Source organism: Mesoplodon bidens (genome assembly GCF_964165515.1).
Source record: "Mesoplodon bidens genome assembly, chromosome: 16".
NCBI lineage: Eukaryota > Metazoa > Chordata > Mammalia > Artiodactyla > Ziphiidae > Mesoplodon > Mesoplodon bidens.
In genome coordinates, this window is record NC_138173.1 from 38132869 (window position 1) to 38277047 (window position 144179).

Consider the following 144179-nt stretch of genomic DNA (forward strand, 5'->3'; position numbering starts at 1 on the left):
CTTGTGCAAACCCAGAGCACTGTGTACCTTAAGGACACTAAACACTGTTGGCAGTGATACATGTTTTTGTGATTATTTGTGCCCCCACTGAATAATGGCAAGGACCGTGTTCACATTTATTCCCTATTTATTGTGTTTCCAGTGCCTAATACCTTTCTTATTTATTTTCAATCCTCAGTTGGTTGAATCTGCCTGTGGATGCATAGCCGCAGATATGGAGGTCCGACTGTACTCCTGAGCAAAGGACTTGAGGCTGGGAGTGAGGAGGGAGGAATTCCTTAGGTGGCATCTTCTCCCTGGATGCCCAGTTTAAATGGATCAGTTCTGTGGTCCCCAAGGAGAAGACATGTCTTGCCCAGACTCATGGCACATTTCCCTAGGTGTAGTTTTTCTGTGCATTTTCCTACCACCAACAGTCAGTAAAATCTTATTTAATGTTTCATCCTCACTTGATGGTGTCTTTAGTCCAATCTAAGGCCAGAGCCTTTGTGGTTGTTGTCTGAAGAGACCCCTCCCCATGGGGAGATTCCTATTTTGTAGTAACATTCCTGGTTCTCAAGTTTTTTTCTTTAAAGAAGACACTTCTTTATACATTTCCTCTCCCCTGAAAACCTATGAAGTGTACATTATCATAATCCCCATTTTTACAGGTGAGAAACTGAGTCCTTGTAAGGCTAAGGAACATGCCCACAGCCACGAGGTAGCACATGGCAAGGCCGATTATTAAACCCATACTTTGTCCACACAGATCACCTATGATAACTGCTATAATAAAAGGTTCAGACCAGTAATTTGCTTAAATGTGTAATGCACTGAGTAATTCATAGAAAATTGTATATAATGTATTTAGTTACCCTGACCATCATTTCCCCCTACCTCTCCACTTCAGAGAGATTGGATTAGTCTAGGGAGTATAAAATGTGATCTGTTTTACAACTTCAACCAATACAAATAATTAGGAAACACCAATGGCTTGTGGTAGCCTCAGAATAGAGGCTTTTACTTTGATTTGCTCTTTTAAAAACTGAGATATAATTTACATACCATAATATTCACTTTTTAAACTGTACAATTCAGTGGTTTTTAGTATATTCACGTTTGTACAGCCACCACAACTAACTAATTCGAGAACATTTTCATACTTTGATTTCTTTTTGAAGGCTATTTTCTTACAGGTATAAGAGAACAACTGAGTACTTGCAAGTGAGAACTCCAAGAAAGATCTAGAGACCTCAAAACAAAACTGGAGCCAGCAAATGCAGTGCTGCTACTGTAGTCTTTAAAAGGGAGCTGCATTGCAAGTAATAAGAATATGACATCTAGGTACCACTGTGTCAATAGTCAGGCCACGGTGGGCACATTTGTCTTCTGTCTAGTTCAAGAGCTGCTCTCTAAAAGTGGTAAGAGGAGAAGGGTCCAAGGAGCGTAATGAAGATAATTAAAGAGCAGGATAGTAAGATTCATGATGAAAACTTTAAAGAGCTTGCAGTAATTTAGTCTAGTTATTTAAGAAAACCTTCAAGGATATGAAACGATTTTTATACAGAAAATAGTGACCTTTTCTTTCTCCTTCTTTCACTAAGGAAAAGACAAAGAAAATGGATTCATTCTACAGTATGGAGGATTAGGTTAACCTAGAAAGTCATGAGACAGACCCTTGTTAAACACCAAATGACGGTGGCAGCAAAAAGTCCTCTGATGCTTAAAAAAAATTTTTTTTTTAAGTTGCAAAGAATAGTATAAAGAATTCTTTCACTCAGATTCTACAACATTAACATTTTACACATTTGCTGTATCATTCTCTCTCCATGTATGTATATATATATGTATATATTTTTTTCAGAATCATTTGAGAATAAGTTGTAGACAAGGATTTCCCGTTATCACTAAATACTGGGTACTTCCTAAAGCAAAGGACATTCTCTGCTGAACCACAGTAATAGTACAAAAATTAGGAAATTAACAGTGATACAATATTATTATTTAATGTTCAGACCTTATTCGATTTTTTCCTATTGTCCCAATAATGGCCTTTAAAGGAAAAAAAAAAATAAAGTTTGTTCTGGCCCAGGATCCGTATTGCATTGAGTTCTCATGTCTTGTAAATTCCTTTAATCTGGAATAGTTCTTCAGAAAATAATTTCAAGGTCTTTCATGACTTTAAGAATTTTAAGAATACAGGCCAGTTATTTTGCTGCCTGTCCTTCAACTTGGGTCTCTGCTTTTAACAAAGATTCGCTTCTGTTCTGAGAGTTTTAGGTGTGGTCTTAAGTGAAGACCATCAGTAAAGGAGCCTCTCTTCTCAAGGTTCCTCTCTCGTACAGACTATTTCTGCTATATTAGAACTGTTTGTAGCTGGTGGGATGGACAATAAAACGTCTTTGTATTAGGAACTGATTTCTTTGTATTACATAGTTTTCTCAGCATCCCTGCATTTTACAAGAGTTTAATTTCTTTAACAGAAGGAGTTTCGTCTGTTAGCAAAACAGACAATAATAATAATTGTATAATTAGCACCTACTCTTTTAAAAAACATTTGAGACTTAAATTACCTGTAGACTCCCATTTTCATAATCTCACCGTTGCAGTGATGAACTATGCCCTAGCTCAGGAGACAAAGAGCTGCAAAAATGGGTGGGTGTTACTCATTAAAATCATTCAACAAATATTTGCGTACCTGGTGTATGGCAAGCTCTGTTCCAAGCCCTCGGAATACATTCGAGAACAAAATAAAACAAAAATCCCTGTCTTGCAATCTAGTTGGACAAATTCAAATTTACATTAAAAAAATCGCACACCAGGAATCCGACTTCTTAAAGAGGAAGAAAACAAGTCTCTGAGAAAAGGGACAGCTCTGCGGTTCGATTCTAACGTGGATAACGCCGCTGAACCCCTGGCTGTTGATCAAGTTCTGAGTTTATCCAGACGCGCTACTCAAATGATTAATCCGAACACCAAAGACCTGAAAGGACCGGCGGGGCAGGACTTCCTGAGCTGTTCTAACCACTTTTTCAGCAACAGTCTCCCGCCCGGTGTGGGGCCTGACCGCCCCGCGGGGACCACGCACCTGGTCTCGCGCCCCTGCGCGGCGGTACCTCTGGCGCCCGGCAGAGCCGAGCACCTGGGAATCAGTTGCGCACCGAGAAAGCCCCGCGGGGAGATGGCTCTGGGGAAACGGCTCCTCCGGCGGCCTCGCCCACTGCAATGCAATCTGGGTGGTTTTTCCAGGTCCCTCCCTGCCTCGTTCCGCGGGCCCGGGAGGTGGCTGGGAGACACGAGGAGTAGGCGGGGCTGCAGCTACGAGCTAGCTGAGGGGCGGCGGGGGCCTCTTTCCGGCCCCCGCACCCTGAAGTCCAGGAGCCGAAAGCACGCGACGCTGGAACTCCAGCTGAGGACGAGGGTGGTACCCAGCACCCTCGAGGGCCCTTGCAAAGCTGCCTGGCCCTGGTAGAGCCCGGCCTTCTCCCGCTCTCTGGGGACGCGAGCTGCGCTACCTGTGCCACGACCGTCGTCACCGGCACCCTCTCCAGCCAGGAAGCGTGGCGCCGTCGGCGGACTCCTAAAACCCTTCCGCCACCTCCCCACGCAGTCCGCGCTTCCTCCGCGTCAGGAAAGCCGCATCTCCAACTTCCCCTGACATGCGTTCTGAAAGGTTCTCAGATTTGCACCTGGAGTGGGTTACTGGCGTGATAGGTGTCTGGTTGCCCGTTTTCACCTCAGGAATAAAGGGCTGGACACCTGGAGCCGAATTAGTAATACTTCAGATGGAATTGTGTTTCCAAGAAGAGATCAGTTTCAAATATAAAAGCCGAAGAAACTTCATCTCTAGAGCTTTTCTCTCGAAAATGTCAACAGGACCCACCACACTGCCGTCCGACTTGGTGGCAGGGCGATGGGGGCGGTGGGTGGGCGCTCAGGCCCCTGGGCAGAACTAACTGCGCTAGGTAGGGAGACCGCTCGGGAACTTGGCCAAATCGACCCAGAAGTACAAAGGCGAAGGTATGAGGTAGAGGGCGGGAGATCAGAGCGGGGACCTGTGGAAAAATCTGGCTTTGGCCTGATTTAGGAAAACATTAGGTACTGTAGATACATTTCATTTAGGGCCCAGGGCAAATCAAAGGAAGTGGGCCCCTGCCCGGAGGAGGCTCCAGTCTCGAGCTAGAAGCCAGGACCAAACAAGGAGTAGCAATTAAAGGAGTAGTTGAGAGAAAAGGGCGTGGGTTTCATTGTGCCTGAACTTCCTCACGGGGGAACCCCTGATGCTTTGCGCGCCGCAGCTGTGTCCTTGGGCGTCACTTGGTGGCTGGGCGTCCAGCCCCGCGAGTTCGGCTCAGCAGCGCGCGGGGGGTTTCACTCCCCAAGGTGGGCAGTACCTCGGGGTTTGGAGGAGCGGGCGCCCGGAGAGGGGGAGGGCCCGAAGGGTTTCGCCTGCTGTTTGCACTTCAAGGTGTGTTGGGCTCGGGAGAGGCTTTTCCGGTGCTTGGCAAGTGCTCCCGCCACCTCCCGGCTGCCGTTGGCCGGTCCCTCCCTCCGCAGTTCGCCCTCTCAGAGCGCCGCGCCCTGGGTAGCTCTGCACCCGAGCCACACCTCTGGCCTCCTTTCGCCTCCCCGCGCCAGGCCTTTCCGCTTGACCCTTTAGGACCTCCGGCTTCGCTCCCCACAGCCGGCATTTCTCCAAGACCCCCACAGCTCGGCTACTTCCAAATGGGTACCCGTCCCTGCGCGCCCTTTACCCCTCACCCTTTTCCCGTGCGGCCTCGGCTACCCTCTGGGTGGCAACCGCCTCTTCCCCGCCCCTCGCGTCTCCCCCTCCTCCCTTCTTGCCCTCCCCTCTCCAATCATCCAGCCATTGTCTCCCGCCCCCTCCTCCCCTTCCCCCGGGCGGCCTCCTCCCCCACCGCTGCCACGTCGTGGTTTGAAGGAGCCAATGGGCAGGCGCCGCCAGGTGTCTCCTACCTGCACCACGTGGGGGAGGGGGAAGGGGCGGGCAGGTAGAGCCACATCCCAAAACAGAAAAGCTTTCAGCCATTGCGCGCGCCTCCCGCGGGTGCAGCCCTGCTCCAGGCTTTTTGCATAGACGCACGGGCAATTGAATACAAAAAGGGCAGGGCTTCTCCGCCCTCCTTCTCACCCCCCTTCCTGCCCTGGGTGTGGAGCTCGGGCCAGGTGTGGGCTTGGGTGGTTGGTTACCGCCTTTTGCACCAGCGGCGGCGAGGAGGGGGGGGGGTGGTCGCTCTTTCTTTTTCTCTTAGAAGAGGTTTTAGCACAGGCTTCCTCGTTCTCACTTCCACCTCACCTCACCGCCTCCCGACCCCCCTTCTCCCCCTCCCCACCTATCGTCATGACGGCGTCTCCGGATTACTTGGTGGTGCTTTTTGGAATCACTGCTGGGGCCACCGGGGCCAAGCTGGGCTCGGATGAGAAGGAGCTGATCCTACTGTTATGGAAAGTCGTGGATCTGGCCAACAAGAAGGTATTTCTCCACGTTTCTGTCCAAGTGATAGGAGTGGGGCAAAAGCTTGTAAAAGTTTGGGGAGTCGGTAAACAAGTGCTCTTGTTTGCCCACTTGGGAGGCTGGACCCGGGGCCTAGAGAATCCAGAATAAAAGCAAACCTCTTGGCCAACCGCCTTGGAACCGTTTCAGTCCTCCAAAATCTGGTCCAGGTGGGGAGGCCGGGGGCCGCCAAGCCATGCTCTCTACCGGACGGGGGACGCCCCGGGAAGGCGGGGTGGGATCCCTGGGGGCCCAAGTGCTCACTTCCAGGGCCTTTCGGACCTGATCCGGGTGGGGGTGGGGCTGGGGGCTGGGCTGCGACGACCTCTCGGCCACTGGAGCCGCTGGCGACAAGTGAGCTTTGATTATGAGGCCAGACCCGTCGAGAGGTGTGGGCCGCCCCAGCAGAGGAGCAAGGAAGGAGAGCGACGGTAGAGGTTCCCAAACTGAGGAAGGGAAAATTGACCCCTAATTTTCTCCCCCGGAGGTGGGACAGTTGCACGAAGTACTAGTTAGACCGGATCAGCTGGAGCTGACGGAGGATTGTAAAGAAGAGACTAAGATCGACGCCGAGAGCCTGTCCTCGGCGCCGCAGCTGGACCAAGCCCTCCGACAGGTGACAGCCCTGGGCCGCGCCGCCCACCCCATCTTAGCCACCCGGGCGTCCCTCCAAGCCAGCCCAACTCTATCAGGTCCCACGCCCTCGCCGGGCGGTCCACGCGTGTCCCCGGAGCGAGGGGCGAGACCCGGGCTTGCAGCCCCTGGTGGACCTTCTGCGAGGAGGTCGCTGCTCCTTTTCGCCTCCCAGCTCCCAGGGTCTTTGGGTCAAAACTTGATAGCTTTCGAATTACTTCCTGAATTATTACTGGGGCCAGAGAATCTGCCGAGTTTTACCAATTGAGTGATGAGCGGAGTTTGAATCCTAGCGCTCCAGCTCCAGACCCAGACCCAGACCCCAGACACGCCAGCCCTCTGCCGGGTTTGGGTCTGCAGCTCAGCCCTGGGACAGGGGGCGCTGTGGTGTAGACGAGCTGTGGCATGCTGGAGGCGGCCCCAGCTGGGGGCGAACCTGAAGGTGCCTGCTTGGGTTTCGGCTCCTGAACTCCCAAAGGCCCGGTTCCGGTTCCGCGTACTTCTTTAGTGGCCTTGGTCCTAGCGCCGGGAGGGTTTGCGGACCCGGACATGTGAGGCTGCTCCTTGGGTCACCGTGAAAGTAGTGGAATCCCCTTACTGGGATTGAGGTGACCTAAAAACCGGCTGCTCCAGGGTGCCGACGGGTACTGGATTGCGGATAGGGCGGGGCGCTAAACACCTGTGCACAGGTGAGTGTCCGGCGCTCTCACGGCTTCTGCCCTAGCACAGGAGTTGCGAATTATAGGGGAAAGTTATCATTTCTGGGGTGTGTTACAGGAAACGCATTACTAGATTTTCCAGTGGTCTATATACACATTACCCACATTCGTATCAGAAACTGACATCTTTCTTAAGTCTAGAACATCCTAACATAAAAAAAAGTAGCACCAGAAAATGATGTAATCAGAAGGCAACTTGCTGATGAAATGAGACCTCTGACTTAAAAGTCTCGAATGGATTTATCACAAAAATAGAAGGCGGTGGGTGTTGAATGGGAGAAAGAATGCATTTACTAAATTCTCCTGTGCGCAAACAAGAGGATTGACTGGAAAGCTACCCTATATAAAGGAAGCTACACAGTTTGTGGGAACGGAGTCTTTCTAATGTTGCCCCCAGCAGCGGTGTTCTTCACAGCAGTTAGCGCGGTTTTCTCAGGTTATAACCGAGGGGGGCCACTTTTTAGAGTTTGTAAATCCTGCATCCATTGCATCCCTGGGTGTGTTTTGTTCTTTTCAGTTTAACCAGTCAGTGAGCAATGAACTGAATATTGGGGTAGGAACCTCCTTCTGTCTCTGTACTGATGGGCAGCTTCATGTCAGGCAAATCCTGCATCCTGAGGCTTCCAAGAAGGTAAGAGTGCTGGCTTCTCGAAAAAACGATTGGACGTTAGGGGTGACTGGAGGCTTAAAAAATGGTTTATCCAAGTTTCTCCATTTTAAAAATATGCATATGAGGAGTTAGTATTTCATGGGTACAGAATTTCAGTTTGAGAAGATGACAAAGGGATGGTGGGGATTGTTGCACACAGTGTGGATGTACTTAATGCCACTGAATTGTACACTTACAAATGGTTAAAATGTGTTGTGTTTACATGTTGTGTTACAAATGGTAACATGTAACATTGTGTTACATGTTGTGTTACAAATGGTTAAAATTGTGTTATGTATATTTTACCACAATAAAAAGGTCACAACACTTTCATAGAGATGTTTGAGATTACAGTAATTTTATAGATACCCTTTGGTGACTTAATAAAAGTTTCCTTTTTGTTTATGTCAAGTTTTTGAGATGCTTGACATTCTGTCTTCCAAAGCATATTAGCTGAATTTTTGACATTTAAAATAACAAGTAGGTAGAACTGTATTTTAATACATTGTAATATTCCTGTCTGTGTGCCTTATCCTAGAAAGGAAAGAGCAAAGAAAAATCCAATTTAAACTTTTAAATTGAAGTTCTAATAATTTCATTAAAAAGTTTTGTACTCTGACTTAACCATATAACTAGTGAAATGTTAGTTATAGCATACTGTACTTTGTGTGACTTAAAGTAAACATTCAAAACTGATTGAATTTTGTATCAAAACAATAGGGTCACCCCCATGTTTTACCTTTACTTATCTTTCTGGAAAAGAGTATGAAACGAGAAAAATACTATCTTACTGTAGATGTGATTTCTCTCTCTGGGAAGAATACTGAGGGGCTGAGAACAAATGGTGAGCACAGACAGCAGACCCAGTGTAATCAATCATTGCTAATATAGTTGATCGTATCAACTTAATTAATTAGAGCTGTAACTTTTTATTGTGGTAGGCAGATACTGAACTTGAAAAGATGGAAGTAAAATATTTTTAAGGAAACTTTGTGAGGTAAGTCTTGCAATGAAAAGTTTAGACTGGCAATTGATGTCATAAGTGAGTAGTCAGTGCAGATTTTCTTTCTTTTTACTCCAATAGGGAAAAGGGAAGAAATGAACTAAATGTATAATGACAGTTTTAAAAGTCTGAAGGAGAAACTCAAGTTCCTGTATCTGGAGGCTTGAAGAAAACACTCCCTTTTACATTAACCTTAGTAATTATTTGATTAAAAGGGGGGAGTACTTTTTATTAATTAAATGCTAGACAAATTGCTATACCCTTAATCCAGAAATAGATATATATGAGAATTTTTTTCCCCTCAAACTCATATAAGGGATAAAACTTAATCCTTCCCTATTGGGCTAGAGGAAAACGGCTGTTTTTGTTATTTTAGGTACACTGCTTTGGATGTGGGAAAACCTCCAGAGAAAAATTGAGACATTTTCCTGAGCCACTTCTATTAGGATTTTGATAAAGAAAACTAAAACAATTAATTTAGTATCATTATGAAAATAATTCTATTCATTACAGAAAAATAAGGAAATGGTAAAAGATAAAAGAAAATAATCCTTCCAGTCAGAAAACATTGAAGTGGTTTTTTGAATGTGAACATAGTTGAATGTATTCTTTCAGAGTTTTGTAGAAAAGCTTTCCTTTTACAAGGAGCATTCATACCACACAAACCTTTTAGCCTACTTTAAATTTAATATAACATTAGTATCCTTCGTAAGCAGTAAATAAAATATTCAATATTTTAAATGGATATACCTATTGAAACCAAACATTTATTGTTGGACATTTGAGTTATTGTCATTATAAACAGCTTTTACATAAGCATTTTTGTAGGTAATCTTGAAGATTCACAGTTCTTTTGGTAACTGTTTTGGAAAATGTCACCATGATGTAGTGATACCTATTTCAAATATAGCATGAGCAGGTCACATCTAATAGAATCCAATAAAGGAAATTTAGATAGAGACATTATTACTTAAATATTATGGGTCACAAACATTAAAAAGTATTTATTTCCTTGACTTTATAATGTACAAATTCCCCATAAGTGAATACAAAGTATCTTGAAATTTTTTTAAAAATCAAAATTCAGTGTAACAAAATTAAACTTTGAAAATTATTCAACGAGGATTTTTTTTTTTAAGGAAAAAAAGTGACACAATAGTATAATATTTGCTCTGACTGTTGAGCTTTGTTTAATTACCACAAGAGTGATGCTGATAGCTCAGAACGACTGGTAACAATTTCTCCTTTGCCGTTGAGATTTGTGATATATTTCTTTAAGTGTAATTTGAGTTCTCAGGTTTAGCCAAAATAATAATGGTCAGGAAAACTAATGTGGGACTATAATTTGGCATAAAAATAATCCTCTTCAGGTAATCAGGAATTTACTATCTTAATCTAATTTTAATACACAGAAGATGTATTATTAGAACCCAGTATTTTAAACTACTAGGTTTTAATAGAAAACTAAATTTTGATAAACACATAGAATCCTATGTCGAGACATGTATTGTAAACATATGCATGTGTATGAAAACTGAGGGCTAATACTGCTGCGTGAAAATACAGATGGTCTAAAATAATTATGGCTAGACAAAGTACATAATGTTAGCAAACAGAAAATATAATAGCCCAATGTTTTATAGCTTCAGAACTGTTTTGAATGGAATACATAATGGAGAACAAATGAATAATCTGTTGCCTTAAAATAAGATGAATTTTTTTTCCCATGAGACTTTTATGTAGGATGTAATACTGTAACAGAAAATGAAGACGTTCTAATGTTTAATTTAAAAATATTTTTTTTAATTGTGGTAAAATATACTTAGATTCAATTCTTAGGTTCCTAATCTTTAAGGAATCACTGAACTAAATTTATCTAGTTAACAGTGTCTACCTTGTCCTTCCTCAGAATGTATTATTGCCTGAATGCTTCTATTCCTTTTTTGATCTTCGGAAAGAGTTTAAGAAGTGTTGCCCTGGTTCACCTGATATTGATAAACTGGATGTTGCAGCAATGACAGAGTGTATCCTTTAAGTGATGACCCAGGAATCATTTGAAAAGACAGCTCCAGAAAAAAAATGGCAATTCAAGAAACTTTGAAACATTTTTAACTTTGACAGTGTATGAAAATTGACTTGTCCAAAATTTGTCTACTGTGCTAGGAAAAATGGTGCAATTACTGGCATCTTTCAAAGTAGTTATAATTTACTGAATTTGAATAGTGATTTAGACATGGATTTTTGTTAGGTGAACACATCTAAAATAGAATTCAATTTTGGATTATGGGAGTGGTTTTGTTTTGTTTTTTCAGTTGACGAATTGATGAATGTGAAGACCACATTCTTTGCCAATTCTAAGGCCACTTCTTCTTGGTTTTAGGGTTTATTTCATCTTCTTTTGAATGGATAAGAATTTTTTAAAGTTTGGATGTATACTCTGGACAAACAGCTGTTCATTGGCACCCCTTTTAACCTTCTCTGGGTTTGTCAAATACAAGTAGATTGTGGTAATTATTACAAGCCATCTTTTGAGGTGATAAAATGAAGCTGAGATTTTACCCCAAATTCTTTCATTACCCAGAAAATATATCTGATGCATTATGTATTGTAAAAGTAAATTTTATAATCACAAATCTTGTCATGAATGACCCATCATCTTTCATCCAGTAAGTCTTTAAAGTGCTAACTAATAAGAGTCATGTGCTAACATATCAGATGTAACACTGAGTAATAGAAGTGTTGGGGACTCGCCCAAAGCCACTATGAGAATCATCATGAAGTCAGATTCAAGTTATATTCATGAACATGGGGGTATAGATGTTTATTCTAAAAATTTCTCACCCATTTTCAGGTGCTAAAGCTTGGTTTTTGTTTTATTTCAAAATTTCTTGATGAAAAAGATGGTTTGGGTATTTTTCCTAACCATTTGTAAACAGATCAAACCCATTTTATTTGCCTTCTTCTTGGAAATAGGTAGCTAGAATTTTGGTGTCGCTGATTTAGCCACTAGTTAATTACTGGTTTAGCTCCCAGCAGTGCTGGGAGAAGGGTAGAATAAGCTCATTTGAGTGAATTCTTACAAGAGTTTCATTAGAAGGTTGGGACAGTAGAAAAACTTGCTATGTGTTTTGTTGGTTTAAATGCTGTATGAATTAGCTCAGGCTGCCATAACAGATACCATAGACCGGGTGGTTTATTAGCAACAGATATTTATTTTCTCACAGTTCTGGAGTATGGGAAGTCCAGGATCAGGGTGGCAGCATGGTTGACTTCTGGTGAGGGCAGTTTCTGTCTTTCAGAGAGCTGCCTCTTCCCTGTGTCTCAAATGGGGGGTAGGGGGAGTGGCGTGGCCAGGAGTGTTGGGAGAGGTGTCTTTCTTTTCCTCTCTTTATAAGGCCACAGGCCTAACAGATTAGGGCCCCTTCCTTACGGCCTCATTTAACTTTAATTGCCTCCTAAGTACTCTATCCCCAGATACAGTCACATTGGGGTTTAGGGCTTAAACACATGAATTTTGGGGAGGGACACAATCCCATCTATAGCGAATGCTAAACCATTTAATGTGCTGGTACAAAATAGAGAATGAAAAATTCTGGCAAAGTATTAGTAGATATTGAAGGGAAAGTTTAATAAGTTATCTTAATTTAGCAAAAGACAACTTGAGTAGGAAAGAGTATATTAAGAACCGTTTATCCCTGACTGCTCTGTTTTCTCTTTTAGCAAAGAAAATCTTTCCCTAGTAATTGTAGGTCAGATATTAGTAAAAATTTCCATAGCTACAAATAAGAGGTTCTTATATTTAGGTATTTCGGTTTTCTCAATGTGTTCACAGTTCAGAGAGCTTGTTTAAAGGTTACCTTTTTTTTTTTCTCCGTGGTTTCTTCTTAAGAGCTTCATGTATATACGATTTGGGGTTATTAGTAAATATCTTCAGTATGGTAACCTGGGCTTTTTACTTGCTCTATGCTGTATTACCTACACAACACATACATACTTTTTAAAAGTACTATGTACTTTTATATAGTTTTTGAATTATCTGACCTTAAAGGTGACCTAAGGTGAATGGGTAAGATGCTATGCTGATTATTTTTTCTGTCATTGCTTTTTATCCTAGCTCTATAACTGTTTGTTGGCAGTTTTTTTTCAAGTACCATGGAGATGAAAATCAGAAATATTTGACTACAGTAAACAGGTGAATTGTGAATAAAGCTAAGCTGGGCTTCATTTCAGGCATATAACACCTGACATTTGAGGAAGGATCTCATGACCATTAAGTAATGCATTCATTGAAAAATTAGGGAATTTTTCTGTTTATTTTAAAATAACCTAATTTTGGCCTAGTTTCTTTGGACTTACATTGGAAGTCTTAGCTTTTATAGTTTTATTGCCAATCAAAAAGTGGATTTTTGTTTTTGTTTTATTTTTTTGTTTTTGGCCGCACCGCATGGAATGTGGGGATCTTAGTTCCCTGACCAGGGAAGGATCCCATGGCCCCTGCAGTGCAAGAGTGGAGTCCTAACCTCTAGACTGCCAGGGAATTCCCCCCAAAGTGGATTTTAATCTTAAATGTTTTTATTAGTGTTTTATTTGCATACTTCTTTCCCATTTAACGGGTAAGAAATGTTATTAAGCCTTTCTATCTGTGGTTTTTGTTATATGTTGCTGCTGTGATCAGTTACTTTATGACTCTTAGTCAGAGGATTCATTATTTCCCTGACTAAGCCATCAAACTAATTCCTCAGGTCAAAGACAATCATACCATATTTGACTGTGCAGAGGATTTCTACAATGTCTGAACTAAAGAGCTGTCCAATTCTCTCAGACCACTAAACATTTTCCTTTCTAATATGGAAATGGCACTGGATTTGGAAACATAAAGGTACTCATTACGCATCCTTGATGGTTTTGCCAAGTAGATGGAGAGTCATTTGCTCCAGAGGGATTACCTGTTCCACCAGGTAGCCAGCGGGGGAGGGAGAGAGACTCTTGCCAACCCTCAGAAAGGAACAAGTAAGAGAATTTGCAGCTTTGCTTCCTTGGGAAAGTTACTGGCCTTCTCCAAGCCTCACTTTTATCTCAAGTAGTCCCCAGTGAAAGCTTTGTGAACCGTGGGTGCTATGTAAATGAAGCAGTATGACCACTTTGATAAAAGAAAAAGGTTTAGGCATTTCTTGAATGCAGTCTTTGTTCTTATTTTAGCAAATATTTTCCTCTTTTGTCTTTGTGATGGTTCTAAAACCATTTCTGGTGTTAGTGTTGATCCTCAGAGTTATTCCAGCTGCAGTTTTGTTACCTGCTTTGAGTTATGCAGTCCTAGCTGGAAAGAAGACCTCATTTAGCAGGTGAACTGTGGGTGGCATTTTGTAAGCTTTTTACTTAATCATGTGAGGTGGTGAGGGTGTGATGATAGAAATTGAGGCCGATGTGATTTTTTTTTTGTTTAAAGGAAGAAATTTATCATAGATCCCTTGGGGAAATTAATGCTAGTTGTCCCCTGCTGAAAGTACATTTTGATTATGAGGCTATTTGTATAATGACTTATCTGTTTTTTTAAAAAAACAAACCTATTTCCCCCACAGTATTGGATGGAATTACTTCCTCCTGGTTTAACCTATTTTTTGTTAGCTTTGTAACTCATGAGCTGATTTATTCTCCTTAATCAAGACCTCTACCGTTGTGTTTATTTCATTTTGCCAAGCCTTTACTAAGAACTCAATTTAAATGAAGTATGGCCTTGTCCAGAGAGCAGGTGAAAGAAGAGAACTATCTATCAACTGGGTGCTTACTATTTTTCCCATCAATAGCCTCCCAAGAGCCCAGTGGAGGAGGTATTGCCCCCTTTTCATAGCTAGGGAAACTGAGGCTTAGAGATTTTACCTTAAGTTAAAAGTGTCAACATTTGAACCTGAGTCTGACTGCAAACAGTCTGCTTGTTAACTAGGGGATAATATTCTAGAATTTATAAAGATTATCTGAGGGTGGGGTTGGCTATTTAAATAGATTATCTCCCTTATAAATTTAGAGTCTATGTTTCCTGAGACTAAACTATTCAGGAGAAAAGGGAAGTTAATTTTGTAAACTTTCAATCTGGTTGTAGGGTATTGCATCCATATGTGCTGTTTGATATTATAAGCATATGCCGTTTCACTAGTGCAGCTTTCCATTAACAGGGCAAAAAAAAAAAAAATCACTAAACCACTCTTGTCTACCCATCCAAGTGTTAGTAGGGGTGTGTGTGTCTTTCCCTGTGTTTGTGTTTCACCACTTCTTGTTGGGGGTGTACGATATGTGTTTCTGTGGGCATGCTACTGACACAGTGACGAGGACAAGTTTTTCCCATATATTAAAGATGGAGATAATAGCCTTAGTTCCAGAGTGGTTAAGAACATGAGCTCTGGAGTCAGATTTGCTGGGGATGAATTTACTGTACCTCTCAGCCCCAGTTTTCCCATCTTAAAATGGGCGTAACTATTGCAGGGAATGATGAGCTAGTACATGCAACCACTCAGCCACTGCCTGCCCTACTATGTGCTCTCCAGTGTTGACTGGGTTGCAGCATGTCTCCAAAGAAGAAAGCCGTCTGCCAAAGACTCTGAAAGGACTTCCTTATTGATTTAAGACCTTATCTAAACTATCTTACACCTAAAAAATTTTTTTCTAATCTTTCGTGAAACTGGTTATAGACCTTTTAAAACATCAGCTACACGTTAGTACAGGTAAGCTTCAGGGTTTAGCTTCTCCATTTGTAAAAATAGTGTGTGCGAGTGTGGTTCATTCTGAACTACCTACTTATTTGTTATGACTGGTTGAACTGGGCCTTTGCAGTCGCAAAACCGTCATTGCTCTTCTTTAAAAAGTGGAGGCAGATGCTGAATCCTCCTTGGCACCTTTCTGCGTATGAAAGGGATTTTAACTATCACCAAGTGTACAGTTAAGTTGGGTTAGTAGTTGACCTTGTTGGCTAGAGGGGAGAAGAAATTATCTTTGGTACCACATCGGTATGATGTGAGCCAAACTGGCGAATACTCTGGTATGTGGTCTGTAATACGTTAGGTGACTAGAAATACTGTATATTCTTGGCCAGCACTCAGACTTGTTATGTTAATTTTGTGTGGTTTATCTTGATTATAAAATAATTTACTTTTAAAATGCGAGTTTGGGAATTTCAGGACAGTTTTTTTGTTTTAGAAGGCTTTGGAAGACATTATCATGGAGTCTCCCTTTCCTAATTTATTTATGCCATATAAATGTATTTTTCTAAAGTAGAAATTTTTATCTTTTTTTTTTTTGCATTAGTTCCTACTTTTAGCTTATTTCTTCGAAGGTATAATTGACTTGTCAGTTTTGCGCTTTGTTAACAATAATACCTCCTGAAGTCATATTTGGTAGGATGGATCTCGCTTTGTTTGTTTGTCTGTTTGTTTGTTTTTCTTGCGGTACGCGGGCCTCTCACTGTTGTGGCCTCTCCCGTTGCGGAGCACAGGCTCCGGACGCACAGGCTCAGCGGCCATGGCTCATGGGCCCGGCTGCTCCGCGGCATGTGGGATCCTCCCGGACCGGGGCACGAACCCGTGTCGCCTGCATCGGCGGGCAGACTCTCAACCACTGCGCCACCAGGGAAGCCCTGGATCTCGCTTTTTTGTTGTTTGTTTTTCCCCCCCTTGGAAAGAGTAAGCTTCTGAAGAATAGAGTTAAAACTATGGTTTTAGATTCCCCAGCATTTATTACTGGTATAAAGAAAGTTTTTGTTGCTTTGGCTCTTAGTTACATTCTTTTACACTGGCATTCTTGATTTGCTTCTTTCAAATCTCATTTTAAAATATAGCAGGTTATTTATAGAACCTGTTTTTTATTTTATTTATTTATTTGGCCATGCGGCAGGTTTGAGGGATCTTAGTTCCCCTACTAGGGGTCATACCCTTCCCCCTGCAGTGGAAGCATGGAGTCCTAACCACTAGGGAAAGTCGAAAAGTCCCTAGAACCTTTTTTTAAATCATACAACTCCTATAAGGGTAATTTATCACTTTCTGTTTTTTCCTTCACATAATTGTAGGAAATTCGTTTCTTAGTTGGAGCGCGATTTCAACTTTTCTCATGACATTTTATGCTTGCTATTCCTTTGTTCCTTTAGCACAGGAATTTTATTGAAAATGTCTGGCAATATGGGCAGTTGTGTTACTCTTATAAAAGAGTAAACAGTAGAAGGGGAAGAAACAAACTTGTTGTCCTTGTTGGGGGGGGCGGTGTTTAATGGCAATGAAAAATGGCTTTGAGTTGGAACTTTGAATTGGGATGCAATTTTAACATAGTTTAAACTTAATTTTCCACAGTGTATTTATTTTATATGTGTGCTTCTTTGATTTTTATTTATTTTTAATTTTTTATTTATTTATTTTGGCTGCGTCGGGTCTTAGTTGTGGCATGTGGGATCTTCTCTAGTTGCGGTGTACAGGCTTCTCTCTAGTTATGGTGCGTGGGCTCCAGAGTGTGTGGGCTCAGTAGTTGTGGCACAGGACTCCCTAGTTGTTGCTCGAGGGCTCAGTAGTTGCGGCGTGTGGGCTCGGTTGCCCCGTGGCTTGTGGGATCTTAGTCCCCCAACCAGGGGTTGAACCTGCATCCTCTGCACTGGAAGGTGGATTCTTAACCACTGGACCACCAGGGAAGTCCCCTATGTGTGCTTCTTTTAGATAGAAACTAAGAACTTAGTTTTAAAGAGAGGTTATTTACTAGGGAAAATTGAGTGTTCTGAAACCAAATGTGTCCATTTTCCACAGTCAGAAAAGGTAGCTTCTTTTGAATGGATAAATTAATATTGATGGACTTGTGGCACTAAGGAAACGTTCCTTCTGTTCAACTATAGGCGAAGGTTCTGTGTAAATGCATCAATTTGCTCAGTTTTACCCTGACATGCTCATTTTGTTCCCACCATGTCTGGCTTTACTCTTCCTGTTTCCTCATGGCGTTTCTCATTTGCAAAGCTGGCTAAGCCTGTTGGTGCTGTTGTGGCTGCCTCAAGGGCAGAATGACTAAGTTGCATGACAACCATAAATCAGGAGGCACAGACTCATCTTTCCTTCTCTCAAGATCGGACGTGCAGCAAGTAATTCAATATATAATTATAAATTGATAGGAGAAAGAATTGATACTAGAAGTTTTTTCTCACTCCCGTTTATTTGTTGTTCATGCTACATTCTGGTAAGAATTATGAAAAACTGAATGAATCTTCCGAAGACAGTGAGTGGGTGGGCGGTTTGGGCATGCAGGAGGTTGGGTGACTTTTAAAAGTTGCTGGGAGTTTAGAGCTGCTGATCTTCCTGGTGTGTGATGACTTGAAGGGAAACATGTTAGGACGTGTTACGTGGGACCAAGTTAGCCAAATGTCTAGAACATATTCTTAATTTAAAAAGTAGACTTCAGTAATATAATTCTTCAGCTACAAATCTATTCTACACAGACAGGATACTTTACATTGTTGCTTTTTAGCTATCTTTTTCACTTGGCTTTCATATCATACATTTAGAAAGATTCTCACAAACTGTTGCTCAAAACAAAACAAATTAAGCAAAGCTTCTTATCTTGGTGCAGGGAATTACAGACACATTGTCAGATCAGAGCTGGGAAACTTGAATGAGTTACAGAACTTCTCTCAATCCTAGTTTCTTCATCTGTTTGGTTTTATTGTTATCTACCTGGCAGGGCTACTGCAAAAATAGGAGGAAATAGACAGTGTTTGGCACAAAATGGTGTGTAGTAAATGCCATCATTTATGTCAGTAGAGTCTTAGAAGTAATAGGTGCTGTGGTAGATGGAAAGAGATCAGAGGAAAGCAGACCTGTGCTCAGGAAATGCATAATACAGTTGAAGAGAGTAATATTTTATAGGAATAGTATCTAATCAACTCTTAACTTAATGGTTGTGACCTAGAGCGGTTAGGGAAGACTTTGGTGCTGAGTGGGAGTGATCCATGGTCTAATCTGGTTAAGCGATTAAGAAGATAAGAGCGTTTTATAGGGGAGTTACCTGAGCAAAGGTGAGAAGGCTTATGCCTCTTGTCATTGATAGAGGAGAAAAAACTGGTTTGAATTGAATATAGTTTCCAATTCCTTCAAAGCTTAATTTTCCCCCAAGATTCTGTTTTGGGATAGAAGGTTACGATGTGGCAAACATTCCTGTGGCATTCTCTATTTTCGGCAATTTTCATTCCTCTAGGTCAGAAGTGAGCAGACTTTTTCAGTAAAGGGCTAAAGAGTCAATGTTTTAGTTTTTTGCAGGCCACGTACAGTCTCTGCTCATTCTTTACAATCCTTTAAAAAATGTAAAAGCTATACTTTTCTCTGGGCTGCACAAAAATAAGGTGAGGATCAAGGGTTGACTCTTGCTGTGTTTTCATCCATGTTCCTTACCGTGTAGGGTATGCGTGCGTGCGTGTGTGTGTGTGTGTGTGTGTGTGTGTGTGTGTTTGTGTTTGTCTCTGCTGATAGGGGTTTTGCCACAGCATCAGGTTGGTCCTTATGCAGTGTTTCCTTGGTCAGATTTCTTCAAAATTTCTGTCTACTAATTGTCTCCTACATGTAAAAGTTTTCTCTGAATCGATAGATGGTAAGGGGTCAAGTTGCCACTCTTGGGAGATATCGGCTTATACCTTCGGTTCTCAACCTGGGCTGGGTTTTACCCACCTGGGGACATTTGACAATGTCTGGAGACTTTTTTTTTTTTTTTTTTTTTTTTTTGCGGTACGCGGGCCTATCACTGTTGCAGCCTCTCCCGTTGCGGAGCACAGGCTCCGGACGCGCAGGCTCAGCAGCCATGGCTCACGGGCCCAGGCGCTCCGCGGCATGTGGGATCTTCCCGGACCGGGGCACGAACCCGTGTCCCCTGCATCGGCAGGCGGACTCTCAACCACTGCGCCACCAGGGAAGCCCAGGAGACATTTTAAATTGTTATTACTGGAGGTAGGTAGGGGTCAGCATGCTACTAAAAATCCTACAGTACACAGGACACTGCCCCACCCCTCAACAAAGAATTATCTGCCCTATGTGCCGCTAATGCTGAGGTTGAGGAACACTGGCTTATGCAATGGCATTGGTCTCCATTTCTTGGATATGTTTCTCTTTACTTCATTGTATGCCCTTACGAGGCTGAAAGTGTTATTAGAATTGCAGGGTTCCAGACATTTGGTGGCAGAGTTTACATGATAAACTATAGCTAGTCACAGCTCTTCTTTCTTAGTTCTGTAAGGATCCATAAAGTCCCTCCCATCTCCCCAGAAAACTTAGGGCTGTTGTCTCCCTAAAGCATCTTCATCCTTTGGCTCCAGTTTTTCTGTCCTATCATTATGTCCTTTGAAAATGGCGCTGAATTAATAAATACTTTATAGTACAGCTTCCCAAGGAGAATCATTTTAATGACCCCAGTCAGTGGTCATTGCTCTGTTGCTTGAACATCTCCTGGGATTGATTTTCTAATCCCTCAGTGGGCAGCACATTTATTTCATCTCTAGATGATTGATGTAAAGGGTGGGATTGCAGGGGGAAATGCAGAAATTATCCACCATTTTAGCTTGATGATTATCCTGTGAGCATACAAATAGGCATCTGGTGAGTTCAGATTTTTTAGTCATAAATGTGACCCTGTTAAAGTGTGATTATCATAAGTTATGAAAGTTGGTCACCTGAGGGTTCTAGGAAGAGCTGGGAGAGCATCACGTATTAAATGCCTGCGTTGTGTCCTGGGCTTGTTTTACCTCATTTAATCTTCACAAGAGCCCAGGGAGGTAAGGATTATCACAGCTTTGGCTTTACAGATAAGCTGAAGTTTAGTGGGGTTAAGTAATTTGCCAAGGAACATATGGCTGCCTTTCTACATGTAGCATATTTAACTACAGAGAAATGTAACCGGTTGAGAGACGACCCACAAATGAATTTGCTTAGCATGTCTCTTTACTGGAGAAAGACAAGAGGAAGCTGTGGGGATGAAATAGAAAGGAATTTTGAATTGAGAATAGAATAGAATATTACTCATTCAGAAGACTGGCTATAATTCTTGGTGGGGAGAAATCTCTGAGTTGTTTTTACATTGTATCCTCTTTGTTTGCAGTAAAATAGTACCTACCGACTTTTTCTTAATATTTGTCTTCATTTTTTACCCTTATTTTACAAAATACCAGTCAGGAAACATTGTTATAAAATAAGGCAAACATCTTAATAACCACCACTCAGATGGCTGTTTTCATTTTAAACTCAAGAAAAGATAGAGTCCCATAGTATTATTTGTTATGTGCATTGTACTACATTATAAAACTTACGCAAAACTTTATGGAAATCTCTTCTGGTTGCACCCTCAATCCCAACTTGAGCCATGCATTTCTTTAAAAGCCATGTTTCCTGGCTTACCCAAACAGTGTACTTACTTAATCAGAAGCTACATTGGCCATTGTTGGCTCTGAGTGTTTGAACCGTTCCTACACATGTACTCTAAAAGGACAAGTATTTGCTGTCATCCAAGATGGCTGTGTTATGAGGTTCCAAAAATCTTCTAGAAGGGAGTTCTGGATAAAAATGGAGTCATAGATATGTCTTCAGTAATCTGAAGTGTTTTGAACATTAGGCTTAAAAAAGTCATTTAATACCTTGTGATCTTGAAGGATGTAACTGTATCTTTAAGTCAGCATGGTCATTGCCTTGTGTGTGTTGTAAAGACAGGATAGGAATTCTGTTAACTTTGTTGTATGCTTCATGGTTTGACGCTAAAAGTGCTCAATATTCATGCATTTGCTCAATAAACATTTTATTCCTGGTGTTATTATTATTATTCCTGGTAATCCTCAGGACAGGATTGATTTGGCCGTCTTAGCCCAATAGGGCAATTGGACACTTCAGGAAGCCTGGGTGAAGTCCAGACTGATGGGAAGCAGCTATTCTGAGATTTCAAAGAATTGTCAACCTAGATGCATTTCACTTGGCTTCTTGGCTCCATGAGAGTTTAATTTTGGGTAAAAGCAACCTCATTTTACCTCCCCCAAATGTTTCCTTAACTTAATCTCCCAGGTTTAAATTTTGAGAAGAATAGTTCAGCCTCCCGGTATGGAGCCTGTCAAGTTGAAGATATGGGAAATATAATTTTAGCAATGATTTCAGACCCTTATAGTAAGTATTGGTGTTGTAACAATGCGCGCTTAGTATCTGATCCCATCCACTTTCCCTCGCCTATACTTCTGAATCGCCACCACCCGCCCCCTCGGCTTTGTCTCCCTGATAGCTAAAATGATGACTTGTATGTTCTTATTTTAGATCACAGGTTTTCAGATCCAGAAAGAGTAAATTACAAATTTGAAAGTGGCACTTGGTAAGTACTTGAATACTATTCCATTTGAGCCTTTTAATGTGTTTTTATTCATATTGTGATATTTATCTCCTGTTATATTTTAGTAACTTTACTAAACCTTTTGGGTATCCATTTTTAAATATTAGGTCATTTGTTAAAGAAGATTGTATTTTATTTTATTTATTTATTCATTTATTTTTACAACTTTATTGGAGTATAGTTGCTTCACAATGGTGTGTTAGTTTCTGCTTTATAACAAAATGAATCAGTTATACATATACATCTGTTCCCATATCCCTTCCCTCTTGCGTCTCCCACCCTCCCTATCCCACCCCTCCAGGCGGTCACAAAGTACCGATCTGATCTCCCGGTGCTATGCGACTGCTTCCCACTAGCTAGAAGATTGTATTTTAAAGTAAGCTTGGATGTTGGGATTTACATTTAATGAAATATTTGTATGCTTAGTCACTGTGACTTTAGGCACATCATATGTTTGTGTTGTTTGTGTCTGCGATTCTGATTTTAGCCTCTCTGAACTGCCCATCCTCACTGGAAAACTTCCAAAGGAAAAAATCATAGGCTTTAAAAGAGTTCACAAGGTTTTTACTGAGATAATTTTAAGTATGTTCTATCAGCTCCTACTTTAAAGCAAAGGAAATAACTGGGGAGAAGTGTGAAATGGTAGTATCTCTGTTTGTGATCACAAGTAGACCTATAGTTTGTAAATCACTGCAGTGAATTGCATGAGATTGCTTGGTGCCTGAAGTGAACAGAAACTTCTGACATGTTTGCCCATAAGAGAGATGTTGAGGCCTATTTAGCTGTGGAGAAAGTGACTCATTAGGAAATGTCCTAGGAGTACTGAAAATACAAATATGGGAGGATTAGAACATCAGAAGGTATCAAAATAGAGAATAGGTGATATACAAATGACTCATTAAGGTGTGGGAACTCCCAAGCATTTCCATAAACGCTCTCTGTGATGCCTCCCTGTTTGATAGGGGAGATATTTTAATGCCAGACTTCTGACCATGTGCACACATTACCCATGTGGGTTAATTACCAGCTTTAGGTGGATCTTAAGTTTTGCTGTCAAACTGGATTTAAACCCCACTGGTGTACTAGCCAGATCAGAGAATGAATTTAAACCTATCCTTCTCGGCTGTAGGAACTTACCGGCCAAGAGAGTATTGGGAGAACTTTACTTCCTCTGAATTGTTGCTGCGTTCTTTTCAGAACAAGGAAGCAGCACCTCAGCTGATAGGTGGTTTGCTGGGTGAGCAAGCTGTGTTGAACTGGCATGGGCGGTTGCCTCTGTATAGTAAACCACCTAAAGAATACTTTCAACTGTGCCCAGATAATGTTTGAGGTTATGAAGTAAGTTGGGCAGTACTACAAGTCTGTCTGAACTCCAAATAAATCATACCTCAAGTGTAAATAGGCCAGTTGTCTTCTGGGGGTAATAGGTCAGACTGCCTAGCATTAATCATGCAACCTGATGTTTTGCTTGAATCCGCAGCAGCAAGATGGAACTTATTGATGACAACACGGTAGTCAGGGCACGAGGTTTGCCATGGCAGTCTTCGGATCAAGATATTGCGAGATTCTTCAAAGGACTCAATATTGCCAAGTTGGTTTTCCTTCATCTGTATTTTATTTAACAATCCCAAAGGGATAATAGATTTTCTGTCATTTTCTCCTCACTGTTTGTTTGTTTGTTTTTCCTATTGCTTCCTGTTCTGTTAATTTCAAAGGGGAGGTGCAGCACTTTGTCTGAATGCCCAGGGTCGAAGGAACGGAGAAGCTCTGGTTAGGTTTGTGAGTGAGGAGCACAGAGACCTAGCGCTCCAGAGGCACAAACATCACATGGGGACCCGGTACATCGAGGTATGTCCTCACAACCTGACATGTGACACCCTGACAACCCTGGCATCTTTTTCTTTTTTTTTGCGGTACGTGGGCCTCTCACTGTTGTGGCCTCTCCCGTTGCGGAGCACAGGCTCCGGACGTGCGGGCTCAGCGGCCATGGCCCACGGGCCCAGCCGCTCCACGGCATGTGGGATCTTCCCGGACCGGGGCACGAACCCGTGTCCCCTGCATTGGCAGGCAGACTCTCAACCACTGCGCCACCAGGGAAGCCCAACCCTGGCATCTTGAATGAGTGTTCACATCAGAAGGCTCAGAAACTGTATTTAATTTCCCTTTCTTTTCTTAGGTTTACAAAGCAACAGGTGAAGATTTTCTTAAAATTGCTGGCGGTGAGTACCTTTTACATAACGTGGCTATAATAAGAAGAATCTAAAACTTTACTTACATAGCAAAGGTAGATAAATAGGGTCATGAATGGTAGATAAGTAGGGTCATTTTATTCCCAATGAAACATAAAAGTTGACTTTTTTTTTTAATAGGAGGAAGAAATATCCAGTAGTGTCAGTGTAGTGTGTAGCGCTTGCCCTAAGGCTTGAGTCAACCAACTGTAGTTAAATAGCCATTAAAAATAGTGCTATACAAAAAAAATATATATATATAGTGCTATACAAAAGTCAAAGGGTCATATAAAGTCGTGTACAAAGGGAAAGAGTAGTTCATGAAAGAAATTAAATGGTCTGAAAACTACTTTCAAACGGCCATATCAGAATATATGGAACTGTTGCATATCTGCTTCCAGTTTTTCTCTTCACTTCCTTTACTCATCAGTGGCCGGGAGCATGGTAGCATTCTGGCTTCTAGTATTTTAGAATATATGGTGTTTGTAGTAATATGGTCAGAAAGAAGTGGGAACAGATAAAGTCATTATCTAATTCTTGAGTGATTCTAACTTTAAAACCTAAAAATAACAGATGCATAAAAAATGTTAACCGTGGTTTGTCCAACAGATGTTTCTCTATATGTGTACCTACTCTGTAAGTTCCTATTTTTCTGCTCATATTGCTTTAATTTCCTTTCTCCTTTTAGTATATTATGAATATCTTCTTATGCTACTCAAATTTCTTAAATGTTAAATGCTGTACAGTATTATATGTACCATAATTTTTTAAAAAAACAATCCTATTGGGCATTTAGAGCTTACATCCATTTCACTCTATGTTGCAGTGAATATTTTTGTATCTCTGTATGTGCCACTCATTAGGATAAATCTCTAAAAATAGGATAGCTAATTCAAAGAATGTGGGTGGACCTTTTAAGGGGCTTTTGACACCTATTGCAGAAATATACTAAGGTGATTTTCACTTAAATACAGAGAACATTTATATCCCTTCATTATATAGTCCTGATAAAAATCTTTGCAACTGTAAAACTTGCAGTAACAATATCCTGTTTATACAATGTGCTGGTATATTTCTTGCACTTTTTTCTTGAGATAAGCCAAGGCTTCCCAATTCAGAGCTTCAAGGTTAATAGTGTTTCCATTGTTTGATATTGGTTGGGGATAAAGTATATTTGGAGGTGCTGTGGTCCTGAGGTTCCATGGCAGATAACATTGCAGATGGCAAAGTTAACATCCACATCAGTGCCTGGGACTTCATGGTATATGGGCAGTATGATAAGAATTTGCGCTTAGGGAAAATGTTACTAGTAAAGGATGTATATTTGAGTATTTGCTCAGCACTGTACAAAATGCTTTATGTCTGGCGGAGTGTTGATAAATGTTGAAACTGGCTGCTAAGTATATTCATTATTCTCTCTACTCGAGTATGTTCGGACCTTTCTTAATAAAAAGTAATCAGGAAAATAATACCAAAAATCACTAAAGAGCTTTCTATGTAATAACTTATTCCAGTAATTTATGAGGTAGGTAATTTTACTCCCATTTTACAGATGAGGAAACTGAGATACAGAGGTTAAACTTGGCTGAGGTCATAGCTTGGTAAATGGTAAAGCCACAGTTGCACCCAGACATTTCTAGTTCCAGGGCCTGTGCCCTTAACCACCATGATGACTAGTTGCCTCTCCTTGAGAAGAATATGGTGGTTGGTCCATGATGTAACTGTATGGCTACCTTCCTATATTAACAGGAGTATCTTATGAAAATGGTAGGGGCAAAGTTTTAAATTTATGGGAAGAGAATTCTGATTCCTGGGATGTTATTATGAATTCATATGGGAGTGTGGGACTTATGAATTAAAGACATTGCCAAAAATTTTACTTTTTAAAATTTGGTAAAGTTTATCTCTTAACCATTTCTCCCTGTGTTTCCTGATATTTGTGTTCCCTAGGTACGTCCAATGAGGTAGCCCAATTTCTCTCCAAGGAAAACCAAGTCATTGTCCGCATGCGGGGGCTCCCGTTCACAGCCACAGCTGATGAAGTGGTGGCTTTCTTTGGACAGCATTGCCCCATCACTGGGGGGAAGGAAGGCATCCTCTTCGTTACGTACCCAGATGGTAGGCCAACAGGGGACGCTTTTGTCCTCTTTGCTTGTGAGGAATATGCACAGAACGCATTGAGGAAGCATAAGGACTTGTTGGGTAAAAGATACATTGAACTCTTCAGGAGCACAGCAGCTGAAGTTCAGCAGGTTGGTTTTTAAGAGCACGTTGGTGGCTTTGCGTTATTTCTATTCTTTCTTTTTTTCTAATTAATTTATTCTTTAATTGAAGTATAGTTGATTTATAATGTTTCAGGTATACAGCAATGATTCAGTTATACACACCACATATATATATTCTTTTTCAGATTCTTTTCCATTATAAGTTATTACAAGATATTGAATACAGTTCCTAGTCTTTATTTCTGAAAATAATACATTATTCATTGTGTTAAAATAAAACTTGGAAATTACAGAAAGTATAAATGCATGAAAAATATCTATTCTGTAACCAAATGATAGCCACTGTTATCTTAATATACACACAAAAAAATACTATGTTTTTATATAACTGGAATATTGCTGTAGATATACTTTTGTATTTGGTTTCAAAAGTTTACTCATGTCTGAAAATTTTAATCTTTAAGTTAATACTATGTTACAGGGGCATATAATTTATTTATTAATTCTATTGTACATTTGGGTTGGGTTTTTTCTATCATAAGAAATTTCTAGGTAAACACGCTTATCTGTCAATTTCTTCTTTTTTTAATTAGTTAATTTTTATTTTTGTCTGCGTTGGTCTTCGTTGCTGTGCGCGGGCTTTCTCTAATTGTGGCAAGCGGGGGCTACTCTTCATCGCAGTGCGCGGGGCCTCTCATTGTGTGGCTTTTCTTGTTGCGGAGCCTGGGCTCTAGGTGCGCAGGCTTCATTAGTTGTGGCTTGCGGGCTCTAGATAGCAGGCTCAGTAGTTGTGGTGCACGGGCTTAGTTGCTCCGCGGCATGTGGGATCTTCCCAGACCAGGGATCAAACCGTGTCCTCTGCATTGGCAGGCGGATTCTTAACCACTACACCACCAGGGAAGTCCCTATCTGTCAATTTCTCATTGATTTCTTTAGAACTGGATCTAGGCTGTGAGCTTTTAAGGCTTTAATGTCTTGCCAAATTTATTTCCCAAAAGGCTTGATCAGTTCCATATTGCTGGTGACAGTGCAAATTGTCATTTTGTCCTGTTACTACCTTTCAGAAGTCAGCGCCGTTTTTGAGGCACACATGGGACAGTCAGCTCCCGAAAACACACTAAGATCCAAGCATAAAACCGTCTGTAGGGTGTCAAGCCTTTCAGCTATTCTTCTTGACTTACCAGCTGAACATTTCTCTTCAAGGGTCAGTTAGTATTACCTTTGCACCTGAGATTCTATAGACTGTTTCACATGGCTCTTCAGCTTATTTTAGTTGACTCCATAGTAGAACATAGTCATTTCAATGATTCCTTTGGTCTTTTTTGCAAGCAGTTCAGACACTGACTCTTATTGCTTTTTCTTTTTTTCTTTTTTTTTGGCTGCGTCGGGTCTTCATCACGGCTTGCGGGATCTTCGTTGATGTCTCACAGGCTCTTGGTTGCAGTGCTTGGGCTTCTCTGTAGTTGTGGCTTGCAGGTTTTCTCTCTCTAGTTATGGTGTGCAGGCTCCAGAATGTGTGGGCTCTGTATTTTGTGGCACATGGGCTCAGTAGTTGTGGCGCACAAGCTTAGTTGCTCTGCTTAGTTGCTCTGCGGCATGTGGGATCTTAGTTCCCTGACCAGGGATCGAACCCATGTCTCCTGCATTGGAAGGCGGATTCTTTACTACTGGACCACCAGGGAGGTCCCTGTACTGGTACTCTTGAACCCTAAGCTACGAGCATACTTGTAGTTTAAACAATTCTGTACTTTGTTGAAAATGAGTATCATGAATTCTGAATCTCTAAAATATGCTGAGCGTGCTTAAGACTTCAAACACCCCAAACTAGAGGGGAGGAAATGAGATTTTTATTTTAGATCTTTAATTCGAAGAACAGTTTCATGGAAATCATGCCCTAGAATGGACTACCCCAGAGCCTTGGCTACTGTACATTAATTGGCTTGGTTGTAGAGTATCCTTTCTGTTTGACTCAGCCATAGGTGGTTTTGAGTGTGGGTGAACTTTCGCTTTCCAGCCTCCCGTCTCTAATAATTTATTTAATAAGTGTTGTAGTAGTCATAGACTTTGCACTGTCTTCTTTTCATTAATAATAATCGCTTCATTCAGTAACTTTACTGATCTCCTATTTGGCAGGTACTGTAAGTGCTAGACCATTTCCTGTCCCAAGTTTGTTTATAACATTTATTTCCTATTCGTGTCCTTCCCCCTGATGTTTGTACTGTGTCTGAATTGTTCGTATAGTTTCTTAAAGTCTTGCTTTCTCTTTGGCTGTGTTGTGTTTACTCTTTGATTGTTGTCACCTCTTATTCAGATAGCAGTTGGACAGGGTGTGAGTGAGGAAATTAGCGCAATTTGGGGGGAGTTCATTGATTGTCTTATATTTTTAGTTATGAGCTGATAAAGGCTGCAGTGGTAAATGGTTCAGAAATCCTGGGGATTCCACACACGGCATTTGCACAAGGACCTCCTCGTATTATCAACTAGTAGGCATGTTCTAAACTAAGACAAAAGTAGACAACAACCTTGTAACATGAGTTTTGCCTGGGAGCAATTCTTTCTCCAAAATGTACCTGACCTCGCATCCATTCTCAAGATAGCAGGATTCCATGAATTTAAAAGGTAGTCAAGGGCCTTCTCTGGCGGTCCCGTGGTTAAGACTCCGCCTTCCAATGCAGGGAGGCACGGGTTCGATCCCTGGTCGGGGAATTAAGATCCCACATGCTGTGCAGTGTGGCCAAAAATTTAAAAAAATTAAAAAAAAAAAAAGATAGTCAAGATCCCCTGTTTTGCCACTGTCTCAAATCCACATGATTATTTTTATTTTCACTAATTTATTTTTTTCAGTTTTATGTTACCCAGCCATTCTGCCTTCTGCTTTATACATCATTATAAATGTGACATATTTTAATATAATACAGTCACTGTTTGACTGTGGTTCCTTGCTGGTTTATTTTCTTTATATTTCTTGGGTTTGGAGGTGGAATGTGAAGACAATATTGAGAGAAACACTAGTGAAATGAAATCTAATAGGTTGTACATAAGTCCACAATTTAACAATATGTCCCAATTCTTATAAAAGCAACAGACTTTAAGGATACTTGTCTCAAGGCAGATAGTGAGACATTTGTCCAGGTGGATAAGTCCTTAATCTAAGTGCATTGTGTTGTGTGTGGTGTATACCTCAGCAGGCAGCTCACAAAAGTGGGTATCATGCTTTCCCAGCTGAAAAGCATGAACAACTTTCTCCATGAGTGCTTCTCAAACTTTAACATGCTTGTGGATCACCTGGGGATCTTGTTAAACTGCAGATTCATATAGACTAGGTCAGGGTGGAGCGGAGATTATGCATTTCTAGCAGTTCTCCAGGGATGCCAGCACTGGTCTGCAGACAACATTGGAGTAGCAGGGCTCTAAACCACTTCTATTTTGCTTTGAGTACAGGTGCTGAATCGATTCTCCTCGGCCCCTCTCATTCCACTTCCAACCCCTCCCATTATTCCAGTACTACCTCAGCAATTTGTGCCCCCTACAAACATTAGAGACTGTATACGCCTTCGAGGTCTTCCCTATGCAGCCACAATTGAGGATATCCTGGACTTTCTGGGGGAATTTTCCACCGATATTCGGACTCATGGGGTCCACATGGTATTGAATCATCAGGTAAGAAAGTCACTTACTGGAAAACTGATTTGCTTATTCTCATTAAATACACCCTTCCAATAAAAAGGTAACAAATGTTCATCAGTTGTATAGTAAGTCTTAAAGGAAAGGTTTAACTATAAGTGCAAGGGGTCTGTCTTTAAGATGAACTCGGGAAAGAATGCTTTCGTTGGTATGGTAACTCAAATTCAGCTCTGATTCCATCATCACATATATCCATCAAATTATCAGTAGCATCGGGTAGGAGACAAATACATTACCAGTCTGATACAACATTTTACTGTTGCAGTTACTGAAGTCTGCAGCTCTGCTGCTGTAGTGTGAAAGCAATCATAGACAATATATAAACCAATGAGCATGTCTGTGCTCCCAAGTATTTTGTATCCATAGACTGTTTAGAAATGACTTATTTTATTTCACATATATATAGTAGATATCAAATTACATTCAGTAGAGTACAAACTCAAAAAGAACTTGTATCTATACCACCTAGAACACTATGTGATCTTAAAAGGCGCTCAGATGTATTCGTGAATTAATTGTTGAGAATCCTCTATCAAAATCGAATCAGCTTCTTATAGTATGCAATATATATTCTAAGCATATTAAAAGCAGTTCCTGGCTTGGTATCTCTCATTTTTTAAATAAAATTAATTATATTAGTTGCTGGGCAATTTGCCAGTATTTTGTGCCATCATAAGCAGGATAGAACTTTAAAAACCCATAAAGCGCGTAGCTCTAATTAACATTTTGGAACTCTTTATTAAAAGTGAAGTTGTATCAATTTTTGAAAATAAGATATTTTCTGTGCATCATAGTCTGAATATAGGTTTGTATTAAAAATACCATTTTTTTCAAAACTGCTAGTTTCCCACTTTCTCTTTTCGTGTGATGATTTGGTCACATTCATAACCATAATCCTGTCTCACTGGAAAGTGCATGCCACTGGGTACAAGGAATCAGAAAACATTGAGCCTCTGTTTGGTGTTCCACACCAGCACATGCTCATTCTAACTCTCACGTCAATATGAAGCTATGCAGCATTTTATCTGACTAGGAATCCTCTCGGCATGCTTCACTGATGGGATTCGTTTTGAATAAAATTCCCCACAGTTCAGCATCACCAGGGAATTGTTCGGGTTCTCTCCGAGTCACCACTTCTAATAACCTAGGGGCTATTATTACTCTGTGATTAACAACAGTAGACAGATTTGCCTCTCATTGACCCTGTGACCTATTGTGACTACACTTGGGAGAAATGCTTCTTTGTTGATGGACAAGCTCTTAGCTGCCTCGAAGATGTTAGTTTTCCATCTTGGACTGGGTTTCCCTGGTGTCCTTAACTTCCCTGGTATGGTAACTCTTATGGTAACTTGCATGGTAATAATTTGCAATAACTAGTCCCTTAGAGACTTTAAAGAAATCCATCAAATAAAAAAGGAGTCTTATAAGCTGCTTGTGCCTTTTTTCTCTCCCATAAAATGTCTATGCTAAATGAAACTAAGGCATTCTGGTTCTGTGGAGCAGAAATCTACCAGCTTTGTTTTAAATAGGATTTTTAGCAAGCTATTAGTAACAGAGGAAACGTCTATAACCATCTGTCGGCCAAGGTTTAAAACAGAGATGCAGGGGAAGAGGTGAGAGAAGGGCTCCCAAGCAACGCTGATGATAGCAGCTCTCACCACCCTTCACTGTGCTTTGCATCTCCCAATTCCTCTCCTCCTTCCCTATCCACAAGCCACATTCCCAATCTAGGCTTCAGGGAGAAGGGGAAGCCATGTGGCAGGTCAGTGAGAGACAGACTTGAAAGACAAAAGAGAGCACTGGTTTGTTCAGTTTCATGTCGGAGGATGCATAAAGCTCTAATACTGGTTCTGTTACTAGCTTTTCTCAATTGAGTAAGATTTAATCGGATTTTTCAGAAAGGAAAAACCCAGTATACAAGCCTCTACTTTGAAACTGCAGTCACAAGGAGACGCTTTCAAAAGTCCATAAATCTAATTCTAATTGATAAAAATCAAAAAGGATCACATTCAGCTATGAGCTCTCAAAACTATTTCTTCAAGGTTTTGTGGGCAATTCTGTTGATTAGGTGATGAAACATAAGTCTGATTTCAGTAGATCATACTGTCACCCAGATGTTATGGCTAAAATGTCTGTACTATGGGTGATTGTCACTGTGCATGTTTTGTAAGCAACCACTTCCTTGTTGAAGGAGACAGTCTCCTTTTGTTTTTATTCTTCCCCCACGTGCTCAGGGACGCCCATCAGGAGATGCCTTTATCCAGATGAAGTCTGCGGACAGAGCATTTATGGCTGCACAGAAGTGTCATAAAAAAACCATGAAGGACAGATATGTTGAAGTCTTTCAGTGTTCAGCTGAGGAGATGAACTTTGTGTTAATGGGGGGCACTTTAAATCGAAATGGCTTATCCCCACCGCCATGTAAGTTACCATGTAAGTTTTTCTTGGGTCTTGGCGCTGTTCTACGCTATATGCTGGTAGGTGCTTAAGCTGCTTTCATAACTTTCTGTGCCCCTCGTTCTTTCTAAGGCAGGTGAGGTGGTTACATAAGGCTTTCCCATCTGAAATCGGTAGTATCTGGTAATCATTTAAGACCTTGGTTGTGGACACCCATAATTAGAGATTCTACAAATACCTCCTTTCAAATTATATTCTTGCTTTTCCAGTGATAAGCACTTGATTTCTGAAGCTTAGTGTGCTCAAGATAAGCACTGACTCTGGGAGACAACCTGGCTATGTAGATATTTTAATACGTAATAAATATTACATATTAAATACATAACATTTAAAGGTAAAATAAGTATGGACAGATCCTTTTTTTTTTCCTGCAACACATTAAGCTTTTTTTTTCTTTTTTTTGAGAAGGGCGAGTTGATGCCCGTTTTGCATTTTTAATTTTTTGAGCAGTAAGTATTTTGGGGGAAGGATGATAACCTGAAGAGCATCCCTCTTGCTCTCCAGGATATCTGGAATGAGCAAGTTAGTAAAAAAAAAAAAAAAAAAAAAAAAAAAGATACAAATGCGTAAATAAACTAGCCAAAGTTACCATTGGATCACAGGATCAGTGCTTAATATCAAGCCATGCTCTTGCTCATTGGCACCTGGGTGCACGCCATCTGGAATCCTGTTTGAGAGGAATAAGCCCTTTAGTCGGGAGACCAAGTTCTGGTTTGTGACTAAGGAACATTTGGGAATCTGATGTTTAAAACTTGAATTTTCTGACCAAGTTTTCACTTTTGAGTAAGACATACCTTGTTAGGAAGCGTGCTGGGTATGTTTAAAGAAAGTAGCACTTGGAATACAGTCCAAAGATAACTGAGAAAGTAAACTGGATTATGTGCTTGATTCCAATAAAGTGGGGAGTGTTAAGACATCACTTTCTAGTAAAGAGGGATCTATACCAATAAACCTATTTGATAAAGTATTATTCGTAGGACATTCAGTAGGGCTTAATCCTTTATTTCCCTTGGAATTCCTAATTGCTAATGTTCCATTTATCTGCTGCTTGCTATTGGTGGATATCTAAGAGTTGATCATTAATGAGTATCAAGTTTTAAAAATTCATGATTGGGCTTAAGTGGATATCTTAATGCAATCTTAGTTGTAGGTTTCCTGTCCATAAACCACTGATAATATCAGTAACTTTTACAATTTCCCTTACAATCTGTCAAGCATTATGAGATAAGGGAATTTCTCCATCATGTATAACCCAAATTCTTTTGCTGTGATATCCTTTTACTCCTCTCTTCCTGGTGGAAAAGTCGTCATTACAGACTTCGTAAGACTTTTACTTCTTCCCTTTTCCCCCTCACAAGCCCTAAAATAATAATAATTTCCCTGGCGGTCCAGTGGTTAAGACTCTGCACTTCCACTGCAGGGGGCACGGTTTCAGTCCCTCGTTGGAGAAGTAAGATCCCGCATGCTACGCAATGTGCGGCCAAAAAAATAAAATTTTTTTAAAAAATCTAAATGCATTTTTACATAAAATATATTTCCATATCTTAATACTTTCTAAAAATTTTATTTAAAATTTGGCCATTTGTCAATTTAGTGGAAGAGTTCACTCATTAAAAAATCAGAATTCTAATTTATGCATGTTAATATGCTTGTTCTACTGGACTTTTTTTTTCCTGCCAACTCGCTTTAGGTGACAATCTCTTTATGACTTAGGTGCCTCGGTTTGTTCTGTTTGTCCTTTTTGTGGACTCATTTAGGCCAGGGATCATAATTTTAAAATTATCTACATTAGGTATCTACCATGTAGCAATTTTTGATGGGTATGAAGAAGGTACCCAAAAATTGAATATGCAGTCAATATCTTGGTCTTGGGGTTTTTTGTTTGTCTGTTTTTGGTTTTTTTCTGGCCGTGCCGCACAGCTTTCAGGACCTCAGTTCCCTGACAGGCGTTGAACCTGGGCCATAGCAGTGAAAGCCCTGGAATCCTAACCACTAGGCCACCAGGGAATTCCCAGGTCTTGGGTTTATGTACCCATGTTCAGCTGACTCACTCATCTCCATAGACATATAGAAGCTCATAAGAAGAGCAAAAGACAGTAGAGATTTTCCTGTGAAAATTATCCAGTGGGCTTCAGCTATTTGCAACATATATTAGGTGGTTCTAGGTTTGAAAATAAAGTCAGGAATTCCAAATTCAGGCAACCTCTCAGTTATCTCTTCTGTTGGGTGCAGATGGCTTGGAGAGTTGTGTTCATCCTACACATTAAAGCTAGTGACCAGCAACTGGCCTGACTTAAGTGAGTTACTGGGCCTTGAAGATGTTGCATAACCAGAAGACAAAGGAATTCCATCCTTTCTATTTTCTATTTAATCTGAATCAGATTTTCATCAGCTGACTCTCAGGAAGACTTGCACATATATTTCTTCAGGGTTATCTCCCAGGTTGGATTTTTTTATTTTTTAGACTAGTCTGAAGATGTAGATTAGCGTCAAAAACCCATCTTCCGGGTTGCCTTGAAGTATACATGATCCAGAGTTAATCTACTCCTTTTAGGTCAGTTTACTCTGGCACAGTCTATGCTTTGGCATAACACATGGTCCTGGTGAATAGTGTTTCATCATAACTGTCTTCATGTTGTACTATAGAGTAGATAACAATATGAACTAGCAGCAAAGTGCTCAAAGGGGAAAAAAAAACCCAGCTTTTGGTTTGAAGTTACACTAAATGTCAGTCTGTCCCATGTTTCTTTCCTCAAAGAGTTAGTTTGTGGTAACTGGCACTTAGGAGTGGGGAAGAAAAAATCACATGTCATGAAATGGTTGCGAAGACTTGAAAGTCCACTTGATACTGGTTTTTCCAAATTTCAGACTAAGAACCGTTCTTTAGGTTGACGGAGTGTGTGAGATTGCTTCTAGGTGCTATCTATATAACCAAAAGGAAGATGCTTGGGATGGTATACAGAACTGGTCTCTTTCTTTCGAATGTATATATGGAACAGCGACCTTGTAGCCTTAGTGCTAGCACACGTGTCAGGTACTACAAATATATCTCAAGGTCTCTCTCTTTGCTTATTTAGGCCTGTCTCCTCCCTCCTACACATTTCCAGCTCCTGCAGCAGTTATTCCTCCTGAAGCTGCCATTTATCAGCCCTCTGTGCTCTTGAATCCACGAGCACTGCAGCCCTCCACGGCATACTACCCAGCGGGCACCCAGCTCTTCATGAACTACACAGCGTACTATCCCAGGTAAGGCTCTGATGGCAGTGGAAATGAGGGACAGAAACAAAGGACTCCTTTAATAGCTGCTGCTTGAGTTCACAGAAGAATGTTGTCTGCCACGTTGAAGGTTAGCATGACCGGCAACAGTTTCTGGTCATATCTCTGACCAAGAAGTTTGTTTCAAGACAAACCAAAATGTTTATTTTTTAACCATCTATTGACAACATGATATTTTAGGTTACGTGTGTATACAACTTTCCATCTTTCCTTCTATTTTAGGGTTGTTAGTGAGTAGCACAGTAATCATTCTAATAGGGTGGCGGTATCATGTGAATGAATTACAAAACGGGAAAATCCATGGTGAGGACAATTATATTTTTAAGTACCATGAATTCATGTCAACCCAAAATAAATAAAAACTGTTGTTTTAAATTTTATAGGGCTCGTATTCTTTCCTCTCTAAATCTTCACTAACAAGTCCAGGATGAGATTGAGTACTTTATTAGAATCAACATATTTTAAATCTGGTTATTTTTAGTTGTCCTCAATTTCTTGGAGGCAACAGGATATAATGGAGAGAAATTTGTCAGTCTGGAAATTGGGAGACCCGAGTTTTGGTCTCATCTGTTCTGCTACCTGAGGCAATTCACTTGACCTTTCTGGTTGTTACAAAATGATGAGATCAGCCAAGGTTTTGGAGTCCCTCCCAGGTCTGATTGCCTGTGATTCTAACTTGGATATATAATAACCTCTCGTTCTCAATTTTCTTTTCAAAAAACAAACAAAAAAATTTTTTTAAGTCTTTGTTTGGACTCCCCTGGCGGTCCATTGTTTAGGACTCCGCACCTCCACTGGAGGGGGCCCAGGTTCGATCCCTGGTTGGGGAAGATCCCACATGCTGCAAAGCCAAAAAAAAAAAGTCTTTGTTTAGCTACTAACCAGTTCACTTTATTAAAATAAAATTTTACTTTGGCACAAGCAGTATTGCTCAAAAATTTTTTTAAGTATATCAGGCCTTGTTTTTTCCTTCTCAGGCTATTTAAAATAAATGTTTTGAGTACATCCATCAATGTGTATGTGAGGTTTTTGATAAGTGGCCTGGAACTTACCTATCTGATCTCTGTGTGGTTTTTTTGTTTTTGTTTTTTTTTTGGCCTTGCTACGTGACTTGCAGGACCTTACTTCCCCGACCAGGGATCGAACCCAGGCTCCCTGCAGTAGAGGTGCGGGGTCCTAACCACTGGACCGCCAGGGGATTCCCTGTCACACTGTATTTTTTATTCCCTCTCCATCTGCAGTTTCCCAATAGGGAGCAAGAACTTTGGAATCTTGGTAGCAGTGAAGCTGGTAGCCACTATTAATTAAATTTGTTTAATTTTTTTAGAAATTTTAAAAACATTCATTAATGCTATTGAAAATGTTCTTTTTGTTTGTTTTGTTTTGTTTTTTGAAAATGTTCTTTATTCTCCTGGGGAAGAAGAATAGGGAGAAAGCCATGATAATCATCAGCTGGCCATCTTTTGAAAGCTTGAAAAAGGGCTCAGAAGCATGAGTAATTGTTCATGGTTGAGTACTATGTCAGACACCCAGCCCAATCCCAATCTGCCACCTTCTCTAGACCCTGTGACAGTCACTTGCTGATAGTGGCTCTGGTTATAAGAAAGATCTCTGTCTTCCTGTCTTACACCATCAGAATGTCAGGAGTGGAATGCTTTGTGCCACTGGACGCCTGGTGCAATTTCTTGTGCCTATAATACACTTGCAAAGTATCCAGTTCCACCATTGCCTTGCTATCTGGACACTGTTAAAAGAAGGAATCTCTTAGAAATAGTTTTCCATCATAGTGAGATGGGAACTTGAGTCTTGAAGCCCCAAAAGCAAGCGGAACTGACATTTATGGCTTAATAGCTCCTGTAATTTTGGGCCCCTGCTTATGTGTTAATTTTTTTCTACTAGTAGTTTTAAAGTTTGTAATGTCCTCATTGTTAAGTCTAAGAGGATAGAAGTAGTGAGGAAAAGTAGACTCCCATTTTATACAACACCAAGTCCAAAAGTAACCACTACTATCAGTTTGATAATATACACATATCCGTGTGCTTGTAAATAATGTGGCGTACTAACGTACTGCCCACTGGTTTGTTTTGTCTGTTTGTTTTAACTTGCCAGTATGTCATTGACTTCTTCCCTAAGGAATATCTGTATCTTTACCTCACTCTTGTAACTTCCATATGATATCCCAAGAGTGAAAATATATCATAATTTAACAATTCCTTTATTTTTATAGACATTTAATTTTATTTTTCTGTTAAACAAAACCTCGTATTGATCTTTAAATACTTCTATTTCTGTAGAACAATTTCACAGAAGTGGGATTTTTAAATCAAAAGTCATGTGTGTTATATTTAAATTAATATTTCCAAATAACTCCTTGTATGGTTCACTCTCTTAATTTACATTTCCCTAATTCTAGTGAAATTACTGACACAAAGTGTTCAAACATGGGGATGTGCTGTTAACCATACTTAAAATCTGTAATAATTTAAAAAGCAAATTCCAAAAACGATAAAATATTTTACAGTTTTGGGAGAAAGCCATTAATTTCTAATATCACATGACTGTAAGGCATTTGAGGCTCTGTAATATAAATGTTTAAGTATATTTTGGCCTATTCTCTGATACGTAGGAAAGTGTGAGATAGCATACTTCAGGCTAAAACAAGATATTAAATCAGAAGCTCTGGAGTTTGTCTCTTTTTAAGTTAAAAAAATTAAATTCCCTCTTTTTTTAATATTTCATTGAAGTATATTGATTTACAGTATTGTGTTAATTTCTGCTGTACAGCAAAGTGATTCAGTTATATATTCTTTTTCATTATGGTTTATTACACAATATTGTCCCTGCACATTTTTTTTAATTTTTAAAAAATTTTTATTGGAGTATAGTTGATTTAAAATGTGTTATCCACTTTCTAAATGAAATATGTCTGTTTGGCTTCAGATTAATGCAACATGCTCATTACTTTAAAACATTAATATGCTAACATTTTGCAGACTTTTAAAAATATGCCCCTCAAAAAAAGTGACTGGTTTTACTGTTTTTAACTTTGAATTTATCCGGGCAAACTATTAGTTAGTACCTCTGTGTGTGACATATTGGGAATATTAGGGTTAATAAAATATGGACCCTTTCTGGTGTAGAGTAGCTGACAGAGTTCATCCTTGTGCAAAGTCTGACTTCAAAGGGCTCCTTCAGCTAGCGGGCACATTTGTTCTTATTTTATTTCCTCTAACTTGGTATATTTGGAGATAGAACCTATGATGGGTATTTCCTCATAAGGATTTGGGTTACCTGAGGAACATTTAAGGAGAAAACAGTGAACCAGTGAATTGCTTTCTTTTTGTTTATTGTTAAATGAGTTTTTAGCAGTCTAAATGTGTGGCTGTAACAACAGCATCTTGAAGAGCAAGTGAAATTAAAGCAAGTGGTTCTATTTTCTGATTATGAACATTGGTTTTTCCTTTCACCCCTTGGAAGAAAATTTCGGTTACCCAGTATCCCAGAGCTTAGCCCAAGGTACAAAAGAATTAGAAGGGACTGTTCGTGCCCACCCTGCTTATTACTCAGAACTCTGTTTTATCACACCTTGTCTCTTGCATTACATAAAGTCCTACCTTTTGTTCCGACCTCTCATTTTTCTTAGAAAAGAATATTATCTTTTGCATCAAAGCTGTAGCACAGGTAAGAAACATGCTGAGTCTTCAATGAAATGTCATGTAATTTAAAGAAAGATGGATTAACATAAATGTCTTTTGTATATCCATTGCCTCACCTTTTGTAGGACATTATCAATAATAACATATCACCTTGAACCAAAAGAGAGGGCAAGGGATGTTTGCCATTTTTAATGAGTGATGCTTTATTTGCATGCCCATGAGAAAGGTTTGGGAGGTGTGGGAGGGGACTTTTATTTTTTCGGATAACCATTACTTGTAAAATCACATTCTTTCTACCCAAGCAATGAATACGTATAATTTAGTAATATTGAGGCATTCTGCAATGCTTGGTGTATTGTGTGGTGCTTTTGTATTCTATTCTGAAATTCTTTGCACTTGAGTCAAAAAGAATAGCAAGCCTCTGAGAGATGCATGCTTTTCCTATTTTGAATGCTTGGCTTTCTTATTCCAGTTTCCTTTTGTTATTGAGATAAGTATAGGTTCACAAGCGGTTGTAACAAACAGTACAGAGGCATCCCATATACACTTTAACTAGTTTCTCACAATGGTAACATTTGACAACCAAATGTAAAGTTAAATTTACTTTCTAATTTACTCATTGAAAGCTTTCTTCTTTTTTTAGTATATATTTTATTTATTTATTTTTTGGCTGCATCAGGTCTTAGTTGCAGAACGCGGGCTCTTCCTTTATGCATGTGGGATCTTCCATTGCAAGGCAGGCTCCAGAGCACATGGGCTCTGTAGTTTGTGGCATGCAGGCTCTCTCTCTGAGCTGCGGGAGCTCAGTAGTTGTGGCACGCGGGCTTAGCTGCCCCGCCGCATGTGGGATCTTAGTTCCCTGACCAGGGATCGAACTTGCATCCCCTGCATTGAAAGGTGGATTCTTTACCACTGGACCACCAGGGAAGTCCCAGAAGCTTTCTGATAGGATTAAGAAAAAGAAAGAATTCTTATTTTAAAAACATTATTTTTATAACTTAAACATTTAGTGCCACAAATGCAAACTGGAACTCAGCATGCAGTGAAATTATACTAGAACATTGTAACAATGCAATATTAATGCAATATCAGGCAATGTTGTTATAATGGAGAAGCACCAGATAATTTTTGTTGGTGGGAACAACTCTTTTTTTGTTTTTTTTTGTTTTTTTTGTTTTTTGTTTTTTTAGCTTGAATGACATTGCTAAATGATGTAAGCAGGAACTGCTGTGGGCAATTCAGTCTATACTATCAGTCCCTGAGAATTCAGTGTAGTTTCATGGAATAGTCATTTGTTAGTCATCTAAAGACCTTATTCATATGATGAGCAGTTCAGGGAATTTAAAACATGCTTAAAATTCTTTTTGGCATTGTAGAAAATTATCAAGTGCACTGAACTTCAAGGAAAAAAATTTTCATTACCCAAAACACTTGATTGATTTCAATGTGTAAGGATTTTTTCCCTAAGGATTTTTTTTCTTACAAAATGGGGATGGTATTATATATGTTATTTTCAAGCATAACTTTAAAAGAATCTATTACAGAAAATTTCAAACTAACATAATTTGGGAGAATATCTATTACCCAATTTCAACAATATCAATATTTCCCAATCTTGTATCATCTGTTTCCATGCGTACCCTGCTATACCCTTACCTGCAGAACATTTCAAAGCACAAAAACCTGGAGATCATTTCTTTCACCTGTTGCTATTTATGTGCCCAATATATCTTTAAATTAAGCACCTTATTCTTAAGCATTAATGACTTTAGTTAAAGCAGAACTTAACTAAAACACATGTGCCAATCTTGATAAACCTATTTTGCCTCCATTGCCCTATTTAAGCATTTCCTTGGTATATCTTTAAGACATTACCTTGAAGTAGGCTTAAAGGAAAAATTGACATTTGTCTATGAATTTTATCTAATAATACAGAGTAATGACTTTTGATTTCCTTTACTGTGTGTTATGTGGTCTTTTAAGCTGCCTTTTTTTTCTTTTGGCTGCTTTGGGTCTTTGTTTCTGCACGGGGGCTACTCTTCGTTGTGGTGTGCGGACTTCTCATTGTGGTGTCTTCTCTTGTGGAGCTCGGGCTCTAGGCTCACGGGCTTCAGTAGTTGTGGCTTGCTGGCTCTAGAGCGTGGGCTCAGTAGTTGTGGCTCGCTGGCTCTAAAGCGCAAGCTCAGTAGTTGTGGCCCACGGGCTTAGTTGCTCCGTGGCATGTGGGATCTTCCCGGACCAGGGCTGGAAGCCATGTCCCCTGCATTGGCAGGCAGATTCTTAACCACTGTGCCACCAGAGAAGTCCCTAAGCTGCCTTTTTAAAAACCAAAAGCAGGGCTTCCCTGGTGGCGCAGTGGTTGAGAGTCCGCCTGCCGTTGCAGGGCACACGGGTTCATGCCCCGGTCCGGGAAGATCCCACGTGCCGTGGAGCGGCTGGGCCCGTGAGCCACGGCCGCTGATCCTGCGCGTCCGGAGCCTGTGCTCCGCAACGGTAGAGGCCACAACAGTGAGAGAGGCCCGCGTACTGCAAATAAATAAATAAATAAATAAAATAAAATAAAATAAAAAGCAAAATGGCTTTATTAGCAAACATTTTCCATTTAAGTTCAAAATAATCAAACCATAATAACCATGAAGCCAGAATGGGATTGCTTCTAGAGAGGTTCTGATCTGGAGGGGGAGGGGTGTGATGGAGTCATACTGCTGGCTCTGTATTTGTACCTTTCAATGTTGTATGCTATTCCTATTCCAAAACAAGACAAAAGCTCATTTAAAAAACAGAACGCCAGAATAGTTTACAAAATAATAACTTCTGTAAATGTGCCTCTCTGGAAATTGTTGTCTTCTGTTACTTCTGTTACAAATGTCCATGGTTAACAGTGTGTTTTGCTTCCTTCTTCATCTAGATTTTTCATCAAAATATTACTTTTAAAAATGTCACTGTTTTCTAAACATGTAAGAAGATCAGTTATCATTTTATACTTTAAATCAAGCAAAAAGATTACTTATAAAATAATTTCTACTATAGGATTCAGTTTTCAAATTTAAAATGAAGCTTTGTGAGGGCAATTCATGTTTTGAATAAGCAGTCTGTAACTTTACTATGTATTTGGAGCATATTATGATAACTGTAGTAGGGGGGTTTTTTTGTTTGTTTTTGGTAATCTTTGACATAATTAGGGTAAGTTAAGTTTAGTTACCAAACTATTTTGACAGTACCTAAATTTGCTTACTATTTCAGTGAAATAGATTCTTAGAAGATTTCTTTATTCCTTCCAAAGTGTTTTTATATTTGTTGGTTACTTAAATTTTCTCCAAGAGATAGATGCACATGCACAGAGCAGCTTGTACAGCCTTTAGGAAGAGCTAACAGAAATTGAGAATCCAGATGTGATCATCAGTCCCTCTGCCTCAGTATTAAACTCAAAAAGAATGTTGAAAAGTCATCCTTCTTGAGATTGTTCATTTCAGATGAACAAGTTAGTTCAGAAATTTCCTGAAAAGTGACTCCAGCTTTTGCACTTGCTAGGATTAAAACATTGTTTCTCCAGTCACTTTCCAAAAATATATGGTCTTTGTAACACTAGGGGTGTTAATAACCTTAATACAAAGGCTCGGTGCAATAATTTTGCAAGAAGTGGAAATCAGATTTCTTTTTGCAAGACTTCTCGGCATGTTTTCTATGTAAATGTGTTTTTATGTGTTTTAATTTTCTATGTTAATGTCCTCTCATCCAGAGGAGAGAATATAGTCTTCTATTCTTCTTTTCCCTTAACCTCTTTTTTTTTTTTTTTTTGCGGTACGCGGGCCTCTCACCGCCGCGGCCTCTCCTGTCGCGGAGCACAGGCTCCGGACGCACAGGCTCAGCGGCCATGGCCCACGGGCCCAGCCGCCCCGCGGCACGTGGGATCCTCCCGGACCGGGGCACGAACCCGTATCCCCTGCATCGGCAGGCGGACTCTCAACCACTGTGCCACCAGGGAACCCCAACCGCTTTTTCTAATAGGACAGATAATGCTTTGATCCTCTCTCCTCTAGAGAAATATGGCAGGTCCTCAAAATATGAATATTTATGACTACTTCTATTTTGGAATGCTACCTGATAACATCAGTGTTACCAATATTTAGTAATTTGTAATTATTAGATGAAAGGGTGTTATGAGAATTGTTTCCGCTAGAGTATGTATTGTGTTGTTAGACACCCTGGCCTTCAGTATTTTCATATCTTTCCCTGCTCTACAAAGAATTTTCTATGAGTTATTAAGATACATAGAATATTATAAAATTAGATTATGTAAATTAGGATTTGAAAAAATACAAAATAGGAAGAAATATTTGATAGTCTGACAACAGAATCTTAGGCAATTAAATTATATTGGCATAACAATCATAGGCTCTGAGCAGGAGGAAACTTGAATTATGAAACTCATAATTTCAAAGGAAAGAAAGTCATTAATTCTCAGGGAAATACAGTTTTTCTCTACATTGGGTTTGAAAGTTTTTACCCAAATACACAGAGAGAACATGGAGTACTGCCATGGAGGAAATCTTCACCAACTTTATAATGTAGTCACTGGTGTGCTTCATTCAGTGGTTTCTTTTTCTTTCTTTCTTTCTTTTTTATAATAAATTTATTTTTTTATTTTTGGCTGCGTTGGGTCTTCGTTGCTGCATGCAGGCTTTATCTAGCCGTGCCGAGGGGGGCTACTCTTCGTTGCTGTGCGTGGGCTTCTCATTGCAGTGGCTTCTCTTTGTTGCAGAGCACGGGCTCTAGGCGTGCAGGCTTCAGTAGTTGTCGTGCGTGGGCTCAGTAGTTGTGGCGCACGGGCTTAGTTGCTCTGCAGCATGTGGGATCTTCCTGAACCAGAGATCAAACCCGTGTCCCCTGCAATGGCAGGCGGATTCTTAACCACTGCGCCACCAGGGAAGTCCTCAGTAATTTCTGAATGCAATCTCAGTGTGACTTGCTGAATGAGTCTCAGCAGTAATGTCTTCATAACTGTGATGCTCTAGCAGTTTTCTGAATATAAATCTATGGGGAGACCCCTCTTGTGCTACTTACTTTTTCCCTTCATTTCCTCTCATCTCCCTTCAGTTCTTTGCCCATTCAGGCAACTCCAACAGGGTTTCTTACCCAGCTCAAGTGCAGTCTCCTTGTTAGTTTATGTGATGCGGTACAGTCCCTCCATGCACTGTAGGACCTTGGAGTTCAAGGTTACATTGACTCACTCATTTGGCCCCTAACCCTTGCGTTCCTTTGTAGTTTTATCAATTTTTGAACCTCTGTAGCTTTTGAGTAGCAGTTACATTATTGTTACCATGTACACCTGAGACTGATAAATACTGACACTTGAGAATCTGAAACCTAACTAAAGATATAATGGAAGTAAAAACCCAAAACAATGACTTAAAATGAATGTTAGGATGAGCTACTGGCATAGTCTTGTTTTGATGGACAGCTCTCTTTTTGCCATTATTTAGGGTGTGGTTAAAAAATGCCTTATCTTTCTCTAAACCGTCTCTAAACCGCCACAAAGCAAATGCACATAATTTTTACGTTATCCTTATTCTGTGGCAATGGCATAATCCATTTATACTTTATACTTTGAAGCTATTCTTATGTTTAAAATTGTTTCCCTTATAACATACAGCACTCCCTACCATTCCTTAAATTACGTGGGATTTGAAAAAGGCTAAGATTTTCTGATAACTGAGTAACTTTCCATGGAAAGCATTAAATATCTCAAACATTGACTGTAAATTGTATTTAACTGAATTGGATTAGTTGAAAAGTTAATTTATTTACTTATTTTTTTAAATAAATAAATTTATTTATTTTTTGCTGCATTGTGTCTTCGTTGCTGCACACGGGCTTTCTCTAGTTGCGGTGAACAGTGGCTACTCTTTGTTGCTGTGCGCAAGCTTCTCATTGCGGTGGCTTCTCTTGTTGTGGAGCACGGGCTCTAGGCATGCGGGCTTCAGTAGTTGTGGTGTGTGGGCTCAGTAGCTGTGGCTCCTGGGCTCTCGAGCACAGGCTCAGTAGTTGTGGTGCATGGGCTTAGTTGCTCCGCAGCATGTGGGATCTTCCTGGACCAGGGCTCGAACCCATGTCCCCTGCATTGGCAGGAGGATTCCTAACTACTGCACCACCAGGGAAGTCCTAAGAACAACTTTATTAAGGTAGTTTACGTATCATAAAATTAACCTATTTTAGGTATACAATTCAGGTTTTTAGTGTATTTACAGAGTTGTGCTGCTAATTTTAGAACAATTGTCTAAACTAATTTTTAGATAATATAACAATCTAATTTTAGAGTAACCCATTACCCCCAAAGGAAACCTGGTGTCCATTAGTAGAAACTCCCATTCACTTTCTTTCTACCCACTTTACTTGCCCCTCCCCCATCCCTAAATAACTATCAATCTATTTTCTGTTTCTATGGATTTGCTTTTTCAGATATTTCATATAAATGGAATCATTCCATATGTGGTCTTCTGTGACTGGCTTTTTTTTTTGGTGGCATTGGGTCTTCATTGCTACATGTGGGCTTTCTCTAGTTGTAGCAAGCAGGGGCCACTCTTTGTTGGGGTGCGCAGGCTTCTCACTGCAGTGGTTTGTCTTTTTGCAGAGCACAGGCTGTAGGCGCACGGGCTTCAGTACTTGTGGCATGCGGGCCCAGTAGTTGTGGCTCGCGGGCTCTAGAGCACAGGCTCAGTAGTTATGACGCAGGGACTTAGTTGCTCCACGGCATGTGGGATCTTCCCGGACCAGCACTCAAACCCATGTCCCCTGCATTGGCAGGCGGATTCTTAACCACTGTGCCACCAGGGAAGTCCGGCATGTGAACTCTTAGTTGCAGCATGAGATCTAGTTCTCTGACCAGGGATTGAACCTGGACCCCCTGCATTGGGAGAGGAGAGTTTTAGCCACTGGACCACCAGGGAAGTCCCTGCACATTTTTTAATTGAGTTATTTTTCTTACTGTTTTTTAGTTGTAAAATTTCTGTATATATTCTAGGTAGGAGAGCTTATATGACTTACAAATATTTTCTCCCAGTCTGTGGGTTGTCTTTTCATTTTCTTGATGGAGTCCTTTAAAGCACAAAAGTTTTAAGTTTTGATGCAGTCCAGCTTATCTATTTCTTCTTTTCTCACTTATACTTTTGTTGTCAGATATAATGCAAGGTCATGAAAATGTATTACTACATATTCTTTTTTTTTTTTTTTTTTTGCGGTATGCGGGCCTCTCACTGTTGTGGCCTCTCTCGTTGTGGAGCACAGGCTCCGGACGTGCAGGCTCAGCGGCCATGGCTCACAGGCCCAGCCGCTCCGTGGCATGTGGGATCTTCCCGGACCGGGGCACGAACCCATGTCCCCTGCATCGGCAGGCGGACTCTCGACCACTGCGCCACCGGGGAAGCCCTACTACATATTCTTTTAAGAGTTGTGTAGTGTTAGCTCTTACACTTAAGTATATTACCATTTTGAATTAATTTTTTATATGGAGTGAGGTAGAGGTCTAAATTCATCCTTTTGCATGTGGATATATCATTGTTCCAGCACCATTTACTGAAAAGACTATTCTTTCCTCATCAAATTGTCTTGGAAACCTCATCAAAAATCAATTGACCAGGGAATTCCCTGGCTGTCCAGTGATTGGGACACCATGATTTCACTGCCAAGGGCCTGAGTTTGATCCCTGGGTCGGGGAACTGGGATCACATGGGCTGTGCAGTGTGGCCAAAAAAAAAAATTCAATTGACCATAAATGTAAGGGTTTATTTCTCACCTCTCAAATTCTATTCTATTGATCATTGCCTATCCTTATGGGAGTACCACACCATCTTGATTACTGTAGCTTTAGAGTAAGTTTTGCATTTAGGAAATGTAAGTCTCCCTACTTTGTTCTCTTTTAAGAAAGTTTGGCTATTCTGGGTCATTTGTATTTCCATATATGTTTTAGCTTCAGTTTTGTCGTTTTCTGCAAAAAAGCCAGTTGGAATTCTGACAGCTATTGCATCGAATCTGTACAATTTAGAGATAGTATTGCCATTCTAACAAAAATTAAATCTTCTGTTTATGAACATGGGCTGTCTTTCCATTTATTTAGATCTTTTATTTTCTAACAGTGTTTCATAGTTTTTAGTGTACAAGTCTTGCTCTTTCTTTGTCAAATTTTTTTCCTAAATATTTTGTTCTTATTGATGCTATTGTGAATGGAATTGATTTCCTCATTTCCGTTTTGGATTGTTCATTGTAGTGTATAAAAATGTAGTTAATTTATTTTGTGCATTGATCTTATATCTTGTAACCTTGCCAAACTGGCTTATTCTAGTAATAGTTCAGCAAACTCTATTCGATTTTCTACGTATAAGTCTGCCTTGTCTCTATACTATCATTTTTACTCCACAAGTTACTTTATTTCTTGCTGTCTTTTATTTCAGTAATCTGAAAGACCTGGAATTTAGGTTGAGAAAAAATTCTTATTCTCATGCCCTGTCAGGTAGAAACAGATTATTTAATTTTTCTTAAGATATCTTGTCTACAGCAGATAATCCTAGTGCAAAGAATAAATATTGAATCCCAATTGTATTGTGTTTTGGCTTCATTGGAATAGGTGCTACCCTACAGACGCTGAACATAATTGTCATTTTCAGCCTTAAGTTTCTAGTTAGATAACTTTTATTTTATCTTGGTTGTATTTTGAAGGTATTGAGTTGGCCAAAAAGTTCCTTTGGTTTTTAAGTGAAAATAAAAGACACGTTTTTCATTTTCACCAAGACCATTATTGAACAACATATTCACCGTTTTGTTCCACTACCTTCTGCCATTTTTCAGGCAACTTCATAATTCCATCTTCCCAAAAGTTTTTATCTTTTTGAACAAAGAACTGTTCCGGATGCCTTTTACAGTCTTCCAGGGAATTGAAATTCTTTCCATTAAGAGAGTTTTGTAAAGACCGAAATAAATGGAAATCTGAAGGTGCAATGTCTGATGAATACAGCAGATGAATCAGAACCTCCCAGCCAAGCTATAACAGTTTTTGCCTGGTCATCAAAGAAACATGCGGTCTTGTGTTATCCTGGTGGAAGATTATGCATTTTCTGTTGACTAATTCTGGACACTTTTCGTCGGGTGCTGCTTTCAGTTGGTCTAATAGGGAGCAGTACTTATTGGAATTAATCATTTGGTTTTCCGGAAGGAGCTCATAATAGAGGACTCCCTTCCAATCCCACCATATACACACATCACCTTCTTTGGTTGAAGACTGGCCTTTGGTGTGGTTGGTAGTGGTTCATTTCACTTGCCCCACGATCTCTTCCATTCCACATTATTGTACAGTATCCACTTTTTACCACCTGTCACAAATTTGTTTTAAAATGAAACGTTTTCAGGCTTCCCTGGTGGCACAGTGGTTGAGAGTCCACCTGCCGATGCAGGGGACACGGGTTCATGCCCCGGTCCGGGAAGATCCCACATGCAGTGGAGTGGCTAGGCCCGTGAGCCATGGCCGCTGAGCCTGCGGTCCGCAACGGGAGAGGCCACAACGGTGAGAGGCCCGCGTACCGCAAAAAAAAAAAAAGTTTTTGTTATGTTTCAGTAGAGAATTGCATGCACAAATATGGTCAAGAAAGTTTTTATTGCTTAACTTAATGTGGAACCCAAACATTAAAGCAATTAACATAACCAAGCTGGTGCAAATGATTTTCAGCAGTTGATTTGGATATTTTGAGTATGTCGGCTGTCTCCTGCATGGTGTAACATTGATTGTTCTCGATTAATGTCTCGATTTGATCACTATCAACTTCAACTGGTCTTACCCAACCTTGGAGCATCACCCAGCTCGAAATCTCCAGCTCGAAATCTCCAGCACGAAACTTCACAAACCACTTTTGACATGTTTGCTCAGTCACAGCACCTTCTCCATACACTGCACAAATCTTTTTTTCCATTTCAGTTGCGTTTTTCTTGAAATAAGTAAGCATAATATGCCGGAAATGTTGCTTTTTTTTTCTCCCATCTTCAATATTAAAATAGCTACACAAAAATCACCAACTTTTTTTTTTTTTTTTTTTTTTTGCGGTACATGGGCCTCTCACTGTTGTGGCCTCTCCCATTGCGGAGCACAGGCTCCGGACGCGCAGGCTCAGTGGCCGTGGCTCACGGGCCTAGCCACTCCGTGGCATGTGGGATCTTCCTGGACTGGGGCACGAACCCGTGTCCCCTGCATCGGCAGGTGGACTCTCAACCACTGCGCCACCAGGGAAGCCCAAAAATCACCAACTTTGATAAGGTTTTTTTTTTTTTTTTTTTAATGCACGCTGATATGACAGCTGTCACATACAACCTAACACAATTGTTTCAAATGAAGTTAAGACAACTAAGTGCTACTAGGGCCATCTTACGGAAAAAACCAAGCGAACTCTTTGGCCAACCCAATACTAGATACCTAGATTTAATTTATAAGAGATCTTTAACCAGAGGCATAGAATATGCCAGGTCAGAGTCATAGAAGTAAGTTGTGTACTATGGAAATGATCTGATTTTCATATCCAGTGTGGAAAGTCAGAGTAACTCAGCACAATACACAGAAGTCTTGATAGTCTTTGAGTATTAGTGTTAGTATCTATCAGGCATTTGACATGAGCAAATATGGTCTTTGAATGAGTGGTGCTTGTATAGGGGGGAGACACTGAACTAGAAGTTGAGAAATCTGGGTAGTTCTTCAGTTTTGTGAAGAGCTAACTGGTTGTGTGACCTTTGGGAAATTATTTAACTCTTAGTTTCCATTTCCATCTCTGTAAAAATGAGGAGGTGTGGCTAAATGATGGCTTGAGTCCTTCTCAGGCCTAAAGTTCAGCATTCCCTCTCTTTGCTCTGACAGTTACACACAGATTGACTCTTGATCTCTAAAGAGACTCTCCTCAGAGAGTTGTAAAAATCTCACCAAGTGACTCTAATATTCAGACGAGTTGAGAATCACTGTTTTAGAGACTTAACAAGTTATGGGCAGCTTGATGTCAAGTAATATTTTCAGGCTCCCATATTTTAGAAATGAAATGGAAGAATGATTATGGAAATAGCAAGAGTGAGAATAATAATAGAACAACAAATTACTGCATTTTATGGTTTGTGGAGTAATTTGACATGTTAAATCATTGAAGCTGAAGAACAATTCTGAGAAACTAGGAAGTGTAGTCCCCATTTAACAAATGATAAAATTGGAGTTCAGAGACATTAAGTGACTTGCTCAAGGTTACTGTGCTACCTAAAATGGAGTCTGGGACTGGATTCACTATCTGGTATCATTCCTATTAACCCATCAGTTAGGATTATGTAGGATAGATACTGTCAAAGATTTTTAGTCCCTTCCATTATGTGTTTACTTGTCTTTGAAATGGGATAATTACTTACTTAGAATGATTTATAAGAGTTAATAATCTAAAGCTGTGGGTCTTTATTGCTCTTTAAGCTAATGACTACTTTAAAAAAAATTTTCCCTATGTGTATATATTTTTAAATATGGGTATCTAGCAACTAACTGTGGTGGGAAACAGATTGGTTTAGGGACAGGGTGAAACTAATTTCATAATCTAGTAATTAGTTGAGTTACCACACAAAGAATGCTTAGGGGGACTTCCCTGGTGGTCCAGTGGTTAAGACTCTGGGCTCCCAATGCAGGGGGACCGGGTTCGATCCCCAGTCAGGGAACTAGATCCCACCTGCCACAACTAAAGATCCTGCACGTGGAAATGAAGATCCTGAGTGCTACAACTAAGACCCAGTGAGGCCAAATAAATAAACATTTTTTTAAAAAAAGAAGAAGAATTATTAGCTATTCGTGTGGCTTTTGTTCCTTGGAGGTAATTGCCCCAGATACACAAAGAGGACCCATCATCAATTTCCCCTCGTGTTAATGGTGGTTGATGTAGTTTGTTATGCATCCCTTCTAATTTACTTGTTCCTTTCCACCCCCCACACATTTTTTTTCAGTCAGGTTGGAAGCAGTAACTCATGGGTGCTATAGTACTTTGCTGTCATATTATGCTGTACTTACTGTGTTGTACATTTGTGTATAGCAGTAAAACAGTCTATTCTTTGGAGCAGTCATTTTGTATACTCTTTGGTCTTTGTGGCTATGGTTTCTATTATTCCTTTGTGTTCATGCCTTAATATTCCTGATAACTAGCCAGTTAATCATCAGTGAGCTAGGCTTTGGAAGTGGTGCTTTGTGGTTGAGTGGCTGCACAAGTTTCCTTCTCTCCTTCCTTCATTTAGGACTCTCAGACAGAACTGGATCTTTGGGGAAACCCTGTATTTAACTCTGCATTAACCCTTCTATCTTTCAACTTTTGGCTTTTGTGGAACTGTGGGACAGAATAGCTATGGTGTACTTGTCTTGGGAGAGAGAACTCTGAGAATTCTAGGAAAGATCACCTTGAGAAAGTCTGTTTCCTTAAGTAACTAATGTTTTTAGAGTAAATATTAGACATTGTCTATTTCTATTGGTTCACTGTGCTTTCTCTCCCTTTAGCCCCCCAGGTTCGCCCAATAGTCTTGGCTACTTCCCTACAGCTGCTAATCTTAGCGGTGTCCCTCCACAGCCTGGCACGGTGGTCAGAATGCAGGGCCTGGCCTACAATACTGGAGTTAAGGAAATTCTTAACTTCTTCCAAGGTTACCAGGTCAGTACCTTGAAGAAGAAAAATACTCAGTGCCCTTATTACTTAAGTTGATGTGCCTAAAGAATGCAGCCAGGAAAGAAGCAAATCCTCTGAAACTCGTGTGTACGTGTTAATAAATAGATTTTCTTTATGAAGAACCAGAGTCAAAGTCAGGGGGACTAGTTGTCTGAGTGCTAACTTCAAACTCATCCCTTTAATAGGATTGTGGCTTTCCATGCTGTTTTAATTACTTCAACTTAATCTATTTTTTTTTTGTTTTTTGGGGTTTTTTTTTGTGGTACGTGGGCCTCTCACCGCTGTGGCCTTCTCCCGTTGCGGAGCACAGGCTCCGGACGCGCAGGCTCAGTGGCCATGGCTCACGGGCCCAGCTGCTCCGCGGCATGTGGGATCCTCCCGGACCGGGGCACGAACCCATGTCCCCTGCATCGGCAGGCGGACTCTCAACCACTGCGCCACCAGGGAAGCCCCAACTTAATCTCTTGATGCTTTTTTTTTTTTCCAATTGGACTGCTTTGAGAAAGCTATTTAGGGCACACAGTGATTTGGGTGTTTCTATCTATAGTAAGATTGGCTAAGAAGGAATTTTCCTCAGACGTGGAGTTGGAATATTTAAAAAGTAGTCTGAGGCCTCTCTGCCTAATCTGGAAAAATAAGGGTGACTCAGTAAATCTTTAGATGGTAACTCCTTAAAATGAGCTATAAGATATTCAGTGAGTCTTTTATGATCTATTAATTCTTGTGAAACTGATATTTACTCTTGTCAGTTTTTCTACGACTGTCTGTGTCCATCAGCTGTTCTTTGACTTAAGAACATCTTGGTAAGAGCTCCTTAACAGCAAGCAAAATCTTCTCATTGTCATCTCACCTGAGCGGACACCTTTCCTTCCTTAAATCACATGGTTAGAACCCGAACTCCTTCCTTTACTGCAATGTCTGAAAATCAGTATCTTGCAGCCTTTTAATTGCACTAAAAGCAAAAATGGTCTTTCCTCCTGGAGCTGAGCCGTGCTTGAGTCTTCAGAGTTGAGAAGCACTTGTAGGCATAATCATCAAATCCTAAAATAGCCCTTGAGCATTTACAGTACAGCATGATAAGGGCTGTGCCTGCAGGTGCCATTTCACTCTTAGAACAGGTTTACAAGCTCTTGGTATCCATGGATCGTGGAGGGTTGTGGAGCTCAGCTAAAATGATGTCAGTGGGGATGCCCCGAACCTACCAAGTTACCATGATGGGATATTTTTTGACAAATGAAGAAAATCAGTGTCTGATAGTGAAAGACTGAATGAAGGTGGACAAAAGTTATCTTTTTTTACTGCTTGGCTTAGCACATTCTTTCCAGAAGTAAGCTATTTTTCAGAGATCAATAGATACTTTACTTCTTCCCTAAACAATTATGCTGCCTGTTGGAAACCCTTACAGGAATAAAAATGTTACTTTCCGAACTTCGTATCTAATTCACTAGATTATAAAAAGAGTAGATAATTTTACTGAAGGCTATTGAAAAGATGATTTAATCTCATGGGGAATACATTTGAGTTTTGTATTTTCTCCCATGGTTTTCCAGTTCTAGAAAGTATAAGCAAAGTTTCAGGTTTTAGTAGTCAGTTGAATTAATTTCTTTTGTTTTGACTAATTAACTTTTATTACATTCACACTGAATAGAATTAAGTGGTCATACACATATATTGATTATGAGAGTAAGCAAAATTGCTCTTACTATGAAGAGTGCCATGGCTGGCTTTTGTGGGTATTTATTATACCACAAACACGTAATAGCAGCTATTTCTAGATTTATGGCTAAAAGATTGGCATGCTTCAAAATTAAGACAAACTGCTACAGACTGAAGTTATTTTATTTAAAATTTTTATTCTTTGAAAGATTTTTTTGATGTGGACCATTTTTAAAGTCTTTATTGAATTTGTTACAATATTGCTTCTGTTTTATGTTTTGGTTTTTCATCTACGAGCCATGTGGGATCTTAGCTCCCCGACCAGGGATCGAACCCATACACCCTGCATTGGAAGTCTTAACCACCAGGTGGCCAGGGAAGTCCCTGAAGTTATTTTATCTTCTAGTAGCTTCTAGGGAATCATTCAAGGTTGGAGCAGACCTAGTATAATCATAAGCACAAAGATTCTGTGAAATTATTTTGTCTCAGGGCATCTGCCTTCGTTTCTGAAGTGCTTGGAATTTATGAACTGGATCAATAAAGTAGGATTACATAGGAACCTGAATTATCTAATTCAATATATCATATTATTCTTCAGTAGTTTGAGCTTTAAGGTAGTTACAATGCATACTTTCAAAATCTCTGTATATAACCTAATTTCATATCACTCTTACATAAAAGCTTATATTTTCTACTGCCTTTGAGTCCTTCCTTGCCTTATTTATTTTTGCCTATTCTCAGTTATGTTAGTAATAGCCGCTAACCATGAGAGTCTAGATTCTTTTAAATATGGCTTTGTCACAAGACAAAAATCAATGGATGGCTTTAAAAAAATTTTGTTCTCAAGTGTAATCTGTGTCTGTCTTTACCTATAGTGCGTTTATTGCTGTTGCTGATTTCATGGGAGGTTTTCATTTGATTTTTGGTTACTTATGATTCATACTACATAATTATATAATTTACTTATGTAATTAAGCAAATCCTTGGTAATAATTGGTTGAATGAATGAAATCTCTTAATGGTTTCTGTTTCTGTCTTTTAAAATATATATATTATATATAAAATGGCATGTGTCATCTTTATAAATGTTCTTTTTAATTTTTGGATGTATGTTTCCTCTATCCTCAGCAAAATTCTTTCTATAAAACTACTCCAACTTAATGTTTCCATACTTCATTTGGGGTCGAGGAGGCTGTAAAGTTGGAAAGGGCAAGGATTTCCAAAAAGGGAAGAATTCTGATGCTCAAGCAAGATGCAGGACATGGGTTCTGCTATCAAGTCTGCATTCTTGTAAAGTAAAAGTACCCGCGTTAGGCCCATTTTGATAAATGAGATTAATAGAATGAGGATTGAATTTACAAAGGCTAAAAGACTACTATAAAAATATTTGGTGATGAGGATGTCATTCTGGTCATGGAAATAAATCTGTGTCTGTATTTTAGTTGGTGGGCCTCTTATTCTGAAATGGGCTGTTAGGTATCCTTATATAAGTCCTTTAACTTTTTCATTTGCTCTTTGCATTAACCTCTACTGTCAATGGCTTTGCATTTTCAGTAGTGCTAGTTTTTGTTTCTCCTCGAAGTACTGATTTTATTCATTATCTCCTTGGGCCTCTCACTGCTTTTTACTTGCTGCACTGCTGAGAGAATTAGGTTGATATTACAAATATATCTAATACTATTTAAAGTTCACCAAGTTATATAGAGATATTGGGCTTATTGTAGAATACCTTGAAAATAGTTGGTGTTCAAATATTTGATATCTAGTCACACTTGTGGTGTGATGGAAACTGTACTATTATCAAGATCTGAAGTGTTTGGTGGCTTTGCAGTACGATGTTCTTTTTCTATCCACGTGCTCAATCTAACTTCCCTCCTAGTAGGGATTTTTATGGTATTTAGACGTGTTAAGTAAGAAATGATGACTTGGGATTAGCAGTTACATATATGGCTTGTATCAGCGTTAACTTGTTTCCTGTGGTCTAAATGTCCTATAATTCCATTGGTAGATCTATTCAGTTGAAATACTAACCATCCATACTGACAGTTTGTCCATCTTTTGATCCTGTTTGTTTTAACTTGAATTTTAGTATGCAACCGAGGATGGACTTGTACACACAAGTGACCAGGCCAGGACTCTATCCAAAGAATGGGTTTGTATTTAAGGGCCCCAGCAGTTAGACCGTCCTCAGAAAAGAAGGTAAGGCTCTATGATGTGAAAGTTAAATTATAAAGGGCCAAACAAACAGAGGTCAAGAATCTCAAAGTGTGTTTTAGAAGTCAGGTGGCAACTGCCATCTTCCCTTTATGTGATGTAAGAATGTCAGAAATCTTAGAAGGAATGGAGACTGGAATTCAGGTTGTCATCTAAGTAGATAGGATCTAGGCAACATATATGGAAATACTTTTCCATTTGGAAATTTATTCATATCATGTGGAATACAGGTTGGGTATGCTTTCTTTCTTTCGTTTTTCTTTTTAAATGAGGTAAAAATCACATAACATAAAATAAATCATTTTAAAGTATACAATTAAGTGATTTTTATCAACTCTGAAAGAAAATCCTATACCCATTAAGCAGTAGCTCCCAATTTCCCCTCCCCATAGACCCAGGCAACCAATCTGCTTCATTTCACGTTTTTGACGTTTATCCACGTTGTAGTGTGTATCAGTGCTTCATTCCTTTTTGTGACTGAATAATATTCCATTGTATGGCTATACCACATTTTGTTTCTTTCATTTATCTGTTGATGGGCATATGGGCTATTTCTACCTTCTGGATATTGTAAATAGTGCTGATATGGACAATTATGTACAAATATTTGAGTATTTTAAATTATTTTGGGTATATACCTAGGAGTAGAATCACTGAGTCATAGGATAATTCTGTCGAGTTGGTTACACTTTTTTTCCCTAGTTTCATTTTTTTTAAATGTTGTGGTAAAGTAATATATATTATAATACTATTTTAATCATTTTTAAGTGTATAGTTCAGTGGCATTAAGTACATTCACATTGTTATGCAAACATTACCACCATCAACTTTTTCACCTTCTCATACTGAAACTCTAAATACATTAAACAATCTCCTTTCCCTCTTTCCCCAGCACCCTGGGAACTGTTATTCTCTTTTCTGTTTCTATGCGTTTGACTATTCTAGGTACCTTATAAATGGTATAACACAATATTTGTCCTTTCATAACTGGCTTATTTCACTTAGCATAATGGTTTTAAGCTTCATCTGGGTATACTTTTAAATATGCTCCATTCCAAAATGACTGTGAGGTTTTTGTTGCATGTCTTTCTTCTCTTTTAAACTAAATCCAGAAGAAAGGGATCCTGATAGTCGAGCCACCCCACCCCCACCCCACTAATCTATAAACTTCCCTTAAAGGATACTGACATTGCCTATGAGTCTCCTCAAAAGAGATAGAGTTATAAGGACATGGCCCGGAATTGGTGTGGCTTATTTCTTCATTTTTTAATATTGGGTTTGCAGAAATTGGTTTGCTGGCATGTCATTTTCAAATTTTGTAGCCATTTTCATGGCCAAGGACCATGTGGGCTTCAACCACATGGATTCTAAATTAGAAAAGAGGTTGCCAGTGCAATGTCATCTTTGAGAAATGACAGTTAGTCTTAGCCTCTCATCCTGAAGTTGTAAAGCCCCCCATTCTGGGTTGCAAGTGTTGATTCTCTGCCATTTTCAGTGAAGTTTCAAGATATCTTGGTACTGTCAAAGAGCATGCCCAGATACGAGGTAGTATGAATGGGGTATTTTCTAGTCTAGTTCACAGTGATGAGAGCACATTATTCTAACCTGTTGGTGTTCTTTTTGGTTCATACTTTGTCTTTTCAAATGTTCTTTATTTAACCCCTTGATGCTGTCTGTGAACTTGACAAGCATATTGTTCATATTGTAAAATGAGTATTTTGAATAAGAAATGACTAGAATTGGGGAATTCCCTGGCCGTCCAGTGGTTAGAGCTCAGCGCTTTCACTGCCGGGACCAGGGTTCGATCCCTGGTCTGGGAACTAAGACCCTGCATGCCTCGTGGTGCAGCCAAAAGAAAACAAACAAGCAAAAAAATCTGACTAGAAATGGAACCTTTTGAAATTACATTAGAAATGTTAAATTGACTATGACCATTACTCAGTACCTCTAATTCTATCTATGTATTGTATATTTGGGGTCATGATAGGATAACATATCAGCTGCTTTGTTACAATCCAGACTTTTGCATGTTCTTATAACATCAGATTAATCTGCCTTTATATTGAGGGTTTATAAAAATTCACATCGAGTACTACGTGAAATACTGAACATAAGTTATCTCATTTAGTTAACAACCCTAGGAAGTAAGGATCATAAACGTATTGTGTGCTTAGTATAAAGAATTTGGAACATATAGACAGGTACAAGGAAATCACAAATAATCCCACCATCCAGAAATAACCACAGTGAATAGTTCCTTTCAGCTCCTTTTTTTGTATGCCCTCAAGGAATTTTAGACCTGTTTCTTTCCCCTTAACCTTATATTGTGACTGTATATTTGTATATTTTTCTCCTCATCCATATGAATAGCAAATTCATCATCACCAGTCATCTTTGACACCAATAGAGTGGCTTACGCTCTGAGAGCACTTTTATATCTGCAGTCTCATTCGAGTTTTACCACAGCCCTGTGAGGCATCAGGACAGGTACCCTGACCCCATTTGACAGATGAGATGAAATCCAGAGAGGTTAGACAACTTTCACAGAGTCATACAGCTAGTGACCAAGCTGATAAAAAGACCACTAACTCCTAGCTTCAGTCTTGGTGCTCTTTTCCTTTGGGCAAATAAGAGCACAGCAGAGTAAGTGCTTGCCTTGAACTGAACAGTGACCGAAAATATATGTTTACATCCTAATCCCTGGAACCTGTGACTTGCCTTACATGGCAAAAGATATAAATTAAGGATCTTGAGAGGAGGAGTTTATTTTGGATTACCTGTGTGGGCCCTAAGTGCAATTACAAGAAAGAGGCAGAAAGAGATCAGGTAGACACATATAAGAGAGGAGGTGGAAGTGTAACTACAGAGAAAGAGATTGGAATGAAGTGGACACAAGCCAAGGAACACCTGCAGCCACCAGAAGCTGGAAGAAGCCAAGAGTAGATTATTTCCTACAGCCTCTGGAGGGTGTGCAGCCTGGCTGACACCTTGATTTCTAACTTCTGGCCTCCAGAATTGTAAGAATAAATTTCTGCTGTTTAAGCAACCAATTTGTGGTAATTTGTTATAGCAGCCACAGGAAACTAATACAGTGCTCTAAAAATTTATTGAAAGAACAGTGTCACTGCTGGTTATAGAATCAGATAAAGGTAGCCAAAGCCCATAGTGAGGTCTGGTAAAAATCACACTGGGGCTTCCCTGGTGGCGCAGTGGTTAAGAATCCGCCTGCCAATGCAGGGGACACGGGTTTGAGCCCTGGTCGGGGAAGATCCCACATGCCACGGAGCAACTAAGCCTGTGCACCACCACTACTGAGCCTGTGCTCTAGAGCCCGCGAGCCACAACTACTGAAACCCATGTGCCTAGAGCCCGTGCTCTGCAACAAGAGAAGCCACTGCAATGAGAAGCCCGCACACTGCAACAAAGAGTAGCCCCCGCTACCACAACTAGAGAAAGCCCACGCACAGCAACGAAGACCCAACACAGCCATTAATCAATCAATCAATCAATCAATAAAAGAAAAAAGTCACACTATCTGTCTTCTCATGTAGCCTAGTCCTCTCAAACCAGCCAATATTTGTTGACTGCCCCAAGAACTACTGTAGATATGCCTCTTTTTTTTGGTCATAAAAGACCCCCAAGGACAGCTCCTAGTCTATTAAAGATGCCCAAGTTTCCCTCCAGAGAAGGAGATTGTGATGGCGGGCTGGAAAGTATGCCTCCTCAGATGGCCAGTGTTCTTGTACCCCCCACTTTCACTGTGAGTTCCAAGTCTCATACTCCTAGGATCTCAAAGGGGCAGGGTCAGCTCATAAATTTAAATCTGTCAACAAGTGCTTCTTAACTATATTTAGAACTATATTTTGCATACATATGGAGATGATAATTCTTTAGAGGTGACATTTCCCTTCTCTGTAAAAATTGGGAAAAAATCTCTTCTACATATGTAACAATTTTGGGGGGTGAGAATTAGATGGGTTAATGAATATACAGTTATACAAACTAAAGTTCTTTTGTATACAAATAACTATTTTGTTGCTATGATCACAATAATCATTACACAGGCAATGTTTTTGACTACTATCTACATTTTAGACATTTTTCAGATTTCACCAGTATTTCCATTAATGTCCTTTTTCTATTCCAGGATCCAGTCTAGGATTTCACATTTAGTTGGCCTGTCTCCTTAGTGTCCTCTGGCCTGTGTTAGTTTCTCAGTCTTTGCTTATTTTCTAGACCTTGACAATTCTGAGTTATGCTGCTTTTGAAGTCTTATGGGCTGTCCTTTAGTTTGAATTTGTTTAATGTTTTTCTTGTGATTAGGCTGGGGTAATGGGTGTTAGGAAAGAATACATAGAGGTGAAGAGCCCCTCTCATTAGATCTCATGATACATAATATCTGTTGTACTATACCCACATGACCTCCCTGGTGGTATCAATTTGATCATTTGGTAAATGGCTTCATCTATTCAGGCTGGCCTAACGCAATTCGAGGGACTTGGGTGGCTTATATGCTTTGTTTGTTTGTTTGTTTGTTTTGTTTTGTGGTACGTGGGCCTCTCACTGTTGTGGCCTCTCCTGTTGCGGAGCACAGGCTCCGGACACACAGGCTCAGCGGCCATGGCTCATGGGCCCAGCCGCTCCGCGGCATATGAGATCTTCCCGGACCGGGGCACGAACCTATGTCTCCTGCGTCGGCAGGCGGACTCTCAACCACTGCGCCACCAGGGAAGCCCTGGGTGGCTTATAAACAACAAATATTTACTTTCTCACAGTTCTGAAAGCTGGGAAGTCAAGATAAAGTGCTTATAGTTTTCTTTGCTTTTTTGTGAAAACTTTTGTCTGTATACTAGGTATTTTTGGAGATTCTTGCAATATATTAAGCCTGGTATTCTCACAACAGCTAAATTTTATGCAAAAAAGCAAAACAAAACAAAATCTCCATGTAACTCTCATTTGAAGAGTGTTTTTTATACTTGGTCTCTTAGTGTATAGTTTAGATTAATTTGTGGATTGAAAAATCTTTTTTATTTGGATCAATATTTTAGTTTTTGGCCAAAAAATTCAAGGTACCTTTTGTTTGTTTTTGTTTGCTTGATTTTAGAGATTTCAGTTCTGTTTTGTTTTTTAAATATTTATTTATTTATTTATTTATTTGGCTGCACCCGGGTCTTGGGCACCCAGGGTCTTCATTGCAGCATGTGGGATCTTTAGTTGCGACATGCACACTCTTAGTTGCGGCATGTGGGATCTAGTTCCCTAATCAGGGATTGAACCTGGTCTCCCTGCATTGGGAGCATGGAGTCTTAGCCCCTGGACCACCAGGGAAGTCCTTCAAGGTATCTTTTGGATAAAAAAAAGCAGCTTTCAAAATTAGACAAAACTGGGCTTCCCTGGTGGCGCAGTGGTTGAGAGTCTGCCTGCCGGTGCAGGGGACGTGGGTTCGTGCCCCGGTCTGGGAAGATCCCACATGCCGCGGAGCGGCTGGGCCCGTGAGCCATGGCCGCTGAGCCTGCACGTCCGGAGCCTGTGCTCTGCAACGGGAGAGGCCACAGCAGTGAGGGGCCCGTGTACCGCAAAAAAAAAAAAAAAAAAACTAGACAAAACTTCTGTCTTCCTCCTCCAACTAGTATTATAAAAATGGGTAAGAACAACAGATAAATGCTGATTGTATTGATTTAAATGAGAAACAGGCTTTCTTTGATTAAAGAATCTGAGTTATGGGTTTTATTTTAGCTTTACTATAAGGAAGAAGAAACTGTTCTTCTGTCCTAACAAAAAAATCTCACCTATGAATTATACTTTCAGAAAAGAGATGTCAGAATTACTGGGAGGAAATAAAATATTACAACTAATCAGAATTGCAAGCTTTTTTTTTTTAAGAGGTTTAGGTTCATTCCATAGGGCATAACACCAGTTGGTGAAATCCAGATAAATTAAAAGAATTCTTTGTACATAGTGCTTTTAATGACAGTTTAATGCAAAATACAACATTGTATGTTTTAACACAGACCTTACTAGAAAGGAAAGACTGATTTGTGGATACTTGCAGTTGTAGCTTCAAAATTGTCTTTGCATAATAGTGTTTGCTTTTCTGCAGCTAAAGGGGAATAGGGAACATTTTCTCCTTATTTGTATGAGATTTTCTATTTTTTGCTGGCAGCTAGGAATGTGCTCATTGCTAAATGCTAAAATTCCATTGGATACCACTGGGATTAAAAGGCAGGTCTGAGAAGGTTAAACTTTTAATTTCTTCTGAACTCTGCCACATTTTGACAAAATATGAAGGTATAATTTTCAGCATCTACAATGGTTTCCTACTAGAATACTAATAGTATGGGCTGAGAATGAGGAAGGTAGAATTCATTGACTCTGATAACAGACAGGTCCAGAGTTGACTGACTTGGCTGGATCCAAGGGCTCACTCTCAGCCAAACTCTCTCCATGACGTACCCCCAGCAACTCCTGCCTTCCCACCCTTCCATCGCAAGTCCAGAGGAAGCCAGGAATTCAGTGTCACTGGCCCCACTTTAAGTCCATCTCTGAAACCACTGTGGCCAAGGATATGCAGGGCTCTTATTGGCTATATCTGAGTCACTTGTTGGGCTCAGCAGTAAAGTTGCCTATTTGTGGCCTTGAGATTGGGTGAGGGGCAGTCATTTAAGGAAAATCTGTTGCTATTGCCAAAAGAAGGACAGAATAGTTATTGGACAATAATGTTGTTGGGTCAGTGATAGAGATTTTCTTGTCTGTACCAAGGAGGAGGTTTCAATGCATAATGTTTAAAGCTAAATGTTAACTATGGTCACTTTGTAAACCACATTTTAAAAATGAGTTCTAACGAATAAAGATTTCTCTGTTCTTAAAGTACCTGAATCTAAATCTCTACCAATTTTGGAATCTGTTCTAAAAGCAAATCTAGTCTTAACCACAGTTACAAACTGGCCACATGAATAAGGCTGAACTCCGAACAGCTATCTTTATTTCTATCTTCATTTCCGTTTCTCATTTACATGTCAAAGTATACACATGCCTAGTTACAGTTTTCATTTTAAAGATTTTGTGTGGTGTATAAGAAAAATAGCACAGTGGAACCAATTTACATTCAAATTCTAGATCTTCCAATTATTGGCTTAATTGCTCTGTGCCTCAGTTTCCCCATCTGTAAAGTGGGGATAAAGTGGTAATATAATAAGGTGGTTGTAAGGATGAAATAATCCACATAAAGGTGGCTTTTATCGATTAGTCACTGACATGTAGAGCTCATGTTTGCTACAGTGTCAGTGTCATTCCTCAGTGCTTCTTTTTTTTTCTGGCCACCCCACACGGCATGTGCAAACTTAGTACCCAGACCATGGATCGAACTTGCGCCCCCTGCATTGGAAGTGAGGAATCCTAACGACTGGACCGCCAGGGAAGTCCCCTTTCAGTGCTTCTTACTGATACAAATATTCTTGTTTGAAATTTTTTTTAATTTCTTATACTAGAATTTAATTTAAAATTTTTGTCTTAATGGTTTAATTTATTTTAAAAATGGTATTAAACCTCTAGTATCAGTAAAATGTTCTGATAACTTTGGGACCCAGAATAAGGAATGAGGAGAATAGTCTCTTCACAAAAAAGTTAAGTGGGGAGGTGATAAACTTCACTTGTCAGCCCTGTATTCCCTGAGAATTTGCTGTGTAAATCCCAATTATGTCGGTATAAAATAAAAATTTGGACTACCTAAAGGCTTTTCCAGACCGTTTAGAATTCAGAATCTCTTTTTTTATGGCTACTAAGAATTGTAAAATTTAGAGACTATAATTTTTCCCTTTGTTCATTTTTTTCAGTGTTTGAAAGATGTATGGTGATCCTGAAACCTTCAGACATAAGACAACTTCTAGCAACTTCAGGAGAAGTTTGTCTACACTCAGGCTGCAGTATTTTCATCAAACATGATTGGACAGTGGGCCTGTGCCCTATCTTTTGGTGGAGTGAAAAATTTGAGCCAGTGAAGCCAAATTCTTATTGCAAGCAGCATGCTTGGCTCCTTTCTGATTGCAAATAGGCATTTAAAATGCGAATTTGAAATCGGGTTTCTCCATTACTCCCAGCTAACGTGGCATCATAGGTGTTTCCTAAGTTTTAAGTCTTGGGGGAAAAAGAAAACTCCACTAGTGTCTACTATCTCCATCAGGAACTCTGTTATGGAAGCTTCATTTTTGTGTGTTCCCACTCTTTTCTCCCCATCTTCTGCACAACCACGTGCTCTTCCTAAGTAACTCAAGAATAAGGTCCTGGAATAAAGTCACAAACTTACAAAAAGAAATAAAACTAATATTTTCCCAGTCTCTTGGCCATCACAATGTCTTACAGTTAAAAGCCACCGAAACTATTTTTAAAACACCCTGGAAGAAGTGAGAAGAAATGGCACACCCACCACAAAACATACATAGTTTAAAAAGTTGGATTTTTTCTCAGTAGGTATCAGTTGTAAATAAGAATGAACTAGGGGCCAAAATGTAAAACCAAAAATGAAGCAGCTACGTGTGGTTAGTAATTTCTAGTTTGAATTGTAATTGAATATTATGGCTTCATATGTATTATTTTATATTGTACTATTCCCATTATTGATGGTTTGGACTTTAATAAGGAATTCCATAGTTTTTAATATCACAAAAATGAGATATTTGAACAGTGTATTCTAGAAAGCAATATACTAATGAAAGTGAATGCTTGTATATATTAAGATAGCCTTAAAACTTTTTCTCTAATGCCTTAACTGTCAAATAATGAAAACTTTTAAAAGCATAGGGTTATAGTCAGCATGCTAGACTGAGAGGTAAACACTGATGTGGTGAGCACAGGTACTGATGCTGTCAGTGTTTAGCACTGTGTGTTTCGCTGTGTTTATGCTCCAGACGTGCAATATTAGACACTAGCTAGATAGCACTGCTGCCTCGTGTAACTCCAGAGAGGAAACAGGATTTGATTAGTTGAGTGCACATGTTTCTTTAATTTACTCATATTGTCCTTAGCTTGGATGCAATGCCATGCAGATTCATGTGGCTGCTATTTTTATTTACTTTGCATTACTTTAACACCTTGAATGGAGAGCCAAACATTCCCTCTTCACTGACCAGCAATGGCCCTTTAACTGCAGTAGGAGAAATAAAAAGAAAAACCGTTTTGTGTGAAAATTGGTGATAACTGGCACTTAAGATCAGAAAAATAGTTCTTTATACTTGGCTACCTTAAGATGCTGTCTGCCCAAAGCTCTGAAAGACTTTAAGATAGGCAGTAATGCTACAATACTACTGAGTTTTTGTAGAATTGTTACATTTGATAATAAAACTTGCCTGTTTAATCTCAATGTTTGCATTCTGTTTTGTTATTCGGAGAGTTAAGGGTAATGGTGGAAGGGTGTGGTGGGTAAAGCCTTTTTTTCCTGAGGTGGTAGGATATTTATCTTAGTTACTATAAATATTTGTAAAAGCTATCACTGATTAATGCACTTCAGATACAGATCAAACAACCATCCTTAGAACATAAATCACTGAGACTTTGATTTTGAAATTCTTAAGTTATGGTAGTGATAGATACTAATATGTGGTCCTTGCATCTTACTACTAGGGCTCTATTTGCTTGACAATTTGAAAACCTATTCAAGCCACATAAGCCATTTTTTTTAAGGATTTTTTAAAATTAATTTATTTATTTATTTATTTTTGGCTGCGTTGGGTCTTTGTTGAACTGCGCCCAGGCTTTCTCTAGTTGCAGCGAGTGGGGGCTGCTCTTCGTTGCGGTGTGCAGGCTTATTGCAGTGGCTTCTCTTGTTGCGGAGCATGGGCTCTAGTTGCCCGGGCTTCAGTAGTGGTAGCACGTGGGCTCAGTAGTTGTGGCGCACGGGCTTAGTTGCTCCGTGGCATGTGGAATCTTCCCAGACCAGGGCTTGAACCCATGTCCCCTGCATTGACAGGTGGATTCTTAACCTCTGTGCCACCAGGGAAGTCCAAGCCATTTCTTAAAAGCTGTATAATAAGAGCTAGAACTTTAGTGTTTCTGCTCCTCCTTTATTCCAATTACTCTCCTTTATTCCAATTACTCTCTTTGCTAAGGCTGAGTTCTCCAATATTCTCTCTAAGCCAAATTTCTTTATGACCCTGGTTAAGTCTTGTGTGACTTACACCACTTTAGCCTTACATATATTGTCAGTATCACTTATTTGATGTATATACTCTATAGAGTTCATTTCCAGATTTGGGCTATAACCTCAAGGGCAGGAAGTTCCTGTATTTCCCTCAATGTCTAGTACATTTCTACGTACATGTTCTTGTTAAGCATTCACCAAATGAAGTTTGGTTCACCTAGACAGTTTTTCAGTCTCAGTCCTTGCCAATGTCATTTATAAACATGATGCAATTTCTTTCAATTTTGTGCTTCAGCTTTGGGCCTCTGTTATCTGCGAGGAGGCAACGTGCTCTCTAGGCAAGCTGAGGTTCTGCTGTACGTTCCTTTGCGCTTTGATGTCTCTGGCAGGCATTTAACATTGTCCAGGCTATTCCTTGCCTTCAAGAAAAACAGGTTGCATGGGCTAAGGGGATTTCCTATTTACCTCCTTGAAATAGCACCTCATGTAGCTGCCCTCCTCATGGCAGAAAAGGAACACAGGCAGTCAGGAGGGTATGGAATTGAGTAAAGCTGGTGGGGAAGGAAGAGAGTGAGAATAGAGAGGACTTGAGTATATTAAAAAACCTTAAAGGTCCACCTCTTAGGTTTATAGTTGATTTCACAACTTCTCTTCCTCTCTCTGCTTCCCCTAGCTCTTTGGGGAAAAATTTTTTTAACACATACAAAAATAGAATAATGACCACCATGTCTCTTTCCAGCTTCAACAATTATGAACTCAAAACCAGTCATTCCTATAGATTGATTATGTAATCAATTGTATAATCTATTATATATAGGGTTATATGTAATTATATAGATTATCCATATTCCTTTCCACTTTCCCCACTGCTGTATTATTTTGAAGCAAATTCTTTGGGTCATGAGTAAAATGGAGTTCCAGGTTTAAAACTTGGCCACGGGGCTTCCCTGGTGGCGCAGTGGTTGAGAGTCCGCCTGCTGATGCAGGGGACACGGGTTCATGCCCCGGTCCGGGAAGATCCCACATGCCACGGAGCGGCTGGGCCCGTGAGCCACGGCCGCTGAGCCTGCGCGTCCGGAGCCTGTGCTCCGCAATGGGAGAGGCCACACAGTGAGAGGCCCGCGTACAGCAAAAAAAAAAAAAAAAAAAACAAAAAACTGGGCCACGGTAGGAAGTGCTCTTATTGAGAAGAGGAAAAGGATAAATAGGACTGAACTGGTGGAAGTAATTCAGTTTCCGGATGTCTTCTGTTTGAGGTTGAATCTCTACAGTTCTGCTCAGTACTCCATTCCCTAGCCCATGTGCTAATATGAGCCACAGACTAGACAGGAGGTGATGTAAATTTTGAGGACTGGAAGGCCACCAGGATGAAATTCAGGAGTAAGAGAGCACTGAGTGGGTGCCATAGGGAGAAATTGTTTTTCTACATTTTTGCTGCCTCCTTTGTGTTATGTGAGATCTTGAAGGCCAAGATCCCAAAGTGTGGCCTGAGGGATAAAAGGTTCAGAAACAGCTTGACTTGCCCCTAGCTTAGACCTAAGTTAAAGGGCAAATGTCCTTATTTCAATGTACTTCCCCTCAATTCCTTTACATGGAAGGTGGAGGGATATTTGGAGCCAAAATCCAAGCTGGTAATCATTACCTTGGCAGAGTATACTATGAGCTACAACCAAAAACACCACCGAGAATATGTGTGATCAACAATAAAAAGCATTGTATTGGTTAAATGAATCTTCACAACAACCTATTACAGTAGGTAACACTATTATTATTATTATTATTATTATTTTTTTTTTTGTGGTACATGGGCCTCTCACTGTTGTGGCCTCTCCCGTTGCAAAGCACAGGCTCCAGACGCGCAGGCTCAGCGGCCATGGCCCACGGGCCCAGCCGCTCCGCGGCATGTGGGATCTTCATGGACCGGGGCACGAACCCATGTCCCCTGCATCGGCAGGCAGACTCTCAACCACTGCGCCACCAGGGAAGCCCTATTATTATTTTTATAGACCAGGAAGTGAAGGGTAGGTTAAGTAAAACATATCATGGTTGCACAGAAAGTACGGGAAAGGATCTAGAATATAAAGATCTGGAGACAGGTTGAGGTGATTAGTGCTCTCCTAATTGCTTAGCCGCTCCTCTTTTCCTAGCATAGCACAAATACAGTCCATCGTTAGAGTCACAGACTAGTGCTTCATAGTGTTCCTTTGGTCTGCCTTTTTACTTTGTTGCCAGTATGCCATTAATTCAGCTGCTGAATTATTCAATAGCTATGTATTGTTGCTGTACTAAAAGTGAATGTTGATAAATGGGTAACAAAGCTGTTTATTACAGAATTGAATTTGAGCCAGTGTTTTTTTTGTTTGTTTTTTTTTTTGTGGTATGCGGGCCTCCCACTGTTGTGGCCTCTCCCATTGCGGAGCACAGGCTCCGGACACGCAGGCTCAGCGGCCATGGCTCACGGGCCCAGCCGCTCCGCGGCATGTGGGATCCTCCCAGACCAGAGCTCGAACCCGTGTCCCCTGCACCGGCAGGCAGACTCTCAACCACTGCGCCACCAGGGAAGCCCTGAGCCAGTGTTTTATAATGCATATAAAACCAATATGATAGTAAACACTAGAAACATTTTTTACAAAAAAAACCAATGTGGAATTCTCAGCTGGTTCTGGACGGTTCTCAGCCTGTGTGTGTGTGTGAGAGAGAGAGAGAGAGAGATTCATCCTTCCTTACCTGATGGTGTTTCTCATGATTTCTTCCTCAGCCACTTTCTCTATCTGTTCTCTGGGCAAACTCACTAATTTACTTCCACACGCTTCTTTGGAGATACCGGCTTCTAAACCCAACAATGCAACAGATATTTCCATTTGGAGGTCTCTCTGGGCGTTTCAATTTCAACATGTTAAAAAAGAACATATCTTTCTGTGTCCAAAAACCTGCTGGTCCTTGTGTTCTCTTTACTTCAGGAACCAGCACCGCATACCACCAGGTATTAAAGGTAAGAAAGCCATTCTTAACTTCCTTTCCTCACCATCCTAGTCATCAGTAACTCTCACTGGTTCTTTGCCTCAGTATTGGATTCTTTGTATCAAATTCTGCTTTCCTCTCTTGCCAGTATGCTTTTTGAAAAGAACAATCTTTTAAATTAAAAACACAGATCTGATTACATGTTTTTTAAACCACTTTACTGAGGTGTTATTGAGATATAAAAAGCTGTACTTATTTAGCATACACAACTTGGGGAGTCCTTGGAGATAAGGTTATACTAGTGAAACCATCACCACAATCAATGCCACCAATATCTATTACCTCCAAAAATTTCCTCTCACCCTCTTTATTTTTTGTGTGCATGTGTGATAAGAACAAAACAAAGTGATTATGTGCCCTTAAAATCTTTTTATTAAAGGTTTCCATTTGCTGTAGGAAAAAATACCCAAATGTACGACTGCATGCTATTGCATGAGCTGACTCTTGCCTACCTCTTGAGCTTTTTTCAAGGCACTCTTCCTCTCACGCTCTACACTTTGTTGTACTTTTTCCAGTTCTTTGCAGGAATGATGCACTTTTTGTTTCCTCTGCCTGAAACACATTTTTTTCCTGTTATTCCTCTCTTCACTGACTAACTGCTATGCAGAAATCTTACTTTTCTGAGGAAGGACTTTCCTGACTCACTAGACTCTGTAAGATCTCTGTATAATCTGCTCCCCATGTTGTAACTTCCATCAAGGTAAAATGTGTCTTCTTTCCCCCTGTATCCTTAGTGACTAGCCAGCCCTTGGGATATATACAATAAATATCTATTGAATGAATTAATGTATGTTCATTCCTGCAGGTGAAAACTAATGTGCTTTATACAGTTTCTTTTTAGAGTTGTTTATAAATTTTAATGTTAAAAATCAAAATTTGTTTTTCTTTAGCACCATTTAAAAATGTTTAAAATGTTAGTATTAATCTAGTTATTAGTAGTATGCTTTTTACACTGAGGTACAAATTCAGAGAGTTGCCTTTCACATTAATATACACATCCAAAGAGAGAGCTTGGTGTGAAATTTACCTAAACATGATTTCGGCTGCTTCTGCCATCTCCAGGACTCACAGTACTACTGGCTTTTCAGGGTCCTATTCTCAACCAGAGTGCCTATCTAGGATTCTAACAAGATTTTAAAAATTTATCTATATTTAAATCATGTCATAATTGATGAACAGGTTTTTGTTTTTTTACTGTATTAAAAAAATATCATGGCTATTACTCTGTTACACACAAATTGTTATGGTGATGTCATAATTGGTGGGAAATATTCCCCACCCCCCAACAATCACTGTATGCTTTTGGTTTTAAGATACCTATACTCTGGAAGTGTGATTAGTCCTCCAAACAGCAGGTCTAGATATGCCCAGTCAATCATCTGCACTGGCTGGTTGACTAAGAAGTAGTTCAATGGCAGCTCCAGGACTGCACTAGACCCATCCAGTTCTAGCTGGAGCCCTTTGTAGGGTGGGAAGAGAGCAGAAGCAATTTCATGTATCAGGGCATTAGGAATGGCAGATTCTTTCCTGAATTAATAATTGAGGTACTCAGAATCCATCTGCTATCTAACTACCTTTCCTCTATCATGAGAAATAATTCAATCTATTATTTACATGTGCCCAGAAGGCCTAAGAGTAATCAATGCTAGGGAGCTCCTAGCATTGAGGGGGCAGTATCAATCCATAAATAGGGTCAACAGAGGAACAAAAAATCAAACCAAAAGCAGGATACTCAATTAAATGGAAATTTCAATACGCAACAAATAATTTTTAGCTTAAGTCTGGCCCAAGTATTGCATGGAACATGTTATACTAAAGTGTCCTATATTACCTGGCAATTCTAATAGTCAATTCAACTAAATTTCACAAATATTTGGAGAGCTTACTTATCTGAAAGAAGAGAGGATGGAAACTTGGTCCAAAGACAGTAACCTTTGTCTACTAAAATAGCTTTGCCTGGGAAAATCTTGATAATAGGCCGCTTAGTACCAACAATGTTTTTCTTTATTTATGAATATTATTTCATATGATCAATTTGGTAAAAAAATCTCTTCCTGGAGGAGTTTTAACTGTAGAAAAAAAACATACTTTATAAAATGTCCTAAGATGCTTAATATGTTAATTCAAAAATATCTAAATAGAACACACATTGTTCAATGTGTCCCACTAGGGAGGATTATGTGGTTCCCAGTTTGACTCTGTTGGTTTGTATGATTGTAGTTCTCCCAGTCAGTGGAAAAGGAAGACAGCAGATCCTTATGAGTGATAATAGAGCAAATATACTCAGGAGGCACTGATGCGTAGCTTCAGACAATGAGGAAGAAGTGAGGCCTGCTTGAGAAATAACTGCAGGAGCAACTGACAGCGTAGCCCCTCATCCCCTTTTTTACAGAAAAGGCATAGAAAAAAATTAATCCATAGTCACAAGTAGAACTAGTGACAAGCTAAGACAAAACGGCTTCAAATCATAATTCTTGTTGATCGTGCAAAATATACAGCTTATCATGTTGGTCTTCTAAGACACCCACAGCTAATACTATTGTCGACAACTTTTAAGTCAATTACCAAAATATTTGTCTACAATGTGTTTCAAAGAGTTGAAACAACGGTATAAAACATGACCAAAATACAAGCCTGGATATAATGGTGATAAGAGTGTTATGTGCTTTCAAAGATGAATTGATCATATTTGGTTCAGACTTCACAAAGGAGATGGTGTTTGAAAATAATTTAAATATGTTAATCAATGGATAATTACAAATTTATGACAAAATAAAGATGAAACAGAGTTCCATATCTTTAACAGAAGAAGAGCTGAACTAATGCAAAGATTTCACACTAATTATTCTGTTACTAGTAATAAGGTGACGCATTGGACAGAAGAATGTTTTTGAAATAGACTTTGCCTGTATTTTTTTGGTTTCAAGTAGGTTAGTCTTCAGGGGCTTTTGTTTTATAGTTGTCTCATATCCTGGTAACAAACTACTTGGCACACAGAAGGCACATAATTAATTTTAAGATATAAACCTTAGGAATCATTTCAACTCATCATTTATCACATCCAATTTGTCACTAGGCCCTGTAAGTTTACCTCCAGCATCTTTTGAATCCCTTCTCTTTGAACATTTTTATTTCCATTGCCTTATTTCAACTTTACTTTTTTTTTTTTTTTTTTTTTTTTTTTAATTTATTTATTTATTTTTATTTATGGCTGTGTTGGGTCTTCGTTTCCGCGCGAGGGCTTTCTCTAGTTGTGGCAAGCGGGGGCCACTCTTCATCACAGTGCGCACGCGGGCCTCTCACTATCGCGGCCTCTCTTGTTGCAGAGCACAGGCTCCAGACGCGCAGGCTCAGTAATTGTGGCTCACGGGCCCAGCAGCTCCGCGGCATGTGGGATCCTCCCAGACCAGGGCTCGAACCCGTGTCCTCTGCACTGGCAGGCAGACTCTCAACCACTGCGCCACCAGGGAAGCCCCAACTTTACTTTTTTAACCCAGTTTGCTACAATAGCTTCCCAATCTACATTTTCTTAAAAGACTTACAACAAAGCATTTCACATCAATCCCTAAAAATATCTACTGCATACTAAAGGGGTCCTCAAACTTCTAGAGAGGAGGCAGAAAATCAGATTGTTCTTTGAGAGTGGACTGTAAATAAAAGACCATTTGAGAAAATTTGAGGTGTTTAGGATTGGTCAAGATGAGGCAAAGGATAATGAAATGACCCTTCAAATTCTGGATGGGAAACTAGCAGCCCATGGTTTGCAGTCGTAAAATGGTCAATCAAATTTGAATCGGAAGTTATCTTAGGACCATGTGTCCACTAGCTATGTGCATTACTATCTGGGAGCAGCTGGTCTTATCGAGTTATGGAATGACTTACTGAGCGCTCAGCTATACGGCCAGCTGCAAGGCAACATCTTGAGCAGTTAGGGGTACATCTTTTTGGATGAGTTGATATTTTGAACAAAAAATGTCTTATTTTTCTCATAGCAAAATTACACTGGTTCAGGGATAAAATGACCCATTCTCATTATTCTTATGTGGAGGTTTAGGGTTCAAGAGAAGAATGTTTCTACTAAGGAACACAATCACAATTCCACTGATTAGTATCTAAAGACTGAATATTTATCTCTCTTCTTTCATGTTTCCATTTGATTTTGAGAAGCTGTTTGTTCTCTGTCTCCACTACTGTATAGAGCATGCAGTATAATTTAAATTATACTTAAATTTACAATTAAGTCCTTGAGGTGATCATGAAGGAACTATGGGAGGAATGGTCATCACCTCAAGACCCTAGAAAACAGTGGCCCTCAGTGGCCACTGTATTGTTCTCACATGAGGTGGAGCTCTGCCTGCTTATCATCTGATAAGCTGGGCACTGAATTCTGCTGCTGTGTACGTGGGCTCTTGTGGTTTTCAAAGACCAACAGTTTTGTTCTCTCTGCTTTGACCCAGGCCTTTTCTGGACAACTGGTATCTTCCACCTGTGTTTCTACCTCCTGGTCCAGTGCTGTTTGACAGGCAAGACATATTTACAAGCAACCAAAAGGCATAAAAAGAGTTCCTGGAACTGTTTTTGCACAGCACTGAAAACTGATAGCTTCTCCCCAAATACCCTAACTTGATAAAGGAAGGAGACTCTTGCTGCCTGCTAAGAATGGGACAACCTTAATAACCCCATGACTTCAGTGAGTTCTTGTGCTTTTTTCCTCTCGTTCTATAATGGCATTTTGTCAGTTCCTAAATTACTTCTTAGTACTGTTGAGGGAGATAGATCCTGGTATATTTGGAGAATGCCAGATATAATTAAAGTGAAGACAAACAGTATAACAAGTTAAAACTATGTTCCATTGTTGTGGAATATCTAAACGCACCCCTCTCCCGCACTGACCATAAGTATTACTGTCTTCAAAATAATACCATGCAAATACATTTGTTTAACCAGTTTGGGTGGTTAAAAACACTAAGTTCCAAGTACAAGCTTCTTTCCTGTAGATGTCTAGCAGCTTACTAAACCAACGCGTCAACCCAGAGAGTTCTGCCTCGCTCTGAAAGCACCCGGAGGACGCAGGAGCCCTGGGTTCCAGTTCTGGCTCCGACTAGCTTTGTGACTTACACTCGCTGCACCTCAGTTTCCTCTCTGTAAAATGGGGCGGGTATGCGGGATGGATCTGGATATTCTCTGACTACCTGAGTCCACCCACAAAGGCCCCAGAAAGCCCGCTCGAGCGCCCACCTTTACGGTGAGGACGGGCGAGGGAACGGACTGCAGCGGGACGCCCGGACTCGCCTCCGGTGGGGGGCGGGGGAGGCGGGGGAGGCGGGAGAGAGGGCTCGGAGCACCAGCGGTGGGCGGTGCCACTCCGCGTAGAACCGCCTTCCGGCCCGCGCAGGACCAGGCGCGCCCGCCAAACCCTCCGGCCGCCCTCCGCTCCCGGCACTCTGGTTCCAGGGCCGCCCGGGGGGACGCGGTTGGCCGCGACACCGGAGGGGGGCGGGTCAGGAAGTGGGGGCGCGGCGGCCGGGAGCGGGCTTGGGGAGGCCGAGGGGTTCCGCAACACGGAGGGCGGGAGACTCTGGGCCGCGCGGGAGCCGGAGGGGCGCCCCGGCCTCCGCGGGGACGATGGCGGAGGAAGAAGGTGACCTCCCCGGGGTCCAGCGCGCCTACTGTCGCCCGAGGTCTCGGGAAAGAGGGGCGGGGGCTCGAGGGCCCCGTAGGCCGGGGCTGTGGGCGGCCGCGGCGGTCCGGCGGGAAAGAGCGGGGCGGCGGGGGGAGGTGTGTGGAGAAATTCAGAAGGAGCGGAGTAAATAGCCCGAAGTTGTGTCGGTTCTAGTGGGAAGCGAAAGTGGAGCTTGAAGTTGGGAATCGTGTAGGAAGAGAGAAACCCGTGGGGGGAGTGGTGGAGAGGGAGGGCTGTGAGCAGATGACGAATGGGGTGGGGGACATACTTTGGTTTCGAAGATGTAGGTTTAGGTACTGAGTGCATTTTTGAGAGGGATAGTTGTTTAACCAAATGCCCCTCAGTCTGAGTGCGCCCTTTAGAGGTCTGTGGATTCTGACAAATACAAAGTCACCACCGGTGAGAGGAGCCGCAGGCCAAGGGGACAAAAAGAGGCAAGGGTTTGGGGTAGACGTGGTAAGGTGGATTGGGAGGGGATGAGCAAGCAGAAACTGAAGAAGGTCAAGTTCAGTTACAGGTTAGGGCGAGATGGCAAAGGGAGAAGGGATGTAAGTGGTTTTGGGGGGATCCAGAAGCCAGGAGTGCTTTCAGGGTGAAAGTGGGTGGGCTGAAGAAAGCTTTTCATGCCCCTTCAGGGCCAATGCCAAGAAAATTAATTCATAGAAATCGATAGGTATGGGAGAAGAATGGGGAGTTGGGAGGAACTTAGCTAGTGAGAGATGTTATAGGAAACATTCGTGTCATGATATCTTCATGATAGGCATGCTACTTTCAGGCATAGGTATAATGGTGTCTCTTGACTGAGCAGTTAGATTTTTCATCCTTTTGGAAAACATGACTTTTTACCTTATTGAGGGGGGTTGTGAATGTGATCTATTTAGATTGAAGCCTTACTGAACCAAGAGTGCACGAAGGGAGTTTCAAGAATTCAGTGGAAAGCAATTAAAAAAAATTAATCGTAAGAATTTTTTGCTGCTCTGTGTCTTGCTGCTCTGTTCCTGTGCTCCCTCTTGCTTCATGTTTGCCTCCTCTTCCTTAAGTTTTCTGTGTTAAAACTGATCTAAATTTAAGACATTCTACCTAAAAACAGCTTCAAAACCAAAACTCTTTGTGGTTGGTAAGGAGGAATGTAATTCTGTTTGTTGCCTTGGTTTTATCTTTCGTTGCAGTATATGTAATACATTTTTTGATATTTTTTCCTTTTCTGACTAACTGCAAATCTCTAGGGGTAGGTTGATGAGCTAGCTTGTATGTTTCCATGAGCACTTAAGTTAAAGCATAAAAAAATTAATACTGCAGTACTAAAAGTCTTTAATATTATATATCATGCAAATGAGAAATTGTTTTAAGATGTTATAGTTACACCTAACCAAATAGGTATGATGTAGAACCAGTTATGGTTTCACAAACCATACAAGTTTGTGAAATTTAATTCTGTGATATAAAATGAAAAATGATTTTTGTCTGTAGAATTACAGATAATCCAAAGCAATGAAATACATCTTGGAACAATTAATGGATTGCAGTTTTGTTAAAATTTATTCCACAAATTTTTAATTCCATAAATATTTGACTGTCTAATGTGTTAGGTACTGGGATATAATAGTCAACAATGAGTGAGTAATTCTCATTTATTGTAATCTAGTAATGATATTTATAGTAAACATGTCTATGTCCTAGGCATTTTTCTGAGTACTTTCCATTTATTGGGCACTCTATACTGTTTTTCAAAATGCATGTTACTTGTATTAACTGTGTTAAAATTAGACTAAATAGTCTATTTTACTTGTATCCAGATGTTCTCTATATCGCTTTTTGCTTATCGTTCACATTCACTTTGATCCTCTTCATTGTCCCACTTTTCTCTAAGTAAATACTCTTCGGGAAATCTCATCTTCTCTTGATGCTGTAGAGGGTCATGGTATTTATATTTATGTTTCCTGGAAGATATGTTAGAGCAAAGAAAGAAGTGATAGCCTTGAGCAGAGCAATGTTCACAATTCACTTGGACGTTGCTATGTATAGTCTAGATGGACATTTGCAAGCCTATTTGTAACCCTGTTAACTATCTTATGGGAAGATCACTGAGCCAGAGACTGAAATAGCAGGTTATTTTTGTGGCTATGTTATCATTTTTATTTATTTGACTTTTTCTTTTACTCTTTATTATTTATTTAGTTATTTATTTATTTATTTAGTTAGTTAGTTATTTAGTTATTTATTTAGTTATTTAGTTATTTATTTATTTTGCGGTACGCGGGCCTCTCCCTGCTGTGGCCTCTCCCGTTGCGGAGCACAGGCTCCGGAAGCGCAGGCTCAGCGGCCATGGCTCACGGGCCCAGCCGCTCCGCAGCATGTGGGATCCTCCCGGACCGGGGCACGAACCCGCGTCCCCCGCACCGGCAGGCGGACTCCCAACCACTGCGCCACCAGAGAAGCCCATATTCTTTATTTTTTGATATGGACAGATTCTTTTTTTTTTTCTTCCTTTATTTTGGCTGTTGTGTCTTAATTGCGGCACGTGGGGTCTTCGTTGAGGCATACGGGATCTTTCTTTGTAGTGTGTGGGCTTCTCTCTAGTTGTGGCGTGTGGGTTTTCTCTCTAGTTGTCGCACGGGCTCCAGGGTGCGTGGGCTCAGTAGTTGTGGCACGCGGGCTTAGTTGCCCGTGGCATGTGGGATCCTAGTTTCCCGATCAGGGATGGAACCCGCTTCCCCTGCGTTGGAAGGCGGATTCTTTAGCACTGTACCACCAGGGAAGTCACTCTTTTTTTCTTTTTTTAATTGAAATATAGTTGATTTACTACTTTGACTTTTTCTTTACAATGCTAGAAGTATAAGATAGTGAAAAGGAAACCTGAATTCTATCCCAGAGCTTTCCTGTCAGGATTAATAATCTAGTTTGTCCACAGCTTTGGCCTTTGTTACTTATCCACCTAAAGATTCTGGACTTTGTTTATCAATTATTAGGTTAAAAGATCAATATAAAGGAAATGAGGTAAAGTTTGCATCCAGTCAGTTTTGATTTATGGTCACAGGCAAAAAATTTAGCGACAAGACTGAAGAGACTGGTTAAAAAGTTTACTGTATTTCCCAAGCAGTACTTTTTGCTCCCACAATTTAATGCCACTGAAATTGCCATGTCTTAAAACCAGTGCACATATTTAACATGGTAGTGCCAATTTTCCCCTTGAAAAACTTATCAAACAGTATCTTAAAATATATTGCTTCTTAGAATCAAGAAAATATAGTATTGGAATTTCCTGGCAGCCCAGTGGTTAGGACTCTGCGCTTTCACTTTGGAGGGCCTGGGTTCAGTCCCTGGTCAGGGAACTAAGATCCCACAAGCAGTGCAGCACGGCCAAAAAAATAATAATAAAGAAAATACAGTATTATAGATCCTTTACAGATTATTTATTTGTATGATAAACATTGCTAATATAGATTCCTGAGAGATGACTGATTAAGATTTATATACTTCATAAATAATGGGGTTCTGTGCAGAATTTTTGTTAAATTCCCTGGTGGTCCAGTGGTTAAGGCTCTGTGCTTCCACTTCAGGGGCCACAGGTTCCATCCCTGGTCAGAGGACTAAGATCCTGCATGCTGCGCAGTGCAGCCAAAACCAAAAACAAAACAAAACAAAAAAACCATTTATGTGCACAGAGAACACTTTATTAAAATCCTTGTAAAGTGATTGATTTTATAGAGAAATTTTTTAAAAAAGAAAATAATAGCTTTTTGTAAAGAACACTTTTTTATGTGAATATCCCCTTCCTTCCCAAATTATCTTTATCTTTTTTTTTTAATTAATTAATTTATTTATTTATTTATTTATGGCTGTGTTGGGTCTTCGTTTCTGTGCGAGGGCTTTCTCCAGTTGTGGCAAGTGGGGGCCACTCCTCATCGCGGTGCGCGGGCCTCTCACTATCGCAGCCTCTCCTGTTGCGGAGCACAGGCTCCAGACGCGCAGACTCAGCAATTGTGGCTCACGGGGCCAGCCGCTCCGCGGCATGTGGGATCTTCCCAGACCAGGGCTCGAACCCTTGTGTCCTGCATTGGCAGGCGGACTCTCAACCACTGCGCCACCAGGGAAGCCCATCTTTATCTTTAATGTGTGCTTTTAGACTGTCTAATAAAGCCCTATCTAACCCATTGATCACATAATTTGTTAACTTCCTCAGTAGATTTGTTAACTTGATTTCTGAAATTACCCAATTAAATTTTTTTTAATCCAGTCCTGTTAATGTGTTTAATCATGCACGTGTATCTACTAAGTATATGCCTTGTGGTTATATTTTTTCCATGTATTCTTTTTAAATAAAATTTAAAATAATAACTTGCATTTGAAGACTTCATTTGGCTTTACATAAATTTTCATTCTTGTTGAATGCTTCTAACTTTTGCTTTAACCCATAGCGGGGGAAAATTAAAAGGAAATCATGAAGAAGGAATATAATAATATTTACTAGTTGTCTCAGATTTGTATGCAAAAATACTCTATCCATGGTATGGCTTTTCTAATAATGTCATTTTCTAATGTATTCACTGACTTTACTACTTAACATGATTATAAAATAAATGATAAACAGTGTAGAAATGGTTAAAAATTAACTAGTCAGACAGAATCCACTAAATATACAGTATTTTTTCCCTCAGTGTGTCAGTGTTTAAAGATATTTTAGCAGACGTGAATTTGCTTTGAAGCTACTTTAAAATCCATTTTTCTCATTTTCCACAGTAAAGTTAGGGAATCAGCCATCTGATCATCAGCAACAGTAGCTGACTCATTTCTCTTTTTTTAACTCCTCTTTTGAGGCTAATTTTTCCTAGCCTTAAGCCATTACTAAGAGAAAAGAAAAAACTCTTCTCTGCTTCTGTTAGGAGGAGATAAGTTCTTGTACCACCTGAAACCTTGACAGCCCATCATAGTATCCTATATCTACATGACATAGTCTACCTCATAATTAACTCTAGGGAGGAAAAGTAGTTAAGTTGAATATCATAAATTCCTGTTTAATTTGGAATTTAGTTTACTGATTTGGAGGTACTTTCTGCATTACATTTTTTTAATCGGGTATAGAAAGAGTAGATACTCTAATTTTGGGGAAATTTCTGAGAGTTTCCCAAATATAGGGATTTTTATTGGTTCAGCCTATTATCCAATACCTAAATCTCTTAAGACTGTTGAATGATAATGATACCACAGCACTGTGAAATTCTCCAGAACCTTCAGGATTATTTTTAAAAATGAAGTATAGGACTTCCCTGGTGGCGCAGTCGTTAAGAATCCGCCTGCCAATGCAGGGGACACAGGTTCGAGCCCTGGTCCGGGAAGATCCCACATGCTGCGGAGCAACTAAGCCTGTGAGCCACAACTGCTGAGGCTGCGCTCTAGAGCCCACGAGCCACAACTACTGAGCCCATGTGCTACAACTACTGAAGCCCTCGTGCCTAGAGCCTGTGCTCCGCAACAAAAGAAGCCATTGCAATGAGAGTAGCCCCTGCTCCCGCAATTAGAGAAAACCCACGTGCAGCAATGAAGACCCAATGCAGACAAAAATAAATAAGTAAATAAAGTTTATTTTAAATAAATGAAATATAGTTTTATGATCAATGTATTTTATTTTTATTTAAAAATATTGTTAGCTCATGAATGATACATGTTATACTCTCAGGTAACTAGAATAATAAGCTAATTTATTAAATAGCACTTTGTTCTCCAGTCATTCTGGAAAAGAGCTTACTTATTTTGGGATATTTTGAAAATAGCATCATCTCAGGAGAAGAGCTCAGTTTATCAGGACTCTGAAAGCACGAGTTGGAGGCAGAACTTATATTGTCTTTTTGTTTGTAGGAAAGGAAAGTTTTGCGGGGAGTGCTAAAATAATTATGAAGAAAGTTATCTTTGCTACAAATAGTTCTTCGTGGGACTTTTACCTAAGTATAATAAAAGTAAATCAGTTTGAGATATAGACAGAATAATTTGATACATACATTGCAATAACTTTTCAAATATTTTAAGGACCAACTATAGAACTGCGCCAAAGAAAAAAGCCAAAGTCTTCAGAAAATAAAGAATCTGCCAAAGAAGAGAAAATCAACAATACTGCAATTCCTGAAAGAGTTCCAAAACGTAAGTTAGAGAGATTCGGAGTTTTTGTGCTATTACAAAAATAGTTATGTTAGGTAATATATTTTACATTAATATTTCAAATGTATAAACATTTTATCTTAAGTATGTGGTGATATTGGTCAACTTTCATTAGGTTTTGCTGTAGAACAATTCCTAAGTCTCACTGGCTTACAAAAAACATTTATTTCTGATCAACATTATATGTTGTGGCTGTAGGTTGGCTGATGTAGCTTCATGTCATGAAGGCATAATCCCTGTTTGGGATGTGTTTTTCTTGTGGCAGAGAAAAAGAGCAGGAGAACAGGCAGAGTCATGCAGTACCTCTTAAAGTTTCTGCTGAACTGGCACACTGTCACTTGTACTCACATTCCGTTGGCCCAACCAAGTCATATAATCAATCTAGACAGTGGAATGGAGAAGTTTAGTCTGACTACAGGGAAGCATGGCAAGTCACATGGTAATAGGCAGGGATGAAAAATCTTTTTATAGGAAATGACAAAATAGTTGGGAGTAAGAATAAGTTTACCACATTCTGGCCTTTTGGTCATAAATATTTACTTGTCTCCCTCAGACAAAATATACTTGGTACCTCCCCGACCCCAAGGAAGACACTCAGTGTTATCCAGTCAGGGCATCAGTCTTGAAGCCCAAGGTCTTGTTATCTTCATCAGGGTCAGCTATGACTCATTCAATCCAGAGAGGTATGAATTAAAAAGACAAGTTATCTGCTCTGTGTCAGGGGTCCCCAAGAACACCCCCATGTTCAGAGATTAGAAGGAGTCACAGGTCTCAGAATTTAGTCATATTCACAGCTGTAATTTATTACAGTGAACAATACAAAACAAAATCAGCAAAGGGAAAGGACCTATGGGCTGAAGACTGCAAGAAACTAGGCAGAAGCTTCCAAGTCACATAGGACATGCATAATTCCTTCAGCATCAAATTGTGACATTTGTAGGTTTGTCTACCTGGGAAGCTTATTAGCAACTCTGCTCAGGGTTTTTACTGGTGGCTGGTCATGTAGCCTCTGCTTAATGCATAGGAAAATTCTAGATTTCCAGAAGGAAAGCAGTAGATATGAACCACACTGTTTGCACAAATAAGTTAGGCACAGTAAACCACTCATTAGAAAATGGTGGGAACCCTTTTGAAATCCAGGTTCCCAGATGCCTGCCAAGAGCCTACCTTGTAAGCAGGCTTTTCTTAGCAAAGCACATGCCCCCTCTCCCATTATACAGATTTGGATGAGGTTAGGATATCAAAATAAATGCTTCCATTCAGAAGGAGGAAGAGTGAGAGACACATTAACCACTGGTCCATAGCAATTTTGAAATCCTACTCGGTAAATATGAGGTCTTCCTCCTCTGGGGAATGTTTCTTGATTAGGCCCTAGTTGTTTTCCTTGGAAGTAGTTTCCCAGTTCATTGTTCTTTGTCGTCCTTGGCTTCATCCTCTGGAGGTCCTTCCGTTTCTGTTATCCTTCTGAACCATATCTGAAAGTGGCTTTGGAGAATATGCCATCCTTAGGAGCTGAACAGCTTTCGTAAATAGATTCTTTCCCATAGGGAGCTCAGGGGCCATTTATATAAATTTGCTCACATAAGATAAAGGCAGTGAGTCACCTACAGATCTAGTTCAGAGGTTAGCAGCAAGAAAACTTTTTGGGAGCTGGAAAATAATAATCCATCTATGTGTGGCAAAACATTTTATAAAACTGTTTCCTGTGAATAGTTGCAATTTTAATACTAATTTTTAAATTATTTTAAGTAACAAGATCACAAACAGAATATTACTAGAGTACCTTGATTATCAGCAGCTTTTTTTTGACATTTTTATTTTAGACTGCAAAAAACAAAAACGAGCAAACAAACAAACAACAAAAAACTTGAAATAGGCTTGTCAAATGATGTAAATTCATCCTTTCCAGGGAAGCAGAAGGTAGACCAGTGCAGGTTATCCTCAGGGCCACATATATCCTGCTTCACTGCTGCTTGCACTCTGCTGGGTTTTGATGCTTCTGTGGGTCATAGTCTGGATTATTTTCCTCATCTCCCTCTTCTTCCCCTTCCTCATCTGCTTCTTCACCTTCTTCATCATAATCGTCATCATCATCTTCAATAGCTTCTCCAGTAAAGTATAACACTGATCTTGGGATTATATGCTCACGTAAAACCAATTTCAAAGTCCACAGCAAGGATAGCTTCAGCCATCATCCAGATCTCCACTCTCAGGAACTTCAGGAGGGGCAAAAAAATTAAAGAAAGAGTCATTAGAAACTTTTTTGGTCACAGTACGAACTGTCCCACATCCCTTGTGTTTCTGTTTCTTCGTAATGGTTTTCAAAGTGACATTCTTCCCTTTTTTCCAGTCTGTCTGGCACACTGTACAACCCATAATTTCTGGTCCCTCAAAAGAAAAAGGATCAGAATCATCTGGTTCTGACCTCTTTGTCAACCCTTCATTTGTGAAATATTCATTGGGTTCAAAGTGAAATTCTAAGACAAAACTCATAGGCTGACCAGCATCTGAGAACTTCACTTTAACATCTTTCAAGTGCTTCAGAATAGGTTCATCACGTTCCTGAACCATATCACTGAGCAAGTCAACATTCTTAAACATGGTCAGCCAAAATTCAGGAATTCCCTTGGGGTCTTCTTTTTCTTCATCCTTTTTCTCATCTACAATCTTGGCCTTTTATTTTAGCTCCTCCGAAGTTTTATCTTCCTCATCTGGTTTCCATTCACATTCTTCTTCTATAGGTTCATAAATGGCATTAACGATCTCAAATCGCTTATCAAATAGAGGCTGATAGAGAACAGCATACTTTCTTTCAAGATCATGAACTTCCTCATAGAACTTGGCTTCTATCTGTGCACATTTAACTTGAAGGTTTTTGAGAGCATTCACACATCTTTTAACTACCCTAGACAAGTTGTTGATGTCTGCCATGTTGTATGAATGCCAAGTATCAGTGACTAGCAGGGGGAGCCAGGCGGCCAGAGCTGCACAGGCAGTGACTCAGGGCGGCGGTGGGAGGAGCAGAAGCTATCAGCTACTTTTGATTACAGGAAAGAGACACATTAGAACAGAATTGGCCCATTTGCAGTCAGGAATGAAGAGGAAAATAGGAATCCAAAATGTCTGGGGCTTGTAGTGTTGAAATTAGTATTGTTTGTCTTTTCAACTCGCAAAAACTATTCAGTAAAATTGAGAAATACTTTAAGTAACAAAGACTAGTTAAGATGAATCCTTAGGGCAACGCCCAAATCAAGGGCATGACTGTCACATAGTTTGTTAAAATGTATGAATGGATTAAAGTAGCTCCTACTAACTCCTTTCAGTTGAATAAAGCACTCAGGGAAAAAGAACAAAGGGTGTGGCTTTATGTGACAAGTAAAGCTTTATAAGCTCAGAATACTTGTAGTTAAATCTTTGAGAGAGGCATATCTAGAAGAATTGTGGGTATAGTTATTGGAGTATGGAGTTGACTGGAATCAAGTAGGTAAAAAGCAAACAAAATTGTTTTCTTTGCAAAAATGAATAATTTAATTTTTAAAAATTAAGGTATAACTAACATATCATAAAATGCACAGAATCAGGGCTTCCCGGGTGGCTCAGTGGTTAAGAATCAGCCTGCCAATTCAGGGGACACGGGTTCAAGCCCTGGTCCAGGAAGATACCACATGCCGTGGAGCAGCCAACCCCGTGTGCCACAACTACTGAGCCTGTGCTCTAGAGCCCACGAGTCACAACCACTGAGCCCATGTGCCACAACTACTGAACCCTGCACGCCTAGAGCCCGTGCTCCACAGCAAGAGAAGCCACCACAATGAGAAGCATGTGCACCACAGCAAAGAGTAGCCCCTGCTCGCCACAACTAGAGAAGGCTGTGCACAGCAACAAAGACCCAACGCAGAAATAAATAAATAAATAAATAAATAAATAAATAAGCAAGTAAGTAAGTAAGTAAATAAAAAGAAAACCCTGCTTTAAAAAAATGCACAGAATCATAAGTATTTAATTAAATGAGTTTTGGTACTTGACTACAACTAAGATACATAACATTTCCCTTGTCCCAGAAAGTTCTTCTGTGTCCCTTTCCAGGAGATTTTCCCTGTACCCCCCAAAACAACCACTCTTCTGATATTTTTCAACATTGATTAACTTTGCATGTTCTAAAATTTCATATAAATGGAGTCATACAGCATATATGTCCTTGTGCCTGGATTCTTTCACTTAGCTCAATATGTTATCCTTTAAAAATATAATCATTTTGAAATTCATTCGTCTTGCTGTAAGTGTTCCTGCTTTTCCTGTTGGACATTTGAGTAATTTCCAGTATTCTGCTATTATGAATAAAGCTGCTGTGAATACTTGTACGAATCTTTTTGTGGACATCTATTTATATTTCTCTTAGGTAAAAACCTAGGAGAATTGCTGGCTAAGCTTTGAGAGAGACATACTGTCAAAAGAACTGCCAGCCTAGATTAAGGACACAACTATTCATGTCTTAAAATGATGTATGAGTCCCTAACTTTCTACATGCAGAAAGCAGGCTGAGTAAGCTGCTCTAAGGGTATCTTTCTTGAGAAGGAGTGAGTGTGTTTTGCCTTTGGGAGAGAAGTAGACATTTGTGACTAATGGGGCAAACCCTGGTGGATCCTTCTGTTGTTCCCAAATGTTCTCTCCCTTCCCTGAAAGTGGATTATACATTCCTTCCCATTACCATGTGATTTGGATTGCCTCTCTGAAGTGGAGTATACTTCCCTACCCTGTTGTCAGGTTTATCCATGTGACTTCCCTGGGCCAATGGAATGTGAGTGGAAGTAGCAGTGTACCAGTACTGACCAGAAATTGTAAGAGGCATTGTATGTTTTTGCCTGTTCTCCAGCTCTTTTCCTCTGTAATGAGAACAGCATGTCCCAAATAGGGACTGATCACATTCTGGAATTCTGAAGATACAAGAAGAGCCACAGCTAATCTGAAGTCTGGAATTGAGTGGAGAGTGACTGCTGACCCAAAACCCACAGTAACATGAATGAGAATTAAATATTTGTTCTGAGGGCCTCCCTGGTGGCGCAGTGGTTGAGAGTCCGCCTGCCGATGCAGGGGATACGGGTTCGTGCCCCGGTCTGGGAGGATCCCATATGCCGCGGAGCGGCTGGGCCCGTGAGCCATGGCCGCTGGGCCTGCGCATCCGGAGCCTGTGCTCCGCAACGGGAGAGGCCACAACAGTGAGAGGCCCGCATACCGCAAAAAGAAAAAAAAAAAAAAAATTTGTTCTGTAAGCCACTGGTAATATGGGGGGTCACTTTTTTTTTTTTTTTTTGCGGTACGCGGGCCTCTCACTGTTGTGGCCTCTCCCGTTGAGGAGCACAGGCTCCGGACATGCAGGCTCAGCGGCCATGGCTCATGGGGCTAGCCGCTCCACGGCATGTGGGATCTTCCCGGACCGGGGCACAAACCCATGTCCCCTGCATCAGCAGGCGGACTCTCAACCACTGCGCCACCAGGGAAGCCCGGGGGTCACTTTTTTACTACAGCAAAGCTGACTAATAAGAGTGATCTTTTAAAACGTTTTGGAAAATACAGTGTAAGAAAGGTATTTAAACAATTTAGAGATAGCTCCTATAAAATAGTATTTTCCCCTGATTACAAGAATATATTTTTAGGGTAGAAAATGTGAAAATAGAGATAAGTATAACAAAAATATATGCATAATTCCAGTAGATAATAACTATTCTTAAAATTTTGGCAAGTACTGCTTATATTGTTTTCAATGTATTTATACTTTTTTCTTTTCTTTTTTTTACTTTTTGTGAAATTGAATCCTACAATTTTTTTTTTTTCTTTTGGCCACGTGGCTTGCCGGATCTCAGTTCCCTGACCAGGGATTGAATGCTGGTTGGGCCACGGCAGTGAAAGCCTGGAATCCTAACCTCTAGGCCACCAGGGAATGCCCATGATAATTTTTTTTTTATAAATTTACTTATTATTTATTTATTTATTTTTGGCTGCGTTGGATCTTCGTTGCTACACGCGGGCTTTCTCTAGTTGCGGCGAGCAGGGGCTACTCTTTGTTGTGGTGCATGGGCTTCTCATTGTGGTGGCTTCTCTTATTGAGGAGCACGGGCTCTAGGTACGCAGGCTTTAGTAGCTGCGGCACACGGGCTCAGTAGTCATGGCATGTGGGCTTAGTTGCTCCGCGGCATGTGGGATCTTCCCAGACCAGGGATTGAACCCGTGTCCCCTGCATTGGCAGACGGGTTCTTAACCACTGTGCCACCAGGGAAGTCCCCCGTGATAATTTTCTAATAAATAATTTCCAGGGCCCAGAGCTCTTTATTTTCTCTAAAATATATACACTTATACCAAACACTGATAGCTTGATTCCAGCTTTGACTCTTTACAAAATCTTTCAAAAACAAAATAGCACTAAGGTAAGGCATTTATATATAAGATTTGGTTGAATATATTATTTGTAATAGCCCTTGATAATTAGGATTAATTTGTCATTGTCCAAGACCTAATTAAAAAAAAACAGGAAAAGATACATATTTAGAAACTTTGTAGCACTTTTACCAAATTGCCATGGTAGGTAAGTTTTTTTATTAGTCTGTTTATAATTTACATTGTGTCAACATTGCTTTAATTAACTGTCATATATTTTTGCAAGTATGCTTCTGTAGCCCAATAATAATACCTATTGATAGTATTTACTGATCTCTTACTATGTGCCAGGCCAAATGCTTTACACGTACTATTCGAAGCAGTGATTTTATTTATTTATTTATTTGTTTGTTTATTTATTTAACATCTTTATTGGAGTATAATTGCTTTACAATGTTGTGTTAGTTTCTGCTGTATAAAAAGTGAATCAGCTATACATACACATATATCCCCATATCCCCTCCCTCTTGCGTCTCCCTCCCACTCTCCCTATCCCACCCCTCTAGGTGGTCACAAAGCACCGAGCTGATCTCCCTGTGCTGTGCAGCTGCTTCCCACTAGCTATGTGTTTTACATTTGGTAGTGTATATATGTCCATGCCACTCTCCCACTTCGTCCCAGCTTACCATTCCTCATCCCCATGTCCTCAAGTCCATCCTCTACATCTGCATCTTTATTCCTGTCCTGCCCCTGGGTTCTTCAGAACCATTTTTTTTTTTTTTTAGATTCCATATATATGTGTTAGCATACGGTATTTGTTTTTCTCTTTTTGACTTACTTCACTCTGTATGACAGACTCTAGGTCCATCCACCTCACTACAAATAACTCAGTTTCATTTCTTTCTATGGCTGGGTAATATTCCACTGTATATATGTGCCACATCTTCTTTATCCATCCATCCGTCAATGGACACTTAGGTTGCTTCCATGTCTTTGCTATTGTAAATGGAGCTGCAATGAACATTGTGGTACATGTCTCTTTTGAATTATGGTTTTCTCAGGGTATATGCCCAGTAGTGGGATTGCTGGGTCATATGGTAGTTCTATTTTTAGTTTTTTAAGGAACCTCCATACTGTTCTCCATAGTGATTGTATCAATTTACATTCCCACCAGCAGTGCAGTAGGGTTCCCTTTTCTCTACACCCTCTCCAGCATTTACTGTTTGTAGATTTTTTTTTTTTTTAGCATTTTTTTTAATTAGTTTCTGCTTTATAACAAAGTGAATCAGTCATACATATACATCTGTTCCCACATCCCTTCCCTCATGCATCTCCCTCCCTCCCACCCTCCCCATCCCACCCCTCCAGGCGGTCACAAAGCACCGAGCTGATCTCCCTGTGCTCTGCGGCTGCTTCCCACTATCTATCTACCTTACGTTTGGTAGTGTATATATGTCCATGCCTCTCTTTCGCTTTGTCACAGCTTACCCTTCCCCCTCCCCATATCCTCAAGTCCATTCTCAAGTAGGTCTGTGTCTTTATTCTCGTTTTGCCCCTAGGTTCTTCATGACATTTTTTTTTTTTAAATTCCGTATATATGTGTTAGCATACGGTATTTGTCTTTCTCTTTCTGACTAACTTCACTCTGTATGACAGACTCTAGGTCTATCCACCTCATTACAAATAGCTCAGTTTCGTTTCTTTTTATGGCTGAGTAATATTCCATTGTATATATGTGCCACATCTTCTTTATCCATTCATCCGATGATGGACACTTAGGTTGTTTCCAGCTCCGGGCTATTGTGAATAGAGCTGCAATGAACATTTTGGTACATGTCTCTTTTGGAATTATGGTTTTCTCAGGGTATATGCCCAGTAGTGGGATTGCTGGGTCATATGGTAGTTCTATTTGTAGTTTTTTAAGGAACCTCCATACCGTTCTCCATAGTGGCTGTACCAATTCACATTCCCACCAGCAGTGCAAGAGTGTTCCCTTTTCTCCACACCCTCTCCAGCATTTATTGTTTCTAGATTCCTTGATGATGGCCATTCTGACTGGTGTGAGATGATATCTCATTGTAGTTTTGATTTGCATTTCTCTAATGATTAATGATGTTGAGCATTCTTTCATGTGTTTGTTGGCAGTCTGTATATCTTCTTTGGAGAAATGCCTATTTAAGTCTTCTGCCCATTTTTGGATTGGGTTGTCTGTTTTTTTGCTATTGAGCTGCATGAGCTGTTTATAAATTTTGGAGATTAATCCTTTGTCAGTTGCTTCATTTGCAAATATTTTCTCCCATTCTGAGGGTTGTCTTTTGGTCTTCTTTATGGTTTCCTTTGCTGTGCAAAAGCTTTGAAGTTTCATTAGGTCCCATTTGTTTATCTTTGTTTTTATTTCCATTTCTCTAGGAGGTGGGTCCAAAAGGATCTTGCTGTGATTTATGTCATAGAGTGTTCTACCTATGTTTTCCTCTAAGAGTTTGATAGTTTCTGGCCTTACATTTAAGTCTTTAATCCATTTTGAGCTTATTTTTGTGTATGGTGCTAGGGAATGATCTAATCTCAAACTTTTACATGTCCCTGTCCAGTTTTCCCAGCACCACTTATTGAAGAGGCTGTCCTTTCTCCACTGTACATTCCTGCCTCCTTTATCAAAGATAAGTTGGCCATATGTGCGTGGGTTTATCTCTGGGCTTTCTATCCTGATCCACTGATCTATCTTTCTGTTTTTATGCCAGTACCAGACTGTCTTAATTACTGTAGCTTTGTAGTATAGTCTGAAGTCAGGGAGACTGATTCCTCCAGCTCCGTTTTTCGTTCTCAAGATTGCTTTAGCTATTCGGGGCCTTTTGTTTTTCCAAACAAATTTTGAAATTTTTTGTTCTAGTTCTGTGAAAAATGCCATTGGTAGTTTGATAGGGATTGCATTGAATCTGTAGATTGCTTTGGGTAGTAGAGTCATTTTCACAATATTGATTCTTCCAATCCAGGAGCATGGTATATCTCTCCATCTATTTGTATCATCTTTAATTTCTTTCATCAGTGTCTTATAGTTTTCTGCATACAGGTCTTTTGTCTCCTTAGGTAGGTTTATTCCTAGATATTTTATTCTTTTTGTTGCGATGGTAAATGGGAGTGTTTTCTTGATTTCATTTTCAGATTTTTCATCATTAGTGTACAGGAATGCCAGAGATTTCTGTACATTAATTTTATATCCTGCTACTTTACCAAATTCATTGATGAGCTCTAGTAGTTTTTCGGTAGCATCTTTAGGATTCTCTATGTATAGTATCATGTCATCTGCAAACAGTGACAGCTTTACTTCTTCTTTTCCAATTTGGATTCCTTTTATTTCCTTTTCTTCTCTGATTGCTGTGGCTAAAACTTCCAAAACTATGTTGAATAAGAGTGGTGAGAGTGGGCAGCCTTGTCTTGTTCCTGATCTTAGTGGAAATGGTTTCAGTTTTTCACCATTGAGGACAATGTTGGCTGTGGGTTTGTCATATATGGCCTTTATTATGTTGAGGAAAGATCCCTCTATACCTACTTTCTGCAGGGTTTTTATCATAAATGGGTGTTGAATTTTGTCGAAAGCTTTCTCTGCATCTATTGAGATGATCATATGGTTTTTCTCCTTCAACTTGTTAATATGGTGTATTACATTGATTGATTTGCGTATATTGAAGAATCCTTGCATTCCTGGGATAAACCCCACTTGATCATGGTGTATGATCCTTTTAATGTGCTGTTGGATTCTGTTTGCTAGTATTTTGTTGAGGATTTTTGCATCTATGTTCATCAGTGATATTGGCCTGTAGTTTTCTTTCTTTGTGACATCCTTGCCTGGTTTTGGTATCAAGGTGATGTCGGCCTCGTAGAATGAGTTTGGGAGTGTTCCTCCCTCTGCTATATTTTGGAAGAGTTTGAGAAGGATAGATGTTAGCTCTTCTCTAAATGTTTGATAGAATTCACCTGTGAAGCCATCTGGTCCTGGGCTTTTGTTTGATGGAAGATTTTTAATCACAGTTTCAATTTCAGTGCTTGTGATTGGTCTATTCATATTTTCTATTTCTTCCTGAGTCAGTCTTGGCAGGTTGTGCATTTCTAAGAATGTGTCCATTTCTTCCAGGTTGTCCATTTTATTGGAATAGAGTTGCTTATAGTAATCTCTCATAATCTTTTGTATTTCTGCAGTGTCAGTTGTTACTTCTCCTTTTTCATTTCTAATTCTATTGATTTGAGTCTTCTCCCTTTTTTTCTTGATGAGTCTGGCTAATGGTTTGTCAATTTTGTTTATCTTCTCAAAGAACCAGCTTTTAGTTTGGTTGATCTTTGCTATCGTTTCCTTCATTTCTTTTTCATTTATTTCTGATCTGATCTTTATGATTTCTTTCCTTCTGCTAGCTTTGGGGTATTTTTGTTCTTCTTTCTCTAATTGCTTTAGGTGCAGGGTCAGGTTGTTTACTCGAAATGCTTCCTGTTTCTTAAGGTGGGATTGTATTGCTATAAACTTCCCCCTTAGAACTGCTTTTGCTGCGTCCCATAGGTTTTGGGTCGTCGTGTCTCCATTGTCATTTGTTTCTAGGTATTTTTTAATTTCCTCTTTGATTTCTTCAGTGATCACTTCGTTATTGAGTAGTGTATTGTTTAGCCTCCATGTGTTTGTATTTTTTACACATCTTTTCCTGTAATTGATGTCTAGTCTCATAGCATTGTGGTCGGAGAAGATACTTGATACAATTTCAATTTTCTTAAAATTACCGAGGCTTGATTTGTGACCCAAGATATGATCTATCCTGGAGAATGTTCCATGAGCACTTGAGAAAAATGTGTATTCTGTTGTTTTTGGATGGAATGTCCTATAAATATCAACTAAGTCCATCTCGTTTAATGTATCATTTAAAGCTTGTGTTTCCTTATTTATTTTCATTTTGGATGATCTGTCCATTGGTGAAAGTGGGGTGTTAAAGTCCCCTACTATGATTGTGTTACTGTCGATTTCCCCTTTTATGGCTGTTAGTATTTGCCTTATGTATTGAGGTGCTCCTATGTTGGGTGCATAAATATTTACAATTGTTATATCTTCTTGGATCGATCCCTTTATCGTTATGTAGTGTCCTTCCTTGTCTCTTCTAATAGTCTTTATTTTAAAGTCTATTTTGTCTGATATAAGAATTGCTACTCCAGCTTTCTTTTGATTTCCATTTGCATGGAATATCTTTTTCCATCCCTTTACTTTCAATCTGTATGTGTCTCTAGGTCTGAAGTGTGTCTCTTGTAGACAGCATATATATGGGTCTTGTTTTTGTATCCATTCAGCCACTCTGTGTCTTTTGGTGGGAGCATTTAGTCCATTTACATTTAAGGTAATTATTGATATGTATGTTCCTATTCCCATTTCCTTAATTGCTTTGGGTTCGTTATTGTAGGTATATTCCTTCTGTTGTGTTTCTTGCCTAGAGAAGTTCCTTTAGCATTTGTTGTAAAGCTGGTTTGGTGGTGCTGAACTCTCTCAGCTTTTGCTTGTCTGTAAAGGTTTTAATTTCTCCATCAAATCTGAATGAGATCCTTGCTGGGTAGAGTAATCTAGGTTGCAGGTTTCTCTCCTTCATCACTTTAATTATGTCCTGCCACTCCCTTCTGGCTTGTAGGGTTTCTGCTGAGAGATCAGCTGTTAACCTGATGGGGATTCCCTTGTGTGTTATTTGTTGTTTTTGCCTTGCTGCTTTTAATATGATTTCTTTGTGTTTAATTTTTGACAGTTTGATTAATATGTGTCTTGGTGTATTTCTCCTTGGATTTATTCTGTATGGGACTCTCTGTGCCTCCTGGACTTGATTAACTATTTCCTTTCCCATATTGGGGAAGTTTTCAACTATAATCTCTTCAAATATTTTCTCAGTCCCTTTCTTTTTCTCTTCTTCTTCTGGAACCCCTATAATTCGAATATTGGTGCGTTTAATGTTGTCCCAGAGGTCTCTGAGACTGTCCTCTATTCTTTTCATTCTTTTTTCTTTATTTTTCTCTGCATCAGTTATTTTCACTATTTTATCTTCCACCTCACTTATCCGTTCTTCTGCCTCAGTTATTCTGCTATTGATCCCATCTAGAGTATTTTTCATTTCATTTATTGTGTTTTTAATCGATGCTTGATTCATCTTTAGTTCTTCTAGGTCCTTGTTAACTGTTTCTTGCATGTTGTCTATTCTATTTCCAAGATTATGGATCTAGGAAATAGAATCTTGGATCAGCTTTACTATCATTATTCTGAATTCTTTTTCAGGTAAACTGCCTATTACCTCTTCATTTGTTAGGTCTGGTAGGTGTTTATCTTGCTCCTTCACCTGCTGTGTGTTTTTCTGCCTTCTCATTTTGCTTATGTTACTGTGTTTGGGGTCTCCTTTTTGCCGGCTGCAGATTCGTAGTTCCCGTTGTTTTTGGTGTCTGACCCCAGTGGCTAAGGTTGTTTCAGTAGGTTGTGTAGGCTTCCTGGTGGGGGGGACTAATTCCTGTGCTCTGGTGGTTGAGGCTCGATCTTGTCTTTCTGGTGGACAGGTCCACGTCTGGTGGTGTGTTTTGGGGTGCCTATGGCCTTATTATGTTTTTAGGTAGCCTCTCTGCTAATGGGTGGGGTTGTGTTCCTGCCTTGCTAGTTGCTTGGCATAGGGTGACCCGCACTGTAGCTTGCTGGTCGTTGACTGAAGCTGGGTGCTGGTGTTGGGATGGAGATCTCTGGGAGATTTTCGCTGCTTGATATTATGTGGAGCTGGGAGGTCTCTTGTGGACCCGTGTCCTGAAGTTGGCTCTCCCACTTCAGAGGCACAGCACTGGCTCCTGGCTGCAGCACCAAGAGCCTTTCATCCACCCGGCTCAGAATAACAGGGAGAAAAGGTAGAAAGAAAGAATTAGTAGAAGAAAGAAAGAGAGAGGGAAAGAAAGGAAGAAGGGAAGAAAGGAAGGAAGGAAGGAAGAAAGAAAGGAGGGAGGGAGGGAGGAAGGATGGAAAGAAAGAAGGAAAGAAAGGAGGGAGGGAGGGAGGAAGGAAAGGAAGAAAGACAGGAGGGAGGGAGGAAGGAAAGAAAAAGAAAGTGGAAAGAAGAAGGGTGGGAGGGAGGAAAGAAAAAGAAAGAAGGAAAGGAGGAGCGGAGGGAGGGAGGGAGGAAGGGAGAGTAGGAAAAAAAGAAAGAGCAGGTAAAGTAAAATAGAATAAAGTATGAAATATAGTAGCGTTATTAAAATTAGAAAGTAATTATTGAAAAAAAAAAAAAAACCGGACCGATAGAACCCTGGGACATATGGTGGAAGCAAAGCTATACAGAGAGAATCTTACACAGAAGATTACACATACACATTCACAAAAAGAGAGCAGGGGGAAAAATCAAAAATCTTGCTCTCCAAGTCCACCTCCTCAATTTGGGATAATTCGTTGTAAAAAGAGGAAAAGGGCGAGAAGTCTGAAATCTTGCTAAGTCCACCTCCTTAATTTGGAATAATTCGTTGTAAAAAGAGGAAAAGGGGGGAAAGTCTTAAATCTTGTCCTCAAAGTCCACTTCCTCAATTTGGGATGATTCGCTGTCCATTCATGCACTGCACAGACGCAGGGCGCATCAAATGGACCGTGGAGCTTTAATCCTCTGCCTCCGAGGCTGCACAGAGAGATTTCCCTGCCTCTGCTCTCACAGCTCCCGGGTCTCAGCCTTGCACCTGGCCCCGCCTCTGCGCGTAGGTCGCCGGAGGGCGTCCGTTCTTCGCTCAGACAGGACGGGTTTAAAGGAGTCGCTGATTCGGGGGCTCTGGCTCACTCAGGCAGAGGGGAGGGAGGGGCGCGCAGTGTGGGGCGGGCCTGCGGCGGCAGAGGCCGGCGTGACGTTGCAGCAGCCCGAGGCGCTCCGTGCGCTTTCCCGGGAAAGCCGTCCCCGGGTCTCGGGGACCCCGGCAGTGGCGGGGTGCACAGGCCCCCCGGAAGGCGGGGCGGACAGTGACCCGCGCTCGCACACAGGCCCCGCGGCGGCGGCGGCGGCGGCGGCGGGCGGCGGGCGGCGGCGGGCCGCGGCGGCGGCGGCGGCGGCGGCCCACGCCCGTCTCCGAGGTCCGTGCCTTACCCGCGGCTCGTGCCTGTCTCCGGCGCTTCCCCAAGCAGCCCTCTTAATGCCCTCTCCTCGCGCACCAGGAAACAAAAGGGAAAAAAGTCTCTTGCCTCTTCAGCAGCTCCAGACCCTTTCCCCGGACTCCCTCCGGGCTAGCCGTGGTGCACTAACCCCTTCAGGCTCTCTTCCTGCCGCCAGCCCCAGTCCTCTCCCTGCGCTCCGACTGAAAGCCGATACCCGAGCCTCAGCTCCCAGCCCCGCCCGCCACGGCGGCCGAGCAGACAAGCCTCTCGGGCTGGTGTGTGCCTGAGGGCACCGGTCCTCTGTGCCAGAATCTCTCCGCTTTGCCCTCCGCACCCCTGTTGCTGTGCTCTCCTCCGCTACTCCGAAGCTTTCCCCCTCCGCCACCTGCAGTCTCCGCCCGCGAAGGGGCTTGTAGTGTGTAGAAACCTTCCCCCCTTCACGGCTCCCTCCCACTGGTGCAGGTCCCGTCCCTATCCTATTGTCTCTGTTTATTCTTTTTTTCTTTTGCCCTACCCAGGTATGTGGGGAGCTTCTTGCCTTTTGGGGGGTCTGAGGTCTTCTGTCAGCGTTCAGTAGGTGTTCTGTAGGAGTTGTTCCACGTGTAGATGAATTTCTGATGTATCTGTGGGGAGGAAGGTGATCTCCGCGTCTTACTCTTCCGCCATCTTCCTCCGGGGCCCCCTAGATTTTTTTGATGATGGCCATTCTGACCCGTGTGAGGTGATACCTCATTGTAGTTTTGATTTTTATTTCTCTAATGATTGGTGATGTTGAGCATCCTTTAATGTGTTTGTTGGCAATCTGTATATCTTCTTTGGAGAAATGTCTATTTAGGTCTTCTGCCCATTTTTGGATTGGGTTGTTTGTTTTTTTGATATTGAGCTGCTTGTATATTTTGGAGATTAATCCTTTTTCAGTTGGAAAGCAGTAATTTTAAAGCAATTGTATCATGCTGATTATTTTTTAAATTTTTATTTTGTTTATTTATTTATTTTTATTTTTTGGCTGCACCTCAAGGCTTGTGGGATCTTAGTTCCCTGACCAGGGATTGAATCCGCACCCTTGGCAGTGAAAGCGCAGAGTCCTAACCACTGGACCTCCAGGGAATTCCCTGATTCTAATTTTTGATTTATTGGGTAGTGTGTTTCAAGCACTTTGAATATAATTCTTATTAATTTAGTGATATCTAGCTAGTTATTCTATTTAATGTCTCTAGTTTACTATACAAATTAATATTTATTGAATAATGTTTTGAAAATAGCTAAGTTAATAAGTCAACCAGTTTGTTTTTACAAACCTCTCAGTCATTTAATAACGTGACACTGGGCTTTGGGCCTTTAGGCCTGGGCTTAATTTACTGAATCTTTTTTTCCCCTATAGTTTTATTGAGATATAATTGACATACAGCACTGTATAAGCATCATGATTTGGCTTGCATACATCATGAAATGATTATCACAAAAGTTTAGTGAGCACCTTGTATAGATACAAAACTAAAGAAATAGAAAAATTTTTTTCCTTGTGATGACAACTCTTAAGATTTTACTTTCTTAACAATTTTCATATGTAACATGTAGCAGTGTTAATTATATTTGTCATGTTGTACATTATATCCCTAGTACTTATTTATCTTACAGCTGGAAGTTTGTACATTTTGACTGCCTTCATTCAGTTCCCTCTCCCCCACCTCTCACCTCTGGTAACCACAAGTCTGATCTTTTTCTCTATGAGTTTGTTTGTTTTTGAAGTATAATTGACCTACAATGCTACGTTAGTTCCTGTACACAACATAGTGATTCGCTATTTCTGTAGATTTCAAAATGATCACCACCGTAAGTCAGGTTGTCATCTGTCACTATAATTATTGACTATATTCCCCACACTGTACATTTCGTACCTGTGATTCATTTATTTTGCAACTGGAAGTTTGTACCTCTTAATCTCCCTCACCTATTTCTCTCCTCCCCCCACCTCTCTGCTCTTTGGCAACCACCTGTTTGTTCTCTGTATCTATGACACTGTTTCTGTTTTGTTATGTTTGTTCATTTATTTTGTTTTTTAGATTCCACATATAAGTGAAATCATATAGTATTTGTTATTATTATACTGAATTATAGTTAATAGCTATAGCAGGACTAAATCATCCTGTGTGTAGAAAATTCAAATGTGTTTTATGTTTTTGTCAAAAAGTATTTACATAGGGTCTTCCCTGGGGGCGCAGTAGTTAAGAATCCGCCTGCCAATGCAGGGGACACGGGTTCAAGCCCTGGTCCGGGAAGATTCCACATGCTGCAGAGCAACTAAGCCTGTGCGCCACAACTACTGACCCTGCGCTCTAGAGACTGTACCACAACTACTGAAGCCCACGCGCCTAGAGCCTGTGTTCGGCAACAAGAGAAGCCACCGCAATGAGAAGCCCGCGCACCGCAACGAAGAGTAGCCCCCGCTCGCTGCAACTAGAGAAAGCCTGCGTGCTGCAACGAAGACCCAACACAACGAAAAAATAAATAAATAATTTTAAAATATATATATTTACATATATATAATGTGAATACTTTGTATATGATGTTTTAAATACATAATCATCAAAAGTCATTGAATTGTACAATTTAAAGAGCTGTATGTAATTTATAGTATGTAAGTTATTCCTCAATAAAAATATTTCTTGATAAGGGAAAAAATAACAATAGTAATTCTGAATGCACCTGTTTTTTTTTTCTCTAGATATTTGATAGTATGTTCCTTTTATTCCTTTTTTAAATTAATAGACTTTAATTTTAAATTTATAGAAGAATTGAGCAGACAGTATAGTACAGAGTTCCCAGTTTACATGCCCCCCACAGAATTTTCCCTATTATTAATATTTTATATTAGTATGGTACATTTGTTACAATTAATGAACTAATATTGATACATTATTTTTAACTAAGGTCCATACTTTATTCATATTTCCTTAGTGTTTATCTAATGTCCTCTTCTGTTCCAGGGTCACATCCAGGATATCACATTACATATAGTTATCATGTCTCCTTAGGCTTCTCTTGGCTGTGACAGTTTCTCAGACTTTCCTTGTTTTTGATGACCTTGGCAGATTTGAGGAGGACTGGTCAGATATATTGTAGGATGCCCCTCCCTTGGAATTTGTCTGCTGTTTTTCTAATGATTAGACTGGGATTATGGGTTTTGGGGAGGAAGACCACAGAGTTAGAATGCCATTTTTGTTACATCATATCAAGGATACATACAACCTTTGATTACTTTTTCTTTTTAATAGAAGTCCATAAATATAAATATCATGCACAACTGATTACTTTTAATATGCTTTTTCAGATATATTATTTCAGCGCTTTGCAAAGATATTCATTGGCTGTCTTGCAGCAGTTACTAGTGGTATGATGTATGCTCTCTATTTATCAGCATACCATGAACGGAAATTCTGGTTTTCCAACAGGCAGGTAAGAAGAAAAAATTTTGAGCGTATGAACGTTTATTTTAATATTTAATGTTAATTTAAATAATGTGTTTTCCAGGGAGCCAAAACATATGCATAAGTATGACAAGTGCTTTCTTAATGTTATGGCTGTAGGCCAGTAGGAACAAAATGGTACAGAAGCTGTTTTGAGTCACAGTATCAACCTTGAAAAATTTAATAGCATGTATTTCAAGGTGGTAGAACAGAAATTATGAGGGGGCTTTCCTTCATGCAATTGATTTATCAGGACTTTGATGACAATGAAATGTTATGAAGTTTAGTCAGCTTTTTCTTAGTTTTGGTAGTTTACATTTAAGAAACAGTCTGTGGAAGTTTCAGCATCAAAATATTTTAATTTTTAGATTAGAATGTTTTGAGGTGCTGAAAATGATTAACAGACATAACAGTATTTATTAAAATGTTGCCTCGTATTAGTATGTCTAACTTTTGGTTTTAAATCATGTGTTAATCACAGACCTTACTCACTATAGTTATATTCATAATTCATTTGCCCTTTGAATAAGTTTGTTTTCAGACTTACCTTCGCAATCAGGTATACCTGTAATATGCATTGGCAGAGTTCGTGGTGTTACCACTTGACTCTAAAGTTTTTTTGTTTTTGTTTTAGCCCAAACTCTTTTTTGTTGTTGTTCTTATTTTTGAGCGAGTAGTCAAGCTGACTGAATGTTTTTAAGCCATTGTTTTATCTAACACCACCAAAACATTTAACTGAATAATTACTCACCTGTATTGATTTGACCAAGGATTTTGTATAGCCTATTTCCTTGAAAATGTTATGAAGATTAAGTATTAGTTGTTCTCAACACTGGATGTACAATAGAAGAATCTGGGATGATTTAAAAAATAACTTCCCTCACAGATTCTTAGGTGGGGTGGGGGGAGTGTCTTGGGGTCAATATTTTCAGAATTGCAGATTCTCAGGCCACACTTTAGAATCAGAATCTATGTTTGAATAAGATCTCTAGAAGTTTAATATGCACATTAACTTTGAGAAGCACTGATTAAGAGTTCACATCTTTGAAATTTTAGAAAGAAAAATCAGTACCCATTCATAAAAAATAATTTTGAGGAAATTTATTTAGACTAATAAGCTCTAGGTGAGAAAAAAAAAGGGTTCACTGGTCAAATAGATCTAGGAAAGACTTTATAGAGATTCTCAGTGCATAATGAATAGTGAAACTCTGAAAGGTTGCAATGAAAAAACTCATTTAATTTTCTCTAATCCAGCCTTTACATAGCTTATTTAACTCTTTTTAGGTAACACCCATTAATACCTTAGGAAGTTCTGTTGATCAAACTTTGGGGAAACTGATATCTTTTGTATTAATTGATAAAATTATGCATGAAAATAAACATGTTTCCTTTTAAAAGATTATAGATTTATGAAAGTTTGATTCAGCATGAAAAGCACAGGTTTCAGTGTTTTTGACTACCTATATTCTTGGTTCTGTACAGCCTAATTTTAGGAATTTTAAGATTTACTTACATTTCTGGGAGTTCATTTGAAAAGAACTGGTGCGTTTTCTGCTGCTCTTGGAAAGCCCTAATTAAGGGCTTGCTGTTCTGGATACCTAGGGAAGTGAAATAGCAATAGAAAAATAATACTTTCTTTTTAAACTTATATTTTTATTATGGACTTCTAATACCACAACCATCATTTTTTATTTCCTGCTATACTATTCTTGCTCTCCTTATGGTACTACTTAGGGTTTTCCTTCCAGATTTTTCTTATATATAATAGGCAAATAACTCACGAGTTACCATCTAGTTTAAACCTTAAGTATTTCATTAAAGTGATTGCCAGATTATTGAAAAGTTTAATCTTATTAATATGGCCACTAGTGGTTAAAGGAAAATTCAAACATGTCTTTGAATAAAAGGATAAGTAAATAGCATTAATTTGGAATATGAGGAGAGGAAAAGATTGCAGTTGAAATTTAAGGCACTGGTATTTAAATAATCATTTCATTTTCTTTTAGGAGCTTGAGCGGGAAATCACATTTCAGGGTGATAGTGCCATTTATTATTCTTACTATAAGGATATGTTAAAGGCACCTTCATTTGAAAGAGGTATGATAACTATATTTGTATATTTAGTAACAATATTTTCCTAAAATAAAACATTGTTCTTATATGTGGGAGCCCTTGAATGTGGAGATTTGTCTCAGACTATAGGTATTGGTCTTTCTTGTAGTTAATTTAAAAATTGGAAAAATGAGGCACAGGGTATTATATTTTGAGATCCTTCTTGATAATAAAGTATTTAATGACCTCTGAATAACATGTTCAATTGTTGTAAAAGCAGAATAAATAATCTGGAGAAAAATTTTTCTGGCTTTAGGTGTATACGAACTGACACACAATAACAAAACTGTATCTCTGAAGACTATAAATGCAGTGCAGCAAATGTCTCTATATCCAGAACTTATTGCCAGCGTTTTATATCAAGCAACTGGTAGCAATGTATGTGTTTCTTTTGACTTTAATATTTATTTTCTCACATATTTATGAATCTTCAAAATTACATATTGTCATCCTATTATCTCCTTCTCTCTCTTTTTTTTTTTTTCCCGATTAGGAGATTATTGAGCCAGTATATTTCTATATTGGCATTGTTTTTGGATTGCAAGGAATATATGTCACTGCTTTATTTGTTACAAGCTGGCTTATGAGTGGAACTTGGCTAGCAGGAATGCTAACTGTTGCATGGTTCATTATTAACAGGTAAGAAAGGTGTTTTTAATTAAGTTTTACAATTTTTTGTGACTGTGGTAGAGTTCTAAAAATGGCTCCCCCCTCCAAGCCTTCCATGCCCTGATTCCTGCCTGTGGATATGATGAGATTTCATCCCTGTGATTATGTTGTGTTGTAAGGCAGTGGTCCCCAACCTTTTTGGCACCAGGGACAGGTTTCCTTGAAGACCATTTTTCCACGGAAGTGGGGTGGATGGGTCAGGCAGTAATGCAAGCGGCAGATGAAGCATCGCTCGCTCGCCCACCAGTCATCTCTTGCTGTGCAGCCCAGTTCCTAACAGGCCGTGGACCAGTACTGGTCCGTGGCCCGGGGGTTGGGGACCCCGGTTATATGGCATAGTTGACCTTAAGGTAGGAAGGTTAGCTGGTGGGCCTGATCTAATCATATGAGCCCCTAAAGTGAGCAGCTTTCTGCAGCTGGTACAGAAGGGAAGTCAGAGATATTTGAAGCATGAGAAGGATTTGGTGCCTTGTTGCTGGATTGAAGTGAGGAGGAAATGAATTCTGCCAACAACCAGTGAGCTTGTAAAAACTCTACAAGCCCTGGGTAAGAGCTACAGCCCCAGTTGATGCTTTGATTTTAGCTTAAGGAGACCCTGAACAGAGAATCCAGCCATACTGTGCTGGGTTTGTGAGCCAATGAATCTGTGTTATCTTAAGCCACTACATTTGTGGTCATTTGTCATGCAACAGTTGAAAAATAATACACCCGCCTCTATCTCTCTATTTTCAACCATAGCAACATGGGCATACGTCTTTCCTCATTTATTTAAAATTGATGACATAGCTTCATGAAAAGAAGGAAGAGGCATCAGATGTATCAGTTTTAAGTTAACCACTCTATTAATCTATGACAGTGTGCTTTGAATAATAAATCCATTCCTTTTGGTGATTAAAGGAGCGTCAGTTCTTTAATAATGAGTACAAAGAGAGTAGGGGATGGGACTTCTTTGAAATGGAGAGCTAAAATTTTCTTGGCATTGGTCAGTGTCAAAATTTTTTTTTTTTTTTTTTTTTTGCGGTACGCGGGCCTCTCACTGTTGTGGCCTCTCCCGTTGTGGAGCACAGGCTCTGGACGCGCCAGGCTCAGCGGCCATGGCTCACGGGCCCAGCCGCTCCGCGGCATGTGGGATCCTCCCAGACCGGGGCACAAACCCGTGTCCCCTGCATCGGCAGGCAGACTCTCAACCACTGCGCCACCAGGGAAGCCCAAAAAAATTTATTTTTTGAACGATCCTTTTTTGGCTTTTGAAAGTGCTTCCTCTCCATAGCACTTTCCCCTCATAACACTTAATGTGATTAAATTTTAGAAAATGAGACCTTTCTTCTGTTATACATTTTCTTTTGGCAACTGCCAAATGAAAAATATGGTACTTCAAAGACACTGAGTTTCAGATTTAGGGCTATATCTCTTACTGGGCTTTGTTTAGGGTCACATGCTGGCAACAGTTTGAAGTAAGCGATTTTAAAAATCTTCCTTAGAAGTTTTCAAGTATAGCTGTCCAGCTTTGTGAGTTATCAGTATATTTCTTCTTAACTCTTAAAGGGAGTACAGGGATGAACCAAACTTTATTATTATAAAAGCAACATATGTACATCGTAAAAAAATTGAAACCAGCAAAAATAAAATAATAAGTTTACATTCCCACCACCTGGAAATCACTCAGCATTGTTTATATCTTGGTGCATATTCTTTTGGACCTTTTTCTATTGTGAATATGTATGTATTTGTGGTATATGTATGTATAGATATGTATATATTTTTTAACCAAGATGAGATATATTGCACATATTGTTTTATATGCTGCTTTCCTTATTTAGAAGCCTCTGCCTTTCTATTTCAATAACTTTTTAATCTTTTCTAATACCCAGCCCATATTAGAATTTCCTGTGTTGACCCCAAAATACCCTCTGTAGCTGGTTTATCCAAACCAGTATTTAATCCAGGACTACGTATTGCATCTGGTTGTTACGTTCCTTAACTCTCTTTAAATCTAACATAGTCCCTTTTTTTAATGACAGCCGACTTGTTGAAGGGACCAAGTCAGTTGTCCTACAGAATGTCCCAACTTCTGGATTTCTCCTGTTGCTTCCTTGTGGTGTTATTTAACTTTTCTCTCTGTCTTCCGTGTTTATGTAATCTGGAAGATACCTCTAAAGGCTTGATGGATTCAAGATAAACAATTTTGGTTAGAATATATTGTCGATGATGTAGTTTTCATGTTCTGTGACCTTACAAGTTACAGGGTATTTAGTTGGCCTAACCCTAGTGAAGCTGAAATTGACTGCTGGTTTGAAGGATGACAGTCTGATCTCTCCATTGAATAATTATGTTTTCCTCTTATGACTATAACACAATCTGTGTGGTGTTCTGGGGCATCAAATGAACGTCCTTTTCACCATTAACAATATACCCAAGGGTTATAACTCTAGTTGACAGTCTTTGCCTAATTTAAGGTTTATAAAATTAGGTTTTTCTGTTTTCATTACTTCATTCTTCAAAAGTAGAATCTTTCTTTATTAACCAGGTTCTTTGGTTACCTTTAAGTTCAGTTACTATTAGAAAGTTAGGACAAATGCTTAATTCCACTTTAATTACCAATTTCTTTGTAAGAGATTGTTTTAATAGCTGTCTCACACAGTGATAAAAAGCACTTTCTGGTGTTCTCCTTTTTAAGCATCTTTCTGTACTTAGAGTTTTTCATTGATTCAATAGGGCTAAAATACATTACCATCATTATTCTTTTTCTTGCTTAAATTTTTACAGCATTGGTCGATAGGAGTGCTTTCAGACTGGCTCCCGAGTTCTTCTGACACATCTTCATTAATCTCTGAAAGTGTCTTGTTTTCTGGCTCAACAGGAAGAGTAGGCTCACCTTGTATATTCCAATGAAAGGTTTGCAATTAGCCTTTTCTCTCTGGAGCTTTGATTCCTTTTAGTATAACATAGTATTAGAGAATCTGGTGTGGATGCTAGGGGTATAGATGACTTCTTGTTAAGTCAGAAAGTGCCCGTTAGAGAATATTTTAAGTTCCCATGTACTCTTCTAAAATTTCATTAGGATTCATTGTTAGAAATTTAATAGCACACTCACAGAATTTATTTCAGTGCTAATAGACTAGGTCTAGAAATTTCTTGCTTTTTAGAGTGAAAGTGTGTTTCATATATAGCATTATTTAAAATAGAGACCTTCTAAAAGGATTGCTTTCTTGATTATGTGATGCATTAGTTATTGCTGTATAACAGATCAACCCAAAACTTAACAGCTTAAAACAGCAAACATTATCTCTCACAATTTCTGAGGGTCAGGAATCCAGAGTGGCTTATCTGTGTGCTTCTAGCTAAGGGTTTCTTGTGAGGTTGAGTCAGTAGTTGGTTGGGGCTACAGTCATCTGAAGGCTTGACTGGCCTGGATCATTTTTACTTAGTTCACTTTATGTGGCTTTTGCAAGAAGCCTCAGTTCCTCACTGGCTGTTGGCCTAGAAGGCCTTAGTTTCTCATCACATGGACCTCTGCAGAGGGCTGCTCACAACTTGGTTGCTGGCTTCCTTTAGAGTGAATGATCCAAGAGAGACTGGAGTGAACGTGTCATAGTGGAAGCCAGCTATCTTTAATAATCTAATATCAGAAATGATAGAACATCACTCTGCCATATTCTGTTGGTCATGCAGACTAATTGTGGCACAACATGGGAAGTGGCTACACAGGGTGTTAATACCAGGAGGCAGGGATGGTTATGAACCATCTTGGAGGCTGGCTGTCACCTACAATGAACCTTAATACTCATTTCATTTAATCCCTAGATCTTTCTTCATCAGAAGTTCAAAGAGAAAGACTAGGCAACTTTATCATGTAAAAATAACAGCAATTAAAGAATAAGACGACTCCCTGTCAAATAAATTATTTTAAAGATCTTAGTGAGAATTGTAAGGAAATTGCCTTATTTAATTATAATTCAATTGCCTTATTCACTTGCCTTGTTTAATGACAATATATCCTGGGTAGCTGGAGCAGGAGTTAGGTAGAAATATTAATCTGATATATTCTGTTAAAGTGTATCTTTTAGCAATTGAAACATCTTAGCAAGTAGCTTTTTCTTTATGTGTTTGTTTTGTATTGTTTATTTTTTATTGGTTATTGGTATATATTTTCCTTTTTTTTTTTTTTTTTGGCCGTGTGTTGTGCGGCATGTGGGATCTTAGTTGCCCACCAGGGATTGAACCCGTGCCCCTTGCAGTGGAAGCACTGAGTCTTAACCACTGGACCTTAAGGAAGTCCCATATTGGTATATATTTTATACTGCAAAATATATTTGAATGCCATGAAAGAGTATGCTGTCTTTTTTATTTATCAGCTTTGGTTTATATATGATTGCCTAGAAAAGTGCAAAAAGATATTAGTCATTCCATTATATTATGATTATTAGTTGTGTTCTTAATGACATTTTGTGATACTCGTTCCTGAATATTAGAAGTAGAAAGCAGGATTATAAAATAGCTCCTATTTGTTCAAACTAAGGGATGTAGGTATACTAGTAAATTCAAGAAAATTTCAGGAAATAGCCCTGTGCATATAGTAGTGGGGGGAAATCAGAGGCAGATGACTCCCTTTGATCAGACTTATCACCAAAATGGGCTAACCCGAGTCCAGTCTTCAAGTATAAACAATATAGAAATTACTCTTGGTCCCCACTGATCTTCTCATCTACAAATATATCCCTGAGAATCACTTTCAGTGGACACATGTTTATATTTGAAGAGCAAAGAAAATATATCTGATTAAAAGTCTATATTAAGTTTAATCTTTGGCCAAAAAAGGGTAACTGTGCACATCGGTGATTCATAAAAGGGTAAGACGCAAGGAATGCACATGTCCCAGAGTTAACAAAAAATAATGATAACACATGGTGCTGGGTCTGTTATAATGATATTGGTATACTCTGGATGCTTGTGGAAGTATAAAGTTTTTCAATTTTAGATGCCAGTTTTTCCCAGGAATTTCACTGTATTCCAAGGAAGTAATTCAAAAAAGAAGGAAAGAGTTCACTGCTTCAACTTATTTATTATAGTATTATTTGTAATAATATGAAAAATTAGAAAACAACCTAAATTTAAGGGAATGGTTAGGTAAATTGTAATATGTCAATGCAAGGGAACATATAGCCATTAGAAGTTATACTGATATTGCAGAGGTGTTTTTCAACTTTCACACATTATACATTGGATTGACATGCCAAGCTGTTTTTCACATCTAATCTAAATCAATGTTTCTCAAACTTCAGTTACATATATTTAAAACCTAATAATCATAGATTCCGTGTGTTGATTTAAATAATTTGAATGATAATTCTACTTAAATATAAAGCATTAAACTATGTTTTTAAGCTCCTTATGTATTGAAACCAATTTACTAATGAAGTAACAAACCAGTAAAATATTAACTAAAAACTTTAATGTGAAAAATTATATTTTGCTAACACCAAATTTCTACTCTCTGTGTATGACAAACCTACACAGTTAGATACCGTGAGATGACTCATTTCTCATCATGTTGCTCTGTTCAGTCCATTATGAAATCTCTTTTTTTTTTTCTTTTAGCACAGTGATCAGTACATCATTCTGTTTTTACTTGGCAATACATCATTTAGTACTAAGACCATCTCATTTATTTTCTGATTAGCCCAAGCTAATTGAAGTAGTACTGTGTTACCAACTGGATTGTTAACACACACATGGAAGTGAGTCCTGAAATCTTTTTGGCAGTAGTGAGTTACAAAGTGGTCATCCAAGTGATTCAGGTTATGTTTATACTATGATGTGTTTAAAATGAAAACACAAAAACTCAAAGTTAGCTGATCTCTGGGAATGTATCCATAGACGCAACTGATAAAAGTAGTTATTATTTGAATTGCTGGTTTGTGCTGCTGTCTGCGAGACTCTGCCGCTGGGGAGAAAAAGTGAGTCTCGTTGGATTTTGTCACATCCCACTATTAGCCTTCTGGTTCTCACTACCACCAGGCATGGAAGGTGTGGGGAAGAGCAAGAGTAGCACAGGTGCTCAGGACTGTGGCCGTGAGGAGGCTTGTTCACGTGTAGAGAATAACTGGCAGAGACCCTACTCAGTTTTTGCTGCAACGACTAGAGGTTTCCTTCATCCCTTCTCCAGACAGTGCTTCTGGTGCAGAGTTTTATAGGTTTCACTGCACTAAGCTGTGTGTTGGGTAGGGGTAGTGAGTGAGTCTTTGGAATGAGGATTGCCAGGTTCACCTTCTCAATTCTAGGCTGATAGAGTGGTTGGCAGAGTCCCGACTTGAGAATAGACATCTTCTCCTTCGTGCTTCCTGACTTATGACATGTGAATATCTTGTTTTGTCTTTTAGAAAGCTAACTTTCACAACAATTTTTCATAAATAATATTGTATGAAAGTAGGTGGCTTTTAGAATACGTGATGTTCACTAAATGGTATTGCAGCAATCAAATCTGGAAAAGAAATACTTATTGCACACATAGTAAAATAAATTCCAATTGGATTAAAGAATTAAAAGTTAACAATGAAACCAGTGATCACTATACAAAAACATTGGTTCCTGGGTTTTTTTGTGTTTTTTTTTTTTGCAGTACGCGGGCCTCTCACTGTTGTGGCCTCTCCCGTTGTGGAGCACAGGCTCCGGACGCGCAGGCTCAGCGGCCATGGCTCACGGGCCCAGCCGCTCCGCGGCATGTGGGATCTTCCCAGACCGGGGCACAAACCCGTGTCCCCTGCCTTGGCAGGCGGACTCTCAACCACTGCACCACCAGGGAAGCCCTGGTTCCTGTTTTTAAAAACCGTTTTTAATAGGTAAAGCCAGAAACAATGTAAGTGTATAACAATAGGAACTGGTTAGATTATGATAAACCTGTACAGTTATGTGCCATGACCATTCAATATTCTTGATGTATATTGACATATATACTATGGAAAGATGCTCATAATATATTGTTAAGTAAAAATAGTTCATTACAGAGTTATAAAAGAGATAAGATCTCATACTGTTTACTAGGTTCTGGACACTGTACTAAGTTTTTTCCAGCTTTTATTTCATTTGATCTTCATGTTTTTAATTTATGTATATATATTCAATTACATATACATTCATAGAACACAGGTTATTTTCTAATACTTTTTAGAAGTTTTATTGAGATGTAATTGGCATAGAATAAACTTGTACATATTTAAAATGTAGAAGTTGATGATTTTAGACATTTAGACACGCTTGTGAAACCATCAACAAAATCCGTATAATACACATTATCACACCCAAAAGTTTTGTTGTGCTTCTTGGTAATCTCTCCCTCTTTCCTCTTCTTACCCCACCTCCACTGCTATAGAAAATCAGGAAAGATCAGGAAACCAGTGATCTGCTTTCTGTCACTATAAATTAGTTTGCATTTTCTAGAATTTTATATAAATGGAGTCATATAGCATATACTTTTTCCATTTTTTTTTCCTCCACTCAGCATAATTATTTTGAGATTCATGTATGTTGGGTGCATCAATAGTTCATTTCTTTTTATTGCTGAGTAGTATCCTATTGTATGGCTATACCACATTTAAAAATTTTTTTTTAATTTATTTAATTTATTTTTTTGGCCATGCCGCGTGGCTTGTGGGATCCTAGTTGCCCAGCCAGGGATTGAACCCGCACCCTCGGCAATGAAAGCACGGAGTCCCAAACCACTGGACCATCAGGGAATTCCCTATACCACAATTTGACTGAACTAAATTACACGCAAGAATGTTTGTCTCCATTAGGAGAATTATGCAGCAATTTTCATGAAGTTTTTAAAGCAATAACACCTTTGTTTTTTGTGTGGGAAATAGCCATTGGGTTTATGAGATCCAGATTTAATTATTTTGGGGAAGGGAGTCCATTGTGGTGTGAGGATATGCGTGGGAGACAACAGGCTCTCAATGAAAACTGATAGAGGAGAAACTTAGGAGGAGCCTGCAAAGACATTGTGTTTGATTCTGGAGATTTTCAAAGCTCTCTGGATCTATCACATAAAGGACTACTGTAATGTTAATTCTGGGTAACCTGCTGATTGAAAAAAGTATTAAACTAGATATCAGAATATATGCATTGTAATCCTAGTTTTATCACCTACTAGCTATATGACTTCATTAAGTCATCGCCTCTCTGAACTTCATGTTCCTTTTATATAAGGGTTAGTATAAGAACTGTGGATCTCTACTAGAGAATGGACTTGAGGATATGGGGAGGGGGAAGGGTAAGCTGTGACAAAGCGAAAGAGCGGCATGGACATATATACACTACCAAACGTAAGGTAGATAGATAGTGGGAAGCAGCCTCATAGCACAGGGAGATCAGCTCGGTGCTTTGTGACCACCTGGAGGGGTGGGATATGGAGGGCGGGAGGGAGACGCAAAAGGGAGGGGATATGGGAACATATGTATATGTATAACTGATTAAATTTGTTAAATAAAAAATAAAAAATAAATAAAACTAAAATAAAAAAAAAAAGAACTGTGGATCTGCCAGCCCTGCTAGTTATGTAGTGCACATTGTGGTCTAGAGAGGGATAGCCATCTTGTTAAGGGAAGGGAGGGTGGGGGGCTGAACTCCAGCGTACTCTGCAGCAAGCTGTGTGTTGTAGCATGAGGCTGTATCTGCCCAGAGCAGGGATGCCTTTTTCAGCTTCTCACAGAGGCCCATCTATTCATCAGGCAGACACAGCAGCACTAAGTCTTCCTGGGTAGGAGGTAAGGTAAGGGTGAAACACTATTAATTTGTTCAAAGATGCTGTATAGGTAATGGTGGCTTCCTCACAGGAATGCCTACCTCACAGGATATGGAGAACAACAGTGTGTGAAAGTGCCTTGAAAAGTATAGTGTTACACAAATATAATGTCTTGCTGTTTTGCTGTTCATCTGTGGTTTATTTTAGGGTAGATACGACAAGAATTGAATACTCCATTCCTTTAAGAGAAAACTGGGCACTACCATATTTTGCATGCCAAGTTGCTGCACTTACAGGCTATTTAAAAAGCAACTTAAATTCTTATGGAGAGGTAAGATACAAATCTATTTGTCACAATTCTGATGTATTGCAAATGTGGTACATTATTTTAAAGCCATTCATATTAAGAATTAAATTATATTCAGTGAAACCTGGTTACTACACAGTAAAGGATATAGTTAGGTAGTCTTGTTATAACTGTTATTCTGTAATCTGATTGACAGTAAATTATATTTATGAGAAAGGAGATGTTATATTGTTTTAGTGCAGTTACTTGACAAATATATGAAGAATATCTTATTTTGAAAATTAATCTGTCTCATTATTTTACCATTTCTCTCACTTCTGGAACATTGATGGCCTTTATTCATCACAAGTTGAAGAATATTAATGAAGATATAAAGAGTGACTACAAGGGACAACAATGGTAGCACTGCATATTTTGTTTGCCCGTATGTTTTCTGTGACTGAGGTGTAGGTAAGCTAGTGAGCTTCAGGAGACTATCCTGGATAGTTTAGATTCTTACTCTTGTTCTGCTGTTGTTGTTGTTGCCATAAGCCCTTTCAGCAGTCAAGTGAAGCTTAGAGACTCTGTCTCAGAATAATGATTTTAAATGCATAAAATAAAATAAATGTGATTAGAAAAGGCAACCAGTTACACTGAAATTGACTTAAATGTAGCAGTCCTTTGACAGTCTGTCTGCCTGTCTTAGGTTAAGAATTCCTGGCTAGATGTGCCACATCTTCTTTATCCATTCATCCGACGATGGACACTTAGGTTGTTTCCATCTCCGGGCTATTGTAAATAGAGCTGCAGTGAACATTTTGGTACATGACTCTCTTTGAATTATGGTTTTCTCAGGGTATATGCCCAGTAGTGGGATTGCTGAGTCATATGGTAGTTCTATTTGTAGTTTTTTAAGGAACCTCCATACTGTTTTACTGTAGTAAAAAAAAAGCAAGTTTACTGTATTCTTAACCCTTCAGCTTAAAACTCAGTTTTTTAAAAAGCAAAACTGCTCTTTCTGCCTATGCTGCTGCCATGGTGCCCGTTAAAAATCCTGTGGCACAGGGTGGACAAAGAAAAGAAGTAGGTCCTAAAGTTTACTCTTGACCGTACCCATTCTGTAGATGAAGTCACGGATGCTGCCAATTTTGAGCAGTTTCTTCGGGGGAGAAAGTGAATGGAAAAGCTAGGAATCTTGGTGGAGGTGTTGTAACAATTGAAAGAAGCAAAAGCAAAAGATTACTGTAACTTCTGAGGTGCCTTTTTCCAAAAGGTATTTGAAATATCTCACCAAAAAATATTTGAAGAAGAATAATCTGTGATTGGTTATGCGTAGTTGCTAACAGCAAAGAAAGTTATAAATTGCGTTACTTCCAGATTAATCAAGATGAAGAAGAGGAGGAATACGAGGAATAAAACTCAGTTATCTGGTATATTTTGTCTGAGTTCTTGAATAAAACTTAGGAACCAAAAAATATATCTATATAAAAAGCAAAACTGTCCAATCCTTCAATTATGTTTGCTTCCCCTTGAACTTACCCTATACACACATGCCTTTGTGTGTGTGTGTGTGTGTGTGTGTGTGTGTTGAAATCTAAAGAAGGTTTGTACCTGAATTAATAGTATTGTATCAGTGTCAGTTTCCTGGTTTTGACAGTGTATAATGGTCGTGTACGATATTGTCATTGAGGGAAGCTGGGTGAGACAGTCCATGGGAATTCTTTTTCTTTTTTTCTTTTTTGGCTGTGTTGGGTCTTTGTTGCTGTGTGCGGGCTTTCTCTAGTTGAGGCGAGAGGGGGCTACTCTTTTTTTTTTTTTAGTTTCTGCTTTATAACAAAGTGAATCAGTCATACATATACATCTGTTGAGAGGGGGCTACTCTTGATTGTGGTGTGCCGGCTTCTCATTGCGGTGGCTTCTCTTGTTATGGAGCACGGGCTCAAGGCGTGCAGGCTTCAGTAGTTGTGGCACGCTGGCTCAGTAGTTGTGGCTCGCGGGCCCTAGAGCGCAGGCTCAGTAGTTGTGGCGCATGGGCTTAGTTGCTCCGTGGCATGTGGGATATTCCCAGACCAGGGATCGAACTTGTGTCTCCTGCACTGGCAGGCGGATTCTTAACCACCTCACCACCAGGGAAGTCCCATGGGAATTCTTTGTACTGTTTTTGCAACTTCATGTGAACTAATTCAAACTAAATATATATGTGTATTTTTTATTATAACTTTTACATGCTTTTCTGGGGGGAAGGGTGTATAACTGTATGAATTTTTATCATGTATAGTTTCAAGTAACCATTACCATAATCAAGATGTGTATGTATATATACACACACTATACGTCACTTATGTTACCCCTTAATAGTCATATCTTTCCCTCAACCCTAACCTCTGGCAACCATAGATTTGTTCTCTATCACTGTAATTTTGTCACTTTGAAAGGTTATGTAAATGGAATTCTGTAGTATGTTATCCTTCAAGATTGATATTTTTCATAAAGCCTAATGCCATAAATATCTATCCAAGTTGATGTTGCAGGTACCGTAGTTTGCTCCTTTTCGTTACTGAGTAGTAGTATAGGAACGTGGATATTTTAATCATATATTTTGTACTTTGCTTTCCACTCTTGAGACTAGATCTCATGGTCCCAGTTGCATCAGGATATCCAAGCTCAGATCTTTTGTGCAGTTACCTGGAGCCATCCAGAGCTATCTGTGGTTGATTACTGAAACCCATTTAATGTTACTTAAGTAATGTGTATAAAAAAGCTGACAATAAAGGCATAGCTGAAAATGAAGTGAGAAAGGTAAGGGGTAGACAAGAATTTTGAAAATGTCCAGAGAAAGGAGAAACTTAGGTCATTCTCCAGATTGTGTTTGACCTGTGTTCCTATTATTATTATTATTATTTTTAATTTGGCAGCACCACACGGCATGCGGGATCTTAGTTCCCTGACCAGGGGTCCAGCCTGGGCCCTGCCAGTGAAAGCGCCGAGTCCTAACCACTGGACCGCCAGGGAATTCCCTCTGTCATATTTTCACTGCATGTTCTTAGAGTAGTTTGAGAATAAACCTTTGGAATTGGCAGTTTGTTTCATTATACTGTAGCTTTTCGCTAGCATCCCCAAAGTAATCTCTAAGTGGCCAGTAGGTTACTTAAGCTGAATCTAGATCTGACCCTTCATTGATTTCTGGAGCTGGTTTTTCTGAGGATAATGGTTTTAGGCCTGGTTATTACAGTTCTGTTGTTCCACATTAGAAGATTTCCAGAACACTTTCTCTTACAGCTATGGTGATACATAGAGCAGAAGCTTATGTATTCTATTAGTGCTGAGCCCTTCTGGGCCTTGCCCTTGATATTTGATCAACTGGTGGAATTTTTCCATCTCTTTCATTTTGTTATCTGGTCTTAATCTTATTCAGGATGCTGAAAAATTCTTACATCTGCTGATGGTCTGAGGTATCTCTGACTGGAATTCATCATTGAGTATAGTCAGCTGAGTCTGAAAGATTTAGTTTTAGAGAACACAGTTCTTATCTTAGGTTTCTTGACTTGACTCTTATTGTCCTTTCATTGTTCTTATCAGAACCAATTCTTTTGACACTATGGCTGATGGAGGAATTAGGAATAAAAAGGTAGGTCCCTAGAAGAAGTTGAGACTGTTGCTAGAAATATGCTAAGACTTGGTTTCTCACTAAGGGATCACTTGGGAGATGACATTTAGAAGGACAGAATAGATGTTAGCCAGGCATATTTCAGGCAAGGGCAGTGAAATCCTTGTGTTTAGTACTTTAGCAGATGAAAACAGCTGAGAGTTTTATATGGTTGACAGTATAAACTTTGGGAAAAGGTAAGGCCACACTGTGCTGAAAGGAAATGAAAAAAGAAATGGACTTTTTTCCATGGGGTGTGGAATGGGCTGAGACATAAATAGACTAATCACATGGAAGCTCTTAGGAAAATATGAAGCACCAGGGAAGTGAAAATATTATAGAGTGAAAGGAGTTACTTCCACTGTAACTAAAGCCCAGCAGTCAAGTCAAGTAAAAGCCACCATTTAAAAATATTTATTCCTTTATCTCTTTTGGGGTGAAAGAAAATTGTACTGAATTTTCTTTTTTTCTTTGTCTTCCTGAAGTTCTCAGTGTAATGTTGAACATTGAAGGGCAAGTGGTTGATTTCTCTCTAGAGTGCTTGATTTAAGATCTTATTGTTTATGTAAGGATTTAATAATTATGTGATTTAAAAACAAAGTTTCAAAAATTATATAACCTGAAAGTGGAACCAGTAACAGAGCTGCAAAATTTGAGGTAACAACCTCATAGATTTTTATAGTAATGAAGCTGTTGATATTTAGTTTCTTTCTTTGTTTTCCCTAGAGGTTTTGCTACTTGTTGATGAGTGCTTCAACTTACACATTTATGATGATGTGGGAGTACAGCCACTATCTCTTGTTTCTTCAAGCAATATCTCTCTTCTTGCTAGATGGTTTTTCACTGGAGCAAAGTGACAAGGTATTATGGCATTTCAAAATTATGATTTTAAATCTAGAGAATAAATGTCTTTATAGGGTTGTATAAAAACCATTTAGCTTTTAAGCTTAATTTGAAATGTTTTAATAGGCTCTGATTTATACTTCTACTCAAAAGGTTGCTAAACTTATTCTCCCCTAGTCCTTTTAGAAGCACTTTGAAATTCCCTTAAACATGGTCCCCTTAACCAAAGTCACCCCTGTGCTTCCTCTCTATTTCTAGCCATTTCTCCATCTTCCCTTTCTGTTTCTTTAAAAAAAGAAAAAGGTGAAATATAGGAATGTACAAAAGAGTATACGTATGCTATACATACAGTGTATAGAAAAAATATGAGTATTTGAACACCCAGGCCAAAATATGGAGCATATGAATACTAGAAGCCCCTTTTTCTCAGTCACATCCTGCTCTCTCCCCATCAGAGGCTAACTGTCCTGAATTTTGTTAATCCTTTCCTTCTTTTTCTTTATGTTTTTTTTTACCACTTATCTATGTATTCCTAGAACTATGTTGTCAAATAATGTATTGTTTACTTTTGCCTGATTTGCTTCTGAGATTCATCCCTGGTGATGTACAGAGCTCTATTTCATTCATTTTTATTTATTGATGTATTCTATTGCTGATGAACATTTCAGGGTTTTCCCAGTTTATTGTTCATATGACCAGTGCTGCTATAACCATTTTTATACATGTCACCTGGCACAGAAGTGCAAGATTTTTCTAGAATATATAGTGGAATTACAAGTCAAATTCATAGTGGAATTACAAGTCAAAGGATGTGTACATATTCAATCTAATTAAAGATATCGAGCCTTTCCCCAGAATGGTTATATCAATTTATACTTCAGTCGGCAGTAAAGGTTCCCATAAACATTTTGTTCCTTTGTTTCTTTATCTTTTTCTCTTTTGCCATCTCTTATCTTTTTTTTCTTTATTTATAAACATGTATTAAGTATTTAATATGTTGTCTAAGCCAGAAATTTGGGAATCTTCTCGCTCTTCTCTTCCTTTTCTTCAGATGGTCCAGAATTCTGATGAGTACCAACATTTAGGTTATTTCAATAGAGAGAATTTAATATAAACAATCATTAACCAAGTATAAAGTTGTTAACTTATTAAATGAAAAGGTAATAAGTACCTGAAAGTATTATAGAGGTAGCAACTTCAGGAAGCAGCTACCACTCCTAGAGCTGAGGGCTGAAAGGAAGAATTTGGAATTATTAAAATGTAGAAGCTTAGAGGAGGGAACCCTGTGGAGCTGAAACAGACTTCTGAGGAAGGGCCACTACTCAGCTTTGCTGGTGTCTCTGAACTGGGAAGAAGGGCTCTGTGGAAATGGGACCCAGACTTCTGAGAATGGTACTCTGGCCAGCTGATTCTGCCATCTCTGGGGTAAGAAGATGTGATAAAGCTCGTTCTTCAAGTGTTAGGGAAACTGCAGCTGCATCCAGCTGCCTCAACAGGAAGGAATTACTCTGTTGGAGTGAAGAAGCATCGCTGAGGTCATCCTCCCAGGAACTGCAGGCTGCAGTAAGGAACACGCCCCTGCTCTCTCCTCCAACCTTATTACCTCTCGCTGGCATGGATTGGCAAAGATTAATAGGGAGCCAAATGAAAAAGCAGAAATGTGGACTGAAGAAGCTGGCCCCAGCATTACGAGGCCGGGATAGAGGATAGGTTTGGAGCTAAGAGAACAGCAGCCAAAATGAAAAAATAGAACATTACCAGCACCCAGAAGATCCCATAATGCCCTCTCTTGTCATTGCTTCAGCCTCCCGACAGTGAGGTATCTTTTTTAAAAATTGCTCTGCCTGCGCGTCTGGAGCCTGTGCCCCGCAACGGGAGAGGCCACAACAGTGAGAGGCCCGCGTACCGCAAAAAAAAAAAAAAAAAAAAAAAATGGCTCTGCCCTTTTAGGGATTTTTTTTTTTTAAACTTTTAACACTCTGCCTTTTGATTCCTCCCCCTCCCCCCAACTAGTGTCTATATTTTGTCTTAGTTCTCCCCTTTCTAAAAGGAATTTATTTTATGGTGGATTAAATTATTATACTATTGAATTTTAGAAAAGAAATATAGTAAGACATAACTTTCCTGGGAGATCTTCTAATAGGAAATTGAATTTAACTTTCTTATTGTCACTGTTAAATGGACCAAGTGCAAAATACTTTTCTCTGGTGCTACATTTCATGGGAGTATATTTTCACCGGATAGGTTTTGGGAACTGCTGCTAACGGTTATGATTTTTGATTTATGCAGCTTGATGTTGCATAGATGGACAAGACAAACCAAGTGAAATTAAGTCAGAGCCTGGGATTAAAGAAGGTTCTTCCAGTCTGATTTAGACATCCATGGTTTCAAGGCTTCTTACCTTGCAGAGAGTTCTTTCTAAAAGGGAAGTGATAAATTAGTTACATCCCATGGCATTAAAACTATGAATTGAATGGTTGTAAATATAATACTGTCCAAAATTATAGTAGAGCATTTAGTTTATAATTGTAGTCAAATCTTATCTAATGAAAAGATGTACAATAAAATTCATTTAATTCTCATTCATTTTATTTTTGTCCCAACAGGTTCATGAAGTTTATAAAATCTATATATTTTCTCTCTTTGTGGGATATTTACTGCAGTTTGAGAATTCAGCTTTATTGGTATCCCCTTTATTAAGTTTTGTAATAGCCTTAATGCTTGCTAAGTGCCTTCAGGTAATTAGAATTGCCTTTTTATCATTCTTGGGGTGAATTTTTAAATTGTTAATTTTTTGAAACCTCACTTCTTTGTTCCTATAATTTTCCTCCCTGTATAGCTGAATGTGAAGAAAGGAACTTTTGTGGCTAAAATAATGAAAGTGATTAATTTTTACTTGGTGTGTACTCTGACAGTGACATTGAATATTGTAATGAAGGTAAGTAACTCTGTGTTTGAGATTCATGTGGTAGAGCAAATTGAATAATGAAATATACTGGGCTAAATTTTAATGAGAATCATGGGGTAGCAAAGTAAGAGTTTGTACAGTAACATGCTTAGTTGAACAATAATCATACCTAGTATATTAGGTGAGAAAATAGGATTCTGAGTCTTTCCTATAGAAGTACTTTTAAAAAATTACGCTTTATTTTTCATTTAATTTAAAATGTCATCATTACCCAATTAACACTAAGTAATATATGGAATAAATTCAGATGAGTAAAAGACATTCAAAAGAGTGGGTAAGTTATTTAAGCCAGGTGGGATAAGGTTAAAATCTTCTTACTACCCCATTATAGTTTTATGCTTAACTATAAGGTAAAGTGATTGACTATGCCAATAAATCTCCTTGCTTCATAGTTACATCATGTATTTTTAATTCATATTTTTTGTTTTGTAGTCTTGCTATGTTTTCTAGTTCTAGTATTGGGCTAAAGCATATTGCTATAAACTTAGCTAATAGTTCTTTGTTGTAACCAGTGTTTTTCTCCTTCAGATGTTTGTCCCACACAAAGAAAATGGACATATGCTGAAATTCCTTGAAGTAAAATTTGGACTAAATATGACTAAGTAAGTTTTAGATTATGTAAGTTTACCTAACTCTATACCACTTAGAAGATAAAGAGCAAAAATAATCAAAGGAGGGAGTATATACCTAATTACATACCGCTTAGAAAATAATTTGGGATATTATAGTATCTAGAAGAAATAAGACATTAATACTTCTCTCATTTAAAAAAAATCTCATTTAGGTCTTTTAAAATTAGATATACTTAAACCTCAATAGCATCACAGTATGTTGAGGCTACTTTCCTTGATGAGGAGTGATGATACAATCTAAGGTCAGAATAAATTAAAGATTTAAAATGAATAAAGAACCAAGGAAATTTTAACCACTAACTGCAAAATGTTATATTACAAAGAGTATGGGTGTAAATCAACTGTAGTTCAATTAAAAAAAAAAAGTTCATGATATACTCCAAATCTATACTTTAAAAAAAAAAGGGCATAGGCATTAAAAATGGGGTGATCAGTAAGATATTTATTTCATAGCAAAGAATCTTATCTTTGGTCATAATAGTGGATTGGACCAGAAGCTGACTTTTTAAATTCAAAAATAATGTTGTACCTTTTGTTTGTTATTTAAATGCATTTTTAAAATCTAAAATGAAATAAATGATTTTATGTACTGATAGAGTCCATTTGCATAACAGAAAATATATATTTACCTATACATATCTCTAGTTCATATAGTAGACCATAGAATCTTATAATCGTTTGCTGGGATTACATGGGATTTTAGATACTGTGAATGAAATTTTATGTTGTGATATATCAGTTAACCAAGTGTTTGACATGGCTTAAACACTGGAGAAGTCTTCTGAAGTGTAAATCGTATATGGCTATCTAGTAAGATAAAAGGATCCTTTAAGAGACCATGTGCTTCATAAAGGTAGGGACCATGTCTTTTTCAGGTGTATTTGTAGGCCTGACACTCAGCAGGCAACTAGTAGAAGTTGGTTGCAGACCTCCATAATTGACTGGCCTTTTCACTGACTTTCTCTTTAACCTTGGAAGACTCTAGAATGAGCCTAGCATTAAGGTCTGCTTTTGTCCAGTGTTTCTTAGTTGATGTTTTATAGTGCGCCTTTGTTCCTCATGTCAGGTACTAGGCTTCACAAGGTAATATACTGGGTATTTTAAGATTAAGACTTATTAATCTTGTCCTTAAGAATATTGTTGGCTCATTAGATAGTTTTTATACAATTAATGGCATGGGTGGTATAAATAATAAGTGCCTTATGTGCAAATGTGCCAATTGGATATCAGGATTTGTAATTCACCAGAATTTCAGGGGACATTTCTGTTGAGACGGAATTTTAAGAATCAGTAAAGAAGTGTTAATAAATATTTATTTAATGTGCAAGATACTGGGCCAGGTACTCTGGGGGATACAAAAATGACTACAATCTAACGCATAGCAAATTGCATTAAGCACTATAATAAAGGGATAATTAAAGTGCCATGGGAATATGGGGAAGGAAGGATTGAGACTGGGGTTATGGAAAGAGTATCATTAAATTGGAATTTGAATTAGACCCTATTGAATTAGTTACTTTAGTAGGCAGATTTTTTTAAAAAGTGCCTTCGTCCTAGGTACAAAATATTTTGATGGCAGCCTCTTGATACAGTTGTATAGCTGTTTGGCACATTGTGAAACTTTAACCTTTTAGTTTAAACCCAGTGATTTGTGAAGCATTCTCAATCTATCCGTGAGCACTCTGAAGATCATTCCATCACTTACCTCCTCCCCCAGGGCTAGGAATTTGAGGATTAAATGGAGGTTGAAGATGGATTGGGAGTGAGAATGCAGATAAATCTACGTATAACTAGCAGGCTTGTTGATTATATTTAGTGTGGGTTAAAAAAAAAAGTTTATCCTGACTCGTATAGCTCAAAAAACTTACATTTCAAATTTTATGATTTATATCTTAATAATTAGATACCTCTTTTTAAAATGGGTCCTAGTCGAGTTACATTTATCAATATAAAACAGGGCTGTCCAATAACAATATGACATTAGTTGCATACATAATTTTCTAGTAGTTGCATTAAAAAAAAGTAAAAAGAAACAAGTGAATTTAATTTCAGTAACTTACTTTATTTAATTTCAATAATGTACTTTATTTAATTTAACGTACTTTATTTAATTTAAAAATATTATTTTAATGTGTAAACAATATAAAATTATTGAGATATATTTTGTGTTTTTTTAATTCCTCTTTTCTTGCTTTTTTTATCTTTGAAGTCCAGGGTGTATTTTGTGCTTAAAGACCATCTCCATTTGCACTGGCCACATTTCATGTGCTATTAGCTACATGTAACTAGTGGCTATCATACTGGCCAGTGCTGTTAGAGGTTAGACAGTTGAATTTTTTTGTTATCTTCCAGGTAAAAATAGAAAGTAAAACTCCCCTAAAACTGTATTGGGTTCTAGAGATGGTCACATTGCTGGATTATAAAAAAGTAGTAGTTTTAAATTTATTAGGGCAGTTTGTTGAGGAGGGTTACTAATGCTATTATTTTCATTTATAAAGGGTATGACCTTGCTGTTGTAAGTTAACGGATTTAGGAAATGCGTTTAGTTTTGTCTTAGTTTTTACTGAGATGGAAAAAATAATTTTAAGTTCAGTACTTTAAAACATCTGTGATTTTAATATCATGCTTTTGTTTTCTGTAGGAATTTTACAATGAATTGGCTCCTATGTCAAGAATCCCTTCAGGCACCATCTCAAGAATTTTTTTTGCGATTGACACAGTCTTCTTTATTACCTTTCTATATTTTAGTGTTAATTACTTGTTTTCTTTCTATGATTCAAGTTATTTTTAGGAGAATTAAGTAAGTATCTAGGAAAACCAATCATATTACTAACAAATTATGGAAATATATAAAACTTATTTTTAATATCCTTCCAATATTTGTGTGTTTTAGAGTTTCTAATTGAATTCTCTCTTTATCAGTGTGTAAAATATCATTATAAGTTAAGTAGATAAAGTTCAAATTTAAGGTTATACATCTAAATATGTAATATTCATATTTATTTATTTAGGCAGTGCCGGGTTTTAGTTGCGGCACATGGAATCTTTAGTTGTGGCATGCGGACTTCTTAGTTGCGGCATGCATGCGGGATCTAGTTCCCCGAGCAGGGATCGAACCCAGCCCTCCAGCATTGGGAGTGTGGAGTCTTACCCACTGGACCACCAGGGAAGTCCCTGTAATGTCCACTTTTAATGCAGGAATGATATTTAAATAATCAGTTAAACTTTTACAGACTCATTCACTAATTTACTCAGATTTTTTACTTACTGTAAGCATAATTTTTTCTACTTACATGAAACTAGTAGTATAAGTGATTTTAAATTATAAAGTTTGACTATTTAAAACTATTTTTATCAAGCTTGAAAAGAGGCTGTGTGTAGTAACTTAGTAATTCAAATTATTATTTAACTATATTGATTTAGCAATCACTAGTTTAGTGATAATTCATCTTGGAAAAGGAACCTATGTATCTTTTTTATTATATTTCCTGAACTTTCATGTTTAGTCTTTATTGAGGCAGTTGTCTTCAAGCTTCAAAAGCCATTTTCAAAGACTTGGAGAGGGCTTCCCTGGTGGCGCAGTGGTTGAGAGTCTGCCTGCCGATGCAGGGGACACGGGTTCGTGCCCCGGTCCGGGAAGGTCCCACGTGCTGCGGAGCGGCTGGACCCATGAGCCATGGCCGCTGAGCCTGGGCGTCCGGAGCCTGTGCTCCGCAGCGGGAGAGGCCACAACAGTGAGAGGCTTGCGTACCGCAAAAAAAAAAAAAAAAAAAAGACTTGGAGATAACGTAAGTTAGGTATTTGACCAGCAGAATATACTTTCAAATTTTAAGAACTACCTATATATTCTTTATGAAGATATTAAAGATCTTTGATTTTTCAAATAAATATTTTCAAAGTAGTAAAAAACACATTTCTTTCAGTAGTGGTAAGTCCCTGAAAGAAACTATTACGCTTGAAGATGGACAAATTGGAGAAAGGCCAGAAATAATTTATCACGTGATTCACACTATTTTATTGGGCTCTCTTGCAATGATTATAGAAGGGTAAGTGTATATTTGAGCCATTTGTTTTTACAAAGAATTGTCCTTTCTAACGGTAGTTAGTGGATACTTTCAAGAACACATTTATAAAACACTATAAAAACTCAAAAAAACCTTCATCTAACTGGAGTTTAGAGAGGTGTTTATAGTACAGTGAACCGATATTTACTTATTAATTTATTTGTTCAAAAACTATTGAATGTTTTCCAAGGGCCAGGCATTGTGCCAGGTGCTGGGGGTACAGTGGTGGACAAGAATCTCTAACCTTATGTGACTTATGGTCTAATGAAGGTGACAGATGCTAACCACACAAAAATAAAATTATAACTTTGATAAGCGAAGGAGAGGTAAATGGTGTTATGAGGGTGAGGGTTCAATATACCCTTTTCTTTGAAGTTTGACTCAGATGAGAAATAAGACATAGGAGTATAAAATGGTTCCGAGCACCCAATTTCAAAGTGGGGAAGAGGTTTCTTCATACCAACAAACAATTCTCTGGACACCAGCTGGGTATCCTACAATTCAACTCAATTTTGACTATCTGCCAGAAGTACCATCAGAATCTACAGGCTTGGGTTCAGTCCAAGAAGACTCCCCTGCTACCTCTTCAGACACCAGTTACAAGTCCAGGATGTCACCTGTGTTTCTGGTGAACTGGCTATAGATCAGAGGTTCCCAAGACCCCCTCCTCAGGTTTGATTAATTTGATAGAGCAGCTCACAGAATTCAGAGAAACATTTTACTTACTAGATTACTGGTTTATTATCAAAGGATATAATAAATCAGGAACAACCACATGGAAGAGGTTCATAGGGCAAGGTATGGGGAAAGGGCTGGAGCTCCCATGCTCTGTCCAGGAGAGAGAAATCCCTACATGTTCACCAGCCGGGAAGCTCTCTGAACCCTGTACTTTTGGGGTTTTATGGAGGCTTTATTACATAGGCACGATTGATTAAATCATTGGCCATTGGTGATTGAACTCAGCCTCCAGCCTCTCCCCTCCCCAGAGGTCTGGGGGTAGGACTGAAAGTTCCAACCCTTTCATCACCTGGTTGGCTCCACTGGCAACCAGTCCCCATCCTTAGCTGCTTTCCAAAAGTCACCTCATTAACATAATAAAAGATACATTTAAGCTCTCAGCACTTAGGAAATTCCAAGGGTTTTGGGAGTTGTGAGCCAGAAACCCGTGGTCAAAAACCAAATATATATGAGAAATATATTTGGGTCATCTGAATGATTCTGATTCTGATAAAAGTTGCATTGGAAAACTCTTTTTCATGTGTGACCAAAAGACCTTTGAATATCTTCCACCCCAAACTGAGTTTAGTCCTTAAATTTCAGGCCTTCCCTCTTGAATGGCCAGAGCCTTGGTAAGCCTGCTGCACCTACATACACCCATACTGCAAAAGGAAGATCCAAAATGTAAAAGCCTATAAGTGTTCGTTGAGTATGCTCAACTGTTTGTCACCTCACACTCACAAATCAGATAAATTGCTGCCACGAGGAGGAGCAGTTAGGGTTCTGAAGTATAGGGAGGGGAATAAAAGCAGGGAGAGGTGAAGAATATTGATATAGTATAAGATTTAAGTTTCCTTTAGTTATGAATACAGGTACAGAATCACAGTCATTTTAGCAGTACCCGTGGTGCTTTCACCAACAGAAAGCATAGTTATTTTCTCATTGTATTGGTTTTTTACAGGTATCTTGAATATTGTTTATATACATCACAACTTCAAAATCATAGTAATTATTAGACCTGCATTTAATGTATTAATAAACAGGTACAAATATTGCTGTATTACAAATACAAATTTTATTATTTGATATCAATATTTTAGTATAATTGGTTTCCTTTGTAAGCCCATGTATTTTATGCATTTAGAAATGTTTTCTTATAAGGGGTCCACAGACTTTATCAGACTGCCAAACCCATGACTAGGGGAGATCTCTTTATGGAAACTTGAAGTGAGAATAAGTTTCACTCTAACAGTTAGCAATCCATAGTGCCTAAGTAGGATGAAGAAGTGTACTAATCCATGAATATTTTAAGTGATTCAGGGTTTGAGTCTCATCTTGTTGCCTTGTAGTAGTAGAATTTTGGAGCATGGTTTACCTTTTTCCCCTCCTTCTCCTCCTTCCTCAGTTTTATTTCTCTCTGAAAAAGAACTTTTTGTTATTCCCACCATTCTTCATTGTTGGATCTGTCATCTTAAGTTCAAGATCCCTTTTTTGAAAATGTAATCTGCATTATTCTATCATTGGTCCTTAATTCTCTAATTTACTCACTAGACCTCTAAGACATGATCATCTATTCATGCAGATAACTTGCATGGTCCCCTAGGAGGTGCCAGGCACTCTACCTGGTAGGCAGTAGGGATTAGAGAGATATGAAATCTAGTCTTTTTTAATCTTTTCAAAGAGTTCCTATTCTAGATAAGTAAACCAAGAGCTAGAACAAAGTAAAATACTATGAGAAAGGTATACAGAGGGTGCTCTGGTCATCCAGGGGAGAGGTACTAACTCACTTGTGGAAGGTATGTAGGGGAAATCAGCTTAAGGGAGATTTTCTAAACAGGGCCACAGTCTTGAGAGATAGACATTGGCCAGGCTGTCAGTTTTCTCATGTGCGCGTGCACGTGTGTGTGTGTGTGTGTGTGTGTAATAATCTGGGAAAAAGAAGTATTCTTTGGGAACCAATACTATGGAATGAATGTGAGGGAAATAGCGAGATACGTCCAGAAAAATAAGCAGGGAACAGATCAAGTGTTTTAAGCAGAAATTTGACATGATCAACTTTACTCTTTTAGGGAAAATCTCTCTGGCAGCAATGATTGAGAAAGATTCGAGGAAAACAAGATTAGAGGAAGATAAACCAGTTAAGAAGGTATCATAGTAGAATCTAGAAGTGAGTAGCAATGGAGATGGAGTAAAGGGGCCAAAACTAAGATATTTGGGAATTGGAAACTAAATAAGGAGTTGCAGGGACTGAGGTGGAGGGATCCTAGGAAGAGTTGCAATTCATAAGCCAAAGGAGGAGTTTTTAAAGGATGTGATCAGAGAGAAAAGGTGAGGAAAGAGAGATGAGTGTAGACTTCAAGAAGTCTGGCTATAAAGGGAATCAGAGGCTAAGGCAGCAACTAGAGAGGGGTGCAGTTTTACCAGGAGGGAGAAACTTGTGTGCATTATGGGATGGAAACACTGAGATTGTTCTGCAAACTCTGGCTGGAACTCTAATCATTTAGGGAAGTAGTAGGAGAAAAAACTGAAAAGGTATGTCAGGACCATATTTTAGAGGGCCCTGAAAACCATTTGGGTGAGTTTTCATTTATTTCTGTAGGTATTGGGAAACTAAAGATTTTTGAACAGAACATGTCTTCTCATAGTTATGTTTGAAAAGGATTCATCTGGCATTTGGTTGAATTGGAAGAGAATTTAAAAGTTGAGATGTTAATTAGCTGACTATTGAAATAAAATGGTAAGGAGGGGTTGTATACGAAGAAACCAGTAGATTGGCACAATGGTCCAATGTCTAGAGCAGAGAGTTTGTGTTCCAAGGGATGTCATATACATGTAATTCAATGTGAGTAGTCTCTCCTGGAGTTATAAACCAGACTCTAGTATTGATTCTAGCTGACTGGAAAAATAGGTTTGGTATTTTCTGAAATGGGGAAGTTATTGGTTGGAGGAGATACTGGTTAACCAGAGGAAACGAATGCAATTCCTCTGTCTTAGCAACATGTATTCTAATACATCCAGCTACTTCTCTCAAAGCCTGATTCAGTATTCATTGTTTTAAACCTTAAGTACATTCTCAAATTGGTCCTTTTGCTTTCATATCACCCTAGACCTTATATAAATTTTTTATACTCATTTTCTAATTGTTTCCCATGTGTTCAGTTTTATTCCATCTTAATAAAGCCCTCCCTGAGGGCTGTAGCCATGTCTTGTTTTTCTTTTTTTCTCTCTAGTACTTTGGTCACCCTGAAGTGTATGATCAATAAATTTTTATTAGGTGAATGTTACTTCGTTTTCCCCATTTCATAGCTTTGCTGTTTTATAAAACCAAAATAGTTCACATTTATACTCTGGCCTCATGTTCTTCTAGTCTCTTTTGAGTTTGTCGTCAAAGAATATATCTTAGAAGGATCTTATTGTTTCCTTAGTCTTAACCACAAAAGTTATCTGAGATGTTATTTTTCCTTGATAATCTGTGTGAATCAATGACATCCAAAAATTTTTCTAAACTCTTCCTCTTCTGTCTTCAGCTTTTACCATCACCTACGGTGATGGGTTTCTTTTGTTTCCTGTACAAGTTACAACTTAAAGTAAGGTACTGCCTTTTATTTGCACAAGTTCATTTTTCTGTACACGTGGATTTTTTATCTTTTTAAGTTAGGGGCCCAATTTTTCAATCCTGTTTTAAAAAAATTAATCTCAAAAGTAATAATGCAGATTGTGTAACAAACCCAAATAATATAGATATGTATGAAGTAAAAAATGAAAATCCTTCCGTCCCAGTCCTCAGAGGTCACAACTGTCAGCAATATCTTTTCAGATGTTATTTTTTGGCTATACTGCATATATGTACATTAGAAAAAAAATCACCAAAAAACTAGGGTAACAGTATACATAAAATTTTGCAGTTTGCTTTTTTGTTTTTCATAGGGATCTATTATTTAATCAGTACCTGTTGAAGGATAGTTAGGTTTCTTTTTTTTTTGCAATTAAAATAACATACTTCAATTAAAACCCCACATGTATACATTTATGCTAATATATCTGTAGGCTAGATTACTAGAAATGGGATTGTCTTGGGGTATTTAGAATTTTTATAGGTTCTGCCAAATTGCCTTCTGAAAAAGTATAACAGTTTATTTTCTCTCCAAGAGTACAGTTTTACTACACCTCATCTATATTAATGTCTTATTTCATCCTCATTTTAGTAACCCACATCTCTTGATTATTTAAGAAGTGAGTAACAATATGTTGCTAAAAGTTAGAGGCTAAGCTTTTTCATTCTCCTTCAACATTGTGGTATTTTCATGAGTATTAGGAAAACTCAGAAAAGAGAAATCACATAATAATGATGTTTATAGGATAGCTCATGTATGACTCTGTCTTTTCCAGCTTGAAATACCTCTGGACTCCTTATGTGTGCATGTTAGCAGCATTTGGTGTATGTTCTCCTGAACTTTGGATGACACTTTTCAAGTGGCTTCGATTACGAACTGTACACCCAGTATTGTTGGTGAGTCATTGTTATTTTGTGTTAAGTTCTTGTTTCTCTTTTAATTATATAAATGGAAACCACATGAATACAATTAAAATAGCATGAGTAGGGCTTCCCTGGTGGTGCAGTGGTTAAGAATCCTCCTGCCAATGCAGGGGACACGGGTTTGAGCCCTGGTCCAGGAAGATCCCACATGCTGTGGAGCAACTAAGCCCGTGCACCACAACTACTGAGCCTGTACTTTAGAGCCCATGAGCCACAACTACTGAGCCCACATGCCACAACTACTGAAGCACACAAGCCACAACTACTGAGCCCGCCTGCTGTAACTACTGAAGCCTGTGTGCCTAGAGCCCGTGCTCCGCAACTGGAGAAGCCACTGCAATGAGAAGCCCGCACACCGCAACGAAGAGTAGCCCCCACTCACCCGCGTGAGAGAAAGAGAAAGCCCGCATGCACCAATGAAGACCCAACACAGCCAAAAATAAATAAATTAATTAAATAAATTTATAAAAAATAATAGCATGAGTAAATCGCATTATGATTTATAGGTAGAAAAAAAAAGATTCAATGGCAAACATTTTTTAATAATTTCTGATTACAAAAGTAGGGTGTTTCAATGCAGACTACTTAAAAAATAGAAGGTAAAAATGTAAGTGAATCAATGTGAGAGGCTTTCAAAAATTAATTTTGATAATATTTTTCTCAGTTTGATTTAGAACTATGGTATGTTTTCAGTGAGAATACAACATTTACACTGTGCCTGCTATGTGTAATGTGCTTGCAATAAAAAGATAAATAACACATGATTAGGGGAATTCCCTGGCAGTCCAGTGGTTGGGACTCCACATTTCCACTGTAGGGGGCACAGGTTCGATCCCTGGTTGGGGAACTAAGATCCTGCATGCCCTTCGGTGTGGCCAAAAAAAAAACAGATTAATTTCATCAAGTGGATTACAGTCTCCCAGTCATAAAAACAGATAAGAAGTGTTGATAGGGTGCTGTTGGAACAGAGAAGGGCTAATTAATTCAGTTTTTTTAGGGATTCCCTGTTATTCCCTTTGATGTATTCAAAGGGAATAAAAACAGAGATAAAGAAAAAGCACGATATATTTAGTTTTGTTGGCACATAAAATGTGAGGTAAGAGTGGTCAAGAAATGAGACTGGAGAAGTCTAAGAGGGTAAGGTCATCGAGGTCTTTGAGTGTCCTGTCGTGCTTGGTGTTATCCCACAGGCAGTAGGAAGACATTGACGTGTTTATGCAAGGGCAGGAGAGAGTCAGCCTTACATTTTCTCTCAGCTCACCCTTATAGTTCTGTGAAGGATAGGCTTAAGGGTGAAAGACTGGAATCAGGAAGGAGGCTGTCACCCAGGTACAGGCCATGGAGAATGGAAACAATAAAAACTTCAATTGTTTTGAGAGCTCACTATGGGTCAGGTACTGTTTGAAGCATTTCACATGCTATTCAAAGCTTACAAAGACCCTGTTCGTTAAGTTTTATTATCTGTATTTTATAGACAAAGAAACTAAGGCATAAAGTGGTTAAATAACTCACCCAAGATCACATAACTTGTAAGTGTAAGAAAGATGATTCACTCCCAGGTTCTTCTAGCTCCAGTAATTAATACTGTACTACACTGAAGTGAAAAAAAAATAGAAGAGTAATAAGGTTTGGTGCCTCAGTAAGTATGGGAGAATAAAGAATAGGGAGAAATCATAGATGTTTCTTAGGTTTTGGGTTTGTGTGACTGGATTGTGGGGTCACCAATAGACATGGGACAATAGGAAGAGAACAGGTTTTGGTAGGAAGATGATAAATTATCTCTAATAATAGTCATGTTGTATTTTGCCAGTCTTTTTCCAGAGGAATTTATGCATTCTTATCTTAGCATAGTAGTATATTGATGTATATTGGCTATTTTTCCTGTGTTAATTCATTGTCTTTTTGTTGTTGTTAGCTATTTTCATAGCAGTTCAATGTTTTTTGTAAGCTCTTCATAAGTTAAATTCCTGGAAAAATTGTCAAAAATTGGCTTACTATTTGAAATATTGCGATGTGCATTATCCTTTTTATGTCTGCCTTAAATTTATATTGCAAATATGTATTTCTCACTTTGTCTCCAGCTTGATATAAAATTTATTATTCTTCACCCATCTCACTCTGTGAACTGGGTTCCATGCTGACTCCAGTTTCTCTGACTGAAATTGTTATAACTGTAAGAATATTTGATTGGCCATAGAGTCAGTGTCTAGTACCTCTATAGTACATTCTGAAATGTATTTATCCATAACCCTTTTTGCTTTATCATTTTAGGCTCTCATTCTGAGCATGGCTGTCCCTACTATAATAGGTCTCAGCTTATGGAAAGAGGTAAGAAAATTAGATTTTTTCATAAGATGAAAATATATGTTATCTATAGGTAGTGATAAATTTATATGTGTATGTAGGATACTTATATTGGAACAGTATTCTAACAAAATAAAGCGTGATATACTTAATAATATGTAATTTTCTACCAATAGGAACATGATAGAAGAGGTAAAACATTTTTACTCTGATGCAATTTTCTGTAGTCTAATACTGGTATTAATTCAGTTTCTAATTGACAAAGGAAATGGCTGAATAAATTGTATTTATTAGTAAATAGTAAAAAGTATTTTGGCAATCCCCAAATTTAAATATTTATAAAATAATGTAAACTCTTTGGCTTATCATAATGTAACATGACATTAATTGCCAGTAAACCTGTGAGTTATTTGACTTGATCTGAAATTTATTTGTTTGCTTATTTATTTAGTGTGCATGTGCATGAAAGATACAACTGATGATTAATTGTTTGGTTGATAAAATTATGTATTGAGCATAGGCAGTGAATTAACCATACAGTAGATTATTTGGGCTGAGAAGAACTAGCAAGAAACTGAAGGAGAGTAAAGCAATTCATGCCATTTTTTCTGTGAGAACAGTGTTGTAATATTGTTTGTTATAAGTTGGCCTGTTAGTCTTTGGAAGTACTCTGAAACAGTTTTAAACTTTCTAAATACTTACACACAGGTTTTGGGGATTTTGTTTTGTATTTTAGTTTTTTCCAAGATTAATGACAGAATTAATGGAACTACAAGAATTTTATGACCCAGATACGGTGGAACTTATGACCTGGATAAAGTAAGAACTGAACTGCCCAGGACTGTTGTTAAGCTATTAATTAATCATTGAATGCTATTTAATGGATTCAGGGGAAATAATAAATTAATCCTTTTCCAAGTTCTTCTCATAAATTTTACCCTGTATTTTTAGGGATATTTAGTTTTCATTTAGACATGTAATTCTAATTTTCTAATTGCACTCATTTCCATCAAAATATAGTATTGATACGTTTTAGATATGAAACTCTAGCTGTTAAACATCTAGAAATGTGGAATAAAAAGGAACCAATGTTCTTTTATTTAGATAGTCAAGAGATACTTCTTTTAACCAGAGTTGGAGGTGAATGAGCAGTGGATTTCTAGTCTTGATAACCAAGGTTAACAAGATTTTTAATTTTAACACTCATGCAGATTTTAATACGACAGATGTGCTCTTGGGCCTATAGAAGCTGGGAATTTTAATTGAAACACCTCGTTCCCTCCCCTAACATACATATATAACTAAGGGACCTTCAGAGGGCTACACTGTCAGTGAAAGGATGGACTATCACAAAATAGCCATCAAGTGGTAGAGAAAGATTATAAGAAAGCACATCTTCCTTGGTTTCAGCTCTTGGTCAGAAATAAAGTGTCTCCTCTGAATTTGTAGCAATGCATCTGAATTCACATGTTTGTAGTTTGAAATTATACTTGTCTAATCCAGGAAACCCTATATCAAGAGATTAGCATAAAAAGTGGTTCTGGGATGGTCTGGAGTGCCGGATATAATCCTCAACCCAGGCTACCCAGGATTTCACAAATAAAGCTTCATGAAGATAAGCTCTAAAGTTACAAAACACATGAAGAAACAGTTCAACACAGCAAGAATCAGTTGTTGGTTGTGATAAGCAATAGAAGTAGACTTCTAGCAATTTCTGATAATAAAATTTGTTTGTGTCAGTTTTTGCTGCACAGTGGACTACCACAAAACTTAGTGGCGTACAAACAATAAACATTTGTTATTTTGCACCATTTCAGTGGCCAGCTGAGTAGAAGCAATTGGTAGGATTCTTCTGGCCTGGGCCAGCTCATCTGGGACTGGATAGTCTGGCATGGCCTTTCTCACATGTCTAGACGGGGTAGGTGTCAGCTGAGGTCATGGAGTTGACTTAGCCACATGCTTCTCATTATCCAGCCCAGGTGAGACTGGGCTCATTCACAAGGTGGTGGTTGTAGAGTTCCCAAGAGCAGCAAGAGAGGACAAGTCACAAGGTCAAGCATGTTTTAAGTCTCTGCTCAAATTATGTTTGCTGTTGTCCTGTTGGCCAAAACAAGTCACATGACAAAGACCAGCGTTTCCTCCAAGAGCATACCTATAGAAAAGAATCATTGTAACCATTTTTCCAACCAGTCTACCCTATGGATAGAGACTATGAAATAGTATGAAAAATTTTAAACACATAGAAGAAGAAACTAAAACTTGAAAAAGGAATGAAACACTCTCAGAAAAGGCCAGGATAATAGGGGTAAAAAGGCAAAAAATGTTTCTAGAAATGAGGAATAGGTTTATAGAATAGGTATATAGAAATGAGAATAATAGGTCTTATTATAAGGTCTCGTTATTATAATGACACCTCTTGTATGTATAAAAATTATTTTTTTTAGATCATCCTTAACTACTGCCTATTAATACTTTTTTGTAAATTGTATTTACCTTTTGGAACACTGACTGTATAGCCTTGTGTTGTCATTAACAAAAGAGAAAGTCACATCTATGTGTGTGATTTACCACAGTAGTTTCAAAAACAGCAAAGGCCTGAACATTGGACCTTTTACATCAAATGATTGGACATTTATGTCACTGTGTTGTGATTTTTCTCTTTCATTTTTGTTTCCCCATTACTGGGAGCTCCTTGAGGACAGTGGCTGTGTGCTGTCTCTTTATTTTCAGAGCTTGACAATATCACTAGCACATAGTAGGTAGATGCTGAATGTTGAATACAGGAAGGTAATAAATAAGTCCGAACATAAGAGCAGCCCTTTGGGACCTGTCTTGTGAGTGGCATCTATCTGGACTTTGGATTATGATTTAGAGTAGAGAAGTCCTTCATGTGTTATCTGGAGATAGACATGTGGGTAAAGGTAGGGAAGGAGCAGGAGGATAGATGGATCTGGAAGGAGTTGGGTTCTGGTGGTTAATATTTGCCAAAGACGAATTTGAGAATTCACAGTATCAGCATTGAATTGTCACTCCTATTACCCTGCATTATTTTTTAATAGCATTATTACCCCCTGATCTATATGTTTATCCTCTCCCCCTGCTCCCTCTTGAAAGCAGGGACCTTGTCCTCCCACCTCTCTTTTTTAAATATTTATTTATCTTTAGCAGTCTGAACAGTTTCTGGCACATAATAGGTGCTCAGTTTTTTTTTTAATAAATCCAAAAATTAAATGAAACGAAAACTGACATTGAAACTTAAGTGTTCAATACATTTTAAGTTGCTTGGTATTTCAGAATTGATATAAATCAGTGATCTAAATAGTATACTTACCTTTTCAGTGTGTGAATCTTTATGGTTCTTTGCAGAAGGCAAGCTCCAGTTGCAGCTGTTTTTGCAGGAAGTCCACAGTTAATGGGTGTGATTAAATTATGCACTGGATGGATGGTGACAAGCTTGCCTCTTTACAATGATGATGATCTTCTCAAGAGAAATGAAAATGTAAGGCATTTTAGATTCTACATTTGGATCATTTTTACTTGACTCCTTAGTATAGTTCTGTAATGATGCATATGTTCCTGGTTAGCTAGGAAAATCCAGACAATTTTAGAAGAGTTAATTAGCTTTAGTTTTAAAAAAGCTGTATAGTACATTTAATCAAGAGAGGCCAGCATTAGAATATGAAGTTCTTTGTTTTATGGAAAGTATGGATATGTTTCTAGGAGAAACATTTCATTTCCCATAAGGTTTCAAGGGACTGATGTGTAATATTTTATAAAGGGAAGCATTCTTTTGAGAATATCATTGTTCTCAATCACATTATTGAAGGAAGGCTTTCAGTTACTGTCTTTATACACTTTGTATTTCCAAGCCAAAATTCTATTATTGCTTATAAAACACTGATTTATTTTTCATGATGGGCTATTATTAATAACTTAGTATAACATTAGTATGGTATCTAATTGCTTCTTCTTCAGAGAATATATTATTTTGAATGTTTGGTATGGATTTAAATAGTAACTTCATATCTGAAGGTAATGACCAACTGAACCTGAGTTCTAAATATTCTATTTTTCAGTTGGAGAGAATTTCATACAGTTTTTAAGTATACTCTAAGCTAAGGAGGAAGTATAGCAATATAGAAGTTAGACTCCAATACAAAGGTTAGACTTTAAGCTTTGTGACCTTGAGCAAGTTTCTGAATCTGGAAGTAATAATAATTCTTACCTCCTAGTTGTGAGAATTAAATAAGATAATGCACTATGCCTGGAACAGTAAAATTTAAATGTTAGCTCGTATTAATATGTACTATTAAATTATAATTGTATGTGCGCACACACATTCACATATAACCACAGAAAGTAGAGAGGAGTTCGGAAGCAGGAGCAGTTTCAGTTCTGCCTACAAAAATCCAAGTCTTCATAGAGGGCATTTGCTTGATCTGGGCTTTGAAGGATGACTAGAAACTTGTTTGGAAAAAGAATACAGTGATTCCAGGTTTAAAAAGTCACATGAGCCTTGAAATTTGTTTGGCCATGAAACTGGAAAATAAAGTAAGGCCAAATTCTGGAGAACCTGGAAGGTCATGCTTAAGAATTTAGACTTACCCTAGAGGCATTTGGGAGTCATCAGAGACCTTTCATAAGCCCAGGAGTGGAACCTTAGATCTGTTTTAGAGTTAATTAAGGTCAGCGAACAGTTGAAGCAGGGGAGAGGTCAGAGACGGGGAGATCTACCTGGAAGTGATTTACCTGAGAGAACAGCTGCCTGTAAGTATTTGCTGCAGTTGAAAAGGTAGTGTTGCTTAGAAGATATACTACTGCATATTCCTAAACTTTACTTTTTGTGGATTTAAACCAACAGACTCTGACATGGCTTTGTTTTCTTTGTTGTCTTTTGATTGGTCTTTGTCCTAATATAGAATTTCAGAATCACTTATAATTAAGTCAGAGCTCTAATTAGGTTCTAATGAAATTTAAACATTTTAGAGTTTTTAGTTTTATGTGACTTGGCTGTGAGAATAGGAACCATTTTTTTTTTCAAATCTTGGTCTTTCTATATGGTGTCTAGTACATAGCAAGTACTGAATAAATTTGTTGTTAAAATGAAATTCAAATTGAACTCCATAAGTGAGACCATACCATTTGATTTAGACACTGTCTATAATTCATAACATGTGACTAATCTTTATAATCAGTGATTATAGGCCAGTGATTCTCAAACCTGGGAAGATGGTGCTCCCAGGGGACATTTGGCAATGTCTGGAGACATTTCTGGTTGTCACAGCTAGGGGAGGGGTTCCACAGACACCTAGTGGGTAGAGACCAGGGATACTCTTAAACATCCTCCAATGTACAGAACAGCCTCCATTCTGTCCTGACAAAGAATTATCTGGCCCCAAATGTCAATAGCGTTGAGGTTGAGAAACCTCACTCTAGTCTAACAGTAATGTTATTGCCAGCGCATATAGGTGTTTTTTATAGGCCCCAGTAGTATGTTACAGTTTCCCCAAACTTAAAAATAAGTAAAACAATATAAAAGACTATAAATAAGTATAAGCTGGATAAGAGAGAACCATTCACATGAACTTATTTAACAAAGTGAAATGAGTGAGAAACTTCTTGATTTATTAACATTCTGTGTTCCACAGAATGAGTATCTCTAGCACCTCAATGGACATTGGACCTAAAGTTGCTAGATAGACAGCAGCCATAACATGTAGTAAGCAGCTGCTGAATATTCTGCAGATAGACTGGAATCTTGTGCAATCTAGGTTGCAAATCTCAGTATTTTCACAACAAACAGTATATGATACTTTTGGCCTAACTTTTGTGGTTATCCAAGGTTGACATTTCAGAAAACCTGAAAAACGTATTATAAGATCCAAAGCTTATTATCTAATAAGGTCAGCAAAATTGTAATGAAAAACACCACGTAATCAAGACATGAGTTTTAAGCATGCATCCCTGTTCTTTCAGTATTTGTGACAAGGGTCAAATTATTCTTAACCTCACTGACTTTATCTCATGTATAAAATGAGTATAAAATACTATGATACATGGTAATAAAAAAAAGTAATGGAATGATTACAACTCAATAATAAAAAGACAACCCAATTAAAAAAATGGACAAAGGCCATTTGCAACAACATGGATGAACCTTGAGGGCATTATGCTAAGTGAAGGAAGTCAGATAGAAAAAGACAAATATTCTGTGATATCACTTATATATGGAATCTAAAAAGGCTGAACTCATAGAAACAGAAGAGTTGTGGTTGCCAGGGGTTGGGAAAGTTGGAAAAATGAGATGTTGGTCAAAGAGTACAAACTTCTAGTTATAAGATGAATAAACTCTAGGGATCTAATGTACAGCATGGTGATTATAGTTAATAACACCGTACTGTATATTCAGAAGTTGCTGAGAGTAGATCTTAGATGTTTTCCCCCCAAAAAGAAATGGCGATTATGTAACATGATGCAGGTGTTAGCTAAAGCTATGGTGCTAATCATTTTGCAACATATGAGCATATCAAATAAACATGTTGTACACCTTAAACTTACACAATGTTATATGTCAATTATATCTCAATAAAACTGGGGAAAAATGGGCAAAGGACTTGAATGGACATTTCTCAAAAGAAGATACACAAGTGACCAATAGCAGATGAGTATAAGCTTCCTGAGGGAAGGAATCAAGTCTTAGTGAATATCTTTATTTTCCACAGATAGTACTAAGAACGTAGTAGAGGCTTAATGTATAATTTTGATAAACAGAAGTTTTAAATGTCTTTTAAAGTTGTTGTTTTAATTATATTCTTTCAGATCTATCAAATCTATTCAAAGCGATCTGCTGAGGATATTTATAAAATACTGACATCCTACAAGGCTAATTACCTAATTGTAGAAGATGCTATCTGCAATGAGGTGGGAACCATGAGAGGCTGTAGGGTTAAAGATTTATTAGACATTGCAAATGGCCATGTAAGTAGCCATTTGGAAAATTAAATTTTTTTGAGAAAAATGACTTTATTTAAACTTATAGAAGTATCTTCAAACTTTATTTTTGGAACTTAACTAAGAATATAATTAAAAGTTATATAACAGTGAGGGGAGCTTATTAAAAGTAGTTTGAACAATTTTTTCAATGTACAAAAGAAAAGTTGGGCAATTTTGCAAAAAAAAAAGTTTACCAATATCTCGATTCCTTATTTGTTGCCTGTACTTGTGCATGTTCAACATTTATAAACAAAAGATAGTTTGTTTTGAATGATGATTTTATTTTAACATATTATAAAGAGCAGCCGTTTGTTTTGTTGTATTCTCATGTTGAGAAATTTCTTATATTCTTATGTTGAGAAATTTCTTTCAGCCTACAGTGTATACTGTATACCTGGCAACTAAGACTGACAGGGGAGTTTGCATATCTGGTAATTAGTGTTTGTATAACTGATGATTAGGCACTGGAAAGGGTGCCTTTACTCCTGGGAAAGTTGCGGGTGAGGGATCTTAGGCATAGTGCAGTAGGTCATTCTTGTTTGGAGTGCATATTCTGTTCAGCTTGCAGCCAAGACTTTTTCGGTCCCTTCCTAATTAATTAGCTCTTTGTCGTAATCATCCCAGACCAGTTTGGAGGTGAGAAATTAGTTTGTTGGGGTTTTTTGGGGGGCCATGCTCTGCAGCATGTGGGATCTTAGTTCCCCGACTAGGGATTGAACCCACGCCCCCTGCAGTGGAAGCGCAGTCTTAACCACTGGACCTCCAGGGAAGTCCCGAGAAATTAGTTTTTATGATTTCCACCTTTCCCTCTCTTCATGACCCCTTAATCTTATAATATAAACTTAATTCTGTTTTCTGCTGCATGTATTTTGAATTTTCTCTGTTGGCACTTGATATCTGTGGTCTTTGGCTTAATTGGTGACAAAATGGAATTTTATTAAACATCACCAGGTATTCAGTAATTACTACTGTATTGCTGTCTGCTGTCTAGAGCCTTATCCTTCTGCTCTTGGCTACCCTCTTGCTCCATTTTGAAGATCAGGTTACTTCTTCTTTCGTGTAATGCCAGGCATGGACTTAAAGCGAATCCATCCTTTTATTCTTAAAGTTGACTCTGACATCTTTCCTAGGCATTAGAATAATATTTAGTATTTTATTATAGAAAACTCTTCAAGCTAGCTAAGCTATCTTAGTGAACCTCATTAAGGTGAAAATGTAAAGGATTGTACTGGATACGTCACAGAAACTTGCTTACTAATGTGAGTCAGTCCTGCACAAGGAGAAGAGTATGAATATACATTAAGAGTATATGTCCATTTCTCAGCCTTGGTAGGCTCCATGATAAGGTTCTTCAGAGGAATGATAGTAGACTATGGAGGCATAGCCTTCTAAATTTTAGGATTAAATCTTTTAAAAATTGGAAAACACTTTATACTGATTTCTCAATCTCAATGGGAAGCTCAAGAATTTAGTGGACACGGTGACTCTTATGAAGAGGCTTTTATTTGCTGAACAATATGAGATGTTTGCTAACCAATGTGAGATAGTCCATGTTTAGCAATAATATTTTTTTCATATAAATATCATCACTTGTACATTGATTGCATTTCTCCTGTAAGCTTAATAAGCTTTTTAATATTTTGTTTCATATCGTTTGATAGGTGGTTTGTGAAGAAGGTGACAAGATAACCCACTCAAAACATGGAAGATTTTGTCATGAGGTCAAAATTAACTATTCTCCTTATGTGAATTATTTCACTAGAGTATACTGGAACAGATCCTACTTTGTGTATAAAATCAACACTGTGATATCCTTTCAGTCTTGAAAAATAGCAGAGCCTTCATTTCAAAGACTTATACCACCTGAAGTAAAATGCAATTTTCTTCTACCTACGTGGTGTCTTTTGGAAATCAGAGTATGGACATTTGAAATGTTGCTGCTGCTTTTCCCCTCCTTCTGTTAACTGGATCTAGAATTCTGTGGGGGAAAGAAGATCAAACATTACTGTCCTTTGGTAAAATGTCAAATCTGCCACTCTGCATCATTCCAGCCAGGTGTCTTCCTTATTGCTACATGGTCTTTAAAGATTTTACCTTCTAAACTACTGTAAAATTTTCCTCATAAATCTTCATTCCATCATAACATTAGTCTTGAATTTGAATATGTTCAAGGTCAGAGTATATATCTCAAATATAACATTTAATAAATAATGTGATATAATTATAGAATAGAAGGAAAGAATTATTCTTTCCCTCAAGGCAGTTTCTGAAGGTATTTCATGGTGTATAATAGAACTGAAATATTACAATAAAAAGCTAATTTAAATGTTCACTGAAAATTTGTGCATTTAAATTAAAATGGGAATTATATAAAGGAAACTGATTTTTAAGGATATACATAAAGATATATCCAGATTTTCCATGATACTGCTCTCCTCATCTGCTGCTTGTGTAAATGAGCACTTTCTTAGTAATATACAGTGTATGATATTGCATTTCATCACTTTATGACTATTAAGTGGTTAGTTTTTTCACTTATGCCCATAAATTTGATACCAATTTAATCATGATAAAACAGTAACTCTTGTTACCTATGTATTTTTTTTCTTTTTTTGCGGTACACGGGCCTCTCACTGTTGTGGCCTCTCCCGTTGCGGAGCACAGGCTCCGGAGCGACCATGGCTCACGGGCCCAGCTGCTGCGTGGCATGTGGGATCTTCCTGGACCGGGGCACGAACCCATGTCCCCTGCATCAGCAGGTGGACTCTCAACCACTGTGCCACCAGGGAAGCCCACCTATGTATTTTTTAAAACAGACATTTAAAAGAATGTTCAAAATTTTAAAATAAGAAAAAAGTAAAGAATGTTGTTTAGGTTTTTAAAAAATATGGATATGGAGTATATATATAATCTATTCACATGTTTTCTATTGAAGTATTAAGTAAAAAATTAAATCTTTATCAGAATGAGAATATGAGCAATTAAAGTGAGCAACAATTTCTGGAGATATGTGCAGATGCTGTTTAACATACCTCTGCATAGAGGTGTATTTATGATAAAACACAAGTGCTATTATTTATGAAATGATGATACAACCTTCAACATTAAGAACAAAATGACAATTATAATAAATTCAGAGCAGTTTCACAATCTGTTATGTTCCTTTAAGTTAAATGTTTTCATATTTTTAATTATTAATTGAAAGAAATTCTAAATGATTAATTTGGCCTTATGAAGAGATTCAGGATGGGTGTATCATTTTAATAAGATGGGATACCTATTCAGTTTTACCTTATACACCTGTTAAGTGAACAGATTTAAAAATTTTTCACTTGTTAGAGTGCTGTAAAAATTGCAGTTTCATTGCTCTGAATTACTACATTAGAAAGGAATATCTTTCCATTTTCTTTATTTTCTGTAATATATATTTTAAAAGTACAAAAGCACATGCATTCTTAGATTAGCTCTAAGATGTTTTGTTCTTTTGGAGCTTAAGAATTGTTTGATGGCAGTGTCATATGTCTGGTGCATTAGTTTTATTGGTTCTCATTTCACCTTTTTATATAACTTTTAACAATTATATTAAGATAGCTACAGGCAGGTTATTTCAGGTTCTCTGTACATCTTAATAGTGAGTCACTAGTATTTAGCTTCAAGCCTTACGAAAATATTACCATAGTTACCTAAGTACACAGTGAATAGTCACATGGTAGTACTTACAATTAGAGGGAGCATGTAAAACAATGTAATTTAAAAGTCAGCTTGCATATTTTGAAAGGGAAATAGAACAACCTACTTTCTACGTAGCATGAAATATTTAATTGAATTTTTATTGATTTACTTTATGATCAAATATGCTGAATTAGTTTTGATTGTTGTATGTTTTTTGTTTTTGTTTTTGACGTATTAGTAAGTTGCTTTTGCTTCTGTCAACTTATTTCTTAAATAAAATAGGTTTGGATCCGTTTTTGTTTTTTTTTTGCGGTACACGGGCCTCTCACTGTTGTGGCCTCTCCCGTTGCGGAGCACAGGCTCCGGATGCGCAGGCTCAGCGGCCATGGCTCACGGACCCAGCTGCTCCGCAGCATGTGGGATCTTCCCAGACCGGGGCACGAACCCGCGTCCCCTGCATCGGCAGGCGGACTCTCAACCACTGCGCCACCAGGGAAGCCCCTGGATCCGTTTTTAATTGAATTTTTTAAATAATGAATTTTTCACTCAGCATCAGTTGAAAAGAAAAATGTGAACTTTATTATAGAAATAATAATACTGGGTATGAAAGATAAGCTTATTTGCTTCTATTTTAGCTGTAGTTAAAACAATAGTGCTAGAAAACTTTGAGGAGCATTTAATTAATTTCCTTATTTGTAGAGTAACAAATGATTAAGAATTCTGCAAGTAATTCCATTTGGGTAACTTACCGTTGTTAGGTATGACAATAAAGATCTACTGTGAAAGGGGCAAAGTTTATGGGTTTGGGGTAGAAGGAATTTCTCAAAGAAATACAAAACATAAATACTTTGCCCTTGATGTTGCAAAACTATTGAAATAAGTGCCTTAATAAGGAGGTTAAAATAAGAAGGTTAAAAGTAAATACTTTTTATTTTCAAAAAAAATTATCCATTTCTTACTTTTTCATAAGAAAAGTTTGGTAACTTTTTCCTCATCATTAAGCACAGAGAAAGAATCCTCACTATGTTATTTTCACTATTAACTTTAATTCATTGGTAAGCAAATCTTTGTTAAGGGTAGTGATGGGATTTCTAGCCTGCTAAATTAATTTATTTAGCTTCTCAAATGCCAAACAATTGAAAAAGTAAAACTTACTTGATAAGGTGTATGGTATTGACTCTACTGGTTTACATTTTCTCTAACTTTGGCATCTGTGTCTCGGTGCTTTTTGTTAGACTGGTAGGGTTTTACAGCCTATGGAGTATGCATTGCCCTTCTAAATTTTTTTCTTCATTACTTTGAGTATATACACAGCATGTTTTTTCAGGACATTAACCCAAATTGCTAAAAGCCTAATGTTATGACACTCTTCCGTACAGTCTAGATTGATTCGAGGAAAAGTAGAAATGGAGGTCAAAGTGTGTTACAAGTTGGGGCTGAAAAATATGCTTTAAAAAAATAGGCTGTTAATTTCTTGAAAGGAACAGTGAATAGCCATCTTATTAAACTTTGTTGTTTTGGGGAAACAATTGTTTTTTGGCTCTTTCTATTTTTGAACTGTTAAAACATTTTGTTGCCTTTTGTGGGTAAAAGTAGTGTCTCTCTTTATAAAATTGTTGGGGTTTCTAAAAGTTGTATGTAAATTTCTTGGTAAATTTATTTTAAATGCATGAATATTTAAAGGGCATATATTATGAACTATTCTGTGTATTCAAGAACCTATTGTAAAGCAAATAACTACTTCCTGATTTACATCTCAATATATTATCTCATTTGTCCAGTTTTTAAAATATACATTCTCTATTGTTGCTATTTGCTAATAGTTTTAGATCCCAATATGTATTAAAATTACACCTCTGAAAAGTTGCAAGTAAAATTGAACAATTTCTTATTGAAATAATAGCTCATTATTTAGTTTTTGAATGTGTAAAATTAATACTTTAAATAAAGTTAGTTGTGAAAATTGCAAAGGAATGTATTTGGTTTAGCCATTTTCCATCCATTAAGGTTTCTAAGCATTATATTTGTTTTCCATAACAAAAAAAAGGGGGAGCATTTTAGAACCATATTTGCTGAATTTAACATAAAAGCATCTCTGAATCATTTCTGTTTAGAAGTCTCTTAGAATTTGCAACATTCTAATTTTGGTATGTATAATCTTATGTGCAGTTTTTTTTTTTTTGGCTGCACTGGGTCTTTGTGGCTGCGCGCAGGCTTTTCTCTAGTTGCGGCGAGCGGGGGCTACTCTTCGTTTCGGTGCGCGGGCTTCTCATTGAAGTGGTTTCTGCTGCAGAGCACAGGCTCTAGTTGCATGGGCTTCAGTAGTTGTAGCACGTGGGCTCAGTAGTTGTGACTCACGGGCTCTAGAGCGCAGGCTCAGTAGTTGTGCACAGGCTTAGTTTCTCTGCGGCATGTGGGATCTTCCTGGACCAGGGATCAAACCCTTGTCCCCTGCTTTAGCAGGCGAACTCTTAACCACTGCGCCACCAGGGAAGCCCCTTATGTGCAGTTTTATAAGAGATACACTGAACATCTGACCACGGTATTTAGTGGAATAATAGTATCGAAAAGAAATATGCATTCCATACTTATAGTGTAAAATATCTCATAAACAACCCTTTCATATTTTAAATTAATAGCTTTGTACAGCTATTTAACAAAGATGAATACAACTGATTTTATGTATGTTGACTTTTGAATCACATCTACAGCAATGTATATTTAGATTGTGTTCTTCCTGTAACTAAGGCTACATCTTTGCAAAAGAATAAAAGTTAATTTCAGTAAACATAAATCCTTTAAAAGAGTTGGATTATGAACTAGTTTACTTTGTAACATTAAATGTACTTCTATCAAGAATGAAATTATTTCATGCTTAATTACACTCCTTGTTTTGTTTCTATAATAGAATTCTTAGCATTTTAAGTTGTCTTTTATTTATATATGAACCTTTTTTGGTTGAAGCTTTATTGAGATATAATTTATAGACCATACAGTTCACCTATTTAAAGTGTGCCATTGAACACTTTTTAGTATAATCACAGAGTGTGCAACTATCATCACAATCAATTTTAGAATATTTTCATCACCCCAAAAGA

General features: G+C 38.8%; 2 protein-coding genes and 2 pseudogenes across 9 annotated transcripts; 3 read left to right on the top strand and 1 right to left on the bottom strand.

The window, feature by feature from the left end:
• Positions 1-5247: 5247 nt before the first annotated feature.
• ESRP1 (epithelial splicing regulatory protein 1) lies at positions 5248-65310 on the top strand. 3 transcript variants are annotated; one of them, XM_081258236.1, is made up of 16 exons: positions 5248-5473; positions 5982-6110; positions 7364-7477; positions 10408-10522; positions 21545-21643; positions 21788-21842; positions 23341-23451; positions 23576-23708; positions 24037-24079; positions 26039-26340; positions 29755-29973; positions 32232-32418; positions 35532-35700; positions 51925-52075; positions 55836-55945; positions 63793-65310. In XM_081258236.1, exons 1-15 carry the CDS (start codon positions 5342-5344, stop codon positions 55908-55910), a joined length of 2034 nt encoding a protein of 677 aa, XP_081114362.1. In that variant the 5' UTR covers positions 5248-5341; the 3' UTR covers positions 55911-55945; positions 63793-65310. The 3 variants fall into 3 exon arrangements, with proteins under 3 accessions (XP_081114362.1, XP_081114360.1, XP_081114361.1); XM_081258234.1 differs by lacking the exon at positions 51925-52075 and having other exon boundaries at positions 32232-32430; XM_081258235.1 differs by lacking the exon at positions 51925-52075.
• A 9327-nt stretch (positions 65311-74637) lies between these two features.
• Positions 74638-142981, top strand: DPY19L4 (dpy-19 like 4). 4 transcript variants are annotated; one of them, XM_081258558.1, is made up of 19 exons: positions 74638-74754; positions 80821-80931; positions 98763-98887; positions 100905-100995; positions 101267-101388; positions 101504-101649; positions 110627-110750; positions 115078-115212; positions 117801-117932; positions 118034-118132; positions 118691-118764; positions 121436-121594; positions 122718-122840; positions 127965-128085; positions 130384-130440; positions 131153-131235; positions 133783-133915; positions 137236-137394; positions 139071-142981. In XM_081258558.1, exons 1-19 carry the CDS (start codon positions 74739-74741, stop codon positions 139233-139235), a joined length of 2175 nt encoding a protein of 724 aa, XP_081114684.1. In that variant the 5' UTR covers positions 74638-74738; the 3' UTR covers positions 139236-142981. The 4 variants fall into 4 exon arrangements, with proteins under 4 accessions (XP_081114684.1, XP_081114685.1, XP_081114686.1 ...); XM_081258559.1 differs by having other exon boundaries at positions 122721-122840; XM_081258560.1 differs by lacking the exon at positions 122718-122840.
• LOC308630135 (nucleosome assembly protein 1-like 1) lies at positions 82467-84504 on the bottom strand (annotated as a pseudogene). The gene has a single exon. The product of its transcript is annotated as a nucleosome assembly protein 1-like 1 (transcript).
• LOC308629996 (large ribosomal subunit protein eL22-like) lies at positions 111741-112131 on the top strand (annotated as a pseudogene). The gene has a single exon. The product of its transcript is annotated as a large ribosomal subunit protein eL22-like (transcript).
• Positions 142982-144179: the final 1198 nt, after the last annotated feature.

Bases quoted from the DNA above. Each gene is read 5' to 3' on its own strand.
- DPY19L4 (XM_081258558.1), top strand. The intron at 100,996-101,266 runs GTATGATAACTA...TTCTGGCTTTAG, and splicing joins GGCACCTTCATTTGAAAGAG to GTGTATACGAACTGACACAC. The intron at 130,441-131,152 runs GTAAGAAAATTA...TTTGTATTTTAG, and splicing joins GTCTCAGCTTATGGAAAGAG to TTTTTTCCAAGATTAATGAC.
- ESRP1 (XM_081258236.1), top strand. From the start codon at position 5,342: ATGACGGCGTCTCCGGATTACTTGGTGGTGCTTTTTGGAATCACTGCT. The intron at 6,111-7,363 runs GTGACAGCCCTG...TGTTCTTTTCAG, and splicing joins TGGACCAAGCCCTCCGACAG to TTTAACCAGTCAGTGAGCAA. The intron at 10,523-21,544 runs GTATCCTTTAAG...TTAATCTCCCAG, and splicing joins TGTTGCAGCAATGACAGAGT to GTTTAAATTTTGAGAAGAAT.